The sequence below is a fragment of the Gossypium arboreum genome, chromosome 9 (assembly GCF_025698485.1).
Source record: "Gossypium arboreum isolate Shixiya-1 chromosome 9, ASM2569848v2, whole genome shotgun sequence".
Classification (NCBI taxonomy): Eukaryota; Viridiplantae; Streptophyta; class Magnoliopsida; order Malvales; family Malvaceae; genus Gossypium; species Gossypium arboreum.
Window position 1 is genome coordinate 80,720,459 of NC_069078.1, and position 120,615 is coordinate 80,841,073.

Here is a 120,615-nt window from a genome sequence, read left to right on the forward strand (position 1 = left end):
TACCGTTCAATCAAAACTTCAATTTATTGTATTTTATACATTTTTATTTGAATATACAAATTTATTATCTCCATAATTTATATATATATATATATTAATAATGTTGTTGATTAAATAAGTATTACAAGTCAATTCGATACTAACTCGTGATTGAAGATAACACCATGATAAACAATTGTAGTGCATTTAATATTGTTAATTTAATGTATTTACTATTTATGTGTTTAAATTTTGTTATACTCACAATTTAATCTAATTTTATTTTAAATTGTACATATTTCATATATTATTAATAATTAATTTGAAACTATAAATTTAATTATTTATTAAACATATATCCTTTTATCAGAATTGGTGTTTACCAATTCTTTTATTAAAACATATAAAGATTTACTAATATTTTTAAAGTCTTAAATTTTTGATAAATCAATGATATACCCTTAAATATTTTGATAAATATATTTTAGTAAAAGGTTTTTAGTGATAATTTCAGTCGATTAAAATCTTCATTAATAGAGTTAATTTTACAAATTCCACCCAACCGGAAAAGCGGACCTGAAACTCACACGTGTTTTATTTTCATAACGCATATTTTTTCTTTTTACTTTTTAGTGTTTTGATTTGTAAAGATTTCCCGCCCCCATACCCAATTCCTATTCATTCGAAGTTCGAACGTTACCAGTAGACCATAAACAACTTCACTTCCTCCCAAATTATTAGCAATTTCCCCCCTTCCAATATGAAAACTAATCGAAAACTCAAGAAATCAGATCCAGCGTCATCCAAGGTACGTAGCGTTTAGATGCCTAATCTATGCTAAATATTGTTTACAGTAATAGAAGAGTCGTGGAATATATATATCTTCATCGATTCTGATTTTGGTTTGCTATTGCAGCTGGTTTTGAAAGAGATTATCGGATTAACTACGAAGAACGCCAACGGATTAGCTGGCGCCGTATCGACCTCGAGCTTCGTTTACGTTGCCGGTTGCGTTGCGGTGGTTTACGATGCAGAATCTGGAACCCAATTGCATCTCATGCTCTCTCATCGAATGGCTAAACCTTTGAGCTGCGTTGCCATGTCGCGTGACGGTCGCTTCATAGCCGCCGGGGAGGTACCAAAATGATTTAACCGAAGATTTTAGTTTAATCTGCTCATCGATTACTTCCTATTGCGGTGCGATTGGGTTTTAAAAAGTCTATATTGAACTGGTAGTACGTTTAATGTTTCAATGATATGAAACGAGAATTTGTTTATTTGTAACTATTCATAAATTTATTTTAAAAACTTTGTGTTTTATTACTATGTGTACGGATCTAATATTGTTTTGCAGTCAGGGCCTCAACCTTCGGTGTTGGTATGGGACTACGTTACTCGTACCTTCATATCTGAGCTGAAAGGTCATATATATGGAATTGAGTGCATTGCTTTCTCACCAGATGGTCAGTTACTATATATCAATGCGTTTGGGAAATCTATGTTGCGGTTATATTCATATTTACATGACCTACATTTATACATTCTAAATTTCTGTTTGGTTTTTGTAGGGAAACATCTGGTGTCTGTTGGAGGGTACATTTACCTTTGGGATTGGCGGAGTGGGATTTTGGTTACAAAGCTTAAAGCGAGTTCATCATGTTCTTCAGTTACGTCTGTCACTTTCTCTTCAGATGCCAATTACATTGTTACTGCTGGAAAGAAGCACCTGAAATTCTGGGCTGTTGGTGCATCTCCTAGGACTCGCATGAATAAAGGGACAGTGTCACTGTCTATTCATGCGAAGCCTATTAATCTTGGCCCTCAGAAAGGCAGTTCATTTATATCTGTCTCGTCCGCCATCTGGACAGATGGTAGTGTTGTGAACTGTGATCAAGTTGATGAGCTCTTTCCTATATACGCACTGACTGATGCAGGTTACGTATTTCTTTCCATTGTATTTAAGAGTTAAATTGATTAGAGTTTCTGAAGCATAGTCAAAATTTTCAATCTTTCTTCTTTTACGTACAGGAGTTCTATGCCTCATAGATTCTGGTTTGTCATTAAGAAATTCGGTTGATTTAAAGGTACGTTTGAGACTTCTGATGTTATGTTTTTTCGTTTTGGATGTAAATGAACCAGCATACCAAGGATTTATCCTTCCACAATTTTGAATTTTTGATCTGACGAAGATTTTAGTTCTGCTTTAAGGTTAACATCTTTGGATACTATGGTAAGATTTTAGTTAGTCATTAAGCTGGAAAGTTGTCACTGAGGTCTGAAGCTTCTAAATTACAGAATGTGGTATGAATGTGTAGAACTGCATCAAATATAACTCAACTATTGCAATTTGGGCCACGTTTGAGTTTGATGCATTCCAAAATTAACTTTCAGGTTGAAAAAGGATTTGCACTATCTGCATCCAGCAAGTTAATTGCTTGTGCTTGTAGTAACGGACAAGTACAGCTCTTCAATGTTGAGGATCTTGGATATGTGGGAAGCCTATTGTACTCTAAGGCCAAATCATGCCATGGAGAAATTGATCTTTTTTTCCCTAAAGCTGGTGAAAATAATTTTCAGTTAGCCCGTATTCTTCCTGATGCAGTTGCTTGTCAGTTCATCTCAGAAAAGCTTGGTGCGTTTTTTAACTCAACTGGTTCTCTTTACTCTCGATATTCCACCTCTTTGTTACTTATAATGGTACATTTTCAAATTCTCTTTTGCAGTTGTGATCTATGGAGATCATAGTCTCCATATATGGAATTTCTATCAAGAGAATGAGGTGATTGTTTCATATTAGTGATATTCATTTTTTATTTGTTCTGAGGAAGAAACCACCTAATTCTACAAGAAACTTAATTAGTTACAATCTAAGGTCTTCTCCTTTAGTTGGTATTTTGAGCTTATTAATAGATTAGAACTTGATTAATTGAACTTTTATTGGTATCTTTCCAGGCTACCAGGTCCTTTGCTCTTATTTCTCATTCGGCTTGTATATGGGATATCAAGAATCTCTGTTGTGAAAAAATGCACGATCCATATCTTATGTGTGCTGCGAAGGGATGTTCCGGAGGAGTCTCTTTTGCAACCTGTTCAGCTGATGGCACAGTTAGGTTATGGGATCTTGTCTTACAACCTGATCTATTAAGGGATAATGCTGACAATAATTATGTGATCACTGAAGCAGAGGGGATTATTAATATAGGTAAAGGCCTCAGTTATAATAGGTCCTAGCATAAGTTGGAAGCATGTTAAAATGTGCAGATTTGTTTAGTTATCATTCCAGGCACTTTATCTGTTTTTTTTTTTGGATTTATTATGAATTGAAATGTGTTTTAGTAAGTTAATTTATATTTGTACTTTCCACCCTGCAACTGTTGGATTAAATTTCATTTTTTCTTTTGCCTGAAGCAGTGAGTGCCGGAAGTTTTGAGATCGCCACTGAGGATACAGCTTTTGGCAATCTAGGTTTGCGGTCAATGGCAATTAGTTCAGATGGAAAATACATGGCTGTTGGTGATTGTGAGGGAAACCTCCATATCTATGATCTTCACAATTCTGATTATACATGCATTAAGGTAAACTTGAGGCCACCATAATGCATTAAGATATTTATTTTAAAACGAATTTAGTGCTGTGAGTACTTTAACTATGTCTGCAACTAGCTTACTATATTCTGTCTGTCTTACAAATTATATTCTTCAATGCCACAGGATTCCCATGATGCAGAGATTCTCTCTTTGAGTTTTAGCGTGTCAAGTACAAAGGATATAGATTCTGGAGGAAATGACAATCATTACTTGCTTGCTTCTGGGGGACGGGATCGAATAATCCATCTCTATGATGTTAAAAGGTTTTAATTGAATATTTAATGTCTCTTTTTCTCTTTTTGAAATTTATTGGAGCTTCTTGGATTTGTATGCTGAATGATCTAATACCCTTCATGTCAGGAACTTTGAGCTCATTGGAAGTATAGATGACCACTCAGCTGCTGTGACTTCTGTTAAACTTGTTTGCAATGGATGTAAGATTCTGAGTTGCAGTGCTGATAGGTATTTTGCTTTATATATAAAAATGAGACCTGGTTGATTAGGAAACTACTTGAGAAAATGACGAAGAGAGACAAAATCACTGTTAGTTTGTACTCTAGATAGTTTAATTTTGTTCAATGGCATTTGAAATGGCTTTAATTTGTTTTAATTGCTTTCAATTAAAACCAAAAGATTATGGTTTGCATTTAATATTTATATTTTGCAATTTTTATTTTTATCAAATGATTACTTACCATGGGCGTCCATATGGCTAATCTTAGCTAATGTCCTTTTTTTTATCCCCCATAGGTCCCTTGTGTTCCGTGATGTCTGTTTAACTGATAACAGATGTAAGGTTTCACGTCGTCACCACCAAATGGCATCTAATGGAACTGTCTATGATATGTCCGTAGACCCAGAGATGGAGGCTGTTGTCACTGCTGGGCAAGTAAGTTTAAACATCTTGTTATCTCCGGGGGAGTAATTGGCATATTCCAATGGAGTTTAAAGAGCTGCCTCAAATGATTTTCGTGCAACCAGGCCCTTAAATCCATCATATGGTTAAATGCTACACGTTAACAAGTAACCTTTAGTTGACTGTTTGACATAATTTGCAGATGCCTCATGTTTGAAACCCCAATTCTTTGAATTAATTATTAGATCATTCAAGCAAAACAATTTTGCAGATGCCTCATGTTTGAAATCCCACTTCTTTGAATTAATTATGTGGTTTCTTTCAGGATAAGAAGATAAACATATTTGACATGGCTAGTGGAAAGCTTATTAGATCATTCAAGCAAAACAAAGACTTTGGTGATCCAATAAAGGTGAGTTATGACTTATGAGTGAATAATCAGGAGGATTTGACCATAAATGTTTCTGCTGCTGAAACTTTATGTTCGTCAGGTTACAATGGACCCTAGCGGCAGCTACTTTGTATGTTCATTTTCAAACAAGTCTATGTGTGTGTATGATTTTACGACTGGAGAGATGATTGCCCAAGCTGTAGGACATGGAGAAGTTGTGACAGGTGTCATCTTTTTACCAGATTGCAAGCATATAGTTTCTGTGAGTTTTCTCATGGTTAACTATCCCTTTTGACATTATGTGTATCGTGTATTTCACTGAATTTGAACTAATTCAAGGTAACTTATGTTTGTTTACATGAATTCTTCTCAATTTTATGATGCATTCAGGTAGGTGGTGATGGTTGTATTTTCGTGTGGAAAATTCCCCCTCGCTTGGCTTCCAGGATGTTACAGAAAGTGAAGGAAAAATCTCTTTCATTGTCCCCAAGAACCATATGCATGCCAGCGGCTTTTAATCAAACCATAAATGATGGAGAGGGAAACAAGTCATGCAGAATTGATTTGAAGGATTCATTGCTAGCTGAGAGGTCAAGCCAACTTAAACAAAGAGCGAATTATCGTGGATGGGATTCCCAAGAGACCTATGCATTTAAATTAAGCATTTCCAGACTTCCAAAATGGGCACAAGACAAAGTAACAAGGTCTGATTTTGTCCAGAGAAATCTTGAGTTCACTTCACCTCAGGTATTCTTGATGGTAGACTTTGACATGTTGATTTGCATTCATACTTCCAAAGTAAAAAAGCAAAGGAGAAAGAAATGGGTTTCTAGACCCTCATTTATCGGATTAATAATATTCTTCCCACATTTTTTCTGTTGTCATAGTAATGTAACCAATAAGATTTTTGGAACTCCATAAACTTCCATCAGGATTCAGGGATAATCTGAATGATGGATACCTATATTGTTTGTGTTCTGGAAATTTTTAGTGAACAGTTATCTTGAAAGCTGGCAGCGATAGTACTTTGTGTTTCTGTGACCATGTGCACTGGCACACAATCGATTTCCCGAGTCTTCAGTTTAGTTCTGTTCAGCCATTTTTCTTTCATTTTTGACTGGACTTGTTCATGGATATGAACTGATCACTTTATTCCTGTAAGGAATTGGGAGGAACATTTTGCTTCAGCTGAATGGTTTTGAATTTCATCGAGCCTAATTTATCTTTCTCGTTAATCCCTCCAGCAAATGCAGGAAGAACCAAAAATTTCATCTCGTTTGATTAGCAGTGGTGGGGATCATGGTTCATTGTGCCATGAACATCAAAATCCATCTATTCCTTGGTCAGGAGGCAACAACTCGTGCCTCAGTAGCTTACACAGTTCTTCCAATGTTACTAAAAGTGAAAGTTCTGCATCACCAGATGAAATAGTTAGGTGAGGTTTAAATAATTTTATCACTGCTGCTCTGCATAAGCTAGGTCCAGCATTCACCATTAGCTTCTATCCTAATGCCTCATGATACTTTATTATTATTACTTCAGCAGCTCTGCAGTGGAAGATCATTGGTTCACTGTCTACAATGTACGTTTGGATCTACTGAATTCCCCAGAGGTTCAAAATCTTAAAGACGTACAGATGCCAGTGTCATCGCCAAAGCTAGGTAAAACCCAATTTTTGTCTTGAAATTGAAGTTTCTTTTATTGCTCTTCTGAATGGCTGCAAGGTTGTAGAGATAGGTACAAGCTTCTCAATGTCAGTTTGTTGTAATTCATTATGATGAAAAGATTCCAATGAAATTCAGGATGGAACTGAAGATGGCAAACAGCAATGCATATATTGGACTAGATATTATTAAAGTGCAGTGTCAAGCAGGAAAATTAATGAATCCAGATATTGTAAAGGGAAAAACTAACTAAATCGTAGCCTAAAATCAGCTATTATTAACCTTTTTGGTATGTCTCTTGCAGTGCAAGGCCTAGCTGAGATGCCAAGTGAGAGTGAAAAATCTTTAGGTCACAGGAGCCATTTCATAGATGTAGGTAAGACTTTCCACCTCAAAACATAGTGTCTTAGTAATTTCGCTTTCCTAAGCAAGAATCAGAATAATCTTAGCATGGAGAGAACAAAAGTTTGCCACAAGGCAGTTCCTGAATTGATAGTGCAAGTTTATTCTGATTAAACAGAGCCAGGCACTATGGATGTTGCTACCTTCCATATGAAGTCTGAGGACAGTGATCTGTTCAAGGAGCATTTTGGCAACCTGTCTGCAATACTCAAGGTTAGTTTTCATACCTGCTATTTTTTAAATTAAAGTGTCAAAATGTTTTTCCATTCAGAATTTTGGGAGAAAAGAGCAGAAAGGTGGCCAGAACTGGGGTGGATCTGGGAACCTGAATTATTCTGTTGTTTCTTTCGTTTTATGCCCAGGGTCAGGCTAGGAGTAGATTTAAGTATTTCAAATTAAATCACTTTTCTTGGTTTGAAGGAAAGAAAAAGAGTTATTATGGGTCTTCTTCCAAAAACCATATATATTTCACATTACATAAAGTACCTGACAGACCATATAAACCATTTGGTCGACCCCAAATCTTTCGAAGTTTCATTAATATCTGTTTACAGGTTGAGAAAAGGCAATCATCTACTAGGAGAAGATACTCTTCACAATATTTTGTACGGCGGGATTATTTAGTGGGTTGCAAAAGACTGTTTAACCCATCTAGTCAAAAGAACGAATCAGCCACTAATATGAGTTTGGAGGAAGTGGCAGGCTCTATTGATCAGGTACATCTATCATTGTATATGTCATTGTTGATATCTTTTCCCGTGTAGTTAATGTATTGAAAGACTATTTCGAGTAAACTGAAGATAGAAATGCTGTTTCAGTAAATATAAACACAAATTATTGAACATATCAAAATCTAAGCACGGATATAATATTTGTAAATCTGTCATGTTAATTGTGTTTAAACATACCGAGTTGTGTTCATTACATTGTTTTTGTATCTGTTAAACATATTCTGTTCATATCGTGTGATTCGTGTCTATAGTTATTATGTTTCACGTTTGAACCTTGTCACAGGACCTAAACTCAACAAAATGCTCGCTTACACAAAGTTATGCTCTTTCTAATGATGAAAAGGATGAAGAAGATTCATCAACCATTGATGAAGAGAGTGAAGTAGGGGAGAAAATCAGAGCATGTAGAGAAGCATTGCTAAGCCTGGACATTGCTGCCGAGAATGTTTTCCAGTTATTTACGAAATTAGGAACAGAATATCCCATGGAAGAGGGTTCAAGTGGATGTAGAGCTCAATTATACGATGAAGCAACTGAGCTACTTCCAAAAATTGCTGAAAAAATCAATGCAGTAGCCAAAGGATTACACTAGAACACTACTGGCAACGCTGGTACTTCCGCAAGTAATATTGAAGGAGATTCAACATTTGGACCTATGTTAGGAACACTGGCTGAGAGCTTATCGCAAAGAGTCGTTGAAATAGTAAAACAGAATCTCAGCTCTGTTTAACTCGTTTTATTCTACGAGATTAATCATGTATAGTGAAACGATTTTCTTGTTTCAATTTATTAAGATTTTATCTTTCAACAGCATCAAATTGTAGTGTTGGTTGCTTCTTGTGCCAAGTATTGACAGTGGATTTTTTACTAATATAGTATAAAAAAAATACTTAAATGACACAAGTCAAAAACTATTGACGAAAATGGCATGGTCAGGGTGGTGCCGCCTGTGGCAGTGGCGTGACCACTCTAGAATTTGACAAACACAGTTAAAAAAAAACAAAAACAGTAGAAAACCGAAAAAAAAAAGCTGAAGCAGAAAAAAAAAAGCTGAAGCAGGTAGAGCGGCACCGTGGAGAAGACCTCTCATGCACGGGCATTTTGGTTTTTTCTGTGTTTGGGACCATATGTTATGGTCCCCTACCTCATTTTGGGAAGAAAGAAGGAGAAGAAGAAAAGAAAGAAGAGAAGAAGAAGAAGGAAAAGAAGAAGCAGGCAGCATTGGTGAGGGAAGAAAAAAGAAAAAGAAAAAAAGAAGAAGAAGAGGAGGGAGGGAAGGAAAAAGAAAGAAAAAGAAGGAAAAAAAGGGCAATTTTTTTAAGTAAGTAATTTATTTATTTTAGGTGTTATTATTATTATTGATTGATTTTGATTTAATTTATAAATTTTTTTTTGCAAGGTGTTATTTAGTTAAAAGAGATATTAAGGTATTTTTATTTATTTTATATTTTCATTCATTCCTAATTTATTTTTAATTTTATTGAAGTAAAAAGTCAATGTATGTTATGTGTAAAGAACGTTTTATTATTATTATTTTATGTAATTTATTTATTAAGTGTGCTTTAGATTGATTAGATATATATTTTTATAAAATTTCTTTGGCATGTTATATTCTGATTATTTTAATTTTTTATTTTTATGTGATGGGGTTTTTATACTATTTTAAAAAATAGTATAAAAACAAAATATTAAAAATATCCTAATGAAAAAATAAAATACTAAAAGAAATAAAATATGAAAAAATAAATTTTCGGGGAAAGTGGTGTTTGGGGTTTTTATTAAAATAATATAAAAATAAAATACGGAAATAGTATATTTTAAAAATAATATCCGAAAATTTAAAAATACAAATAAAGTGACAAAATTAAGGTTATTTACTAAAATTATACATTTGAAACATTATGTACTAAAATAATATAAAAATAAAATAGGAAAATAATATATTTTAAAAAAAGTTTAAAATTTTAAAAATACAAACAAAGGGCCAAAATCAGGGTTATTTAAAAACACTAAAATAACACATTTGAAACATTATGTACTAAAATAAGATAAAAAATAAAATACGAAAATAGTATATTTTAAAAATAAAATCTAAAAGTTTAAAAATACAAACAAAGGGCCAAAATCAGAGTTATTTAAAAACACTAAAATAATATATTTGAAACATTATGTACTAAAATAAAATACGAAAATAATATATTTTAAAAATAAAGTCTGAAAATTTAAAAATACAAACAAATAGCCAAAATCAGAGTTATTTACTAAATTAATATAAAAATTAAAATAATACATTTGAAACATTATGTACTAAAATAATATAAAAATAAAATATAAAAATAGTATATTTTAAAAATAAAATCAAAAATTTCAAAATTTTAAAAATACGAAATTTTTATTTCCCAATGAATTTAATTAATTACATATTATAATATATTTTAAAATAATATTGAACAACTTATCATGTGTTTTTTAATTATTATTCCATCATTCAAATTATTATTATTAAATAAAATTAAATTAAATTAAATTAAAATATATTGAACTACATACAGTGTATTAAATATATTATATTTTAAATAAAAATATTTTACTTATTAAATATTTTAAATTATAATAAAATATTTGTATTTGAGTTGAATATATTTATTTTTTAATGTAGTATAGCAAAAATATGTTGTCAAAAAAGCTGCTTGCTATTTTTTGTAATTAAAAGTAATATATAAAATTTAGTTATTCTAATAAATATTTAAAATCCATCAAACATTAAAATTAATAATCGAAATTTATTTTGAAATTGCGAGGCATCGCAATGGCTTCATTGATCAAGAAAGATCTTTCTCACATATGTGACACAATTAATAATATGGTAAAATATTGTTATTTGTTAATCACGGGTTCCATTAAAAAAAGATTTACGTAATTTAAGGAAATAAATTATGTTATTATAACTATTTTCTATAATTTAACACTGTCAGGACTCGTACCGCGTATTAAGGGGCCGGGTGAATAGTTTAGGATATTCCCCGGATGCACGACTGATGCTCTACTTGGAACTAGCTGGATTCAGGTCAGCAGCATTGACCCAGACGTTCAATTTGCGGTACGATTTAATATTCGCATTGGTTGAGCGTTGGCGCTTGGAGACCTACACTTTTCAGTTGCCGTATGGGGAGTGCTTTCACTCTGGAGGATGTTGCATTACACTTTGGGCTCCCAATCGACGGGAATGCCGTCACGGGCGTAAGTGCGATAGTTGAGCCGGCTGCATTTTATTATAGCCTCCTAGGAGCTTCGCCCGGCGATGATAAGTCCAATTTTTCGGAGTTGAAATTTACATGGCTAAAAGCTAATTTTGAGCATTTATCAGTTAATGCCACTGAAGAAGAGTTGATGTGCGCAACTCAAGCGTACATTATGCACATTATAAGGGGTGTACTAATGCCCAATTCGAACAACAACAAGGTTTATCTCCAGTATTTACCTCTATTAGCTGATTTGCGTAATGTTCGTTTGTATAGTTGGGGTTCCGCAGTTCTGGCTATAATCTATCGTGAGCTTTGTCGGACAACAAAGCTTAATGCTGTAGACATAGGCGGATGCCTTTTATTGTTGTAGTCATGGGCTCTTTATTGGATGTCATTCTTGACATCGATTAGTCACCAACCATAAGTATTTCCACTAGTTAACAGGTGATAAAATTTAACTTGTTATTAATTGACAATTTCTTTATAATGATACTATTCTAACGATACTATATTTACTTGAAAATTGTTTTCGTAGATTTAGTATTTATCCGAGTATCGGGAGGTCATACACTGTCCCAATATATCGTCTGATGATTGAACAACATGCCGAGGAAATTATAAGCTATTCAAATATTTGTGACATGTAATTACTTTGTATATCTTGTTAAATTTTATATTTTTTTTCTGCTTTAGCTTTTTTTTTTAGCTTTCTACTGTTTCTGTTTTTTTAACTGTTTTTGTCAGATTTCAGGATGGTCACGCCACTACCATAGGCGGTACCACCCTGGCCATACCATTTCCGTAATTAGTTTTTGCCTTATACCATTTAAGTATTTTTTTTATACTATATTAGTAAAAAACCCGGGTCACGACAAAAGAAGAAACAATTCCATAAAATAATCGGACAGAAAAGGACATAAACGTGGTCCTGTAATTCCCACCATTTATAGGGGCATAATCATCCATTTATCTCGGAAAATTTTCCCCGAATACCATAGTTGATTTGCTATTCCTCTAAAATAACAGTGTCATTCCAAGACAAATCTAATAATTAATTAAAAATAAAAAATAAAAGATGCGAATATTGTGGGTTTTTTTACTAATATAGTATAAAAAATACTTAAATGGTATCAGGTAAAAACTAATTACGAAAATGGTATGGTCAGGGTGGTGCCGCCTATGGCAATGGCGTGACCACCCTGGAATTTGACAAAAACAGTTAAAAAAATAGAAACAGTAGAAAGCTGAAAAAAAAAGTTGAAGCAGAAAAAAAATATAAAATTTAACACGGTTCTCATAAGATATACAAAATAATTACATGTCACAAATATTTGAATAGCTTACCCCTTCCACAACATGTTTTTCAATCATCAGACGGTATATTGGGATAGTGTATGACCTCCCGATACCCGGATAAATATTTCATCTACGAAAACGATTTTCAAGTAAATATAGTATCGTTAGAATAGTATCATTATAAAGAAATTGTCAATTAATAACAAGTTAAATTTTATCACCTGTTAACTAGTGGAAATACGTATGGTTGGTGACTAACCGATACCAAGAATGACATTCGATAAAGAGCCCATAACTGCAACAATATAAGGTATCCGCTTATGTCTACGGCATTAGGCTTTGTCGTTCGACAAAGCTCACGATACAACATAACCAGAACTGCGGAACCTTAATTATACGAACGGACATTACGCAAATTAGCTAATAGAGGTAAATACTGGAGATGAACCTTGTTGTTGTTCGAATTGGGCATCAGTACACCCCCTATAATGTGCATAATGTACGCTCGAGCTGAGCACATCAACTCTTCTTCAGTGGCATTAATTGATAAATGCTCAAAATTGGCTTTCAGCCATGTAAATTTCAACTTCGAAAAATTGGACTTATCATCTTCGGGCGAGGCTTCTAGTAGACTATAACAAAGTGCAGTCGACTCAGCTATCGCACTTACGCCCGTGACGGCATTCCCGTCGATTGGGAGCCCAAAGTGCAATGCAACATCCTCTAGAGTGACAGTGCACTCCTCACATGACAAATGAAAAGTGTGGTTCTCCGAGCGTCTACGCTCGACCAATATGGATATTAAATCACACCGCAAATCAAACGTCCGGGTCAATGCTGCTGACTCGAATCCAGCTAGCTCCAAGTAGGGCATCAGTCGTTCATCCGAGGAATATCCTAAACCATTCACCTGGCCCCTTAATACGCGGTACGTGTCCTGACAGTTTTAAATTACAGAAAATAGTTATAATAACATAATTTATTTCCTTAAATTACGTAGATCTTTTTTTAATGAAACTCGTAATTAACAAATAATAATATTTTACCATATTATTAACTATGTCACATATGTGAGGAAGATCCTTCTTAATCAATGAAGTCATTGTGATGGCTACAATTTCAAAATAAATTTTGATCATTAATTTTAGTGTTTGATGGATTTTAAATATTTATTAGAATAACTAAATTATATATTGCTTTTAATTACAAAAAATAGCAAACAATTTTTTCGACAACATATTTTTACTATACTACATTAAAAAATAAATATATCCAACTCAAATACAAATATTTTATTATAATTTAAAATATTTAATAAGTAAAATACTTTTGTTTAAAATATAATATATTTAATACACTCGATATGTAGTTCAATATATTTTAATTTAATTTATTTTTATTTAATAATAATAATTTGAGTGATGCAATAATAATTATAAAACACATGATAAGTTGTTCAATATTATTTTAAAATATATTATAATATGTAATTAATTAAATTCATTGGGAAATAAAAATTTCGTATTTTTAAAATTTTTAAAATTTTCGGATCTTATTTTTAAAATATACTATTTTCGTATTTTATTTTTTATATTATTTTAGTAAATAATATTTCAAATGTATTATTTTAGTAAATAACCCTAATTTTAACCTTTTGTTTGTAGTTTTAAAATTTTAGATTTCATTTTTAAAATATACTATTTCCATAATTTTTTATATTATTTTAATAAAAACCCGCCAAAGACCACTTTCCCCAAAAATTATTTTTTCATATTTTTTTCTTTTCATATTTTATTTTTTCATTAAGATATTTTTTAATATTTTATTTTTTATACTATTTTTGTAAAATAGTATTAAAACCCCATCAAATAAAAATTTAAAAATTAAAATAATCGAATAAAACATGCTAAAGATATTTTTAAAAAATATATCTAATTAATCTAAAACACACTTAACAAATAAATTACATAAAATAATAATAATAAAACGTTCTTTACACATAACATATATATTTTTTTACTTCAATAAAAATTAAAAATAAATTAAGAATGAATAAAAGTATAAAATAAATAAAAACATACCTTAATATATCTTTTTAACTAAATAACAACTTGTAAAAAATAAATTTATAAATTAAATCTAAATTAAAATCAAAATCAATAATAATAATAATAATAACACTTAAAATAAATAAATTACTTGCTTAAAAAAATTACCATTTTTTCCTTTTTTTCTTTCTTTTCCTTCCCTCCCTCTTCTTCTGCTTCTCTTTTTCTTTTTTCTTCCCTCACCAATGCTGCGTGCTTCTCTTTCTTCTCCTTCTCCTTCTTCTCTTCCTTTCTTCTCTTCTTTCTTTTCTTCTTCTTCTTCTTTCTTCCCAAAATGAGGTAGGAGACCATAATATATGGTCCCAAACTCAGAAAAAGCCAAAACGCCCGTGCATGAGAGGTCTTCTCCACGGTGCTGCCTCTGGCACTGGCACCATCGGTGCCGCCTCTGGCACTGGCACCATCGGTGCCGCCTGTGGCAGGCCCACCACCAGTGCCGCCTGTAGCATGGCCTCCACCTGTGTCGCTCTGTCTGCTTCAGTTTTTTTTTTTTTTGCTTCAGCTTTTTTTTTTCAATTTTAAATACCAATGTAAGAAAATGAGTATAATTTAAAGGTGAAATTGTGGATAAAACCTTAATTCAATTAACGGGAATGAATTACTTTCTGGAGGGTTAGCTCCGACGAGATTATTATTCAAATTCTTCATCTAGGAGAAGAAAGAGTCTCGATAGGTCCAGTTCTATAGTAAACACTGCTGCAGCTGTAGTGGTTGAGATGGATGAAATGAAATCAGTTTCTAATGCAAAGGTCTCTCCCGCAACTGTTTATTATGTCAAAGGACCTAAGCTTGATGTACTAGATATTGATTCTAACTCCAATTCTTTGAGGGGTGAATCACTTCCCGGAGATCAAACTCAAACAAGGGATTATTATTTTGATTCTTCTTCTAGGATAAGAAAGTCTTGATAGGTCCAGTTCTATTGGTAAGTTTACTGCAGCTATAGTAGGTCAGCTGGATGAAAGGAAATTGGTTTCTAATGCAAAGGTCTTTCCTGCGACTGTTGATTACATCAATGGATCTAAGCTCGGTGTTCTAGATGGTGATTCTAACTCCAATTCTTTGAGGGATGAATCACTGCCTGGAGGGCTAACTCAGATAAGGATTATTATTTTGAATCTTCTTCTCGGAGAAGAAAGTCTTGATATGTCCAGTTCTATTAGTAAGAATGTTGCAGCTGTAGTGGTTGAGATGGATGAAATGAAATTGGTTAAAGTTGATTACATTCATGGACCTTGGTGTGCCGGATCGGGATTCTAACTCCCATTCTTTGAGGGATGAATCACTTCCTGAAGGGTCTGATCAGACGAGATTATTATTCTAATTCTTCTTCTAGGAGAAGAAAGAGTCTCTATAGGTCCGGTTCTATTAGGAAGACTGCGGCATCTATAGTGGTTGAGACCGATGAAATGAAATTGGTTTCTAGTGTTTAAGTCTCTCCTGGAACTGTTGATTACGTTAGTGGACCTAAGCTTTCTTTGAGAGATGAATCACTTCCTGGAGGGTCAGCTTCATTACTTTGGTTCTTCTAGGAGAAGAACGAGTCTCGATAGGTCTCGCAGCTATAGTGGCTGAGATGCATGAAATGAAATTGATTTCTAATGCCAAGGTCTCTGCTGCAACTGTTGATTACATCGATGGAACTAAGCTTGTTGTTCCAGATAGGGATTCTAACTCCAATTCTTCGAGAGATCATCGTTTTGGGAACAGAGAACGCAAAGGGTTGTCTAAGAAGTCATGGAGATGGAGTAAAGCTTGGAACATTTTCTGGTTTATTAAGAAGAGTGTTAAGAAAGATGAAGATGGAGATAGGTATAGCAGAACTAAGGACGTGTCGAGAGGGTCTTATTTGGAATCTTGGCCAAAGTTGAGAGGGGAACGGAACGGAGATGTGAGAGGAGGTTTTGATCCGAAGATTTGAGAAGCAGTTGGAGGAGTTCGAGCAGTTTTGGCGGACCATTTGTCGGTGCAAGGAAGAGCTGCGTTGAGTCAAATGGGCACTGTAAGAAGAAGAAAGATGAGTTTGTGTTGGAGTGCAAGGTATTCGCCAAATAACATCGATAACTGACTGTTAAGGTTCTACTTGAACCTATGGAACTGCTATGGAAGAGCTGCAATGAAGGCATATTGGATTGAAATATAATTCACAAATTTCAAAAAAAAAAAAAAATTAAAACCATAATATACTGATATCACCAAAAGCAAGTCTACAAATTTCAACAAGTCATGTGGGAGTCCTAGGCTTAAATTATTCAGGGTGTCCAGCTACCTTTTTGTATGTATACCACTTCGCAATCCAGAGATAGACTATGAAGTTAAGCAGACTTAGAATAGCCAGGAGCCAAAAGAAATAGTCAAGATGACCCCTATTCAAGTTATCCGGAATCCATCCAAGCTTCCCGTTTTGTGTGGTTATCTTCGTCACGGCAGTAACGAGCAGAGTGCTCAAATAGTTGCCTAATGCAACAGTTGTTAGTGAAAGAGCTGAGGACAGGCTTCTCATTGCATCAGGTGCTTGGTCGTAGAAAAACTCTATCTGTCCGACAAATGTGAAAACTTCAGCGCATCCGACTAGAAAATATTCAGGGACTTGCCAGAAGATTGACATTGGAATAGACTTAAGATCATAGTAGTTATTCTTCCGGACAATTTGAAGCCGGACCACTTCTAAGATACCTGCAGTGATCATTGCAAAGATAGAAATGACAAGGCCAATGCCCATCCTTTGGAGTGTGGTGAAGCCTCGTTCCTTGCCTGTGAACTTCCTTGCGCATGGGACAATGATTTTGTCATAAACAGGAGCCCAAAAGATAACGCTGAGAGTGTCGAAGAGGGAGAGAGATGCCGAAGGAATCTTGAAATTCGGGCCCATGTGTTGGTCCATTGTGTTGCCTTGCAAAACAAACATAGTGTTCATTTGGCTGTAGACAGTAGCGAAGATGATTCCAGATGCCCATACTGGAAGCAATCTGATAACTGATTTAAGCTCCTCGACTTGGGTAACAGTGCACAGTCTCCATGGGTTTAATGATTCCTTATCATGGTCATTTTCAGTCTCTACAGCAGCCTTGTCAAAGAACCTACAAGTTTAAAAGATCAATAACTAGATCAACATTCAAATAAACAAAAAAGTTGCCCATGTGAACAAAGTCTAAGCAAATCATATAAAGAGCAAGGTTGCCGATGTAAACAAAGTATAAGCAGATTGTTAAGCTTTAACAACATACTTTAACTTATCTGTGTGCTCTAGCTTTCGGCTCCCTTGAATATTAGATTCATTGTCAGCAACCTCGTAAAGAAGAGACTTATCTGCAGGAACTTTCACGTTGAGTTTTTTGAAGGATGCAACTATAACCTGAGCTATCCTTGTAAGCGGACTTCCCCCAGGTTTTTGAAGGCGATATGTTCGACTACCAGCAAAGAAGAATACAACTGCAATAGCCATTGCAACAGCTGGGATTCCAAAACCCCAGTCCCACCCCACATTCATTTGTATCCATACTAGAACAGAAGAAGCAACAAGTGCTCCAATATTGATTGAGAAGTAAAACCAATTGAAAAAAGAGCTTTTCCTTTTTCGCTCAACTTCATCAGTTTCATCAAACTGATCAGCACCAAAAGATGAGACACATGGCTTAATCCCACCAGTACCAAGAGCAATCATGTATAAAGCTACAAAGAACACTGCGATTTGTTCTTGTGTCGGGTGGCAGACATCTCCAGTGCATGATGGCTTTAGTCCAGGGATAGAAGAAGACAATGTTAAGAGTGTCATACCCTTCAAGAAAACAAATAATCATCAATCAAGGCATCGTGTATAGTTGTTTTTATTTGAAAGAACTAGATGTCTCTATAAAAATACTATCGGGATATGCATTCCAAGAACCTAATTGCTTAAAAAAGAGAAAATTGTGTGTTGAAGCCAAACTTACAAAGAAGTAGATGATTGAGAAAATAGCAATTGTCCAGTATCTACCCAAATATGCATCAGCTACAAAGGCTCCGATCAATGGTGTAATATAGCAGGTTCCAGACCAATTCGTAACATTGTTTGATGCAGCGACATTTCCTTGATTGAGTTGTTCTTGGAGATAGTTGACTAAATTGGTCCCCATCCCATAGTATGCCAACCGTTCACAGCATTCATTTCCTGATGAAATTTTCGGGTTCGAAAAATGCAAAGCAAACCAGAGGGAATAAATAAGGAACAGAATACTAATGAATATGCTTAAAACAAGGATAAACCCGGAAAACCTTAAAATCATACCAAGAATGAAAGAGCAAGCTTTCCAATTCCCAGTTTTTTTCTTGTTGGCAGGCTTCTTATTGATATCCACTGTCCCATCCTTTGTATAGATGTCATCAGTCACCAACATCTTATATTTGGAGCGATCTTTCTACCCTTTGAAGGCTGGCAATCAATTTGATTTTAAAAGGAATATGAGCACAGTAAGCAGGTATATCTTGAAGTTAATGAAAGAATCAGTCATTAACACATTATAGCAAGCATATTAAGAACTAAAGTAAGCATCTCGATAAATGAAATAAAGCAGTTCTCAGGAATTCCAAAACAGCAATTTCATTCCCTTTCCGGAATTCAATCTAAGGTCCAGGGATTAACAGGGCATAATAGTACCTTAATACCCCATCATCGACCTTTACCATGGATTCTGCCAAGATCCAAACTGATGCCCAACCAATCCCATAAAATCCTGTCATACTAAATTCCTGGGCTTATTAGGCGGAGCACACTTCAAATAGGAGATACTATTTTAATGGTTAAAAGACTGGGGTATCAAGTTGAATCACAAGAGACGAGAGGACAACTAAAGGGGCAAAATAGCCCATAAGCTACTGCCAAAAAGAATCCAATTTTTCAGATAATTAAAGGAAACAATTGTCCAGCTTATCATTATGTTCAAATCATTGCCAAAGCTTAAAACGTCATCAATTTAAAGCTTACAGTAACCATAAGTATAATGGTGGTAAATCAAAAACCTATAATAACTCAACATATTTCCTCGCCACAAAAGGAAAATCTAGTGAGTACCGAAAAGACAAGTTTAAACCAAGATACTACACACACACACAAAAAGAAAAAAACTGAAACCCATAAGAAATCTGAGTGTTTGGTATATCTCAGATCCATGGAAGGTTCACTCAAACGTTAAAAAACAGAGTATGTAATATTCCAAGACCAAAAATACCCATAAATCTGCATGTTTGGTCATGCATGCAAAAGTAGGAAACCCAGGAAACAAGGGAGAATTTCGATAGAAAGAAGCCAAAAACACAAGAATCAAAAGTCTATGAACGTGACGTACCTTTGAAGAAAAAGTGCAGAAGAGAAGAGAAAAGAAGATAAGAGGAGTTAATAGGAGAGAAACAAGGAGAAGGGAAGCCCGGTTCCAACTCCGGTACACAGACAACGGGGTTAGACTTCAAACCTCAGACGATATGTCACCAATTGGCAACCTTTCTATACTATATACTATAATGCAATATTTTCAGATTCTTTGCTTTCTAGTCCCCATACTGCTTTGGGATTTGCATTTGGGGTCATTATTACAAATGGGTTCCATTATTAGAGAATATCATGGTGAGTCCAAGGTTTCATTATAAAACTATTGACCAAGCTAGTTGGTTGCTTATGCAATTTTCATAAAAAAGGAGTTAAGAGGAGTACATAGACAGTTTATTCAGATTCATAAGGGACTAATATGAAGAATCATAAATATTGATAGCTGGCATTTTCTAAAATTAGATTCCGCAATCTAAATATTCCAATTCAGGTTGGCATTTGTATCTGGACATTTTACTGGCATTGTTAAAATATGGAAATCATTAAACATCTTTCCTTTTAAATCTAAATCATAAAAAGCCCATTCATAATTATGTTTTAGGATACTGCTTTTGGAAAGAATCAGTGGACTCTTCAATTATTTTGATGTTATATTATATAATTTCACTCCCCCTTTTTTCGTTAAAAAAGGTAGGATTCCATCAAATTTGTAGTTAATCAAGAATAGAACCAGATGTCTTTGAGAAGATAAGTGGAGAGTAGGTCCAGTTCATATTCACACCTAACCTGCAATTCTTTTTCCTAAAACAACCAACTCTAATTGAGTAAATTATCAAAATAGCCGTTTTTATTTGTCTTAAATTATATTTTAGTCATTTATATTTTAAATGTTACGTTTTAGTCACTTACATTATCATGTTGTAATATTTTAGTCACTGAATCATTAATGGTGTAACAGTAAGTTGACATGCCATATTAAATCATCATTTTAAACGAAACTTTTACGTTAAATTCTACAATTGATCCTTACATTTTTTTTTATTTTGAGAAATTTAACTTTTTTTATGTTCTTTTAATTTTTTTTCTACTTTTGTTTTCTTCTATTCTTCATTTCTTTTAACGTAGGCTTTATATAGTTTTTATTTGTTAAAATTAATTCATAAGCCCACTTCACTTTAAAAAATATTATTGTGCACCCCCTAAACCATAACGTTTCAAATATTATTTTTAATTATATCTATTCTTTTAAAATAATATTTAAAACTACTCATAAACCTTACTTAATCTATATCTATACCTATTGTGCGCCCCCGGTGACGTTAGCAAACGAGGGAAAAGTTAATTTGACGGAACGGGCGCACTTTAGCAGGGAAATATCTATACCTATTCCTACTTAAAATATTTCTGTTTGAGTTAAATCCTAAGTTAATTTAGGTATAATTTAATTTTACAAAATTATAATTTTTTTGTTTTATTTTGAATTGAGTAATTTTAATATTAATTTTATATTTTTATATATTTTTCTAATATTCTATTGTATTAATTTTTTCGTAAAAAATTATACAACTTATTGATTTATATTCAAATTCTTTATAAAAATTAAATTATGTAATATTATTTCTGGTATTTCATAATTAGTGTTGTTTATTTTGGCGAAAATTTTTATAAACCCTTTAATTTTTGTGTTTTTATAATTTAATTTAAAATCTTATTATAATTCTTTTTTGTTTTGCCTATATTCATAGTTTTAATCTTGATTTTTTTATTACAATCAAAGTTTATATTATAATTTAAATAAGTTTTTTTTAATGCTTTGTGGCTGTGATTAGCCATATTGTATCACTGACTTTTGTCTTGTATTTGTCAATGTAGAATGAGTTCTAAAAGCCACATTCTTTGTCACTAAACACTTTATACATATAAAAAGATTCAATTTTCTTATCACAATGATTAACATGATAAACATTGTGTTGAAAATCATTAGCCAAATTGTAGCACCGTTGATTGTTGTCTATGAAGGCAACTTCAAAGTCTTATTTTAAGGTTTTCTTGGGGGTGGTCCTTCCATTTCCCATACCAAACACATATTTATATATATCATTTTACAGTTGATATTTAGATTTTTATTACTTTTTTAAATAATACCATTTTTAATATTTAAACTTTAAATAAATATTTTATTATAATTTATTAAGATCTTAAAAATGTTATGCTTCTGAGTCATGTAGAGCTCTCATTTAAAATTTATCACGAAGACTTGTCCAATTAACAATTTGCATGATAAACGAATTTATTCATCAACCATTATATTTAAGTTCCAGCCATCACACCCAATTTAAGGTGACATGAGACACATCAAAATGCCATTCTACTAAACTTATAATGTTAGGCCAATTGCTTTTACTCACCGATATCAATTCAGTACGTGATATCTCAAAATATGAGACATTCAGTATATAAAAGATTAAGAGCTTGAAGTGAGGGAAGAAACCATTAACCTCCTTCCTTCTCGCCAAAACCTTCACTCCCTTCCCTTACAAATCTTGCCACTCTTTCCATCGATCAATAAATCCTATCTTAAACAAAGTGAACCAATCATCTCTACAACCACTCCATCAACACAAATGACAGAATCATAACTTGCTAAAATTTTTAGGAGCATTTTGGTTTTAGTTTACAACAACGCATAACACTGTTAACTTTTGTTCTCCATTGGTAAAGCATCAAACTCTTGCATTGCGCTCTCAATTTTAAAAAAGAAAAAACAAGACATTGATATTGTAATAACTTTCACCTTTAGCTTTTAAGAATAATAATTATTACAAGTCCATACCCTAAGGTTTAATATGCTTTTCATATCTTTCCATTGATATCTTTGTTCATTGAGAGCTGCATATGTTCGGGTTTCTCCTGGATATATATTATTATGCTCTAATCTCCTGGATATTATATGTTGTTCCTCTTTTCCTATATTTGCGGTAAAGTCCAAGTTGCAATATACCCAAGAGGAGGCCAACCAGATTTGGTGACTGCCATATATAATAACATATAAACTGTTTCAGAAAAAAAACATTTATTGATCTTTGTAAAAATCAAATGAAGCTTTCTTTTGAAATGATAAAATCCAAGGTTTAACTACTATGATGTTAGTTCAAATGTTGTTATGCATCAGTTTTTTATATATAAACAGTTAAAAATATGTTTGTAAAGTGTAATTTTTTAAAAAATATGTTAATAAAAAAATTTATGAGATTTAAATTTAAAACTTTAAACATTCAACTATTATTTTTTTTATTTTTGTCAATCTCGATGCGCCATAATGTAATAAATATAATACGAACCGCAAGAAGGAGATCGTGACTCAGTAGTCCATAAGCCAACCAAAGAACACTAGCCAAGAACGAGAAAAAAGATAAATAAAACGGCATAAATTCCACACTCTTTGTCATTATCACTTGTTTCTGCAAACTTAAAATAAAGAAAAATAATCAATTCCCACACGAAGATGACACGAATCAAGCTGAAAAAAAATTAGAATTTTCTGTTCTTTTTTAAACGGCTTACCACGACGACAAGTGGAGCAGCGTACATTGCCACTGAAGCCACCAGCCCAATAGTCCCAACAAAAACTTTCCGATGATGATGATCATGAAATACAAAAGCCGATATAATTGCAGTTACGGTAAATATTACCATAACCATCGTCGTTATGGTACCAGCTTTAATCTGCAAATTTTTTCACCAAGCTACCATCAATGGTGATCACATGATAATGAAAGAAGAAAAAGAAAAACAGGGTTTTATTAAGAAACTCGCCTTTCCTCTTGTTGGAGCAAACCAAAGATAGATGAAGATGAAAGATAACTCTAAGATGATCCCTAAACCATTAATGGTGATGACAGGGAAATTTTCCCACTTGTAGCTCACAACAGGCAATCCATACCATGTGTAAAGGAGACAATTCGATAGTGCAACGATGTATGGGATGCATGAGAATTCTTCAGTGCTTCTTTTCCTTATGACCCTTGTAAAAGTCAAGCTGTACAACACATATATTCGTTTACCACGTATGTATGTATGTATGTATGTGTAGGGATATATTGACATTACATTGGTGCAGCATAAAGCAACAAAGAAGAAGCATTGCCTGCAAGAGAAAGATCGTGTAGGTATTATGCTTTTTGTATCAGCAAAAAACTAAAAAAAAAAAAAAGAAGTATAGAGGAGATGAGAGAATTACCCATGATACCAACTGCTAGGCGTAGCCTATCACCCTTGATTTTGGGCCTTAAAAGAAACAAAAAATGGTCCCTAAGATGGAGAAAAAAAATGGTCCAAAAGGTGTGAAAAACTTCATAAAAAAACTACATAATTTAGTTATGTCTTATGGATTGTTTTAATGAGCTTGAAGGGATATAAATTCCAGTGAGATATTGGATTTTTTTCATGAAAAAAAGTGGGGGAAGAAGAATAGGAATAAATATATATTTATATATATATTTTTTAAATTGAGAGAATTTAAGAATAGGAAGTGCTGTCTACGTCTTATAGGGACTTGTGGATGCCAATAGCTTGATTTTAATAAGAATGAAAAAATAAAATAAAGATTTTTTCTCTAATTGTTCTGTTAGGTTTGATAAGGTCAAATGGAAAATGGAAAATGAAGTATATATCTGCTGTTTATGGTTAGTGGAATCAAGTTGAATCACAAGAGACGAGAGGACAACAAAAGGGGCAAAATAGCTGTTGAGCATTGGCCTGCAATGCAACAAGAGACCAGAAGCAGTTCAGCATGGAGACCAGCACCAGCTCAACATGAAGATCAGCATTGGAGTTGAACCGAATGCAATAGCGTCTTTAGTTCATTTTGTTACTATGTAACTTTACTTAGTTTCCTTGTAATTTGTCCACAAAGTTAGTAGGATTAGATTTTGATTTGAATTTGATGTAATAGCTGATATGTCAGCTTACTTTTGTGTGTAATTCAAGTTTGTATTAGTCATGTATTAGTGGGAAAAGTTATGTCATTAGGTAACTGTCCAATTACCATGTAACTTACATATATTTTCAAATTTTCAATGAAATCAATGAGAATTTTCGGTTATTTTTATGTTCAAACTCTTTCCTCCCGATTTTGCTTCTGTCCTTTTTGTTTTTGCTTTTGTTTTATTTTGTTTTGTGCCAAAACTCCAACAATAGCGAATAAGCTACTGCCAAAAAGAATCCAATAAATTTTCAAATACTTAAAAGGAAACAATTGTCCTGCTTATCATTATGTTCAAATCATTGCCAAAGCTTAAAACGTCATCAATTTAAAGCTTACAGTAACCATAAGTATAATGATGGTAAATCAAAATCCTATAATAACTCAACATATTTCCTCGCCGCAAAAGGAAAATCTAGTGAGTACCGAAAAGACAAGTTTAAATCAAGATACTACACACACACACAAAAAAAAAAAAAAACTGTAACTCATAAGAAATCTGAGTGTTTGGTATATATCAGATCCATGGAAGGTTCACTCAAACGTTAAAAAACAGAGTATGTAATATTCCAAGACCAAAAATACCCATAAATCCGAATGTTTGGGCATGCATGCAAAAGTAGGAAACCCAGGAAACAAGGGAGAATTTCGATAGAAAGAAGCCAAAAACACAAGAATCAAAAGTCTATGAACGTGACGTACCTTTGAAGAAAAAGTGCAGAAGAGAAGAGAAAAGAAGATAAGAGGAGTTAATAGGAGAGAAACAAGGAGAAGGGAAGCCCGGTTCCAACTCCGGTACACAGACAACGGGGTTAGACTTCAAACCTCAGACGATATGTCACCAATTGGCAACCTTTCTATACTATATACTATAATGCAATATTTTCAGATTCTTTGCCTTCTAGTCCCCATACTGCTTTGGGATTTGCATTTGGGATCATTATTACAAATGGGTTCGATCATTAAAGAATATCATGGTGAGTCGAAGGTTTCATTCATTATAAAACTATTGACCAAGCTCGTTGGTTGCTTATGCAATTTTCATAAAAAAGGAATTAGAGGAGGACATAGACAGTTTATTCAGAATCATCAGGGACTGATGTGAAAAATCATAAATATTGATAACTGGCATTTTCTAAAATTGGATTCCGCAACCTGAATATTCCAATCCAGGTTGACCTTTGTATCTGGACATTTTACTGGCATTGTTTAAAAATGGAAAACATTAAACATTTTTCCTTTTAAATCTAAATCATAAAAAGCCCATTCGTAATTATGTTTTAGGATTCTGCTTTTGGAAAGAATCTGTGGACTTTTCAATTATTTTGATGTTATATGGGATATTCTTTTATATAATTTCACTTCACTCCCCTTTTTTCCGTTACAAAAGATAGGATTCCATCAAATTTGTAGTTAATCAAGAACAGAACCAAGATAAGTGGAGGGTAGGTCCAGTTCATGTTCACACCTAACTCCCAATTCTTTTTCCTAAAACAATCCTTTCCAGTTTCCCCTTGGGCTTAATGATGTTGACAAAGACTTGTGCAGAGGGATGACTATTAAAACTTTGGGAAATTAAAAATCCATATCAACCTTATCTTTAAAATTAGACATAATCACTTTTTTTTCCCATTAATTTAACTTTTAAGATATTTAAATAATTTTTAAGATGAAGTTATTGTTTTATGTTTATTTAAATTCATAATAAGTGTTAATTTATTTTAATTACACTTTCATTATAATTTAAACTATTCAATTTAATCAATCTTATTATTTTAAATTATTTTTCGCTTGGTTTATATTAACATTGTTATTAGTGTAAGAAGATATAGGTTGAATGTGTTGAAACACGCTTATCCTCCTATTTAAGGATTAATGAGAGATTATGAATAATTATAGACAGTATATAAAATTTAAATTTTAAAATTATTATTTTGTTTAAATCAAGATCAATTTTATCATCAAATAGAAAAACAAAAAAATGCCGTATACAAAGAGGTGTTACTACAAAGTAAACACATATAATATATTTATTTTAAAATTGAAAATAACATTATTATTTAGAACATGGATAATATTGTTATTTTGTTCACATCGATTTTTAGAGATTAAAAATAAATAAGATTGAAGAATAAAAATTATAAATCTATAGTAGAGGTGTGCATGGGCCGGGCGGTCCGACCCGGCCCGGTCCGAAGGCTCGCCCGAAAAATAAGAGGGTTTGGGTAAAAATATGGGCCCGAAAAACGGGCTTGGACAAAAAACGAGGCCCGTTTAGAAAACGGTCCGGGCTTCAGGTAAGATTTTTTTGGCCCGGGCCCGGCCCGATTTTAATATTAAATTATTTTTAAATTTTTTATTTTTAATTTTAAATAACTTTAGTATTTTTACTTTACTTTTTTTGTTGTTTTAATGCTATTTTGATATTGTAAAACTTTTGTTATTAATATAATTTAATTCTTAATTTAGTTTTAATTTGTTTCAATTTTTCAATTTTAATATAATTGCTTTTTATTATATTTTTAATTTATGTATTATTTTAATAATTATTTTAGTCCCATTATTTATTTATTTTTGTTTTAATATTTGTTTTATGTTTTAAATGTATTTGATTTATTATATTTTAAAGTTTTTATTTAATAAAAAAGCAAAAAAATTTAATATGACCGGCCGGGTCGGGCCTACCATTTTTTTCTCGGGCCGGGCTTGGACAAATTTCTAGGCCCATATTTTGGGCCTGTCCGGGGCCGAGGCCGGGCCCGGGCCTTGAAAATAGGCCGGGCCCAAACCCACCCGCCCATGCACACCTCTAATCTATAGTATGTCCATCTTTTAAACATTGTACATATATATTTTTTAATATTGTACAATTATTTAATTACGATTTAAAATTATTTTATTTTTAAGAGTAAATTTCTTAAAAATGTCTTTTTTTAATTACTTGATTAGATTATTTCTTTGAAAAATTATTGGATTAGGCCAAAATAACGAAAACACTTTCAGCGGATTTGTAGGAAAATATATTTTGTTAGAGCTTAATGTTGTATAAAACTTTGTCTTTAATTTATAAGAATTAAGTGTAGTCTTTAATTTTATGTTGTTAGTTAAAAGAGTAAGCAATCCCGTATTATCTGGAAACAAATTGCAAATAGATTATGAGTCTATATAGACCCATATCCCACATCGTTTAATAAAACAAGAAAAATGAGACTTTGAGTCTATATAAAGACATGTTTTTGTAAATTTTATTTTTACAAGAGATGGCACCAAAAAATAAAAGATATTGATTATTTTTTCAATACAATGCTTCCAGTTGGAAATGTTTTTTTGTTATTTCAGTTTAGTCTCATAATATTTAAAAAAAAAAGAGCCTAATCCAGTAATTTTTTTAGAAAATGACATTTTGGGAAATTTACTCATTTTTTAATACTAACTTCTAATGCCACATGTGATTTTATCCATTTTTTAATACTAACTTCAAATATTATAATAAAACATTTTCAAATATAATTAATGCATTTTTAACATATTCAAGTGACAATATGGTTTTACTTTATGTAATTAAGGCAAATTACATAAAGGCAAAGTAAAATTATTTAAAAGAATAACTAATTAGCATAATTAAATATAGTATTAATTAAGTAATAATTAATATGCTTAGATTTCTATAATAAATTTATTTTACATCAATAAAATTAAAATTAGCACAACTTTGTTCCTATATTTTATGCTTAGAGTTCTATTCAAGTAATAACTCTAATTTAAAATTAGCAAACTTTTTAATTAGTAATGTTAAATTAAATAATAATTAATTTTAAATATATAATTATCTCAACTTCTATTTTATTTGAATTTTAAACTTATAATTATAAATTAAATATTATAATTATTTTTAAATGTGAATTTAATAATATGATAGAAAATAAAAGAGTATTCTTACCGATTCAAAAGTTTTCCAAAAATATGCTCTTATATATATTATAGATAATGTATATTAAATGTTTTTAAGAATAATAATTATGAAATAAAAGTATTTTTAAAATAATAAAAATATAATTGTATATATTCAAGTGCAACATATATGATATAAAAAACTAGTAATATTTCAACAACAAAAAAATAGTAATATTTAAAAGCTATAAAATAAGATTAAATTAGTTGAATATGCAAAAAAAGTTGATTAACTAAATAGATTTTTTTAAAAAATTAGAGAAATAAATCATTTTGAAGAGAGTGTGAAAGCGCGTTCACACCTAATTTGGTACGTTTTTCGATAATTATAAAGAAAGTACGTCCAATTAGGTGCGCTTTCCTTGACATGTCAATAGGAAAACTCATTTAGCTGAATGCGCTTTCACACACTCTCTCAAAAGACGGCCTAATTTTTAAATAAAAAAAATTACTCATTTGGCTGGTTAATTTCCTTTTGACATATTCAACTAATTTAACCATGAAATAAAACTCATTTTGTAAAAATAAATAAAAATCCAAAACTCAAAATTAAAATGAAAAAGAAAGACTCAACTAGATAAAAATGATCATAAAAAATTTAAAAAAAATCCAAAATATTCAACCAACCAAATCTTACTTGTGCATAAAAAATTAGTATATCATCAGCGGGTCTATTTATATTTGGAAACTAGATACGCTAATGCTTTCATCTACTCTACAAAACAAACACACTAAACCATGATAAAAACTAATTCATCTTCAAACAATACAACATATTACTATTTAACAAATAAAAGAAGTCATTTAAACTTTAATTATGAAGATTTATTAATATAAACTGTAGGCCCCAATTTTAGCCCGGGGCCCAACAACTAAAAATCCAAATAATAAACAGTCTCCTATTAAAGTCTAGTTTACAAACCTAAAAGTATTACAGGCCCAATTTGTAAAACAAAAACTTAGACCTAAAGAAGATACAAAGGCCCGATAGACCCAAAGCTTTGAGGTTTTCGAAAACCCTAGGTTTCCCTTTGCGCCGCAGCACTAGCACCTCCACGCACGACCTCTGTGCGCCCCGCTCCACGTCGCCCTCCACCACGTCCTCATGGCACCTGTAACTTGAGTGAAAAATAGCAACAGAAATGGCTATAAAAGCCCTCAAATTTCCATTTTGTTTGGACTTTTTTTTTTGTACGAACATATACACAAAGAAATCAAAATACAAGGTGACCCTTTTATTATTTTCGAGTGTTTTTTATTTTTATTTTTATTTTTTTGAGACGTTTTACTACTATTGTTTTATTTTTATTTACATATATTTCATAAAAAAAAGAAACAAAAATAGGGGAATTTTACGGTGGCACCGGCAACGGTGGCCGGCGACGAGCGGCTATGATTGGCACTAGGTCCTGGCCGGACTTCAGGCCTGCAGAGAAAAGGGGAGAGGGGCTTTAGTTCTTTTTTGAAGGAAGAAGGAAAAAAAATGAAGTTTTCAAAAAAAATTGGTATTTATAGGCCTCTCAATACGGCACCGTTTTGGACCAAAGCATAGGCAATAAAACGACGTCGTTTTAGCTTAGCCCGTGTGCGTGACCTGACCCGACCCGACCAGAGGATCCGCGTGTTTTCTATGGAAGGGCTAATTGCACATTTAGCCTCTCCGCTTTTTATGAGTTTACAATTAATGTTATTTTTATTTTTTAAATTCGCCCTACGATTTTACTGTAGTTTCAAATAGGTCCCCCTGGCAACGGCGCGTTTTGGGCAGAGGGATATTTTCTTTTTTGGTCCCTCCCTATTCTGCGCGTGTTTTGATTCAGTCCTTCCTTATTCTTTTATTTCTGATTTAGCCCTGAAACTTCTGTTTTAAGTTCAATTTGGTCTGTTTCTGTTATTTTTGCTATTTTCTTTTTAAATTAATTAATTTTAATATTATTATTGTTATTATTAGTATTATTGTTAATATTATTTTTATTTCATTATTACTATTTTTCATTTTTGCTATCGTTATTATTAGCCTATTTTTATTCACATGTTATTATTTTCTTTATTATTATTATTGTTGTTAACTTATCATCATTATTATTGTTATTTATTTATCTTATATATTTCTATTATTAGTGTTATTTCATTAACATTATATGTTACTGTCACATTCATTTTATTATTATTATTATTTATTATTATTATTCTTTTATTAATATTATTATTTACTATTATTATGTTTACTTTTATACTATAGTTATACTTTCTCTTATGATCATCATTATTCTTATTATTTCTTTATATTATTATTATTATTATTATTATTATTATTATTATTATTATACTTTCTTTTTACGTACGCATTTATTTTATAATTATTTTTAAATTATTTTTACACTCTATTTCGATTTGCTTTGTTTTTTAATTTGTTATATATGTTTTAATTCATTTACCTACATTCTTTCAAGTTTTGATTACCTATTATTCATATTAGTATTATAATCATTATTATTTTTAACTTTTTACATAGTATTTACTTATGTATTGGTTCACTAACACTACGATTCATTCTTATACTACAAATTTGTGTTGTATCGATTTTTACCCAAACACATAAAAAGTTTTTTTTTTCAAATAAAGGCAATATTTTGTATTTGAAAATTCGAGGAATCGTGCCCTAACGTGCTGGGTTTCGGTTTTTCGTTTGACCAAATAACTAAATATCCTTCTAATTGCATGCTTTGGAAATTATGAGATGGTCTCGGTTTGTGAGGGCTTAAAATGTCGCATCCTAACGTATTGGATGTAGTATTTTATGCCTTCGAAACGAGTGAGTCTTAAATTCTAATTCAAGTTATTCAAACACACTTTTAAATGGGATTGTATTTTTAAAATCATTTCAAATTTTCGACATTAGGACATTAATTAATTGATTAGGTACTAATTTTGGGCGTTGCGAGGGTGCTAATCCTTTCTGGTACGTAACCGGCTCCCGAAGCCGTTTTCTTGACTTTCGTAGGCCAAAACCAATATTTTAATAAATCAAAACGTTTTATTAGGTGATTCGATCACACCTAAACAAAAAGGATTTGTGGCGACTCCAAACTTTCGTTTTAAAAAGTCGATTCCCGTTTTTCAAAAAATAGTTTCAACATAAACTATGGTCGATTTTCGGATTGCACAATCAACAATGGCACCGATATTTTTATTGTTATTGAATTGCATAAATCATTAGTCAAAGCTAGAAAGGGGGCCGGGGGAGTGACAAGTTTGTTACATGCTCTCGGTTGGTTTAAGTGATGGCTTTCAAGCAAGACATTGCACTCTGTTTTGGGTTGCCATTTGACGGACAACTTGAAAGCCATGTCTCAACCTTCGATTTTCTTGGTTCATAAGATAAACATCCAATAGATTGGATTCCCATGCTAGCGACCTTGTGACTATACATGTAAGCTTAGATTATCGGGGTGCATTTCTGAAGTATGATTTGTTGTTATATAAAATATATATTACTAAAGTTTTATATTCTTACAACAATCATATATATATATATATATATGTAAAATGTTTATATATAATGGAGAAAAGGAAAAATGTAATTGACGAAAGGTATTTCTATGTAAATAGAGATAATTATTGATAAATTTTCTAAAAAAGTTATGTTCTTTTGAAGAGACATATAGATACCTCTTGAAATTCTATATATAGACACGAAAATGAGAATTGAATAAATGGAATTAAATTTTAAGAGGACACTGTTAAAATTATATTTTTATTTCTTGTGTGTCTCTAGATTTAATTCTAGTTTTAAAATAATTGATAATGCAGTACGAATTCTTCCGTTCGAGTAAAAACATAGTATTCTAATAATAGTTTTTCTTGATAGTTGGAGAGAAAATATCTATTCTTAAAATAGTTTCTTTGAAACACCTTACCTTTATAAAATATCAATAATCCAACTATTTTTTTTTACAACATGATCTACATTTAAAGTCACCGAAACCAACTCATTTATTATGCATTGTGTTGGTGTGAAGCTTCTATTGTCGGTAAGTCCAATGGTCATAAGAAGCATTGCAATTTAATCATTAGAGGTCCTTGAAGCACTAAGCAAATCATTAGAGGAGGAAAAATCATGGAAAACTTGTTGGTTGCTGATAGAAATGGTGGTCGCCACAAACACCATAAAAAAACAATTTTGAGCCTTCCATATATTCCACCATAAAATGGGAATGGACAGGGTATGGATTGGAGTGAATTGGTAAGTGTCACGTATAGGACTTGTGAGGTGGATTGATGGCAGCGATTGATAATCAAAGTTTACAGTGGAATTTTCAAAATCTCAAAAGCCCATGCCTCGTTGAATCTTAGTGTGGCGAGTCAACCAACTCATCTAATCGATGCCATTATGCACCTCCTCACCGTCACTTGTTAAGCATCAAATTAACAATATGGCAGAGGATGTGCAGTAATTTGAAGCACAATGTTGTGTAAAACAACTGCTTTAAAAAGAACCTCTTTCCCTACTTGGGAAAGCAATTTTCCTTTTCATATCGGCGTTTTATCGTATCTAAAACAAAGTGGAGAGATGTCTTCTAATTTTTGTCTCAAGTACACGGTAATCCCAAATATTTGGCCCTTTGCCTCATATTACACCTAATTAACGTCTAGCTTATATGTTCAAGATACAAAAATTCTACCAAAATTTAATAAAATTTAAGTAAAAAATATTAATTTCGGAAAATGAGCTTAGGTAAAAATATGGGCTGAACTTAAGTTTGAACATTCAAAGTTTAAGTCCAACTCGACTTAATTTCTAATTTTGTAATTGTAATCTACTATATTATGTTTTTATATATATTATATGTAATTTATAACATAAAAAAATCCATAATAATATATTAAGGGTAAATTACACTTGTTGTCCCAAAACTTTGATTAAGATTACATTTCGATCACTCAACTTTTAAAACTTATGTAATAGTCATTAAAATTATCGAATAGTTACATTTTGCCACTCATCTATTACCTTCCGTTAAAATAATGACATTATCGTTAATTTAAAGAGCTAATAACCAATTTGATCCCTAAATGTAAATAATAAAAATATAATTATTAAGAAAATAATTAAAAATATCAAAAATAATATTTTATTTATATTTCAAGGACCAAATTAGTTATTAGCCCTTTAAATTAACGTGCCACATCATTATTCTCATGGGAGATAACGGATTAGTGTAATAATTTGATAATGTTAATAACTATTATATAAGTTTTAAAAGTTGAGTGGTCGAAACGTAATCTTAACAAAAATTCAAAAGCAACGGATATAGTTAACCTATATATTAACATCATGCTTAAATCAAACCCTGCTCATAAAACACCTCCACTTCGTATCATTAACCCCTAGTAATCCCAACTAATCTTAGAGGTGTATTGATGGAGAAAACTTAATTAGTAAGGACATCCAGAGCTGATCCAAAATTCCTTTGCACGGCATGAGGGAACAAAGGAAATAAGACATCAATAATTAAAATAATAGAATCACATTGTCCGAGTCCTCTTCGCCCCTCAACTCATTAACCACAGTCTAAAAACTTTATACAAGTGACACAATTCATTACCTATTGAACCTAAAAATAACAAAATTCCAGCTTCGTTAAAAAGCGGTTGAAGCTCCAATCTTGATAATGATAAGTCCAATTTCATAGCCATAACTCCTTAATTTCACACCTGGATTTCTGAGCTCAAGTACTTATCTAAGGTTGTGGAGTATAACTGAAGACCAGTAATGACTGAGGCGGCTCAAAATGGGGCCTTGTCGCAAAATTTATTTTTCTTAAAAAAAAATTAATTAGGTACTCAAATTTTAAAATTCCCACCTTTAAATTTGTTTTTTTTTAATTTTAATTAAACTATAATCTTTGAAAATCCTCATTAATCTAAAAAAATTATTAAAAATTTTACTAACCCCAAAACTTAGTTCCAAAATCCTTCATGGAATAAGTTTTGAAGATTCGTATTCAATTATTTTAAATTTGATTTTATAATTAAAATGTTAATAATTATCAATTAAAGGTATTATAATAATTTTGTAGAAAATCGGATCTTAATTAGTATAATCAGTTTCGCACCAATTTCTGTTATTATGGCCAATGCACACCATTCCAATAATATACTAATGCGATCAACTCCCTATTCTATACCAGTTAAAATTTCAATCCGATTGAATTAGTCAGAACATTGTGCACCAACTGATGCATGAATAATATTAAAAGAATATAAAATTCTAACTTTTTATCGTTATGGCAATAAACAATAAGAGCTTTACTAAAACATTGTGCATCATTGGCTACATGAACATTTTATATTTGAAAGTTATTAAATATCGTTTAATTGATATTTGTAAATATTTTATAAATATATATTAAATATTTTTTAAAAATATCAATAAATTCAAAATGGTATATTGAAATAGATTGATACTATTATACACCGCATTAATTCAAGTAGAAAATGATGTATCTTTTGATGCTTTAGTTATTACCATGTCTAAATTATTAAAAGAAAATTAAAATATGCCATAAGTTTCTATGTTCTTAATAAATTTGAAATTTAATCTCTATATTTTTATTTTCAAAATTTACTAGTGTAACATCTTAAAATAAAAAAATACTTATTTAATAATCATATAATTAAAAATAACTTTTAAAATGTAATTTTTTTTTAAAAAAATCATGATATATTTAGGATAATGATGGAGAAACGTGTGCTACTGCCAAATGTCAAACACTCAACCGCAGTTAGCACCGCTTCCGTTCACCAACCAAAGCCAAATCAAATGCCACATTCTCCTTTTCCCAACCTCCGCCCCCAATAACTTTGCTTTGGCTGCCTGCCACACTCACCAATCTAAACTCGCCTCCTTTCACACCCTCTCCATTTCACCAATCCCTGATTTTGGGTGTCTCTTTATATAAAATATTACATCAAAATGTGCCTTTTCTTTTCATACTGCTTCTCGAATTTTCCTTGGGTTTTGGAAAGTTACTTTTTGAGATTCCCCTATTTGATCTTAGGTGAAAAGTAAGGGCACCTGGGATTCCATTTAAATGCTTCCATGAGTTGATACTTCTTTGGTCATTTAAAGCAGTCGCCATTTTTGAACATTTTTATTCAAAAAGAGAGCAAAGAAATGATGAACAGGGGATTTGAGATTCTCTCCCCACCTTCTTATTCACATGCTTCGAATTGGTTGTTTCAAGAGAGCAAAGATATAAAATGGACTCACCAAGAGAACAAGCGTTTTGAAAATGCTCTGGCTTTGTATGACCAACAAACTCCTGACCGATGGTTTAATGTAGCTGCAATGATTCCAGGGAAAACAGTGGCTGATGTAATCAAACAGTACAGAGAATTGGAAGAGGACGTTAGTGATATAGAGGCAGGGCTTATACCAATTCCTGGATACCTAACTGATTCTTTTACATTCAATTGGGTTAATAATCATACCCCGGGTGGAAAAACGGGCACTGGGACTCCACCTTGTGATCAAGAAAGGAAGAAAGGTGTTCCATGGACTGAAAATGAACACAGGTATTTTTGCTTGTCTTTGTTGATTTTTTTAATGTCATTTAGTTATGATTGAATAAATCAGGATACATTACCAACTAATATAGGAAATTCCTGATTGATCACAATGTGCCTGTGCTTGGTTTATGAAGCTCCATTTGATGATTAAATGACAGGCAATTTCTAATGGGTCTTAGAAAGTATGGTAAAGGGGATTGGAGAAGTATATCGCGCAATTTCGTGACGACTAGAACCCCAACTCAGGTGGCGAGTCATGCTCAAAAGTACTTCATCAGGCAGCTCACCGGAGGGAAGGACAAGAGGCGGTCGAGCATCCATGATATCACTACACTTAACATCGCCGATACGCCCTCTTCTTCACCAGATCATGGAAAGCCTTCGTCTCCCAAAAATGCTTCTGCAGTAGCCGGGGTAACAAATGAAGTGCTTTTTGATTTTGAGTGGAACCTACAGAAAGAAGGAGCAGCCATTGTTTTCGACCAGAGGAGTAGTGGCAATGCCTTGCTGTCACCTTTCTGTAAGGTTCCTTCATATGGACCTAAGCTAGATGAACAAAATTTGGCAAGTGGAACTTTCCCCACATCTCAATTCGGACCGTACCGTGGGATGTGAGCTATCTGTGCCCATGCCTCGTGTATAAACCTTGAATATGCATAATAGTCCGTAGCATGGTTTTAGTTTTGTTGTCACCGCCTTAGATTAATGATTCGTAAGTATGCCATGTCCTGGCTGATGAACTCTCTCTTTATCGGTTGTATATAAATTTGTTAAGAAATAAGAATTGTATTCTCATTTCATCGTATGGAAGCAATCCTATTACAGGTAAGGTTGATTGAGGGCATCTTCCTTTTTCTAATGTAGTGGGATAGGAATCTTAATTAATGAGGAAGAGCATAAGTGACCACCTTTATACTTGTCAAATTATTTTTTGGTTTAATGATAAATTTGATCACTAACCTTTGCATGTTTTATTAAAATAGTCCTATTTGCATTTTTGAGACTTTATTTACATCAATTTTTGAATTTTTTTTTCTAATTGCTTTTTTTAACAGATTTAATGAATAAATTTTTTCATACGTTTGTTTACTAAGAAATTTTTCGTTAATTTTTTAGATAATTATGTTTATTTTCTTTAAATTAAGAGTTATTTTTAGTTTAATATATTATTTATTTCTTTATCTTCCACGTGTAATTATCTTATTAGGTTATTTAAGTAATAAATTATATCTCATTAAAATGTTCTACATATGAAATTCCACATCATTATCGTTAACTTTTTAAAGATATTTATATTAAATTTGTTAGAAAAAGCAGATTGACAAAAGAACAAAAGTTGATGGTAAAAAAAAAGAAAAGATTAAAAATACAATTAGGGCTATTTTGACAAAACATGTAAATATTAGTGGCTAAATTTATAATTAAGCCTTATTTTTTTTAATAATTTCTTTTGAAAGTTTAGGTCAATCTTCTCGATAAGAAAATCCTAAGAAAAGGGTTTGGAAAAAAGTAGTAATATCATGGTTTTTCTTGTTGGTAAAGAACACATAAAAATTGTAAGAAGCACCTCTCCCTGGTTAGTGCAGTGAGGAATCCTGATGTTACTTTTACCCAATATCAAAAGAGTTTACTGTTGCAAGAAAACTATGTACTAGGAGACTATACAATTGTAAAGAAAATAAAAAAGTTCCAAAAGTCTTTTGGTTGTTGCTTTTTTTTGTTGATGAAAATGATAAATAAAGAAGTAGTGTTAATGCTCAAAACGTGGCAGAAAAATGAAGAGCAAAGCAAAGCAAGAGTTGCCATCGATGCTTTCCTGAAAATATGCAAAAAAAAAAAAAAAAAATCTTTTGGTCACTATTCAGGTTATAGGAGAGAAGGGTAATGATGTTTACTTTTACGATTACTAATAAATTTTCGTTATTTAGTTGTTTTCATTACTGCTTGTTACTGCTGCTGTTGGTGCATGCTTTAGTAAACCATGATGAAATGAAAAGGCCATATTGATTGCCCAGTGCATATATAATTTTCTGGTCCCACCCGCTACACAAACAATATCTTTTTGGTTCTTTACTACACTAACAATTTCAGAGCAAAATCAAGGGATGGGCTAAAATTAGCACTACCTTAATAAAAGTTGATGCAACTGTTGTTATTAGCTTCATGATTAATATTGTAATTTTTAGTAGTTTTCTTAATTGGTGTTTTAAATAATGACTGGAGGACGTTTTTGACTATGATCTCGCATACTAAAATCATGTATTTCTTCAAAAAAGGGAATTGGCATGTTGATGCTTTGGCAAACTTAGGGAGTCATTTTCAGCTTTGTAGCTCCTCGGATAATAACTATTGTAATGATCTTATTTCCTTGTGATGAGCCCCCTCATGCCATCAAATTATATGTGTTGGAAAAGGTTTATAGATCTCCTTATATGCACACTATTATGTAATCATTCATGTTAACACTTGTTCCTTTATTTAAAGGAAAAAAAAAACAAGGCAATATAAACATGCTAGCTAGTTTCTTATTCTTGTTAGTGACAAATTTGTCCATTTTCATTTTCTTTTAAAGGAAAAGAAAACATCACCTCTAGTTTCATGCAAGTTGCATAGGTGAAGCACTTTGGGCACCTTATTATAATTTTCAATCTATCCCTACCTTAGATTGTGCTTGGTAAAATGAAAAAAAGAAAGAAAGAAAGATTTCAATAATATATGTTTCCTCTGAAAGGATAAAGTCTTGGCCTAGCAACACCATTATATCCAAGCAAGAGTTGGTGTAAGGACGGCATCATCTCGGTCACTTTTTTTCCTTTCTAACTAATATACTCAAGCTTTATTTTCTTTTCACTTTTTAACTTCCTTTCTTTTTATATATCTATTTTTCATTTCAACCAAGCATATAGAGTATGTTTTAAGTCGTTTTGAGATCACAATGATCCCATTCTTACACCCTATTCTTCTCTGATCTTAACATTTATTAATTTCCCTTACAATTGAAACTTTGATTCTTCTTTCCTCAAGCCATTCAAATATCATGTCCGACATATATTTGATAGTATAAAAGTTTAAATCTCCAAATATATATTAAAAAAAAAGTTGAAAAAAGTTAATTGTACTTATCATGTAAGGAGCCCACACTAGACTCTCATTCATGTATAAATATCCCCCTCTTCCAACATTGTAGGACACACAAGATCAACTTTATAGACCACTCTTGCTCAAATACCATCCTAACATAAATAAACCGCCATCTTTAATAGTTCTACCACTACATATGGTGTGAACCACTGCCATCTTTATTGGCTGTTCGGACTATCTACCATAAAACCACCTTCATTATCTATAACATGATCTAAAGATTGTATGATGATGTTATTTTGAGATTAGATTCCAACGATTGGATAAATTATTAATGGTTATAAAATTGTTAATGGTGTATTTTTGGGGATAATGGCAAGAAATATTTTCGTGCTTTAACAAATTTGTCAATGTAGTACTTATAGTTTTAATTTGTTCAATTTAATGCATGTACTTTTTTAGTATTCCGGATTAATTATTGTCAGAAATTGAAAACCCCCATTATCTTCCATCATTCATATCACACAAAATGGACAGGCTAAGCTTGTCATTGGTAATTAGTAAAAATTAATCCAAGAGTTAAAAAGGTAAAATTTGAAGTTTAATTAAAATGATCAATACAATCATTATTTTAAAAGTAGTACTTTTTTTCGAGTTATAATTACAATCGGAACTACAATATTTACGTACCATGGTACTTGAAATAAAAAAGAATTATCTGAAAATCTACACATAAGGGTGAACATGAGATACCATTTGTGCAAGTGACATTTCCTAGAGATGAGACCTCGTCAGAATAATGGTTCAGCCCAACCACCCAATCTATGGAGGTTGAGCTACTTATTAGTCCAAAATTCCATTGGGCCAAACAAAAATGATTCGAACACCACAACTATCCCTTAAACAACAAAAGTGCTGAACGAACAGGGTAGAAAAGCCTAAGCCGATTCATAATAAAGACCTTTGAATCCATTTAATTTAATGCTTAGCCCTAACGACATGGTCCATCCTCCATCCAATAATAAGGACTGTCATCGCTTCACATCACGGGGACAAGAAAATTTATGACAAAAAACAGGAAATGCCAAGTGCTGAAAAATGGTTCCACATCTCAGTAATGACAATCGAAAACAAGCATTTATGGAGTTATCGTCACTCTTTGTACCGCGGGCACTATGACCCTTAATCACGTTGAAAACCAAAGCCCAAACCTCACATATTTTCTATCATGTACCTACCACTATTCCAACATTTTTATATCAACGAAGTTATTGCTTTGAAATCTCGTTCCACTGTCACCTTCATGCTTATCTCACCTACGGAATTCCACACTGGACATTAAAAACTTTGATTGGAACTTTCAAGGAAAAGAAGGAAATGCAATCCTCTAGCCTTTAACCCCACTTCTTAAGTCATCATCCTTTTTTATCCCTAAAATGAAATTTTCATTATGTTTATATATTATTTCAGCATTCGATAAGCTAAGATAATGAGGGAAATAAGTCGTGTGAGTGGCTAAGACTCACTTTTGCTGCTTTCCCTTTAATATTTGCTGTGCATTCAAAAAGCTTTATTTATGAACATGACGCCTTTGATTACTTGACCCATGAATGCACTCCAATAGATATGCAAAAACTGAAAACTGGGGCCTTTTTCGGTCAAAAAATATCCTTAGCAGGCAACAAAGTTCAACATGAAATTGTCTTCTGCCAAAGTGGTAAAGGGGATGGGATGGTTGGTTGGTTTCCCTCGTATTCACGCCAATGCCCACACTCCCATATTCAAATCAAATAGATTCCCTCTTCTTTCTTTTTCATGTTTGAAAAATGGGCCAATCTCTCAACCATTCTATTTCCAGAACAGGATCAAGAAATGGCCAACAAAAGAGAAATAAAGTAGGCCCTGACACCACCTCAAAAGCAACGCTGATAAGAAGAGTATCGAGTGCTTGTCTCCCTGTGTTCCCTTCCCTTCCTACCTTCTGCTACTCTCTTTATTTTTGACCAACCCTGCACCCCCCCTTTTTTTTTTCCTCTTTGCTTCCCTTTCCCTACCTTCCATTTTCTCCTCTAATCTTCTTAATCTCAGGTTTAATAGTCTTATAACACTCTATATGGTTGTTTTCTTTCTTCCAAAGAAGTCGAATTATGAGCCAACTATGACAAACAATGTCATGCCGGTATTTGATTGGGGGAGGGGGGGAGTTGGGTATCAATAATTATAGTGAAAATAAACAGCAATTATATTTATACATTCCAATACGCCAGATGCATGGCTCATGCATTTAGATGTGAAAAAAATTGAAATGCTATGTTGAAAACCGTAATTAGCCCCTGCAGTCAACATCTATGAACATTATTAATACGCATTTGCTTTGCTCACCCACAAATTAAATTCCTCTGCCAATTACTCATTTGAATGACAAATCCTATCCTATCCCATCCCTTGCTTCAGTATTCTCCCTTTTTTTTTTCTTTCTCTTTTCAGTTTTCACTTTATTCACAATAATTCGTCAATAAATTAAATACCCCTCTTAACCTTTAACAACTGCCCCTTCTTCCGTGTTCAAAGCTTCACATATCAGAGTTCCTTTCTCTTTTTCTCCTCTAGAATGTCGAGAAGAACAATCAAGCGAGTGAGTTTCAGTCCTGACGTCAGTGAAAGGCCTAAGCTGTTTGTGAAACATGGAGGCAGCGCCACAACTAGAGGAAGTAACCGAAGAAGGGTGGTGGTTGGGATTTTCACGTTTAGGCTTGTGGAAAGGTCAAGCTTTTCACCAGCAAGTTTTTTGAGACATGTTGGGGCTAAAGTTGCAGGCGCTTTGCGTTTCGTATCCATTCGAGGGAACTCTTCGCGTAAAGTTTCTTCTTCCAACCTACCCAGGTCTCGATCGCTGGCTGAATCTATCGACTCCCATCGTGCTGAAGCTATTGAAGACTGCATCGAGTTCTTGAATTCTTCTTCCTCTTTGTCAAGGTCAAACTCGGTTACCACATGTTCTTGCTAGAAACTTGAGTAAATTTATATGTAAATGAAAGGGAAAAAGATAAGGGATTCCATATAATTCATTCATCGCTTAGTTTCCAATATTAGATGTAGAAAAACACATGCATATCTATTCATTAGATGGTTATTAACAATCATTTGCTACCATAAATTTTCATGGAAAACCATTCTATCGCTGGCCAGGGCAGAGGGTTGAGCCTGAGGAAATATTCCAAAGGAAAAAGTCAGAGTTAGGACCCTAGGTGTAAGCTCAGTAAAATACCCCACTTGGTTTCTCATTTATTTCGGTTCTTCAGATTTTAAGATTGTTTGGACCAAGTCCACCTGATTATGTAGTTTATAAAGGATTGAGACCAGAGAGAATTAAAAATAAACTCTTGATAGGTTCATAACATGAATAACTCGTATGATATACTATGGGTTTAGTTCAATGATTTAAACATTAGAATGGAAATCTTACCTTTGAATCATGATTTCTTAAAAAAATACAATGGTCATTGTTTGGAACAAGATGCCAAGGGATTAAAGATGACTGATGGTTTGAGGGACAGAGAGGGCATAATGAAAGAAGAGCACTCCACTTTCTTTTCATAGAAAGAATGTAAATTGTATATAAAACAACAACAGTAATCATTGTTTCTACATTAAAAACTCCCATCTCACAAAGGGTTTACCCTTCTTTTTTTAATTCAAGCATCCAAAGAAAGCTTTTCAAGGTCTCGGATACCATGACTGGAAGCTTTCTTCATCTCAAGAGCTCTCTTATAAGGGGGGGCAATGGGAGGCTGGACAGGATCCAAACTCTGGTAAGTTCCATCAACAACTTTCGGCAGTGGATATGAACGGTCAGAATCATACCCGCTTAGGTCCCCGCAAGCTAAAAATGGAATATAAACCTTATTTGGTCCTTCTAACCATCCACTACTGCAATCTGACAAATGAATAAAGGAAACAAGAAATACAATAAAGTATAAACCTTTTACTAAAAAAAGAGGATTATCAAAGTATCTTGAACTCTTAAGTAGGAAATCGGATTCTTTGGCAAACATGATGTCTATTTACCTAGATCATCTCCACCCGAGGGACTGCCAACCATTTCCAGGAGACGATGCAAGTCTTTTGGATTGAATCCTCCAGGCGGTGAATAATTCTCACAAACTGCAAATGCCTCTGTATTAGAAATAAGACAAGAATTAGCCACTATCGACTTAACGTCAAGTTGTTTAGAAATTGCTATGAAGCAATAAAATCCAAAGAGGGGAAATGAAAGGAGGTGAGAACTAGATATAACATATAATGTCTAACTGCCCCTGCTTATACATAGCAATATAGAGCATTCCACAGGTTCGATTATAATGCATGAGCCAATGTCTTATATTCAACCAAGGTAAAAAATTATGTTGCTAAACAAACTTAAAAGCGTGAAAGATAAAGTCAGAAGATTCTAAGGATAATACAAACAATATATCAATATGTTCTAAAAAGAGAAGGAACAAAAAAACAAACTGATGCAGCTGCCAAGGAGAAGTACATGTATGATCTACACATTTTATTCCTACCTATGCTGGAGTTTCTGCTGCTTTTTGGTTTTGCAAAAGTAACTACAGGGAAAAATAATTTCAGCTGCAAGAAAGAAGAAAAAAAAAGGAAAGAGTGTTTCTCAATTAAAGGAGCTCGATATTGTAATAAGCTTCGTTACTAAATCTCACAAAACTAAGGCACTAAAATTAAGTGTTTTTGGAAAAACTTTACCTGGCAATACAGAAGACTTGTATCTTTTCCACGAAATATTTTTGCAATGAATTTTCCACCTGGTCTAAGTATATGAGTAACAATTGTTAAACCCTGCATTAACATGCAAAATCATAAACAAAGACTGGAAAATTCAGGGAAACGAAAAGAAAGAATAAGATGTAATACACACAGTAAAACTATATTATCAAGTTTCACAAATGGTATGGGAATGGCCGTATATGATGAGGCATATCACAATTCACATCCATGCACATCACACATCCAGAATTATTCATAAAACTGAGTTTCTCATTACAGATGCAGATCAACACAAGGAATTAGAACACTTACAGCAAGAATGAGTTGGGACTGAACAAATTCATCCATGTCATGAAGACCAGTTACTGCAAAACCAGAGAGAATAAAACAAGCTTAAGAAGCTTAAGGGGACAAAAAAGAAACAACCAAAATGCTTTAGAATGTAGGCTAAGTTAGAAACCCTAAATATTGTTTTACCATCAGGAGCACCATCACACACAACAAGGTCAGCCTTACAGCCATCAAAATGTCTAATTACCTGCAAATGACTCAAATAAATAACAAATGAAATTGATGTCGTATATAAACATTCGATAAACAATATAGGGTCAAACAAATTAAACCTTAGCTCCAAAAAGTAAATCATATATATGCACTATCCATATTTTCTAACCATTTCACGATTCTAAAACAAGCACAGTGAGTACTGAATCATCTTAGATTTTAGAAGTGGATCAAGGCTTCCAATTTTCATGGAATTATCAACAGAATATTGGACTTAAGTAGAAAGCTAATAATTAATACTCAACATCAAAACAACATGCAAACACTCCACTGAATTAAAGAATCTTGCCTATAATAATTGGTTCTGTCCCAAAGCACTTTTGGCATCCAGGGATTCTCCTAATGTGACCATCCAAAATACAAGCATGGAAAATTTCTAATTATCATAAACTGGAAAGGCAGGTTAAAAACAAGTCAATTAAAAAAAAAAAAAAGAGGAAGTCCTCACCACTTCAGCTGTCCGGGCATTAGTTATATCGCCCTGCACTTGGATTACGCCTTCAATTGGAGCCATTGGCTGCAAATCAATGGCTACAATTAGCGGAAGCTCACCATCCCTGCAAGTTTTAATAAAGTTAACGAAAAATGGTAGCAGGAAATTAAATTTCAGGTGCAAAAGGAACGAGCAGGCAAAACCAAACTACAAGGTGTGTACTTCAGCATGCCTCCTAATTCCTTAAGCAAAGAAGTAGACACTAAACGCATGAATCAGGCAAATATACACCAACAAGTAAGCAGAAAAAGAAATTACTTTGAAACAGGTGATTGCTTCGAAGGAAGATACAATTTGCGGCTCAAAACCTGTAGGCATTATTAGCAAGCATGTTAACAAAGAACACTAGTTACTTAAAGTAGCCGATCGGGTTATCATCACTAAGTAAGTGCAAACCTGACTCCAGCTACCAGGGGCAGCACATAAATCTACCACGCGCTTAACTCCTACACATCAAAACAGAACCAAAACCAATGAATTCAATGTTCTACGCATGTATTTAAGCATAGACATATATAAGAGAATTTGACCTTCAAAAATATTGAATTCTTCGTCAATCTGGAGAAGCTTAAAGGCACTCCGAGCACGCCAACCTTCTTCTTTTGCTTTCCGATAGTAAATATCCTGAATATCAAACAGCTTACCCTTGTTAAAAGTTGCAAAAATCACTGAAAATCCCAATAAAGAAATTAATACGACAAAAAAAAAACTCACCCTCTTATCCCTGGAAGCTTTACCCATTAGTTTCAAAATATGATACCGTTTCTTTTTCTAAATACACGGAGGAAGAGGGAAATTTCTTAGTTCTAACTTCAAAAACCCAGCCGTCGAGGTCGAGGTCGAGGTCGAGGGTTTTACAGTAAAAAGAGGGTGATCGGACAATCAAGAAGGAAAAGACTGGGCAAAACTACGTACCCAGAAAAAGATAATTGGGCCGTGAAACAAGAAAAGGTTGGGAATGGAAACCGGTTCAACAACCATGGGCTATTTGCCTATTAAGCTATAATAATAAAAACCCACTAAGTTTGATCGAATAGACTTTTTTCCTTTCTTGGAGTGCCTTCCCATTCTTTTTTAGTGGTATATACTATGCTTCAACGCCATGCAGACAGTTTATAGCATAAACATAGTATATACCACTAATAGAGTCTGAATCACCTTACTGTCTCAGTAAAATTACCCTGAATTTCTCTATGGACACTGTTTTATCAGTTTTATTGAAGCGTATGAAAAGGACAAAGGTCCTTAAATGTCCGTACAGATTTACCGGGTCTCATTTATGTACGGTTACTGTACTCCCTTTTTATTTTAATTGGATGAATTGGGATTCTTTTTGAATACTCTCTTTTTTGGAGGACTGTTTGCTCAATGTGTGGAGGATAGGCCAAAGCAAGTACATGGTGTTTTCAATCATATTATTCGATTCTTGTTATAAGATTATCTAATAAAAAAGTTTCTGATTTTATGGGTCCAAATATCCTTTTTGTTTTTCTTTCAATAAATTATGCGAATGGTGAAGTAATTGGGTTTGGAGCTTCCACTCTTTTTTCTCCTTTTGAGCAAGTGGAGCTCAGAAGTTCAAAAGAGCCCTCTTGGCATACAAATTAGATTTATCTATTATAAGCAGTTGTTGATTGGATTGTGAGATGGATTGAAGCAAACCCTATGGAGTAAACACTACTGAGTAACAACTCATGGATTTACTGATATAATAAATGTTGAGTCCATGCATTAAACAGGCCGAATTTAAGAGCTGCTGCAGTTGTGGGACTGCTTGACAGTGTGGCTAACATAACGGTGCCAGATTTGGAGTAACTGCAATGCAAGCTCAATTCTTTTTCTGTCATGGCCACGTGCATTATTACTGAATGAAAAACAACACCCAAAGTTGAAATTTGAATATTAGGCAGGGGATCTAGAATTCCAACTGTTTGTAATCAAAGGTGGGGGAGAACATGGGGATTGGTCCCCATTTTCCAGGATGGACCACTCCATTTTAGATCAAACCAATGGTTTTTCTAATATTTTTGTTTAGCACTGAAGTAAGCCAAATCTGGAGGTTTGTATATCACCCAACTCCTGGAATTCATGAGTGGTGGCCGTATTTATTCTTCTGCTTAAACAGTGGGAGAAATTCAAGTAATAAAATTGGGCTGGTGGGTGGAGACTGGAGAGGTAAGGGAAGATTCTGGTTTATGAGCTAATTTTGGAGACATTAATGGTCTGGTTTGGTCTATGGCTCTATACTAGGTCAATAAAACAGAGCTAGACAAGAAAACTAGTGTCCTGCAATTTCAGCAAGTGTTGGTCACTATTCGTTGGCATTGAGACAGAAAAATTCTTAGGTAAACTAGGTTCTAATTCAAGCATCTCACCCTAGCAAACAGGGAAATCAAAGGTGAAAAAAGCAGGCTGCAATTGCAGTATTCATCTCTCAACTTGAATTGAGGTTGGAGGCCCATTAAAAATAGAAAAAAGGAAACGATTTTAGTTCACCTATACCATCAAATCCATACGCTTAATCAATTCCGTTGACACAAATGCATTGAATTTTATCACCTTACTAACTAACTAGGAGCCCGCAGCCGTGGCTTGATGTCTTCAACTTTATTTAGTAAACAATGAAAAGATAAATGTAAAAAAAATATCTTCATTACCGACTTTCTCATTAGAGGTAGATTGTATTCATAAGCTATTTATGTTTTAACTTGATGATTGTTTTCCTTCGTTGGAGATTTCTTGAAGTTAAAAGAAGAAGAAGAAACAATCACGTGACTCAAATCAATGCAGCGTTACTTGCTCTGAATCTAATCTCTGATAAGTCCTTATCGAGCCAAGCCAACCCTTAGGACCACAAAACAAAGCAAACATCTCATTTTCATCAATTCATCAAATGGTCATCACCAAAAAATATGGTGATATCCTAGAAGAATGAAGATGCAGAAAGAGAGGGTAGGAATAGCAGAGAGCAACCAGTGACATTAGGCATTGGCCATTAACACATTAATGATTTGTATGTATTCAAATTACTAGCAAAATATACATATTTGTTATTTTTATAACTAGCATCACAAACAATTTTTTATTTGTAAGACAAAGTTTTAACGTAATGAAAAACAATGGCCAAATTAATATAAATCATCTCTTCTTTTTTTTTTTAAAGTACTAGAGCCTTTTCCTTTTCTTTCTTGGATGGAACCCGACCGTCCGTTCCTGCAAGCATGGCATACTTGTCCTTCCTTGTCAAGTTGGTGCACTCAAATCCCAATGTCCCAGCCAGCACCCTTTGGATGTAGTTTGCAACTTCAATGGCTGATTTTCCACCTTTGCAAGTAAGCTCTGTAGGCAGCTGGTTCAAGAAGGTGATCTCGTAAGTAGGCATCGGATTCATGAATACAAAATAAGGATCCAACAATTTGTGTCCCCGAACTGTTGTCCCGTGGAAAACTGTTTGTTTTGTGTTGATTGCGACCGGCACAATTCTATCAGTGAGTTCAGCGAACAGTGCACTGAATCTTAGCAGAAAAGGTTCTCGGCAGGTAGTCCCTTCAGGACAAATAACCAAGTCACCTTCCTCGAGAAGGCGCTTGATGTCGGCTGCATCTTTTTCTCTTTCTCTCGATAATGCAACGGCCCGAATAGGCGAAATAATTTCAGTGAATTTGCTAATACTGTAAGTAACACAACTGATTTTTCGGCCTAAGGCAACCGCTGTGACAACTGGGTCTAAAACTGTTCTATGGTTGCAAACAAAGAGGACTCCACTTTGGCCTTTCCTAGGTGCTGGTGGAGGGGTACCCTTAACAATCAATTTGATCCCCAGCAACCTGTAATTGTATCGAGCAATTCGCTCCGGTAACGGGATGTTGGTGTAGACCCTGAGTAGGGAGAGGATGAAGCCTATAGGAAGCCATAGGAAGGTCAACAGAGCAGCCAAAGGGGTTGGCCTTTGGACTAGGCGGCCCTCATGAAATATAACAGGGCTTAGAAGCTTGTTCCTTGGCAATGGTTCGCATTTGGTTCTTGGCACCATGTATCCTTCCTGTACATAAACAAAATCAATGTAAAAAATGCCAATCAATTCCATAAGTTTATTCAATAAAACTTGAAACTTTTTGGTGTTCACTTCACCAACAATCATCTAACCATCTTGCCATGCATTAACTCCAAATAATATTGCAGCTCAAGAATATGAAGCTATACGTAAGGAATCCATGCACATGTTAATTTTTTGTGTTAATTATTATTACAGAGTTAATTCAAAAGTATTAGTACTATATTTATGATACATGTTAGTTTCATGTAAAAGTACTTTTCCTTTTCTTCTTATTATTAATTGGGAGACAACCCATTGAAAACATCACGTGGATGGCGCTGCTGCTTGGAACAAATTGACCATGATTTGTACAAAAACTAGAGGTACAAAAGAGTGGTTATGGCACGAAAAAGTTGTGTTCTTAAGTAGAAAATTAATTGAAGAAAAACTGGCTTGAAAATTGAATTGCAACTTGTTCTTTGATAATCTTTTCAGCAAAAAAAATAAAAATAAAAATAAAAATAAAAAGCTAGAGGAGAAAAGGCTTTCAGGATTAGGAAAGGTGTTGGGTAAAGCTAAACGTAAAATTAGGAGTATGGAACACTGTGGACCATTGAAATATGAATTTTGTAACTATAAAAAGGCAATAGCAATCTAAAGATCTAAAGGGACAGGCATCTCAAGCAAAACCATTATTGGATCATAAACGCTCTCACCAAACATATATAATCTTATGTTTAAGGAATATGTGTTAGATCCTATACTAAGAAACCATTTGTAAAATTGTTCAAATATGGCAGTAAAAAAGAGAAAGGAGCGAGGGTTTAGTTAGTGAGACTGAACCTTGCATAATGACATGAAATCATGGTCGGTTTCTCTGTCTCCTAGCCCCAAATCTGGCAAGTTGGTGCCGAATTCTTTCAAAACGGCAGCCCTTTTGTGTTCTCCGACGAGAACTCCAGGTTTAATGGCAAAACCAGTTGCCCTGCCAGATTTCGTCACTTCTAACTCTGTTCCAATAACCTTGTCAGCTCCTAAATATGTCTTGGCAAAGGGTTCCACCATGATCCTAGGACTCGCTGTAATAATGTATCGTTTGCCAAAGGAGCTGAAAACTCTCCAGGTGTCTGGATGAACATCCTCGGCATAAAACTTGGGCAAGACCGACCCCGAAACAAGCTCAATGTCTCTAACTTTTAGCCCGGAGAAGGTGATGAAAATGAAGGTATTAATGGCTACGGACTCAGAGATGAACAAGTACGTAAAGTACACAAATGGAACGGATGTTAACAGAACAAGTGCTCTAACAAGGCTACCAGCTTCAAGAGCAACAAGCATGAAATAAGGAAAAGCACTTCGTGACACGAGAAGGGTCCCATCTAAATCCGCAGCCACTGTCTGATTCGATCTTCCGTCGCTGCTACATTTGGAAATCGGTTCGAAACAACGGTAAGCCCCCATGATTATGGAAGAGAAGTTAAATGATAGCCTTAGCCAATTGGTTTTTGTCAGTAATGTCGAGAAAAGAGAAAGGAGAAAGGGGACTTTAATAGGATTGGAGAAAGATGGCAAATGGCAATGATATTGTTGAAGCTATTCGTTAGCTTTTATAATTTAAGAAAAATAAATAAATAAATAAGCAATGTAGTTGAGACTTTGAAGGATAAGAAAATGAAATGTTTCTAATTAATAGATCCCTCAAAAAAAAATGATTATTATTGTAGACTTGTGATTAACCTTTTCAACGACAAAAAGATTATATGCATCATATATATTTTACGTACAAATTTGGGCAGTTAAATGAGAAGAGGGGTCCGTCCGAGTAGTTGGAAATCAGATACCAATGTCCACAGGGTCATCAATTAGCCTATATTTTAGTTCTCGGACGCCGCCCACGGCCGCTTCACCAAAGCTCATATTTCGGCTCCACTTCATTCCTCGATTGCTACTAAATTTACCATACCCTCTTTAGGTTAGATGAAATTTTCATGGTTGTCAAACTTCTTTCATTTTTAATAATCATTAATGTTAGGAACAAATATAATCTACTTTAAACTGAGTTTTGTATTTATATTTGAAGGTCTGATTGAGGGCAGGCATAATGAAACATTAATTTCGAGTTTGGGTTGAGCAGAAAGTGACCAATAACTAATTACCACGTGGCTTTAAGTTCTCAAATTAAAAATATATATATTAGCATGTGGTGACAAAATAATATATAAAAAAGTAAATAAGACATTAAATTCAATTAGATGTAGTGGGAGAAAAACAGCTGGATGAGGCTTCAGCAGTTGAGCCAACTGGAGACTGGAGGTGCTTGACTTTTAATTAATGCAAGGCTAACTAAATGGGCTTCATTTTCATTATCTTTTCTAAATATTTCCGACATATTATTTTATTTAATTTTTTTAATAACCCCGTTATAAAATTACTCATAATTCTTTCCCAACGGTCTAACCCATATAATACGCTTCAACGCACTCGAGCTAAGAAAATATCGACTATTTTACTTATTTTTTTTAAAATATCAAAAATATAAAATTATTTATTAAAATGCATTTTCTTTTCTTGATTTGAGAAAATTTTGCTACGAATAGAGAGTGCAGATAGAGACTTACCCTAAAATAAAATATAAAATTTATTTTAAATTGTAGTCTGACATCTCAAAAATAATAAAAAATTAATTTAATTTTTTTAAATATATAAAAATATATATTAATACAAATTTAGTAATAAAATTATATTTTAATTCTCATAAAAATATATAACTCAATCTCGATTCTCCAAATAAAATTTCCCCTAACTACTCATAAAAGACAAAAGACAAGGTTCTTAGTGTCCATTTCCCCATACATTTTTTGGGTACATTTCTTCTCTATGTTTTTTTTTTCTTTGGTACAATGCTTACTGCCAATCATTTATCAACTTCTCATTTATCAACTTCGAGTTTTGATTTGAAATTTTGGATTTAGATTTCATTTAATACGTAAAAGATAAGAATGGAATGTATGTATAATAGATAAATTAGTTGAGATTCAATCTAATATATTAAAATAATATAAAAATATGAATTTATCAAATTCAAAAATATTTTAGAATTTTAAATTCATTACTAAATAGGTTTCTAACAAAACCATGAATTTGAGATTTACATTATTTTTAATTTCTAATTCTAATTTTAAAATCTTAGTTCACAAATGCTATTTAAATTATACTTTTATAAATTTAAAATCAAATATGTTTGAATTTTATATTTAAAGTTCGTAATTATCTCTTTCAACTATATTATCTTTAAAGTTTAATAACTCGTCTCTTTTCATAAGTGCAATGTGCCTTATCACACCACTTAATATTTATTAATGTTATATGATATACATTTAATTTGATACATTTGAAGTGATATTTTTGTGAAAAATAATTAATTTCGTTATCAACTAAATTAAATTTGTATGAAATGAAATAAAAGAATAAATTGTTTGTCTTATTTTAACTTAAAACAGGGATTTTCAGTTGAACCTGTTATGGAAATTTATAGAAATCGAAAAAGTAGTTAAAATTCCAAGGGGGTTAGATATTGACATCAACCAACTTCGACTCGTCTCTTGTAGCCAATAAGAAAGCGATTAAATAAAATAAGGTCATCAAAACACCAATTAAATAGAAGCAGGATTTTGTGGTTGAAAGGTAGGAAAGTTTTAGCCTTTTATTTTTCCTATCTATATTTTATTTTATTGGGTAATCTGTGAAAATGGTCCCCAATTATTCTTGTGTTTCTGATCTGGTTACTCAATTTTAAAATTTTCAATCTAGGTACTAAACTTTGTGTTTGTTTCTAGTTTGGTCATCTGCCGTTAAATTGATAACGTAAATAATAACATGACGTTTTTCTAACTGGTATAATGACACATTTAGTCATCAATACTTACATATCCTATCAATTTGATTCTAATTTTAAATAATTCAATAAATTTAACTCTTCACATCTAGAAATTCTATCAAATTGATCATCGCACTTCCTAACCAAAGCTTTCAGAAAGCTTTGACAACAGAGGCATTCCAAAACCCAAAAAAAAAAAAAAACTTCTTCGATTGTGCAAATATAACATGCTTTAGAGGGTTTCTTGGTAATTGAACTAAATGGGGATTTTAGTTTCTAAGTCATTTAAATTTCTACTTTTTCTTGTATTTAATGGTTACCCAATTTAATCCATAGCTCAAATATAGGTTCTTTGCTACTAGAAAAACTGAAAAAATAGAATTTTTGTTGTTAATTGATTTTATTTTGTCTTCTAAATCATCCTTAAAAGAATAACTTCAACTTTGATATTAGTTATTCTAAATTTTATTGAATTAGTTAGTACCTACGGTTAGATTTTATGTTTCAAGCTCGGTTCTTTAGATTTGGATGTTTAGTGGTGATTCGATTATTGTTTAGTTTCTAAGCAATAATATATTTTGCACGTGTTATCTATTATATGTTATATTTGTACAGCTAGAATATATATTTTTTTCTTTTTGGGGTTTTACAAATTTATAAACATAGAATGCATATGTTTTAAAAGTTAAAATATAGAATTTGTAAATGTGAAGAGTTAAATTTATTAAATTATTTAGAATTTAAGATTTGGCTATTTGGTTAAATTTATTAAATTATTTAGAATCAAGATTTGGCTATTTGGTTTCTAAGCAATAATATATTTACACGTGTTATTTATCACATGTTATATTTGTTCAGTTGGAGAAATTTTTTTTTCTTTTTTGGGTTTTACAAATTTATAGATGTGGAATGCCTCTATTTTAAAAGATGAAAGCTTCGGTTAGGAGGTTTAAGCATCAAATTGATAAAATTTGTAAATGTGAAGGGTTAATTTTTTTTTGAATTATTTAGAATTAATATCAAATTGAAAGGATATGTAAGTATTGATGACTAAATGTGTTATTATATCAGTTAGAAAAAGGTCATGTCATTATTTCCATTATCAATTTAACAACGGGTGACCAAAATAAGAACAAATACAAAGTTTAATGTTTAAATTTGAGTGACTAAAACAAGAATGTGATCATAGTTAAGTAATCATTTGTATAGTTTATCTTTTTCTTTTTTTTTAATACACCTATCTATATTTTATTAAGGTGCTCCCAAGTCCCAACGACTCATGTGAACCCCCCCTCCCCCGCTTTATATAAGGGGTAGTAAAATAAATGACCCATCTCAAACCATATATTTTAAATTAAGTTACATGTTATTATAATTTTGAATAACATTATTATAATTAAAATAAAATATTGTCATCGGTTAATTGTTTTATATTAAAATGCAAAAAATAGCCAATTTTAAAAATATTTACCAATTTAGTACAAATTATCCTATTCAACAGCCAAGAACAAACAAATTTTGGGAGAGTAAATAATGCAAATATTTTGCATAGAAACAAAAATAATAATAAAATAATCAAGCTATGAACGAGGGGTGACAGAGTCTCTAAAATGAAAAATTTTTCATTTAGGTTTTTTTAAATTTTAAATTAGAAAAATAAAATTATACTTTAACTTCTTTAAAAATAATAAAAATATAAACTATTCAAATGATAAAATTATATTTTAATATCATAAAAATTAAAATTTAATTTCCACCCTTAAAAATAATTTTACCTTCACTCCGGTTGGCTTATTTCATTTCTATTACCAGATCAAGGAAACTCCATGAAAAGCAAATGAAAATAGTCACCAAGTGCTTTAGAAATTTTAAGATTTTTATTTTAATATTTGTATTTAATGCATTAAAATAGACTGAAATTGCCAATTTATTTATTTGTTTGTAAATAATATAAAAGGAAAATGTTATGCTTAATGATATTTGATATTGGTTAAGGTGATATTAACGAATTTTCTCTTCGATTCAATAAAATTAATACATTAAAAATAAAAATTAATTAATAAGAAAATAATAATTTATTAATAAGGTAAATTATAATAGTCATCCAACTATTAATATTTTTTTTCTTCAACCAACCATGAAAAGTCCTTTTTTGATCACCCAACCATTAATACACTCCTTTTTTTATCACTCAACTATTCAATTGTGTCTTTTTTCATCGTTAGCTCACTAGTGATGACAACTTTTAAAACTGCCATAATAATCACTTTAACCTTATACATTGTGTCAATTTAGTCTTGATTCTAAAAAATCTAACCCTCAATATTTACACATTATGTAAATTGATTTTTTTTTTACAATTTTGCTTGACCCTTCTACCTAAAAAGCAATAAATAAATAAATAAATTATAAGCTAAATTTAGTTGAAAATATACAAAAGATGGACACGCCTAAAAATCCAATGTAATAATTTTTATTTTTCTCATTCTTTTGAAATTAATCCTCAATATCATAAAGAAAAGTAAAATTGAAAAAAAAGACATAATGACTAAATTTAATAACAAAATTTATTATCTTCTAAAATTGTAAATATAGTTTTAAATTATTAAATCAATTATGAAAATCAATTAATTATTTTTCAATTATAACCATTTTAAATAGGTAATAAATTTTATTCAAACATAATATTTTATTATTATGAGCAAATATAACCTAATTTTGGTCTAAATTTACTAACAAAATAAATTAATTAATTAAATGCATGGACCTAATCGAACATGCTAAATGCTTCAAATAGGGACATAGTTACATAAACAATAAAATGTGAGGAACCGAATATGGAACTAGCCCATTATTCATTTCCCTCAAATGCCAACATTTTCCTCTCTAGGTAGGTGTCACCATGCGAATACCCATGGACACTCGTTTCCTATATAGTTTATGTTAAATTATTGAGAAAATATTTGAGGTAAAAATATGCTTGCAATCTCTATATAATTTCTACGTTTAGGGTTGGTTAGTCAAATTTTTTTTAAAAAAAACTTATTAGTCTAATGACTTATATAAAAAAATTTCGAATAGTTTAGTGACTATTTTGTAACTTTTTAAAATTGAGTGACCAAAATAAAAATCTATAGATAGGTAAGTGATCTTGGTGTAGTTTACTCACATGTTAGTCTTTAAAATTCTTAGAATATTTAAATTATATATAATGATATAATATTTTAATAAGACAAATAATGACTAATTAATAATATTATAAAAAAATTAACTTCTAGAAACAATGAATAAACCATAGGTGACAAAAAACATGGGAAAAATAGAAGAGTGAGAAGGCAAAGAAAAGCAGAAAGATATGATTATAGAAAGAAAAACAAAAAATTAAGGCCCTGTTTAAACCAAAATCCTTCAACTAGAAACTGGAGCTTAGCGTTTCCCATGAAAGTTGGCACAAAAGCATGTGTGGGATATTAACTTTTCTAGAAACAATCAATTATAAGCAAATGACAAAGCAGAGGTCAAAACTAAAGACAAATCCATATCTCAAATCTAAAAACACCAAAATCATACCATACGAGTTTACAAAACCAACAACCCTGAATAAGTCTAAAACACTTGTAAATCAAGAAAGATATGCTTAGACAAAGCAGTCATGGATTCAGTTAGGTTAAGCCACCGGACTTAAAAAACAAAGGAAGATTAACCAACAAATTGCTTTTTGGTTTATACTAATAATTTATATGAAAAAAGTTGAAAATTAGCAGCCCAGGATATAATTTGTATTAAATTAGGAATATTCATCACAACTAACATAGCGGCCTAGTTCGGGAAGGTCCATTTTCATTAATTCTTTTTATATACAATGTTGACATTAATTTGTTAGGCCATAGTTTTCTTTCATTAATGTATATTATATACATATTTTTTGGATAAATATAATAGAAATATTTGTTATTTATATGATGTAAGTTAAAGGTTACATGGCTTTTTGCATTTGGTCTTACCTAATTTATCGGCACTTCCTCCAAACCCATTTTTCAGTACAGTTGATCATAATACAAGTAACCAGTGTAAACGTAAGGAGTATTATTAAGTATATCTGCAGCAGTTGAATTTATAAAATTCCATAAATATAATGAAAATTTCACTATTGATTATATTTTATAATATAGTCGGATTCAACGGCAAAGGAAGAGGGCATTCCGCAAACATATTTTTTTAAAAATTATTATGCATTTTTTAATTCAACTTTTGAAAATGTTTCTTTTAATATGTTTATGAAAATCCATGAATTCAAAATTAATAAATTTTTTATTTAATCAGTATGAACTAAGAAGGGCTGGCAGAGTCTCGGTTTCTTCTAAAATAAAAAATTTATCTTTAGTTCTTTTATAATTTTAAAACTTTAAATTAGTATATAGTAAAATCACGTTTTGGCCCTAAAAATAAGAAAAATTGATTTAATACTTTAATAATTATAAAGATAAAAGCTATTAAAATGATGAAATTTCACTTTTGCTATTATAAAATATACAATTTTATTCTAGACCCTCAAAAATTCTTTATAACTCTACCCCTAAATTTAATATTCCTAAAAATTATAAAATGTAAATTAATACAATAATAAAATTATATTTCAATTCTCATTAAAATATATAACTAGCTTTCGTAGAAGTGATGTATTTGATTCAGATTTCCTGTAACTTCACATTGATTATAAAACAAAAAAAGTAAATGCTTGCCGAATTAAGCTTTGATTTAATCTCAATGATTTGGGGAAAAATAACCATTTAGTCTATTTTAGTCCAATAATGGGTAAATTATAAAAATAGTCATTTTTATTTTCTTTTGATTACATTTTAGTCACTTACGTTATCATTTTATTATGAAGTAGTCATTCTGTTGTTAAGCTCCGTTACCTCCCTAATAACAATCCTACGTGGTTGTTCAAATGGGTTTTAAATACCAACTTGGTCCAACTAGGATGAGAATTAGTTTTTAATTAAAAACTTTAAATTAATTACACCTTAAACTGAAAAAGAAAAACCGTTTGTCTTCTTTTTCTTTTAGTTTTCTTTTCCATTTTGACAAAAAAAATTATTTTCATCCTAATTGGACATCCAAGTTGACATTTAAAACCTATTTGAGTTGTCACATAGGATTGCCATTAGGAAGGTAACGGAACTTAACAACGGAGTGACTACTTCGTAACAAAACAATAACGTAAGTGACTAAAACGTAATATTTCAAACATAAATGACTAAAATATAATCTAAGACAAATAAAAATAATTATTTTTATAATTTACCCTAATTATAAAATAGGTATAAATTATTAATGGGGAATAATTTAGATTAAGATAGGGATGGCATGTCATGTCCTTAATGAGATTAACATGAATTCATTTGACAACAATAACTTAAGCCTACCTTCCTTAAACATATACAAGTGTAACTTACACGTCAATCAGCATTTCATTCAAATGTCATGTAAAAGAAAGAAAGTGAATTAAATGCGGTAGAAATAGGCATCATTTCATTCCTTTCTTTCGTTAAACACATTATTTACTTTTATGGGAAAAGAAACTTTCTAGTATTTTTGTAGTAATCCTTTTTTTTTTTCTTTTTTAAGCAATTTCTTAAAACGGAAACTACTTTTTTACTTTTTTTTTTTAAGAATAAATTGAATTAGTAGTAAAAACCCAACAAAAAAAAGTTAAAATTCAGTCTTAGATACACTCAAGTTCTAGACTCTTTCTGTCACGTACACATTAGAAATATCTATAGAAAGAGATCATATAAAAATAGTCAAATGCGTGAATAAAATCGCATTTAACGTCACCCGTTATTTTTAAGAAGGGTGAACACAGATTAATAGGTGATAATATAAGTTTTAAATTTTTATATTTCAATCATTTATATTATATAGATTTTGAAAAATATCTAATATATATTGGGTTAGATTAATATAGACGTGAATTGTCATATAAATGCCACATGAGCAGTTAATTAATTTTTAAAAAAATTATAAAAAATGTAAATGTTAAAAAATAATTAATTGCTTACATGGTATACATGTAGGTGTCACGTTAGTAAAGTTCACAGACAAACAAATAATGAAAATTCAGGAGTTAAAAGAGGCAAAAATTTAAATAAATAGCTAAAATAACTTTTTTTAATAAAGTTGGAGGACCAAATAAACCATTATGCCAAAATAAATAAATACCAAATTGCATATTAAAATCTAAATTTACGTGCTAAATGATACATGAAGCAAGTGCATTTTTGCTAACATTGAAGACGTTGCGTGTAATATTATCATGTTATTTTACCCTAATAGTAACAAGCCAGCCTACAAGCGTGCGAACCAAATACGGGCCAACGTCATGGGGGCCAACGTCATAGGCTGTCAATGAAGAAGCCCACTAATAATTGTTTTCTGTTTGGCCCAAAAAGGGAAAATATCGAAAAGTTTATATCCGATTGAATGGGAAATTTATATTTTAAGCCACTTAATTTACCATTCATTTTAATATAGGTTACAAACTTTTAGTTTTATCAAATTATATCACCAAACTTCAATCATTGTCAAATCAAGTCACTTATGCTAATTCTATTAAGTGATTTTCATAGAAAAATGGGCTCAAAATGCATACTTGACTTAGCATGATATCCCGAAATTGATTTTATTTAAAACACAAATCATGTATGCATGCTAAGATAGATTTTAGATTAAAATTATTGAATGGAGTTAGCATAAGTAGTCAATGTTAAAGTTAAAAGATGGATATAAAACTTAATAAATCGAAATTTATCATGTCAAATTATCAAGAATAAAATTAGATGCGAAATATACATTAATCCATTGATATTTTGAAATATTTGAGTTTTGCAATTTTGATATTTTAAATTAACACACAAATTATTTAGAAAAAGTGACTCTCTCTTCTATGAAGATGAGATGTCAAAAAAATTACGTATATTTAATTTTATTAATATACTTTTGCATAAGTAATTTTTTCACATGAGAAAGCTTTACTTAGACAATGTATTTAAATTTATGTTATATTTGTTTTTAGTAAGGATGGAAGATGGAAAGGGTGCAAAATGCAAATCATATGGAGACTTTTTTTGTGTGAATAGGCTTAGGGCGGTGATAGAGGAAACAATTATTTTGCTACTAACTCAGCCTATACGGCTATACTAGAGATAGAGTGAAACAAGCCGGCAATTTATTTAAGAGTAGAAAATGGTCAATTTGCCTGCCTTAATCATAACTTTTGTCGTGCATCAATTACATTCATATTAGAGAAAACCATTGATATGGAACCACCACTAGTACAATATAGGTGCCCATGCTTCGTTCCTTAACCGACCATTAATTACATAGATGAAAAATAAACATCAAACTCACTCCTTGGAAGAGAAAATGATAATGGAGAACACTTCATCATAGACTGGCACTTATCAAGCACCTGTTTCCTCCCTCACTCCCTTACTTGGACTTGAAAGGGATGGCCCTTATCACTATTTGGTGGTACAAAGCTGCTAAGGCTGCTCCAATGAAAGGTCCTACCCAGAATATCCACTGCAGTCAAAAGAGGATTTTGCATTAGATATACATATGGTTTCCAAATCATATTTATTTGGCGTTCTACTTGCTTGAAATGGAAAAAAAATTAAAGAAATATGGGAAGACTTACATGGTCATCCCATGCTTGGTCCTTGTTGTAAATAAGAGCTGCGCCGAGGCTCCTAGCTGGATTAATGCCTGTTCCAGTAACGGGAATTGTTGCCAAGTGGACCAGGAACACAGCAAACCCAATAGGCAGCGGTGCCAAGATCTGACATCCATTTTAGATTAAACGATGGGCAACTTTACAATAAATTTCAGATAGAAAGGAAAGGGAAGGTAGAGAAGCTGTAATTTTTGCTTACAGGGACGTGGGAGTCTCGTGCATTACGCTTAGCATCAGTGGCGGAGAAGACCGTATAGACCAGAACAAAGGTACCAACAATCTCAGCACCAAGGCCACTACTCTTGCTATATCCCGAGCTAACCGTGTTTGCACCGCCGCCTAGCCTTTCGTATTGGGTCTTTTGGAAGCTCTTTACGACGGCAGCGCCACATATAGCTCCAAGGCATTGCATTATCATGTAAAAGACTGCTCTTATCAGCGACAACTTCCTCGCTAAGAACAGCCCGAAAGTCACCGCTGGGTTAATATGACCCCCTGCCAACATACATAAACAACATTAGTACATATCCATGTTGGAACTAATCTCCAAGATTTTAACTCGAGTAGTGTACCTGAAATGCCAGCAGTGCAGTAGACAAGAGCAAAGATCATGCCACCAAAAGCCCAAGCAATGCCCTGAATCCCTACAGTAGAACACTTGGTTGAAGATTTAGCGACACCCATTACAGTTAAAACGGTGATGTAAAGAAACAAGAAAGTGGCAACGAATTCGGCAATGCCAGCCCTGTAAAAGGACCATGAGGATAACTCGGCAGGCTCAAACAGTGGTGCAGCAGGTGGTTCCTTGTAGTCCTTGGTATCTTGGGTTTGAGCAGCTGTTCCTATAGGCTGCCTCTCCCTGTACTTATTTGCTCCCAGCCTAACATCTTCACCTTGTCCTTCCATTTTATCGACGATTAATACTGTTTCAGGCTTTTGCTGGGATGGAAATGGATCAAGCAATGAACTTAAATAAAAATCAAGGCCATGGCTTAGGAAGTGAGGGGATTGGGGGGTATTTATTTGTAGCGTGACTTTGGGACAAAGATTTGAGGGAGAGTAAGCCGAACCCTTCTGGAGTATTCTGATTGGTTGAAGAGGGAAATGGACTGTGTCACTGTGCACTGTGCACTGGTGTGACATGTGACCGACAGTCCATTCTCCACGCACATCAAGAAAAGGTCGCTTCTTTGCTGGATATCATGTAAAGATTTTGGATGTCCTTGTCCTCTGTTGTTTTTCTTGAGTAATTTTCACTTCATTGAATATGGACCTCGCATTTGAATATTGCATGCAGGAGTGGGTTTCTTTTTCTTCTCAGTATGTGGTTTGCAGTATGGTTATGATTCTCGCTTTCGGCGTAAATTATTAATGTTTATTTTGTAAGATAAGAAAAATGCTATGGAGGATTAATTTGTTAAAAGGGTTGGTGGAGTTTTCAAGTTCCCAACGTGTTTCATTAAAAAATCTAGTTTTTTTTTTTATTTCTTACGACATAAACTCAAAATTGGTGTAATCTTCTTTGTAAAATACTACGCTTTATATAAGGGAATGATGGTACCAAATATTATATTTACTTTGAATTATTTTTAACCTATAAATGTAGTTAATATTTCAAACAGAAAAAATGTAGCTGGTGCTATAATAGTACATTTTTACCTAAAAATAAGAAAACAAAAGGTTATATAGCAAGGGTTGGCAGATGTTGCGGTGGGCGCAGTCACATCCTGGGACCGAGGCTCACACCCTTGCGGGTCCCAAACTAGGACCCTCAAGAATGACTACTCATCAATTTATTTATGAAACTAGATAAATGATTTTCACGCCTACAACACCACAGTCACAAACTACATTATAAATTATAGCAAATTCTTACTATGAGTCAAGTACTAAGGTTGAACCACGAACTAGATTATTGTTTCCATGGCAACATCACCAAAATCAATATTGTTTTAGTTAAAAATCTCTGTCCACATTCAACTCCATATATGTCTAAATTTAAGTGGTAGTCCATACCGGGACTTGGGAGGAATAAGATGACAATTAACAATTAGAAATGATTCTCTCCAAAGATGTGCTCTTTTTAACTGCTTAATCACTAACATAAACATTCCAAAGAGTAAAGACAATTATTTATGTCCTCAGAACTTAATAATTGGTTATGGAGGATGATGGGTTTCAGGCAATGGTCCAACCTAATAATCTAGTAACTAAAAAGCAATGTTGCTTTTACATTTATATTGGTTGTTGTTTTTCTTCCACTATAGTGAGAGCTGTAGCTATAGGACCGACCTCATCCAAGGGGAGGATGATGGACGAAAAGTGCGAGTGGGTGGTAGGGCCCTGATGTTGCCTGCTTTTGGTTGAATAAGAGCCGCAAGATGAACAGACTCCTACTTCTAGTCACCAAATTGGGCATGGTGACCCCCGACTTTTGCCGCCCTCTGTGCTAAACTAGTACAAAACTCATGTACGTCACGTTGCTAGGGAAGGGACATTGGGCTCTACTCTCAATAATGACCCATTAGCTAAGGCTTCTTCTTCATTATTTTTAGTGGTTTCTTAAGAATGAACCCACCACAGTCTGGGCTATGAGCCTATAATGTTTTATCATTATCTACTTCTGGGCTTGACCTCCTCATAAATTTGCCAACCGAATGCAGTGATGACTTTGCTGACTACACCAATGCGATTTTTTTGGTAAAAAATCCTCTCTGGTTCCTCTCAATTTTGATATTAAACAAATTGGTCCATCTCAAAAAATTCAAAGCAATTTGATCCTTTTAATTTCAAAAGTGAGCAACTAATGACAATTAATCACAACATTAATATTTCTAGCAATTGTACACGTTTTTATTGATATAATAACAAATTTAACCCTCAAAGTTTACACATTTTGTCAATTTGGTCTTAATTTTAAAAAAAATTAGCATGCAACATTTACACATTCTATCAACTTGGTATTGATTTAACAAATTTAACCTACATTTGTTAACATTTAGGGAAGATATGTAAACACTGAAGGTTAAATTTGTTATTACACCAATCAAAATTAAGTAAAATTAACAAAAAAATATTAACATCATAATTAATTATCTTTATTTGCTCAATTTTGAAATTGATAAGAATTAAATTGCTCCAATTGTTTGAGAGGGACCAATTTGATCAATTTTAAAAATTGATAGGGACTAGAAAGGTGTTTTTACTGAACTTTTTTTGTAGTAGTTTTTAGTCTGGAATTTCACTAGTAATATGTGGCCCAAAGCTGAGCCTGGTCAAGAAAACTCCTCTATGCATCATTGATAAAACCCAAAAGTCAGACGATTAAATTTAACGAGGCTTTGTATTCTTAGCCATAGTCGTTAACCCAAATAAGTGGTTTTCTTACTTTACAAAAATTGAAAAGTTAATTTAACAGTTAATAAACATATAAACTTCAACTACAAATTAATGAAATATTGATTTTCATGTCCATGATAATTGGATTAACTTTTCAGTTTTCATAAAGTACGAGAGGTAATTACTGAGAAATTAAAATAAATGAATTAACTTAATAATTTCTGTAAAATTCAAGATTATGCATCTTTTCAAATACATGCTCCATGTAGGACATTGAAAACACCCTGAAAATCGATACCACTTCCTTTCTGAGCCTCCCTTCACCTTGTATGCTTCGATACAATTAAACCATGCAATTTGGGCAATGCATTATTAAACTTAACGGTCCAGCCATCCAAATCTTGAAAAACAATTTCGCGTGGGTTCCCTTCATGTCTGCCACAAACACTATCCAATCCCTTCTTGTAATGAGAGAAGGGAGGCAAATATTAGTGGCAGAAAAGAAAAGAAAAAAACAAAAGAACATGAAGTTGGAAGAAATACACTTTCAACATGGACTCCTTTTCATTCATTCATAATAGAAAACCATTTACTTCAAATCATGCCAACAAGCTACTGGTTTAGTGGGCATTTAGAGTTGCCACCAAGTTCAAGATTTTAATTCTTGGACAAACCCTAAAATTAGCAAAATAAAGAAGATAAAACCAGAAATGAATGTGCTATCGGTTACTCTTTTTCAGTGCCTGGAAGCATCAGCTCATAAGGCTTCCATTTGAGCAACTCGGTTCATCACATGCACTTTCAACAATTGTAAGGTGTAGGACACGAATGCCCACTAGCAGAGGTAAAAGGTGAAGCTTTAGTTTTGTACCTAGGAACTATAGAGCTCAATCAATCAATTGATGTCTGTGTAAATATCCATGTATTTGGATTTCTAAAGTTAGTGAAACCAACGCTTAACATTCTATCAAATTCTTATCCTCGCATAAAACTTACATTAGACAAGAAAAAGAAAGCCAGAAAAAGGCCACTTCAAACTTAGAAAGCGGGGTCAGAAAGCAAGGCAAATGGATAAAAAAGCAAAGGAAAAGAGGTGTAAAGTGGAAGGATGAAGACAATTTTTTCTATTATCTTTCAAGTCCTCTGTCCTGCTCTGCTACATGGTTATGAAGTTTGAGTACTCAGTTTCCCTAGAAAACTTGGAAAAAGACGTGTGGTGGGAAATGGCTCATATTTTTGGTACACCATAGTGGCTGCAAATATGCTATGTTAGCCCCTGGAAATCTAACAAGCCCAGGAAATACTTTTCGTCCTCTGGCATTGGTTCATGCGTGTCACAGAGCTTTTGTGTGGAAATATGAGGGATGTATCCTTAAGTCAAAAAGATGCCCACAAATTCGATGGTGGCTATAGTCTGATAGGACAATTGGTATTGAAATTAATCATTTGATTGGATTCCATCGAAGGGTCTTAAAATATCTCAATATCCAAGCCCATAAAAATAGCAGTAAAAGGACTAATTTGTGCATAAAAAAAAACTCTGAAAAAGTGTGTGAATACTTATTGATTCGAGTTTGTTTACAGGATATTTTTATTTCATTGAAAATGATTTTTGAAAAATAATTTTTTTTATTTTTTTATGTTGGTAACTTTTACAAATGACTCGACAGTAATTTTAATTTTTATAAAATTAACTTAAGTCAAGCTTGATACTATTATAATAAATAATAAATTTTTTATTTTAAAATATTTAAAATAAATAAAATATTATAATTTTAATATTATTAAACATACATATTTAATTATCTATGTCTAATCATATAATAATTTATATTAATAATTTATAATTTTAATAAATCATTTAATATTTCAATTTTATTTTAATAATAAATTTTAAAAATAATAATTTTAAATAATATTCTTCATATATTATTGAAATTTCTTCAATATTAATATTTTAATAATAAATATTTATTAAAATTATAAATATATTAATAATAAATGTTTTGTAGTGTAAAGGTTAAAATATGCCATAAGTCTATGCACTTTTCACAAATTTAGAATTTAGTCCCTATACTTTTATTTTCAAGAACTTTGTCCCTCTATTTTTCAGATTTGAAAATTAAGTCTAATTGTTAATGTTGTTTTTTTTTCAATTTTGTTAATATCACATTTTTAAATAAAAAATACTCGAATTCATGTAACTAAAAATGACGTTATAATAAACATAAATTTAACAAAATATTTTTAATAATTCTAACAATTGAATCAATTTTGTTATCTAAAAAGTAGGACTAACCCCAAAATAAAATTACATGAACTAAATTTCAATTTTACAGAGAGTACAAGGACTTGTGACATATTTTAACCTAGTATAAAAATATGAATATTTTAATTGTTTAAATAATGCTTAGCTTCATTTATCTATTACAACTCTAATGTGTCAATATGTACTCTCATATATATAATTTAAACTAAGTTTTAATTAAGCATTATTTATTATTAAGTTCATATACAACATTGATTATTACAAAATATTTTTAATTATAAAATAAATTTCGATTGTTAAAAGGAAATTGCACTATAATATTTTATAACAAATATATTTATATTGTGTTTGCTTTACAAAGAACAATGTAAAATATAAATGTATAGATATAAAATAAACTTAATTAAACAATAAAAATATAAGAAAATATCAAATATATGTTTGTTTGATTGAAAATAACTTTTACGAAATATTTTCAAGAAATTTATTAAATAATAGAAAATATTTCACACAAATTCATTTAAATACCAGAAAATATTAATTTTTTTAAAAAAATAAATATTTTTTAGAAATATTTTTTGAAAAGTAATTTCAGTGAAACAAAGGGAGGAGGTAGGCATCAAATTTTGTTCATTAGCCCAACTGGCATACGACAACGTGTGGCAATTCAAGAAGGGATAAATAGGCAGAGCTGCCTTTGTGTATAAGAACAGGATACACGTGACTAGCTCGATGATCCCTAATCTCGAATGTCTGTACTCTTCGATAGCTCCAAATAGTTAACCACCCTTACCCCAACCTAGCTTCCTCAGTATGACATTGAGGCGCCATTAATGTTTGACATTTGACAACTTAATTGTTGAACTCATTAAATCGGAATTTGCTGAAGTTATATTGCAAATTCGTTGTAAGGTGATGATATATACAATTGTAATAGGGTGCTCATTATTTGTGAAGGAATGGAAATGGAAGGGGCTTCTCCTGGACACATGAATCCAAATAAAATTCAAAGCGTTTGTTGATGATCCATCATGAAGGAACATTGAAAAGATTGATGGGAAATTGAAATCAGGGCATTCCCCCCACCCCACCCCATTAAGCCCGAATAATTCTTCTGCTCACCACCAATTGTTGTTTCATATCTAAAATGGAATACATACGATGTGCACAGGTTTGAGACAGACCCCATTAGTTTCTCATTTATGATGATCCACCCCATATGTGTCCATCCAGAGATGCTAATCATGTCTATGACTTACTATAGCATGTCTCAAACATGACGTTTGGATTTTTTTTCCATAGAAATTAAATACTTCAAGTTTCAATAAAAACAACCAGAGATAGATTGTCAGTTTGATTATTAGTACGCGTATAATAATTGTACTACTATCTTTAGCATGCAAATGTTTGAAACATCGACAGCTTCAAGTTAAATAATTGAGCATGGAGTAAACTTTGAGCAAGAGAAAAACAAGTACAGATTGAGAGACAAATGAGGAAGTATATATAAACTGGAATCATGCCCATGTTGGAAGAAAACAAGTGGGCTATAGGCTCAAATGGCATCTAAAACAACAAACATTGAACCTCCTGACATGAAATACTTTCCCAAGGAGGGAAGAAAAGAATCTCATATTCAAGATTATATATATTATGTGCCTTAGAAGAGCTGGTAATTAAATAAAAGGAATAAAGTATGGGAAGTCCTTGAAGCTTCCTTCAAACCCCAGATGGTGTAGCTCCTTATATGGCGTGCAATGAGGGCCGAGACTCTCAGGACTCTGATTACCACTCACATTTCATTTCAAAACATAGTGTAGACAATACATAAACATCACACAATAGCTCCTCCACATATATACATATTTAAAAAAAACACAGACAGAGAACAAAAGAAGCATTATTATCATTATTAGGGTTATTATTATACATGATTCGTAAGCCAAATTGTCACTGTTATGCCACGGGCTTTTCCAACAACTCGCACATGGCTATGTTACCAAAAAGCCAGGCATCTGATGTGTGTCTCCTCATCCAAGGCCTTCTCCTTCATCATCTTCCGGCAAAACAAAAAGAAATCTTTAATTACATGATCTGTAAATAATTTTTACAACTTTGCCTAAGCCTTAACCACAAATCTCTTTACCTGCAAACAAAATCAACAAATTCATTTTCCCATGCACGTTCAAATATTAGCTCAAACATATGACTCTATCATCGCCATTAAAACAGTCACTGATCGAGCATAGAAACTGAAACTGAAATGGCACAAAAACAATTGCATTGAGCTCAGCACGAAAATTTCTGTTTACGTACGTACAAGATGGATGAAAAGTAATTATTAGTCCATTTTAATCACAAAACCAGAATTCGTGGGCACGATGTTCTCTACATGTCCAGCTTGCTCCCGAGTGGAGGCTGCGAATGTGGGCCACTAAAAACCCCGGGCATGGTTCAAATCACTGATTTTGTTTCTCCAACACAATGCTTGCATGCTTTGAATAGCCGCACCAATTCCTCTCTAACAACTTTCACCACCCAAAACTCATCTCCTTATTCATGCTTGCCATTCGCAATGCACCCTTATCTCTCTCGACTCTACTACTACAATTGCCATGCTCGTCAATACCTGATTGGTCCCGGAAGTTCAATTGGTTGATGAATCATATACCTTTGAACTGAAAAAAAATTAAAAAAAATTGTTAAAATAATGAGATTAGAGTAGGGGTGAGTGTTCGATTGAATTTAGTGAAAAAATTTTGAGTTGGTCTAGTTGACGAATCATATTTTATGATTCTAACTTGATTTTAATTTTTTTTCAAATTGAGTCCAGTGAAATGAAATTCGAGTCAAATCGAGTAAAATTATTCAAGTTAAATTAAAAATTAAACATGTCAAATCAAAATCTTATTATAATATAACTAATTCTATGTTAGACCACATAAATTTGAAATTATATATATTTAAAAAATTCAAAGCAAAATAAAAAATTGAACTATTAATTAACTTATTTAGGTCCCGAAATTATTATTTTAGAAAATTTTAAAATTTTAAATTTCTTTATATATATTTTAGAATTTCTATAATTTTTAAAAATATAAATTTTGAAATTTTTATAAATATTTTGAATTTTTGAAAATTATTTTGATTTTTGATTTTGTAATTTTGTTGAGAGCCAAACCGGTTTGCTCATTTTCAAAATTGATAGAGATCAAAAGTATATTTACACCAATCTATTATTCGAATTATTTAAATTGTAAAATTTAACTCGACTTGAATTTGAAACTCGAATTACTTATTTGAGTTGACTCGAGTAGCTCGATTCAATTAACTCGAAATTCAATTTTTTTTCAAATTGAGTTAAGCTTTGCCCATCCCTAGATTAGAGAATAAAATAATCCGGTAAAATCAGTTTGTTATTATTTTTATTAATTCTAGATTAGTTTAATAAAAAATGAGCTTATTTTGTTTTTGGTTTATTTTTTGTAAATATAAATTTTAATTAATATCTTTTAAAGAGTCTCAAAATAATTGTTGATTAAGTCTTAGTTAGATTGACACAGACATTATTGCCAATGTAGAAAGACATGAGTTCAAATGTGTTGAAATGCATTATTTTCTTATTTATGAAAAACATTTACAATTTGAACTTATAATAATTCAATTTATTTCAACCATGTTAATAGATTTACTAATTATGGTTCACGTTGAGAAAAGAAAAGTAATTACAATAGCAAATATTTAGATATCACCACAATTTTAAATGGAGGAGTTCTCCTAATTTGTTATTTAAGATGAAATAATTCATAATTGTATCATTTTCAATAATATATTCACCGAAGATAAAATTATATATAATAACCTTAAAAAATGTTTTCACAACACTAATTTATAATTTTATCTTAAAACACCATTAGATGCTTGACGGTAAACAATTTGCTTCAAGTGACATCGCAATTGCTACTTTTTATTATTATTATTATTTAATTTCCATTTGATCAATCCGCAACTTTTGGTATTGTGATAATGCCGTTGGAGTTAATCCAGCCATGTCTTAGATCCGTTGAAGAAATTAAAGTGGAAAAAGTTGAAGACAAAGTGCATGTTTACTAGACTTTGGTCTCCCAATTGTGAAGCCTAATTTGTCATGCAAACTCTATGGTGTCTTTGTTATCATATTTTGCTCCTAATTGTACCTACCATCACACTCATTCGTTTCCTACACTGTGGAGCCGATCATTCATTGCTCGTTGCTAAAATTTTTTTAAAAAAAAAATCAATCTAATCAAAATTAGTGTTTTGTACGTAAGTTAATAATCGAGATTAATGCAATTCAACTCTTTCGGTTAAGTTCAATTATGAAATTTTCCATTTTCTATTGAATATGTCATAGTTTACTTCATAATTCTTTAATTGTTAAATTATATTTAAAGCATAAATTAAGACGATTTTTTTACTTGGACACTTTTTGATATTCATAATTACATTGTATTTAATTAAATTTAAAATTAAATCAATTAAGCTATGAAATTTGCCAAAAAATTGATTTCTGTGTATATAAAATTTAAATTCAGAATTTTAGTTAAAGCATTATCTTTATCATAGAATTCAATGTGTCTAACTAGGGTAGCATTGAATAAATATATACTATATAAAGTGAAAAAGTTATTATGATTTTGCTACAACTTTGGCAACTTGCGGTTTCATTAAATGTGAATTGGGTTAAACGATGTTGCTTTGAATTGGTGAAATTCCGAACAGCTTTTTGTCGCTGTAATGTATAGCAGCGGTGAACTCATGTTGGCGTCACAATTAGTGGCGCCACCTTCGTCGGCAGTTTTACCCATCAAAGTAAGAAAGAAATTGTTGGACGGCAGTAAAAGTAAACTAATAATGTATATACTGTTTCCGCATTTGAAAAAAAAAAAAAAACCGACAGAACAGTAGCTTCCATTACTCCCTAATAGCATTTTTTAATTTTAACCTTTCGTAACGGAATCTTTCAGCCCTGTACATAAAAAAGATTTTACACTATCATATTCTAAAATAGGATTTATTTTATTTTAATTATTCTAAATTTTTATAAGATTAATCACTTTAAATAAGATAATTATATTAATTAATTACTATCGTTAAAATTTTTAGTTTTTAATGGATTGTTGATGTGATATATTAGCCTATTAAATAAATGACATGTAACATTTTTTTATTGACTTTTTATTAAAGTTTAGGGAGAAAAAGTTTTGAACTAATTATAAGGAGGTCTCTAAACTTAAACCAAAAGTTAATAAAAAATTTCATGTGTCAATTACTCAATTGTTAATGTGCCAAATTAGCAATCCGTTAAAAGAAAATGAGAATTTTAACAACAGTGACTAATTCATATTGTCGAAACCATTTTAAATTTGAAAAACGGGAGTTGATTTAAAAACAAAAATGGAGTCGCCACCAATCTTTTCCAATGTGAGATTGGGCCACCTTAAAATCAATCGTTTTTAATAAAACATCTGGGCCTATTAAAACAATAATTCTTTTTGGTCTGCTAAGTTTGAGAAAATGGGCTCGGGAATCGGTTACGTACGAGGAAGGATTAACACCCTCGTAACGCCCAGAAATTGGTACCTATTTGATTAGTTGATGTCTTGATGTCGAAATTTGAAAAGATTTTAGAGTACGATCCTTTTATTTGAAAGAAAATCGGGATTATTCGAATAAAATGTAAAGCCCTACTCATTTCGAAAGAAAGAATGCCATACCCAGTAAGTTAGGGTCCAACGTTTTAGACCTTCGGAATTAAGTTGGTCTTCGATTTTACAATTCATGTAAGGAGGTTCAAGAGAAGGGTATTCGGTCATCCGAGCCTTGTGAAAAATTGATGCTTAGTAAGTTAGAACGCAATCTCTCAGAACTCCCAAATACCGAATATTGCTTTGATTTTGGAAATCATTATCCTCAATATAACATAACGCCACACCCAAAGTGAGTTAGGTGTAACATCCCGAATTTTAAGAATAGGTTTTAATTGAACCTCATACAATTAAATTTGAGAAGGGTACTCGGTTATTTAGATTCAACGAGGAAAATTGGAACCCAGTAAGTTAGGGCACAATCCTCCCGTTTAGGGCACAATCCTCCCGTGGATCCTAAATATCGAACATTGCCTTTATTTTGAAAACAATCGAGGATAAATCTTTGAATAAAATGAATTTGGGCGGCTGAAACTTAAAAAAAATGATAACATGCAATATGAAAATAGCAATATAATAACCCTAATAACATATATTAATACCTAAAATATAGCAAGCATAAAGAAAATTAAGAACATGAGTAATAATGAAGTGATGAATGTAATAACAAGACAAAACTAGTTAATATAGTGCCATTATAATAATAAAAATAAAATAATAAAAATAACAATATGTTACTAATAATAATAAATAAATATTGGTAATAAATATATATAAAATAATAGTAAAAGTAATAAAATAAAATAATAATAATAATAATAATAATAATAATAATAATAATAATAATAATAATAATAATAATAATACTCTCCCCCTCCCATCTAAATTCGGCCATCAGTCCGACCTTGCTCCGGTCACCAGACCCCCATGAGCCACTATCGGCGCCACCGTACACGACAGTCGAACCTCAAAAAAACCCTTTTTCGGTAATTTTAAAATGGGTAAGCTTCTTCCCTTTATTTTTACTTTCGTATAAAAAAATAAAATAAAATTGAAATGAAAAAATAGACAAAAAAAGAACTTAAAACGAGAATAGATAAAAAAAAACCTCTTTTGCTTTGATCTTTGATTAATCTCCAAAAACCAGCCCCCCTTTACAATAGTTTTAAATGACTTTTATAGCCAAATTTTACAACTGATTGCCTTCTTCCATAGTGGCAAGTAGGGTAATGGAGTTAGTGGGGTAGCTTAGTAGGGTGATGGAGTTAGTGGGGTGACTTAGTGGGGTGATGGAGTTAGTGGTCAGTTTAGTGAGTGCTAATTGGATGGTTGGTGTTCTGGGCTCTGCTTATTGGTCCCGGGCATAAATTTGGTCCTACACATATAATTATCTTATTTGAAGTAACTAAATTAAAAGAAAAAATTAGATTGATAAAAATAAGACAACGTATTTTAGAGAGACTATGGAGGTAGTTTATACTAAAAAAAATTATAATGAAGAGTAGATATATCATTTTGTACTGTGCATATATTGCTATATTTTCACTTATAATTATATGTGTGTTTACATCTGGTTTGTGGATCATAATTCGTTGATAAAAAAGATGATATGATTTATGTTTAGTATGCTATTCCACCAATTGAAGGATTCTCTTCGTCACTTCTTCATGCCATATGCGCGCACATATACACATATATAATTGTTTATACCTCTCTCATTGTTTTAACTAAAATCAAATATGATTTTATGTATTATTTATAGTAAAATAAGCTTGTTTCACAAGAAATTTAATTTTCTATAAAATCTCAAATATATTTAGTTTTTGGAGTGAAATCATAATGTGGCAAGGTGCTTCTTAACCCTCACACACCATCATATATGTATGTATATATGACAATTTGCATCGACAAAATCCCAAGAGAGAACTTTTTGGGGGAACTACTGGAAACCAGCAAGCTTCATCTTTTTCCATTCTACTCAACCACCATGATTATCTTTAATCCTAACCAACCAAGTAGAAAGCCTGTTATTATATATTATTACTGGATGGGGGGCATTTACATGATGTTTAATGAGAATTTGGGTTCCAATCCCTACAAAGTGACGCCTAGATATGGACTCACCTTTCTCCAACTGGAATTCCCATGAACTGCATGTTTCCATGTTGATGCAATCCATCAATGTAAACGCAATTAATTGCATCAGATGCACTCCACATTTAATCCCAAAGCTATAAATGTAAGGATATATAATCCCAAAGCTATAAACTCTTGAATCAAATTCATAATATAATAATTATTTTTTATTCCAAGAAGTGGGAAAGTATGAGCCGATCATCGTAGGCTGTAGCCACTGGTTTGACCCTTATCCCAATTTTGCTTTTAATATGGCCTACTCAATTATCACCTATTATTAAATCCCATTACAATATTCTTCTTCAATGTGCAAACTCTTTATATTTTTAATGTTTTCCGTATTCCAAATTTTACTCAAAACTTCTTTTAATTAAATATCACTCGACTCAGCATTTTTATAAATTTAATTTCTCTTTATATTTTTCGAATTTAATTTTCCAAATCCCGTTTATATATAAAAGATTTGCCCAATCATCCAATCTTTTAGAGTTTTTTACAGGTACCTTTAAACCCCCAAAAAAGGGACTGTTTATACATTTATTCTTATTGACATTTTTTGAAACAAAAGTAACTTTTACAAAAATAGAATTACAAAAATGGGGAAAATATAGTTGATTTAATAAAGACAAAGAAGGGCGGATCCAAGTATAACATAATGGGCCACAACAAGTCGTCCGATTAAACTATAAGCCTTCCGGGAAGTGAGGTTTTATTTGTAAGGCTTCATTGCGCGCGTGTTTTTCCTTTAAAAGCGTGCCGCGTTCTGGCGGGTCCTTCTTTGCTCCTCTTTTTACCCTTCTTTTCCTTTTATATCAACTTCCAATTATCCCGCTGTGCCCATGTTGTCTTTCCTTTACTGCTTGCGAGGAATTACTAATTTATTTCTATTTGTTTTATTTTAATCATTATTTTTTGAAACTAAATATTTTGGTCACTTACTTATTAGTTGGTCTAATTATAATTTTAACTCTCCAATATTTACTCATTTTTAATTTAATTCTAAATAAAAATATTTAACAAATTTATCCTTTAATATTTATAAAATTTATCATTTTAATTTGAATTCAAAAATTAAATAAATTTAACCCTCAAAATTATAAAATTATTAATTTAATTTTAATTCCTAAAAAAAATAGCCATCAATCTAACTCTTTATCTTTTTAGGTCTCTCTTTCAATGACATTTCATCTTTATTATAATTTTTCTTCTTCACACGCTTAATGAAAAGTAAGTTTACGATGGGATTCATGTATTCTTATAATACATAGAGAAAAAAAAGAAAAAACACAGGCTAACATCATTAAAAAGAGAAATAAAAAAAAAAGTAAAAATGAAAACCAAAATGGACCTCCATTAGTCCTTATTCTTGGCTAGATTAGGTGTTCAATTACTAAATAGAGAATAAACAAATAAAATCCTCCTCATATCTTTCATTTGGGACTTGCTAATGTGTACCCACAACCGTCACAAACACACAACTTTAAACTCATGGCTAACTAAGCAATTTTAATGGGTTAATACTGAAAATTTACCATCATATTTTTTTTAATTATTGAAAATTTTTGCTATACATTATTTTTATTGATATTTATCATTATATTTTAAAATTAACTACTTTTATATGTTTGAATTTTATCATTAAAATTTATCATCAATTTTAATTTTTTATTATTAAAATTTACCATTCAATTTCAATTTTGATAATTTAAAAACATAATTCAATAAAGATTTCTTTTAAGGAAAATATTTGGTGCAAAATACTAGCCCTTATTTTAATTGTTAGCAATAAGTTAATTTATAAAATATAAAAATATATAAATTGAATTGAAATTTGTATTAAAGAAACAAATACTTGAAAAAATTTAAAAACTACATGGATTAAAAATTAGTTTACTTTTAAAAAACCATTTTTATTATTTTAATATTATAATAATTAGTTTATTATGGTTGAATATTAAAGTAAAATATAAAATATTTATTTATTAAAATTGTCTTCCAATTATTCCAAATTAAAATTGAATAAAAATAATATATTAGTGGCAAAATTGAATCCAACCAAAAGTAAAACCATAAAATTGAATATGAAGTTAAAACATAGTGAATGAAATATAATGAAGAAATTTTAATTTTCAAAGGCAGACATATAAATGTTTGAATTTTTATTAAATTTGGATTAAGGGTTTGATTATATGATTGATTGAATTGGTTGAGAGTGTAGTGTAAACCTGATCCATGTGCTGATGGGATGAGTGGGAAATGGAATCCATTTCATTGATTGAAGAAGCCTGCATCAATAACCAATTAAAATTCAATACAGAAAATGAATCCCCTCAATTATTTTGACTGAGATATGGTTTTGGATCTGAGGTTAAGCAACAAGCAGCAGCTGAGCCACCATTAATTGGGAAAATAAATCCCCGGAATTACACAACTTAAGAGCCTCGTAAATCAGCTCTGGATCTGTTGCTTGCTGTAATAAATAAATTATCCTCTCACTGACGCACACAGCCACCATTACATAAATACCAAGCAATAACTTGACAGAATTAGGTAAAAAAACTTTTGTAAAAAAAATTATGGTATTTGGTTAGGTTGGGACTCTCCATTTGAGATCAGAACAACGTCTCAGTCGCTTTGATCTTTAATTGTCTTTTAAGAATCGAATCAAAAGTGAAATAATACACAGGGAATTTTGGGTTTAGTCACTCTCACACTTTTCCTTTCAAACTCCACTCACACAAAAATAATTATTATTAAGAAAAAAGAAGTATCTTTAGCTGCTTACTGCTTGATGTAGTGAACTTTTCAAAAGCCAAATACAAAAGCAACTGTAGTATTACTTCAGAGTATATAAATATAAATCTATATATAGTAGTTCAATAGGAGTGAAATGAGCCTTTAATTCAACCACTGCAAAGACCATTGAATCTGGTTGGAAGGAGGAGGGTTGCAGTGAGAGAGAGATTTTCTTATTTCCTACTTTTAAGGTCTCGCCGTCATTGGGTGCCACAGAGTTGTTCTTTTTTTTATTTATGATTTCAGCAGAGAGAACCATGGTGGCTGCATTAAAGTAAGAAGCTGTTACTACGCCTAAAGTCTTGACTGACGAAGAGGAGGCAAGCAGACCCAGAGCTGGATTTTTGAGGCAATTATTTCTGCCAATTCTTTAAACTCTTTATCCCCATTTATACAAGTCTGTGCTACACATAGTCTGCCTGTTAGTTTCTTTGGCTTTTCCTTTTTCATCCAAGACATAATATTTGGGGGTCATTCGCACATATCTGCTTGATTTTCTTCAATCTTTTTACACGAAAGAGACAACTCAGAACAAGGTTTGTGCTCAACTCACTTGACTTTTTTCTTTTTGGAGTTTCTATGGAGTTTATCTTTTTCTACATTTTGGATCTGGAGTGTTATTGACTATCGTTTTCCTGGGGGGCTGCTCTCGTTTTTATTATAATTTGTCTCGTTAATTGTCCTTTTATATGATTCAGATTCTACCAGGATTTAGACGTTAAAACAATGTTGCCTCAAAAGCAAGCGGAAGAAGCTATCGTCTCCAACTTTAGCGAGACGGGTCATGAAACCAGAGAAGAAGAAAATGAAGATGAGCAACAACAATCGATGTTCAGCGTTACGAGCTTACTCTGGCATGGTGGCTCCGCCTGGGATGCCTGGTTCAGCTGCGCCTCCAATCAAGTACCCATTTATCTTCACCTACCAGTACCCACCATTCTTTAAACCTCTTAATGTAACAAAGTTTTTCTCCTTTTGTTTTTCCTTATAGGTGGCGCAAGTGCTATTGACACTTCCCTATTCCTTCTCTCAGTTGGGGATGCTGTCAGGGATTTTACTTCAGGTATTTTATGGACTGATGGGAAGTTGGACTGCATATCTCATCAGTGTGCTCTATATAGAATATAGAAGCAGGAAGGAGAAAGAGAATGTCAGCTTCAAAAACCATGTCATCCAGGTTAAGAAACCTGCTGAAACCCACTACTACCACCATTACTGATGCTTAATCTTTCCTTGCAAAACCCTGAAAGAAATATCTAAAAAACCTTACTGTTTGGATTTGCAGTGGTTTGAAGTGCTTGATGGGTTGCTGGGTCCATACTGGAAGGCAGCTGGACTTGCTTTCAACTGTACTTTCCTCTTATTCGGATCTGTCATACAACTCATAGCTTGTGCTAGGTTAGGAGGATCCATCTTACTTCTTGATTTAACATCAAACTTAAGCAGAATCTGAAACTGGGTTTTTATTATTTTGTTCTTTTGTTATGCATGATAACAGTAATATTTACTACATCAATGACAAGCTGGATAAACGGACATGGACCTACATCTTTGGTGCTTGCTGCGCAACCACAGTTTTCATACCATCCTTTCACAACTATCGGATTTGGTCTTTCATTGGCCTTGGGATGACTACCTATACGGCCTGGTACATGGCCATAGCTGCTGTTCTTCACGGCCAGGTAAAATATATAAAAAAAAAATGCCATGCAACCACCGGCTTCAATGCTTTTTTTCTTTTTTTTCCTCTTCTCTTTGCTTAACATAATTTTGGTGCTTAGGCCGAGGGCGTAACTCACAGTGGTCCAACAAAGCTAGTACTCTACTTCACCGGAGCTACCAACATTCTCTACACCTTCGGCGGACATGCGGTGACTGTGTAAGCTTTTGGGTTTCTCCTTGAAAAGTTGGAAGTGATAATAGATATTCATTTCTCTTTCTCTTGTTTCTACGCGGCTTTTCTTTGCAGCTTTTGCCGGCCATCTCGGGGTTCGAGACCAACACAAAATCATGCAAACAACTTTTTGTTTGCTCGTAAATGAACATTATAATCCCACCCACGCCCTTTATCCATTTCTATAGGAAATTGAACAGTTAAATAGCCATATGTTCAACTTCTTTTCTTCGTTTCTTCAAAAAAAAAAAAAACTTTATTTTGGGGGTTCAATCATATATTCAACAATTTACGAATTGTTTTCGCAGCTACATACATCTTGATTCTAACAATTAGCCCAGTTTAGTCTCCTTTGTCTTTACCTGTACCATAATTTCTCTATAATAGACTAAAATGTGATTAGTTCATTCACCCAAAGAATATTACTAAAAAAGTTACATCACTTGGCTTTAGGGCATTTTTGCCATTTAGTTATAATTCCTAAGCAACTTGTTATATATACACTAAGATTAAGCTAATGAATGAACTTTATTGACCATTTTATCACTTTCTTTTTTTGAGGTAAAAATTACTTTGACTGAAGTTTTTTTTTCCTTTTCAGGGAAATAATGCATGCAATGTGGAAGCCTCAAAAATTCAAGTGCATATATTTGTTGGCCACATTGTACGTTTTTACCCTAACAATTCCATCTGCTTCAGCCGTGTACTGGGCATTTGGGGACCAGCTTCTCAACCATTCCAATGCCTTTTCTCTCCTCCCTAAGACCGGTTTCCGTGACGCCGCCGTCATCCTAATGCTTATTCACCAGGTTCCTTTATACTAGTATTTTTTTTTTTTGCTTCATAATTAAACCAGCGAGTTTTCTGAATTCGAACGTGTAATAATGGTTTTATTTAATAGCAAAACTAACAGTGGGATATTGATGAAATGTTTTGGCAGTTTATAACATTTGGTTTTGCTTGTACTCCATTGTACTTCGTGTGGGAGAAAGTGATAGGGATGCATGACACGAGAAGCATTTGTTTGAGGGCGCTGGCTAGGCTGCCAGTGGTGATTCCGATATGGTTCTTGGCCATCATCTTCCCATTCTTCGGACCCATAAACTCAGCAGTTGGTGCTCTTTTGGTTAGTTTCACCGTCTACATCATCCCAGCTTTAGCCCATATGCTCACCTACAGAACAGCCTCTGCCCGACAGGTAAAATTTTTTTATTTTGTTACCCAGTTTTTTTGGACTGTTATATAATCTATCACTTCACAAAAGTTTCAGTAAGGCCATCATCTTGTTGTCCCACTTGCCATTATTGCCCTCTTTCTTCATCACTTCATGTATGGTGCTAGTTGTAGTTTCTTTGTTTATGAAGGCTATGTTGTTGGGATTTAATTGTGTGGAGAAAAAAAGGGATCGGGATGGGGGGAGTCTGCAGCAAGTGTACAAAAGCATTTAAGGCTTGGATTTGGAAACATTATTGTGTCTTGGATTAGCTGGCTGACTTGACTGTTCCCCTTCCAGTTTGGTTGTGTATAAGTTGGTCACACTCTATATCAACAAATGCCTAACCCCAATTGACTGATTTGGTGGCCCAACTTTGATACTAACCCTTTTGGGTGTAAGGATTTTGAACTTATTCTGAGTGGTTCGTTCTCTTTTCCCTGTTGTGAGCAGAATGCTGCAGAAAAGCCTCCATTCTTCTTGCCAAGCTGGACTGCAATGTATGCAATAAACGCCGTGGTTGTGATGTGGGTGCTAGTGGTTGGATTTGGGTTCGGTGGATGGGCTAGCATGACCAATTTTGTCAGGCAAATTGACACTTTCGGGTTGTTTGCAAAGTGCTATCAATGCAAGCCTCCAACACCAGCAGCTGCACAGCACCACTAGTCTTACTCATGAATCCAAACCCCAACAAAAAAAAATTGAATTCTCTCTTTTTACTCCATGTTTTGTTTCATACATAGGGAGATAGCAAAACCTCCCCTACATGTGATGTATGTTAGATTTTGCCTTTTCTCCTTTATATATATATATATATTTATCCCCTCCCCCCTCTCTAAATTAGTTGTTAAAATTAAAATAGTGTGCTTAATAGTGATGATTCCTTTTTGTGTCACGGCAAAGGCCTAAAATTAATCATAAAATAGTCTTGTATGTTTAACTTCACTTCATTCTCTTCTTTTGTTTATATATATTGCTAATTTTTTTCCTTTTGTGCAATGCTGGTTTATATAAAAAAACTAAGGGTCGATTACATTATACATTCACAAAATATTAATCTCTAAACTTCAAAATATTTTACTTGAATCTTTAAATTAAACATTGTTTCAATCAAGCCATCAGCTTTCACATCAAATGCCACTTTAGATTGAACATGATTTTCTTTTTAAATACATATAGATTAATAAATATTTTCTAAAGCTAATTGATAGATTGAATAATAAACTTGATTGGAATAATGAAGATCCAACTCTAAAAAACAATGAAAGCGTATGGGTGTATAGTATATGGTATTTTGGACATGTTTAGACGGGCCTTTTAACATTAAATTCAGTGGAGGAAAGTGGGCCATGGACCCGCGCCACATTCACATGGGTTTCACGTTGACTCATCTGATTGTCACATGCCACTCTTTACTCCAAAATATTCCCTCCCAAAACTTGGAATGTGAACATACCTACACTACTAAATTCATGTATCTCACCTCACGTGGCTTCATGTATAATCAAAAACCAATAATCATATAATATATCTATCCTCACTAAATTATTAATAAATTTATATTATAATTTTTTTAATTTTAGAAAATTATAATATGATAATTAAATTATTTAAAATTTTTTATTTAAGTTATTAAGTTGTGAAGTTTTTTTTTATTATAAAATTATAAAAATTAGTGAGCTTAAAGTGACGATTGGATAGGTGAATCAATAAACATTGACAAATAGAAGAACATATGTTAAGTTCAAGTTGATCTGATAGTCAATGTTAGAGCTCGAAGAAAAAACCTGTTTGATTTTTATTTTGCAAGTTGAAGATAATAAAAAAAAAAGGAAAAAGAGAACGATAGTTTTCAATTGGTCTAGACAAAGATGAACAAAGGCCATATACCAATGATTTTAATAACTCAATGACTTAAATGAAAACTTTAGAATAGTTTAATAATTATTTTTAATCTTTTGAAATTAAATTACCAAAATATATATTTTCAGATAATTTAATAACTTTGAATATAATTTAGGTTTATATATAAAACACTAAAATATATATTCTACTCCATACACTTGAAGATATTTTATTAAAATTCTAAATATGGTATATGAAAAACGTAATGATGCAATTTATGGATAAATAAATTTACAGTTAAATTTGGAATTAATGAAACATGCCATAGAAAACGAAAGTAATATCAAAATTCGACGAATGCATTAACGTGTGAAATTTAATAAATTATTAGTATAAAAAATTATATACATTTATGATGTTCTACCCGTAAAAGATATTAAATGCAATTTCGTTATGAAAATAAAGTTTTATATAAATTGAAGATGAACATATGATGTAGGACCAAATTTATGCCCGGGACCAATAAGCAGAGCTCAGAACACCAACCATCCAATTAGCACCCACTAAACTGACCACTAACTCCTAAACTATCCCACTAACTCCATCACCCCACTAAGCCACCCCATTAACTCCATTACCCTACTTGCCACCATGGAAGGAGGCAATCAGTTGTAAAATTTGGCTATAAAAGCCATTCAAAACTATTGTAAAGGGGGGTTAGTTTTTGGAGATTAATCAAAGATCAAAGCAAGAGATTTTTTTTTTTGTCTATTATCGTTTTAAGTTCTTTGTTTGTCTATTTTTTCATTTCAATTTTATTTTATTTTTTTATACGAAAGTAAAAATAAAGGGAAGAAGCTTACCCATTTTAAAATTACCGAAAAAATGTTTTTTTGAGGTTCGACTGCCGTGTACGGTGGCACCGATAGTGGCTCATAGGGGTCTGGTGACCGGAGCAAGGTCGGACTGATGGCCAGATTTAGATGGGAGGGAGAGAGTATTATTATTATTATTATTATTATTATTATTATTATTATTATTATTATTATTATTATTATTATTTTATTTTATTTTATTACTTTTACTACTATTTTATATATATTTATTACCATTATTTATTTATTATTATTAGTAACATATTGTTATTTTTATTATTTTATTTTTATTATTATAATGACACTATATTAACTAGTTTTGTCTTGTTATTACATTCATCACTTACATTATTACTACTTTTTTTAATTTTCTTTATGCTTGCTATATTTTAGGCATTAATATATGTTATTAGGGTTATTATATTGCTATTTTCATATTGCATGTTATCATATTTTTTTTAAGTTTCAGCCGCCCAAATTCATTTTATTCAAAGATTTATCCTCGATTGTTTTCAAAATAAAGGCAATGTTCGATATTTAAGATCCACGGGAGGATTGTGCCCTAAACGGGATGATTGTGCCCTAACTTACTGGGTTCTAATTTTCCTCGTTGAATCTAAATAACCGAGTACCCTTCTCAAATTTAATTGTATGAGGTTCGAATAAAAAATCTATTCTTAAAAATTCGGGATGTTACACCCTAACTCACTGGGTGTGGCGTTGCGTTATATTGAGGATAATGATTTCCAAAATCAAGGCAATATTCGGTATTTGGGAGTTCTGAGAGATTGCGTTCTAACTTACTGAGCATCAATTTTTCACAAGGCTCGGATGACCGAATACCCTTCTCTTGAACCTCCTTACATGAATTGTAAAATCGAAGACCAACTTAATTCCGAAGGTCTAAAATGTTGGACCCTAACTTACTGGGTATGGCATTTTTTCCTTTGAAATGAGTAGGGCTTTACATTTTATTCGAATAATCCCGATTTTCTTTCAAATAAAAGGATCGTACTCTAAAATCTTTTCAAATTTCGACATCAAGACATCAACTAATCAAATAGGTACCAATTTCTGGGCGTTACGAGGGTGCTAATCCTTCCTCGTACGTAACCGACTCCCTGAGCCCATTTTCTCAAACTTAGCAGACCAAAAAGAATTATTGTTTTAATAGGCCCAAATGTTTTATTAAAACGATTGATTTTAAGGTGGCCCAATCTCACCTTGGAAAAGATTGGTGGCGGCTCCATTTTTGTTTTTAAGTCGACTCCCATTTTTCAAATTTAAAATGGTTTCGACATATGATATCAATAGTCTTTTTTTTTTTAAATGTTATATTTTTTACCATCCAAACACATGTCCAACACCTTTAAGAGAAAGGTACCTGAAATGTAATCAGCTGAAGCTCGAAAATGTTGTATCATTTCCCTAAAGTTGACAAAAGAATGAATAATCCTTCCCCTTCCTTCTACATGTTGCAATCATATTCAACAAAGCTCATCCACAAAACAAGCGTAGACTTAGAAGGTTCAACAATGAGGTCTAAGGCCAACCTTTCAGCATCCAAAAGCTAAAGTTGTGGAGGTCACAAAATCTCTGTCCTTAAGTGCAGATGATCCGGAGAGCAGTGGCGAATCTAGAGGGGGACTGGCATGGGCTTTGGCCCCCCTAAAATATAAAATTATTATTTAAGCCCTTAATTTTTTTAAAAAAATTTAAATTAGTAAAGGTAGTACTTTGGCCCCCCATAAAATTATAAAAATTCCATTTAATCCTTTAAAAATTATAAAGATATGGACTATAAAAAATTAAAATTTCATTCGGCCCCTCCTAGAATATTATTCTGGCTTCGCCCCGGCCGAAGAGTATCACAAATATGGGTGAGCGTTCAATAGAATCGAGTAAAAAAGTTTCGAGTTAATCGAGTTCACAAGTTCTATTTTATTATCCTAACTCAATTTAAAATTTTTTAGAATCGAAGCTAGTGAAATTAAAAAAAATTGAACATGTCAAATAAAAATATTGTTATAGAATAAATAATTTCATATTAAAGCACATAAATTTAAGACCATAAATATTTGAAAATTTTTCAAAGAAAAATATAATAAAAATAAGATACTTGAGTACAGAGGTGTTCATGGGTCGAGCTACCTGGCCCGGCCCGAAGGCCTGCCCGAAATATGGGAGGGTTTGGGCATTACGGAAATTTTCAGAATAATTTGAATTAATTTATATCATTTAGTATTCATTTTCATGTTTCATATAACATCCTTTTCATATTATAATTCTTGTATCATATCAAATATTCTATCCGTTGAATCATTGGAGTTCTGATGAATTTTTCAACAGTACACTCAAAGTGTACATTTCCTATTCCATCAATTCATATTCAGAAATAACCCTTAGAAAATTTAATCATCAAGTACTCTCTCGATGTAACTGTAGTGAATCAGGATTAGCTGTTCAGGTCAAATCCTATCCACCTTAAGTTATCATAAGGAATCATATATCGTGTAACCGTAGCGAATCAGGATTACCCTCTTCAGATCAAATCCTATCCACCTTAGGTTACCATAATGAATCATATATCATGTAACCGTAACGAATCAGGATTACCCTTTTCAGGTCAAATTCTATCCGCCTTAAGTTACCGTAGTGAATAAGGAATAAATCCTATTCACTTTAAATTACCATAGTGAATCAGGAACAAATCCTATCCACTTTGAGGTATTATAGTGAATTAGGAACGAATCCTATCCATTTTATATTCTCGAGAAGGCTTTTTTCAGATTAACCGTCCGAGTTATCTATTTCTGCAACAAATGCAAGAACTCTTTCATTTGGGAAATCACCTATATCCATCCGGAACTCAATATTCAAACAGATTTTATCCCTTTCAAGTAGTTTCAGAACATGTATTATTTCTTTCATTTCAACATCCATACATTTCATATATTCAATTCAAACATCATATAAAATACAATACAATATTTAAATTGACATATTTATATGCTCATTCAAGTTATACGAACCAGAAATACCAAGATTTAAGGGCATTTTGGTAGTTTATTATTTTCCCAATTTTCACCCGATCTTAAATTAATAATTTCATTCAATTTATTAATTTAGATAATAAAACAATTCATTCCCTTCAATTTGGTCATTTTTTACATTTTTACAAAATTATCCCCTAAAGTTTTACTTTTATTCAATTTTGTCCTTGAGCCTAAAACATGCAAATTAACCATACTAGGTGAATATTCATATATATTTTCCTCGTCCTCCTCTCCATTCCACATCCTTAATGTATATAACATGCTTATAAGTAACATTATCTATAATTTCACTATTTACTTATATGTATATTCAAACCTATCCATCTGTGTCATAGTCACTAAATTATTTTTATCTTAAGATAAAGAACTCCAAATTAAGATTTGATAATTTTCCTAAAATTAGATTCACATATATTCTTACAATAAAATTTTCAGAATTTTTTGTTTAGCTAATAAGTACATTTTATTCTTTAAAGTTACCCCTATTCTGCTGTCTGATAGTTCTGACCCTTTTTTGCTAAGAATTAATTATCTCCTTGTACGAGATTCAGATGATGTTCTTGATTATTTCTATTGAAAATAGACTCATTAAGGATTTTAAACATATAAATTTAAGCCCTTAATTATTTTTCTCCAATTTTTTTATGATTTTCCAAAGTCAGAATAGGGGAACCCGAAATCATTCTAATCTTTTCTCACAAAATTTATTATATCTCATAATTCTCAATTCCATTGCTTACATTGTTTCTTATATAAGAAACTAGACTCAATAAGATTTAAGTACATATTTTGTTCATCCTCTAATTCGATTTCCACAATTTATGGTGATTTTTCAAATTAGGCTATTGTTGCTGTACAAAACTGTTTTAGTGCAAGATGTTTATTTACCATGTTTATAACACATTCTTATTTTCTTTCTCTACACTATTTCTCATTACTTTCTCTTCACTACATATCAAGAACATAAAACCTTATATAAGAAAACTCTACATTAACATCATTTCCATGCTTTTTCAATAGTATCAAACTTAAAAAAAATTGAAATCTTGATGTTCTTACCTTGTCTCATTGATTTCAATCTTTAACTTGATTTTCTCTCTCCTCCAGCTTCTATTTCTTGAACCTAACTTCATATTCTTGATCCTCCTAGTCTCCTTTTCATCTTTCTCTCTTGATAGCTATGAAAATTCTTTTGATTTCTAAGTGAAAATAGTAGATTTTTGGTGGAAGGACCAAATTGTAAAGAAAAGAAAATTTTCTTTCTTTTCTTCTCTTCAAACATTGGTTGCATGGATGGAAAGATGATAGAAATTCTTCATCTTTCCTTCCTTATATATTAAATAAATTAATAATAAAATAATAATAAATAGTAAAATATCTCATTAAAATATTAAAATAATATTTATCTTAATTAAATAATCATAAAATATCACCACATCATCATTACTTTCTAGATTTCTCTCTCTTTCAATTGACCATTTTTCCATTTATTATCTTTTAAAATTCTATCCTTGAGTCATCATTTAATTTGGTAAAATTATCATTTAGTCCCTCATAACTCTTCACCTATTCAATTTGGTCCTAATTCATCTATTTTCCTTAGTTTCTAGATCATTCCACCCTTAAAATATTTACACTATTGGCCCTTCAAAATTTTTATATTTACACTTTAACCCCTCAAATTTTGAGTATTTACTCTTAGGTAACAAAACGTTTCACACTTTTACAATTTAGTCCTTTCCTGAATCAAGATATCATAATTTACTTCACAATGTTGTCATAACTCAAAACTTCCCTTTTTGTCACTTATTTCCTTATTTTTCTATATCAAGGATAATATATTACTATAGAAATTTTCAAGGTATTACATTTTCTCCTATTTTGCTACCATTTTACTATTATGTTGCTACTATTTTGTTATTATTGTTTGGATATTGTATAAAACTCATTTTATTGTTAATTTTCTTATTATTTTAAAGACATTTGTTAATTTTTTATTATTTTAGAGGTATTTGCTTGTTAAGTTGCATTTATCTTAGTGTTATTTAAGTCTACATATTTTTTAAATTTATTTTCAATTTGTTAGGAAATATTTATTTTGATATTTTTAGTATTTTTGATGTATTATATATATTTAAAATAATATAAAAATAATACTGGTGGCTTAGCGGACTCAGATTTTAATATTTTTATCTGTGTCGGGCTTGGGCAAAATTTTAGGCCCGTTTTTTGGGCTCAGCCCAGCCTGAGCCCAATAAATGCACATGATTTTTTAGTTGAGCCCGGCCAGGCCCAACCTGACCTGGCCCATGAACACCTCTACTTGAGTATGATACATTTGAATTATTAATTAGCCCCCCAAACTTATTATTTTAGCAAATTTTTAAAATTCTAATTTTTTATATATTTTTATATATTTTTGGAATTTTTGTAAATTATTTTCAAAGTTGACAAGGACAAAAAAGTATTTAAATCAATCTGTTATTCGAATTATTTGAATTGTGAAATCCAACTTGAATAACTCAATTTGATTAACTTGAAATTCATTATTTTATTTTATTGTTTTCGAATTGAATCGAGTTTTGCTCACCTTTAATCACAAAGATGGCTGCCACTTCCTAGCAACAGAAAAAGAGTTGTTGAGCTCTTTACTGAGTGAATGTAAGGATGTTTTCATTGGATCTGGTGCCTTAACTGTAGTATTTTTGTCTATATACACTTGTAATTTTAAAACAAATTGGTTTAAAAAAATATTATGCATTAATTTATATGACTTTTATAAATGTTTTAATTTTTTTGGCTTGACTCTTATTCAATGATTGCAAATATTTATAATTGTATATGACATTTATTTTCTTGTTATTTTATTGGTAATTATATTGTCGATTACTTTCTTATACTAACATACTACAAATGATGATTTTGATTTTAATTTTAATTACTTGTTAAAATTTTTTTCTCAAGTATTATTAATAATTATAATTTATATTACTAAAATGACATAGATAATTACAAAGCAATTACCCTCTATCAATTAAGTATGTCTTGGAAATTACAATTTCTTATAATTACTGGGTGATGTAATTACTACCTTAATGTTACACTTTTATCTAATTGTAAGTACACCATTAAAGATTATGAAATTTTAAGCTAAAGTATTAAACTATCTAAAGGTGAAATAGGTGACTAAATTTCAATCTTCAATAGTATTTGTTGTTTTTGTTTAAGCACATGGAACAGATACATGGTTGTCTTGTTGCTGTTCTTTTTTATTTATAAAGGATAGGTGTCTAATTCCAAACGTCCCCATTTGACAATGCTGACTGACTAATTTAGATCAAAGTACGAGAAGTAAGTGAAAGGGAAGAGGCATTGATTAGGCATTTATCCGATTTCAGGTCGTCATTTTAACTTTTAGTCATGATTAGGTAAAAAAAAAAAAAAACCGATTCATGTGGGAAAGCTGGGTTCCAATAAGATGATAAATATGGTAGTGATCGCAAAATCTACCACATGCTGACTTCTTTGGTGCAATTATTGCAACCTCATCAAGTTGATATTCATTCCAAAAAGATGGCTTAGGATTCTATCTTCATAAACAGTTTAGTAATTACGTGTGTTTATGCATAAAACAATTTGATAAATGTATAAAATATCTAATAATAGAAACGGGTTTTTAAATTTTCTTGTCTATGCTCGAATATGATAAAAGACTATATAAGTTGCAGAGACAACTCAAGTTTATTTTGATTACTTTTCTTTTGGCATTCAGTAGTTATTTTGAATTCCGATGAATTTGGAGTCAAATTAATTTTCACGTGAAAGCAGCAATTTCAAAAGATTTAATTAGATTCAGATCAGATTGCAAAAGAGGAATGATTAACATTGCAATTTGCAAAAGGGTAATTAGGGCCATGGACCTTACTGTACTTACTCCTTTGGGCCATCCATTTTAACTTCCATTCTCAATTAAAGAGTTTGAACATTGAAGGCTTAAACTGAGCCAACATTTGAATCTTAACTCAATCTACAAAATGTAACTTGGTTTGGAAAGGGAAACCTTGTAAGATCCATTGTGTCCCCCAGCTGTGTCCATTTTTTTTTTTAATTACTTGGTTGCTTGATACTTTGTGCACCAATTATTGGCATTCTTCAACCGGTAAACCTATAAAATAAAATAAATTGAAATCTGTATACAAGTAAACTCCCTCGTAGTTGTACAAAACTGCTTAGGCTGATATGAGAAAGATGATTGAATAAAGAAAGTGAGGCAGGAGCAGGGTCCATATTCCCATTCTTCAAGTCATCAACCCTGGTTTAAGCTGGAGTATTCTTCACTTAAAGTCACCTCAATGTGACCGCAAAAACATTAAATCCACCATTGAATTCAGGATCCTGTACACTTCTGGGGTGTTCATGAATCTATACAAATTAAATTAGTAAACGTATGCACAATCCATCAGGGTTTGGTGCCGAACAGTCAATCCAATGGCTAACAACTATCTAGGTCCCAAAGACTGCCAGCCGAACAATTTGAATGTAATTTCTCACTCAATTCCACTGCACTATTCCATTCTTTCATCTACACAAGCATTGGGAGGTGGAGATGAATGATCTTCATTCTCTTTTTCTGTCAATCCCCAAAATCCAAATGTTGTATTCTCACGAAACGAATCTTATAAGCATTCCAAGTAATATTTATCATATAAAATAAAATCAAATTACTAAATGCCTCTAAATTGAAGAAAATACAAAAACATCAAAAATAGAAAGAAAAAAAAGAACTAACTTGATGAGATTACTTGGAATCTAACAAGTTGAGTTTTTTTCCTTTAAAACTATGTACAAACTTGTTATTCTCCTTCAAAGTTTAATCAAAATTGTAAAGGGTAGGGCACTAAGGGTGGGTTTGGGGCGGCGCTGCGGTGTCGTGCGGTGCGTTTAGCTTACTTTTTGTCTCACCCTACAGTATCGCTACAATATCTAATCTCACCGCCACCACTATTTTTACACTAACTACAGGTAAACATACCGCCCATCCAAACTCAGCCTAAGTTATCTATATGGGTAACAAAAAGTATAGCAGCAAAGGAGATAGTGGAGAGGCAAACTGGCACATTCATGGGTTAGTGGATTTTTTTTTTGAAACAATGTTACAAAAACTTCCGAACTGCACCATCAGTGTTCAATTGAATTCAATTTTTGAACAGGGCTGGAGTCGGAGTAGGAATTTGCAACTTAGACACATTTATTGTTTAGCCCAACTATAAGATGCTTTTTCAACACCTAAAGATATTCCTTGAAAAACAAATAGATTGTGATTCGTTCAAATATGCTAGACAACCATTTCAAAAAAACATTGTCACTCAATCCCTTCCATTTGCATAGTCAGCTTATTCTGTAAATTAGACGCTAATCACTCATGTAAACCTCCAAAAAGGAAAGCATTCAACTTGACTACTAGAATTATTTGAGACCATATCTCATTTGTTGCAGGACAATCACGAATAACATGTAATATAACCTCAGAGACATGCCCACATAGACCACAAGAACCATCATGTCCAATCCCTTGCTTCATACATTCCAAATTAGTAAGTAAGCATTGTTTGAGTACAAGCCATATAAAGTACCTAACCCTTTGAGGCCCTTGAAACTTCCATGGAAGCTTCCAAATCATCCCCTTAGGATTCCATGACTCCTCACGAATTTTTCAATAAACACTTTTGATGGAAAAGAATTCGATTGATGACCTAACCCAAATGATCCTATCAGATCCTGCTTTCAGATGGAGGAGAGGAAGGCTTAGAGAAATATTTTAATTCTACAAGAGAATTCAAAGATAAATAAATATCTTCTTTTTTTTAAAATGAATTACTATACTTTAAATGTCACATGTACCTCTCCTTAAAACTTTGCTAAAAACTCTGATAATAATATATTAAATAATTTTCCGTGTAATATTGTTGGTGGGTCAAATTTAAACAAATTGTGGTTGTACATGCATATATACATGTGATCATAATTATACTAATAGAGTAAATGCATGATATCAAAGAGAATTTTCTTGCATGCATCTGAGGAGAAATGGATGTATCCTAGTCTGAACCAAATTTGGATGGATAAATGAGAAAGTGACTGAGACATGCCTGGTTTCAGGTAGTTAATAATACCGTTAAGAGATACGCAGGGATCTCATGGAATCGGCTCCATAATTCGGTCCTACTTATAAATGCGTGAGCTAGGATGTTCAGGGGAACAATATATATAGATGGATGTGCCTTGTTCTTTTCATTATTACTGTCCTGGGGAATTCCAAAGGTATCTCCCTTATCTAGAATGAACATATTTACTTGATGAAATTCTTTTCTTGGTTTCTGTATAGCATTTAATAAAATGTGTTCTTTATTAGCTTGTTTATAAAGCAAGCTTCAACCATTATCTAATGTAAGAACATCCCTGTTTAAGTCAAGTTCCAGGTTTACTTATAGATATGAACCCAGGATGTGTGTCATCTAGCACAAAACTAGACCCTCCCTCTTCTGGTCTGTTTTCTTTTACCATGGCCGGCTTTTACTTTTGTTTTCTGGCAGTTGTTGGCATATGTGTTCCTTTTTTATTTCTTCTTTTGTCCATATTGAGTTTCTCAATAACAATGAATTGTGTTTTAATTCTTGAATTGAGGGTTGATTTTGGACAAAAGAAAAAAAAAACATTTTGGATTATGATATCATCGGAGATAACCGAAGAACACGATGAAGAGAACCCTTATTTCATCAATTCAGAAGCTCAAAAAGAAAGCATTAGGCGGATAATCCAGCACCAGAAGTCTCTGTGTTGGTCTTCATCATCATCGTCTTCGATAACTTCCAACACAGCGGCTTCGAGTTCCTCCATTTCGTCTTCTCGAAGAAGTAGCAGTTTATTAGAGTTGATGAAAAGCGGAAGCACGTCATTGAAGAGATTATTCGAAATGGAACATACTAGTTTGTTAACTCATTTCCAGGATTACAGTGGCTCACCAATCGTAAAATCTGTACCTTTATGGGGAAGTGATACAGATGGTGAAGTAGAGGATCCCTGGGCATCGATTAAGCCGATTGGATCGATAGATAGGTTCGAAACCGGTAGCCTAAGTGGCTCTGTTTCAGATGGTAGTTCCATGGGGAAAGACTCTAGATTCAACAATAGGAAAACAAGAAATAGTAACCGTAGACTGAGCAGGAAAAAGTCATATAGGAAGCTGCCAGGTTTTAGATTCAGGTTGAGGTTGAGAAGACTTAGGATTATGATTTGTGGTAGATTGTTCTGATTTATCTGTATCTAATTCACATTAAATTTACAAATGGAAATCATAAAGAAATGAAAAATCACAGACCTCGAATTCGAGTTCCTTTCAAGCAACGAACTGTACAAAATTGTGAACCTGTTTGAATCGACTTTACAATGTGCAATCAAGAACTATATATCTGATTACACAAGACACAGTGTTCTGATAATAATTTTCCCATTGCGCTTCCCTCTTCAACCATTAGTTTGCTACTTTGCTTATTCCAGAGATGGAGTCCATAGCTCTTCTCGTTTAGCTCTTGCAGCTTAGCTTCAAACCATTTGGGGTCAGCCTGTTGTGATGGCACCTTAAAAAGGCGAACTATTTTAATCCAATCAACAGGATAAAAGGCCACAGGTGGCAAGATGGTGAAATTGTAACCAGGTCTTCCTTCCACTCTATGAACCACCCTGGAAACCATATAGGGACCATTATGTCCCCATTTGTTACCATCAAATGTTAAAGCAAATTCCTCAATGAACTTGTATAGGAGGGGATGGTTCTTATCGAACACCAGAACTGCATTGTTCAATCTCGTCCAGTTCTTCGTCGAATTAATGCTTTGTGCTCCTATTGTATTCTTCAGACCTTTAAAACTTTTCAGCACTATGAAATCCGTGTCCAAGTAGACACCTCCGTACTTGTATAAAGCTGCAAGTCTCATTAAATTGGATAGATTCTGAGCCAGAGGGATCCCACCAGGGTCCTTTTCCCCACTCTTGATGTCATTGAACCAAGCTTCGGCCGGCGTATTGTTGAGCAAGAATGGCAAGTCTGGGGTCACTGCTTGAACTTTGAACCCCCGATCGAGCAGGGGTTTAAGGATCATGTGACCCTGGGCAGAGTCCAGGGTTCTTGATAGAATCATCAGACAACCATGAGGATGCGCCTTAAAAACACTTTCCACAGCTAAGATTTCTCTTGCTCCAAAAGACTCAACCGTCGAAATCCATGTCATGAAGAATTGAACCTCGCACTTATGATTAAAGAATTCCTGGACCCGACCATGGAACTTCTCCGTCAACTCGTCCGACCTGAAAATCTCGTTTTCCGGTAGTTTTCTACGGATTCCCCTGTGAAACTGATCATTTTCACTATCACCTTCAACGATCATATTCCTTTGCGTAGAAATAGTGAATGAAATAGGAAGAACATTGAAGGCAGCCGATTGCAGCGACATGTTAGAAATGATACTGTATGCAAACATAAAAAATATAAGAAGCGAAAACAAGACAATAGAAATAACAGGCGATTTGGACCGGCTAACTAGCCGGTGCCCAAAAATTTCATGAGAAACTACTCTTTTAAACGTCATGGTACTTGGCAAGATATGGGGTGGAGTTTCAGAAGCAATTAGAATTTAGAGCTCCCGAAATAAAGCATGGATGGAGGTCAGAGAAGAAAGAGATGGTTTCAAGTAAATAAAAAGAGAGTCAGAGACACGTCCCAAAGGAAACATGTATAGAATTAAATATATAAAAATGGGAAACTATGAAAATCAATTTGTTTTTCCCATAGTTGGTTTTTCTTTACACACGTATTAATATTTATTATAGGTCTAAAGCCTGGCGTAGTGATTGAAGAATTCTAAAGGCATGTTGCCAGTCGTGTTTGGCAAGTTTGAAAAGCCGCCAGCCGCCTGGGTGTATCGAAAATAAAGGATGGAAATTAGCAGTTTCCTTGACCCTTCTTACGAGTTCTATTTATCCCGTCCTGCTTATATGACTAAATGGATGTTAAATTCATGCTCTTCATGGGTAAGGCTTGAAAGGAATAGTTGAGGCTATCCATAATCCTACAAAAAAGCCAATAATCATGTTATCTAAACGTTTAGTTCTTTAAGGAAATTTTGACCAATTTTTTTATTCCCATTAATAAAAACAACTCTCCGATATAATATTAACTGACAAAAATAAAATAAAAAAACTTGTCCTTACTTAAACCTGCTTTAAAATCTAAGGCCGATAAAGAAGAAAAGTCATAATTTTGAACATTACTTGTTAATTACCAACCCTATCTAAAATTACTCGATTTATTATTGACTTCTTCCTTTATTTATGCTTTGCAAAAAAACTATTTTATTTTTATTAATATGACCCACATACACTCTTAAATACTATACCTAATCTTCAGTATCTTGAATTTGTGGGTTTTAAGTTTTAACTAAACTCACATGATATTGATTTTTCTTAAGTAAATCTTTTATGTACAAATAAGCTTAAATTTTATCCCTACCATTCAAAATATTTCATGTAATTATTCTTTTAAAAATCAATTATTTATTACACATTTTAAATAATTTAATTACACATGATATCTACAATCATAATTAAGCAAATCCATTAAGATTTATTTCTTGCAATAATCGTGCGAAAGTAATGCGGATTTCTGACTTTCAGGATTCAATTAATATACTTGGAATAGATTATGGATTCTGACACAGAACAGGTCCGACTCTAATTTTTTATTTAAAATTATGTTTAAGTCTACATCCAAAGTTAAATTTATCAAAATTTGTCTAAATTACTTGTTTTAAATAAGGTTAAATTATTATTTTTATTTTTTATTTGATGTAATTTTACTTATATATTTTTATAGCATCATCACTAGTTCGTTAAGTGATTTTTTTATCGAAATGATTTTTATAATATCTATTTTAATAATATTATAAAGTACAAGTTTAAATTATAGGTTGTCCCAAAATAATAAAATATCTATTTAGTTCTTCTAAAATTATAAAATATAAGTCAATACAATAATGAAATTGTATTTTAATTTCCATAGAAATGTTAATCTAATATTTCCCCAAAAAAATCTAACTTCACCATTATTGGAATATTAGATTCGATTTTCTATTTTAATATAAATAACGCTTAGTATCGTTCATAATAATACATCTCGATAAATTCCACCCATACATATTTGAAATGCGGTGTCTCAATCGTATAAATTTTTTAAAAATTTAAATAAAACTTCGCTTGAAATCTATTCAATATAATTCATTAATATTTTATATTTAAAATCTATTTAATTTTATTAATATGTTATTTGTAAATATTTTTATATATTAAATATTTTAAAATAATAATTAATCTGAAACGATAGATCAAAGTATCAATATATAATAATACTAATCAAATGTATATGTATCTGTATGGTACTCACTGTGTTGACAAAAACCAATCTATACGTATATTACCTTATCTTACGCTAGCTCAGTAACACCCAAATTTCAACGCTTTATAGTTTACGTTTCTATTTTTCTTTTCCTTTTGAAATTAGTAATTCTTATAGGACTTAAAATTGGTTGAATTTAATATCGGTGGAATTTGAACTCTATTGATGAAAGGTTATAATTAATTTTAAATATTGTGTTAAAAAGCATATATAATTATAGATATAATCAGAACTTATATTTATTTGTCTTTTTATTAGATTTAAAAGATTTTGTAAAAAAAAAAATAAACATTAATTGAGTTTGATGGGTATAAATGATTTTAGGAAATAAATTATTGAAATTTATTGTTTTAAAATTGATGATAAAAATAAATAAAAAGTAGTGGAAGGGAGCAAAATAAGTTGATATCAATTATAATCGATTAACAAGAGAGGACCAATGGGTTTCGGTTGATGATGTTTTAGGGAAATGGTTAAATCAAGCTATTTAATTTTTATGATGTAACCATTGAAATTGACTAATTCTTTGATTTTGACCCATCTGAATTTATAAATTATATGGACCAGCATTGGAGGTCTTGAAGACCAAAATTTGGTCCCTAATTATATTTTGGAAGATGAGAAGTCCCTATAAGGTTTAAGTATTTACAATTTTTTAATTGATAAGAATTATTTACAATAAAACAAAAACCTTCAATTATTATAAAAATTAGTCATGAATCATGATAAAATTGTACTTTTTGTTATGTCATGTCAGGTACAAAAAATCATCATAAAATATTTAATTAGAGATAATAAAAAAATCAATGCTGCTTCATGATAATTTATCTTCTTTTCTTTCTTGCAGGTCTTTACTTCTCTGCAACTTGGATTTAGCATTAAACTCATGTGTGCATTAACAAGTTTAATTATATTATTATATTTATTAATAATGGTCGATTGTCCATGTCTTAATCTCTAAATTAGCTCAATTAATTATTATACAAAAAAATCCAGGCATCTAACAAACACAAAGATGACAACATGTGGAAATTTCTGCATTATTTTTATTTTCCATAAGTATTTTATCCATTAATTGCTGTATTTGTAAATTGAGTAATCAAATCGTGACTACATGATTAATGACGAATTTAAAAGGATGGAATCAGGGACCGCGCTAGGGGGCGGAGGAGGGCAGGGCGGCTTGCCCCCCAAAATGGTGAATTATAGTTTAGTCCCTTTAAATAATAAAATTTTAAATTTATATTTTGAATTTTAAAAAATTATAATTTAATTTTTATTTTTTTAAATATAATAATTTTATAGTTTAATTCCACTAAATTTTAAAGTTTTAAATTTACACGATATTAAAATTTTATTTTAACCCTTCAAAAACTTAAAAAGAGAATTCCTAGCTTGGTCCTTGGATGGAATGGAGGCTTCATTTTTCTCCATTTTTTATTATTTTTTTCTTTTTTGCCCATAAACATCAATTGGCTCCACATTTGACTTTAAGCACCATTTGATTGCCTTCTTCATTGGGTCTAAACTATACAACTTGCTTAAGCACGTCCGCCCCACCACACACTGTTATAGGTTTTATTTAGATTTATTAGCCTATATATTAATATCATATTTGTATTCTGACCCCAAACATACATCATTTTAACTTTTAATGGTAAAATTTTATTAAGAGTAAAAATATATTGTAAAAACTTTTTATAATACATTATTAATAAAATCTAATTGATTAAAGCATTTAAAAATAATTTAAGTTCAAATTTAAAAGGTTTGATCCTAAAACCTCAAATTTGAGATATTTTAATTGGGACATAGAGAATAGAATTTTGTATTATTAATTCTAACATATTATATTTACAATAAGGGCCATTTTAATAAAACATGTCAATGTTAGTGGCCAAACTGGTCATTAAATCATAATTTTATTATGTTTATGTATTTATTTTAAATATTCATATTATTTTTATATGGTATATGAATTTATCTAAACAGTACCGTTTAGATTTTATTTTTGTAAAGACAAGTTGTCTGGCCATAGTGCTTTATATATTTGTAATGATTTCCATTTCAGAATTTGAGCAAAACAATAATTCAAGGGTGTTTAAACAATTAATTCAACGATTAATTAAATATTATTAATATTAATTGAATTTTTAATTTTTACCTATTAATCGAATCAAAATTTATATAATCTTATTTTTGGTCAAAATAAGTATAAAATATATCAAAAAATAAATTGATAATGTCAATTTGATCGAATTAACCAAATTAAAACTACATATAATTTGTATTATTAATTAAGTTTGGTTAATTCGATTAATTATCCGATTTTGAACCAAACTAACTAATAACTAAACTTTAAAAAATTCATTAACTAACGTCCAACTGAATTAGGTGAAATAACTAATCGATTCAATCGGTTAATTCAATTTTAACCGAAATTTAAACACCCCGATATAGCATATATGCTGTTAATTAATTTATGTACCTTACCCTGTCGAAGTGGAGTTAGACTCCATATATAGTGTTAGAAAATTCTAATGTCTTCTTACACTTTAATTAGAAAGAAAAAAAAAAAACAAAAAATACATTACTTTTTTCAACTCAACCGAAGAGTTTTTCAATTCCACCATTAATATACTTAATAGGCACAATTAATCTCTATATTTTTAGAATTAATTTATATGTTTTAATTTAGTATTTTGTTCTCTATATTTTTGAATTATTCAATTTTATTATTATTAGCAGTTAAATTTTCTTGATTAAGTTTTATTATTGACGTACTATATATAAAATTATAGATTTAGTCCATGTTTTCAATCGATCATTTTGAGTATTTATATTTTTTGAATTTTAAAATTTCGGTATTGATACAAACAATAACAATTAAATATGTTAATTAATTTTTTGGTGAGTAATATGTAAAAATAACATTGTAAATGTGATAATATATTTCCACGTAAAATTTCAAAAACAACAAACTTAATGAAATTAATAACCACTTGTTTTGTCGGATTAAAATTTCAAATTTTAAAAATATATATAGAAACTAAAAACATCGTGAAAGTATAAAGACTAAATAATAGAGTTTAACCTGCCTAACAATGAATTAGTAAATTAATTTATTTATTCATTATTAGTGGCGAAATTAGGGAGCTGGTAGGGGTCAACTCTTTTAAAATGAAATTTTTTTCTTATGATCCTTTAAAATTTTAAATTAAAAATTATATTATATTTCGACCTCCTAAAATTATAAAGATATAATATATTAAAATAATAAAATTATATTTTTTATCGTAAAAATTATAATTTAATTTTGGTGTATGGTATATATTATGAAGAATAAATTTATAGAGCGTCAAACTTGAAAACTGAAAGTATCATCTAAATGGGGGCACACAGTAAGTTTTATTGTTTGCAGCAAACTTCAGGCTTTAAAAAAAGAAACAAAATCACTTTTGCATTCGCCGATTCAGCAACAAAGATTAAAAGATAGTTTGGTGAAGTCCAACATTTCCGAGAGGAAACCATGAAGCATCGTTTTCATCATATCAGAAGCTTTGGCTCCCCAATCATCCTATAATCAATTACTTGCTTTTCAGCATGCAATATATATGGGTAAACTACTTAGTTGGTCACCCAACTTTTAAAATATTTTTATTTTGATCACCCAAAATGAATTTTTAGCAATTTGATCACTCAACTTTTAAAATGTTTTCATTTTAGTCACTCAACGTTAAATCTCTAATGGCAATTAACTCTATATGCCAGATCATGTTTTCACTTTCATTTTAGTCACCTAATTTTTAGGTCGCTTTTATTTTAATAACCCAAAATGTATTTTTAAAAGTATTGATTGGGGTAAACAAATCAAGGATTAAAATGAAAAAACGATAGAAACTAAAATAATTCACAAATTGTTAACCATCGCTGAAATTTTAAATTTTTTAATATTGAAATTTGAAAATTCAAAACATCAAAATAAATTGTTGAATTTTTTATTCATTGATAATTTCAACCGATTAGTTACTATAATATCAAAATAATTAATTTAATCTCCTTTTAATTTTTAAATTTTTTTCTAAATTATCATTAATGAAATGAACTCAAATTTTGTCTATAAAACTTAAAATTTTTTGATTATATACTCTCGAATATTCCTTGTTAAGTTAAAAGTAAAGGAAAAGATACTTGCAATTAATTAAAGGCATAATGACTTTTTTGGCTCTCAACTTTACAAAAAAATCATTTTAGCCATTCATTTAATTATTCACTTCTTTTAGCCCTTGAACTTGTATTTTTTTGTCAAATCACCCCAAAATAGATGAAAAAGTTAATATGTGTTAACTTTGCTAATGTGTCATACATGTGGGTTTTGATACATCAACATTTAATTAATTTTTAAAATTTAAATAATATTAAAAATACTTTTATAAGTTTTAATAATTTTAATGATTTTTAAAATTTAAAAATAGTTTTATAATTTTTTGAATTTTTAAATTTTAATTAAATGCTTATGGGTCATCCATGTGTATCCAACATCGATAAAGTTAAAAATATTAATTTTTAATTCATTTTGGGGTGATTTGATAAAAATGCAAGTTTAAAGAATAAAAAGGTGAAAAATTAAATGGATGGCTAAAATAACTTTTTTTTTTGTAAAGTTTGAAGATCAAATAAGTCATTATGCCTTAGTTAAATTAATTACTTGTTTTAGGCTTGGGTAAAGAAGTGATGAAAAATTTATGAGTTTTGTTTGTAATGGAAAATAAGATTAATTAATTGTAAATATTTTTCTTTACTTTTAGCTTAATATGAAATATTCAATATCATATAATCAAAAGAAATATAATTTTAAAACATCAAAATAAATTAAATAAATTATTGAAATTTTTATCCTTTGATAATGTCAACTGATTTGTTATTATAATTTTAAATATTACTATTTAAAATTTATATTTCAAAACCTAAATTTAGAATTTCAGCAATGGAATAAACAAGTATAATTTAACAATTTTTGTATAAAAGTTAAGTAAGATGATAAAAATATCTACTATTTTAAACAATAGTTGAAGATTTGACTCTCGTCTTAAGTGGCTTTTAGGATTTTGGTTGATTTGAGTATGAATGTTTTAAAATTTTATTAATTTTGGAGTTTGATTTAATATAAGCTTGAGTTGAATGAATCACATTTTATAAGTTAAATATCGCTTTTTGGAATTTGGGTTGGAATTGATATGCGACTGTCAGTCCATGCCAATTGTTGTGATCTTACAATGATCCTAGAAACTAGATCTCAAAGCCCAAATCAGACGAGGTCTAACCAGTCTCTTTCAGCAGCCCTTAAACAGGATAGTGGCTCCAGAGAAGGCTTACCAAAAGGCCCAAATTTGATAAGTTATTTTAGGATTTGATCATACACCAAATTTCAGGGAATATGGTAATCCATGCTCCGTAATTCATGTCAGTGTTACAAAAGGAGATTGGATGGAATGTGGAGGGTGTTAACCCCAATGCTGTGTCGACTGGACCCTGACCTCTAACTACTTTTAAAAAACTGGATAGCACCTGGAACTGCAAGCCGATTATGAAACTAGTAAAGAGACAGATGTGACCGCCATCGAACGGCGTGGGATCAAAACAAAGGCTCTCTCGATATGTTAAAAACATAACAGTTGCCAGTCAGGTTGAGAGATTCTTACGCAAGTAAAGCCAAATTCAAACTCAACTCATACGGTCATTACGTGTCTAAACGCCACGTGGATGATGATACCAATTCCCTTTCCTTCTTTATCCCGATCAGGTCCCACCCATTTTATAGAGATCACCACCACCACAACCAAAATTATTACTACTATTTAGTTCCCACAATAGACAAAAGGCAATGATTTTTGTGAACCACAACTGAAAGCCGCAAGTGATAGAGAGCGAGAGTTACTGTTGTGAACTGGAAAATGATGAAAACCTTGACAAGTTCTTGTTGCTCCAAGCCCATCATTGAGAGGCATAATGATGTAGGGTTTTCTTGTTTCAAGGATCTTTCTCTTAATAGACCTCAACTATGCTTATTTCCTTCAAAAGATGTTGCTAGAATCCGGTTCTTGCATTTGCTTTCTTTGCAACACAAGCGTCTGCACCCTCTTCTTTCATCACAGGACTCGCAGGTATGTACCCTTTATCTCTATTTTCGGTTTTTTTCCCCCTTAGAGATATTTCTTCAAATATTTATGGTTTTGATTTATTTTCTTCTTGTACTGGTTCTTGAATGGTTTTGGTTTCTGGAAACTGTAATTCTTGCCTTCTGTTGTTGAGGAAACTAGTTAGCACGATTCCCAAGTTTCTGCTCTTTTTTTAATATATATGATCTTCCCTGTGAATCTTTAATCTAGTCTGGCAGTGACTGCCTTTTAATATTTTAAGGAATCTTTTAGACTGTCTAGTTCTAAAGAATTTAATAATCAATCGATGGTTTCGTTTAAATGTAGAAACGTAATATATTGTTTCATTTACCGTTTCAATCGGTAAATTTCCCTTACGTAGGTGGAGTTGGAAACGGTGGAAACTCAACCTGAAAAAGAAAGTAAGATCTTGTTGCCTTTTAAATATTTGTCTGTTATTGATTTTGCTGAAATGCTCATTTTAAATCCTGTAATGCACAGTTCCATCAAAGACTGTTAATGTCAGATTCCAGTTAGAGAAGGAGTGCTCCTTTGGAGAACATTTTTTTATAGTAGGTGATCATCCAATGTTAGGGTTATGGGACCCTGACAATGCTGTACCACTGACTTGGTCTGAAGGACATGTTTGGACAGTAGAGCTGGTAAGGAGGAATTTTATGAAGAATGTGAAATATTTTTAATGTTGAAACTCGCAATGGCCATATTGATGACATTTATTGTTTTGAATTTGCTCAGGATGTACCTGTTGGAGTATCAATCCAGTTCAAATTCATTCTTAAAACTAGCACTGGGAACCTTTTATGGCAGCCGGACCCTGATCGGATATTTGAATCCCGTGAAACTGAGACCAATAGTACAACTGTTGTTTGCGAAGATTGGGATAAAGCTGAACATCAGAAAATTATAGAGGAAGAGGCATTAACTAATCAAGACGGACCTCTTCTTAATTCTGAGATGGCAATCGTTGCAGAAAACTTGACACCTTCAGAGGAAGAACTAGTCCCTGACATAAATCTTACCTCTCCTGGAGAGGAGCACTTACAAGCATTATCTGAGGAATTTGCCACTGGCAATGGTGATCCTTCAACAGAGAAGCCCTTGGCTATTGTTGCAGAGAACATTAGTTACCCAACAGAAGACTTCATAGCAAATGCTGCAGATGATGGAGTGCTTGATTTGAAGAGAACTAACAACCCAGATGATGAAGCTTTGGATATTTCAAATAAGAATGTTTTGGTAGCAGAAGACATTGGTGATATCAACAGAGCAACTGAAGAAGTTGAGGGAAATATGATAGCATATGAAGGTAATCCTGTTCTAGTGCCTGGCTTGGGTCCATTAACAACAGTGTCAACTGAAGAAGAGATGTTGAGTGATGATGAGAATAGTACAATTAATGCATTGATTGGGGTCGATGAAGCCTTAGATCACAATTTGTCTGAGGTAATTGCCTGATGAGTGTATTGCTCTGCCCTTTCTGATGATCTAAGAAAAATGGCATATAAAATTATTGCAAATAGGACAAGAATTATCAATGCTTGATCAGTTATTCTAATATATAAAGCCTCAAATGTAAAGGAAAGTCTTCAATGCTTGATCAATACAGTATTATAAATTACTTGCCCATTTAACAATCTCTGATGCTTTGATATGAACTTTACAATGATAGGGTTAAGGGAGGCAATATGTAGTTTTCCCCTTGCAAAATCTGCCATGGTTGTTGGTATTGCGGCTGATATAGTTATGCCTTTTCCTTTGCGATGTTATTTTAATGCCAGCATAATAATATTCAGTTAGATGAGAAGCCAGAACCTGAAGGTGAACAACCGGAAGAAGAAACAACTGCAGTAGCCAAGGACGATGAGGAGCAGCCCAACCAGCATATTCAGGAGCCCCCAGTAGCCAAAGAAGAACTTCCTGATGTGGAGCCTTTTCACAGCAATGTGTTGCAAAGTGATGTCCAGTGGGGTCGTAAAACATTGCAGAAGCTTCTCAACGGTTTAAGATTTCTATAGCTCATCTAGACTAAACTAGATATTACATACAGTCAATGAAGGAGGCATGCTCATTGCTATGCTTCATTTCTGTTATATTCTAAAGAAGGCCTGGCAAATAAAAATGAGGGTTAGGTATTGGTAGTGCATTATTGTTGTTAGTGTGTAGCATGTACATACAAACACTGCTTCCTTTTATTCTGTTGTGTATTCTACCATGTGAAGTAACCAGAATTTTGTACTATGCGTTCATGGCGTGTTCTGTATTAATACCAGGAGTTAACAAGCAATCCATTTGGTAATATGTAAAGACTTGCATAAAGATTTCATTAGGAAACAATGACAAACAACATGGACTTTGACGAATGGTATCATTCTAGTATCAATTGCAAAGGAAGTTCCAGTAACAGAAAATATTTCCATATTAAGAGGCCATGGAGGGCCAACGATCGCATGAGTTTAAAAGGATGTACAATTAAGACGTTTGGTCAAATGGCAAACTGCCAAAACTTAATTGCAAAGTACTCAAGCATTATCAGCATCACTTCCACTAACCATAGCATCGTGATTCACCAAATAGTTGCTTCCATCAGGACCCAACACCTTAAACCTGCTCCACAGTTAGAAAATACATTTGAGAGCATTGAAATTTTACATGCAAACCAAAAGAAAAAGGTGAATATGGTACCTCTCAAGAATGAACTTTCCCTCTTTGTACTTCTGAGTCTTTTCACGTGCAGACTCCTAGAATGACTCAGAATTCACAACGTTAGCAGAAGATAAAAAGGTTCTGTGAAAATAACTCATGCAACTAAGCCTTGAAAAGAAATCCAACCGGCAAATGCGCCAAAAACTGAAAAACTAGTTCTTACATATTTCCATCCCACAATTGAGCCACACCCAACACAGAATATATCAACAACAGTGTGCAATCCAGTCATCATCATCCGTTCTTCTTTCTCTCCCACTGTGATATTCACACTGCTATGCATTAAGAAAGAAAATAAGTAATTTGAACCATTCATTTCTGCAGATTATGCTATGATATAAGTAATGAAGCATGCCCCAAGGCTTTGAAATCCATCATGAGTATTTTGCATTTGCCTATTCCATGGTTCTTCTTGCAACAATGCATATACTTATAATCTAGAGATTTGACAAACTAAGCAGTCATTAATGAAGGGAAATCATAGAAAAGTCATGAATGACTTATTTATTTTGAGCTGTCTGCTTGTCAGTGTGTTGTCTAGAATAGTAGGTAGCTGACTGGTTCAGATTGTTGACTTCTTAGTGTTTATTTAGTGGAAATAAGATGATCTGGGTCATCTTTCTTTGTGCAAATTGAAAGAAAAAGAGCATACATACCACAATCAAAACCTCACAAATACATAGCTCTCATTGATTGCAGAAAGGAGAGAATAAATACATAGTAATATAGTAGAAAAAAACTAGATTTTTTAATAGAAAAGAACATTGCTAGACAAGACTACAGACAAAAGTTGGCTTTATAGAGTACGCAACAAAGGAACACTTACACCTTATCAAAGAGATAAGCCTTTCCATGCCTGCAGTGGAAAGACTGAAACACGGGTAAAGGATGAGGTTAGTATGTGTCTGTATTGCTGAAATATAACAGATACTATGCCAGGGGACAATGAGAAAACAGGGTTTAGATGAAGAGATAAAAGACAGAAAATCCATTTAGATTCGAGTAAGTATTGACAATCTCCCCTGTCAGTATGATGATTCTAAGAGTATCCAAAATTTAACAAGTTAGACTAACGAACAACCTACTTATTCTACTTCTTCAATCAAAGCAAATATTTATACGAGAATCAACATACCAACATCCACAATTGCAAAACAAAAAAGGAATCACATTGAATGTAATGTGCAACATTTCAGCAATCAGAAGCAGAATAAGGCATCAGTTGAATCCCCACTATTATTTAGATGATGGTTCAATCATATTCGGTTTATCTATCACAATATTTATCAATTTCCCGTAACCCAAGAACACTTCAGAAAGGAAACCAGAATCACATGTAACCCCCATAAAAAAAAAAAACTAACAATGTAGAAAACTATCACGTGAAAGATCAAAAGATGTTGTCAGCAATAAGAAAAAAATGAACCTTAGAAATGATGTCGTCGAGGAGAGCCAGATGGGTATGGCAGTGGTTGCAGCTATAAACGCTTCCTTCAAGAGTAATTACGAACAACCTCCCCATTCTGCTTTTTTTTTCCCTCCCTTTCGTTATCAAAAAAACCTATCAACCTTTCCACTAAACCTTCAAAAAGAAACCAAATAAACGAGAAAAAAAAAAGTAAGAATGGAAGAAACTGGATCGAAAAAGAAACCAATGAAAGAAAAATAATGGCGGACGTGTAATGTACACATATGTTACATATGAATGACATTACCTTTACCAATTCCCAGGCAGCAGTCACAGAGAGCAAAATATAAATGAAAATCGCGATAAAATTTGGAGCCAATACTGCATCGGTTAACCCAATTTTTATTTATATGATTCCAGGGTAAAGAAAATATGGATAGTTGAGCTGAGCGTAATTTATAATCTTCATTATTAATATTAATTTCTGGAACTTTTAGCTTATAACTAATTTATTAAATATATTTTTATAATTTTTAAAATATATATGAGAATTGATTTAATTTATAATTAAATTAATTAATTTTAAATAAATTTATGTAATTAACGTAAATAAAATTATTAAAATTATTAAAAATATTATTTACACTTTCTTCTAATATATAAAGATTAATTTATTTATTTTTTTAACAAATATTAAAACGCGACGCAGATTTCACCCGTCGTCGCACCTTGGGGAATAATTTGGCGGCAAAATAATCAGCAACGCTCAAGCTCATCGATCACAAAATTCCCCTAAATTAAGTACGTGGCCCTAATAAAATTTCATTAAATACAATTATATAATCATCAACCATATCCTCGAATATATCAAACCGGCTATATCCAGTAAAATAAACCGCATTGGCTTCTGAGGCGATGGCGGCAATCGTCTTCACGCCAAATCCCTTAAAAGAATAAACCGGCTGATCCGGTCATTTCTATCAAGTTTTTTCACCGCTCTCTTCCCCCACGTTTTCCTCTCTTTCACCGCCCTTTGATATTCTCTCAAAACTCTTCGATCCTTATTTTTGTTTGCTCTCAAAAGCATCTGTTATTAATTTCCTGTGAGGTAGAGTTGGTATTCTCTAGATCTGGTTCCTTCTAGTTCTTTTTTTATTTTATTGTTTTTATAGATTAGAACGGTGAAGTAAGCAAAATTTAAGAAAATCGTAACTCTGTTTGTGTATATATAATGTTTTTTTATTCAGTAAATAATCATGTAATGCGAATAGGCTTATTTAAACACTTATATTATGTTATTGGAATTCGACTTTTCATGATTTCTTTTGTAAATTTGAGTTATGTTATTAACTTAGGTTCTGCTTTGCTTGACTACTAGTAGTTTGTAATGATCAAAATGTCATTTTATTTTATGCTTTTTTGTTTGTTATTCTAATGTTTTTACTTTTTAAAAAAAAACAAAGAGGGTAATTCAAAGTCAATGTGTTTATTTTATTCTGAATTTTGATTTACATGTTTATATAAGTGGTTTATTATTGTCTTTTTTCGTGTTTTTGGTTTTCTGTAGAATGACAGGAGCTAGAGGTAAGGGTGCTGTGAAGCCTCCTGAGGATAGGTGAGGTGACGTAGTACTGCTTTTTTCACTTTTACATCTAAAATGAATTTTGAGATATACTTTCTGATAATTTGCTAATTGTTGTCGTTGTTCCTGCTAATGTGTTAGCGGTGATTACTAAACCAATCGGTTTTATGAATGCTTAAGCCTTAATGAATGTTTATATATGGATATGATCCATACAGTTTATATAGGAATATTGTAATGATGAATATATTGTCTCTATTCTTTGTAGAAAGGTTGGGAAGCGGAAGGCCCCTGTTGATAGAAGCAGCATTCGGAAAGCTAAGAAGGAGAAAAAGGCTAAGAAAGACCCCAACAAACCAAAGAGGCCTCCTAGTGCTTTCTTCGTTTTCCTGTATGTATTTCACCTGTAGCTGTAGGTTATAAAATATTTGAATGTGGTGCTCTACTGTTTTCATTGTTTTAATCATGTTTGCGTAACAGCGAGGAGTTTAGAACTACATTCAAGAAGGAAAATCCTAATGTGAAGGCTGTATCAGCTGTAAGTTGCAATCTCAATCTTTGAGCATGCTATTAAATGTATGTTTTTCGAATGACTTTATGGTTTTCTATTTAATTTTTTTTGCTTCCAGGTTGGAAAAGCTGCGGGAGAGATGTGGAAATCCATGTCCGAGGAAGTAAGTTCTGAAATCTTTATTACATAGATGTCTATTTGTTGTTGCTTGATGCTTCAATTTTGTGGATCTCCCCCTTTTTCTGCCGCAACTTTGGAATTCTTTGTGGCTTATTATTGTCTGAATGTATGCATATGCGTTATCATTTCTGGTAAACAGTTTCCATGTCAATTTATCATGAAAGGTATATTAGTAGTCATGGTACATAAAATTTTCATTTTTACAAGAAGGGTTATTAATAATTGTAATAATTTCTGTTAATGACATTATTGCATGTTTATGAAGGAAAAAGGCCCTTATGAGGTCAAAGCACAAAAAAGGAAGGCTGAATATGAAAAACAAATGAAGGACTACAACAAGAAACAGGTGAATAAATTGCATTATGATTTCTTCATTTCAAGCAATGATTTGTTCGACTTTTTATTTTATTTGTTTCACTGTCATAATTGGTAGGAAATTTCTGCTAATGGTCGGGATGCTGAAGAGGTGAATGATGAAGAGAATGAGGGTAGTGGAGAGGTAATCTAGTTTTAAATTCTGCAATACTGGTTTGTATTTCCCTTTCCTTGTATAGTATTGACGCTGTGCACCTTTTGCAAGGAGGAGGAGGAGGAGGATGAAGACGAAGATTGAAGGGCAATGGTTGATTTGGACATAAAATATGATTAAACATAGCGGAAAGGTTCTACTTTTTGTATGCTAATACTTGTAGGTCGCTTTGTACCATAGCATAATGATGTTTTTGTATCTTTCTCGCTTTTATCCAGTATATAGTTGCTGACAAGATGAAACATATTCTAGTGTATCATGTTTTCCTCTGTTGGACAATTATGCGCTATAAAACAGCCCAATTGTTGACCTTCGATTTCATTATTTTGTTGACCTTCGATTTCATTATTTTGTTCTGAAAAGGGCTCTAATTAAGGAAAGCCACCAATGACCAATCAGAGTAAATCAAACTCCATAGCATTTTGAAGAATCACATATTTACGAGGACAAGGGATTAAAGTAGATATGAATTTATTGACAAGTGGTTGAGTGTAATGGAAGTCATATTGTATTCTCAAGAGAAGGATTTTAGTTAGAATTTTGTAGACAATATTGTTGGTAGAGGCAGTCACGGATCTTGAAAATGGACCGTAAAACAGACATGAAAAATATTAAAAAAATAGATACAAATTTCGCTACTTTTAATTTACTTGGATTTCTTTACGGATTGCGGATTAAGTCAAAACTTGACACCCAACCAATGTATGGGATTTTAAAAACTGACATTTAAATTTTTTATTGAAACTATAATTTATAATTATATTCACGGTTATCTTGATATCGAGCTGAATAATTAATTTAAATAAATTATATCAAATTCAATTTGTTTAAACATAATTGTCACAGTTAGGATTTAATTTAGGTGCTCATAGTTTTATGACAAAGATGCAATATTTTAGGAGTTGGTTTATTCCGATGAGGATAAAATTAGTTCCGATTAAATGAAAAATAATGGGTGAGATTTGTTATTGGTGACTATATTGGATAATGTAATAATGAGATTCAAGTCAATCATATGTATCTAGAGATAGTTTTAGGGAGGCTGGCTGGTTATGGCTACATTTAAATTGCCTTGCTTTCAATTTGCACCATTTCCCATCAAATGGATCATTCTCCATGTAAAATTTTAGGTATATTATAGTCTCTTTAAACGTTCAGCTCCACATGTTGTGCAGAACTTTGTTGGTGCTGGAAAATAAGATGTGATGGACAAGAATCTGGCAAAAGAATTGCACTTATATCAACTGTTACAACCCTAGCTGGAATTAAGTCATTCATACAAAAGCTTTGGCGCATCCATATCTTCCCGCGCTGCAATGAAACGATTGACCTCCCTACTCCCTATTGAACTTCGGGGCTCTGCTTCACGGCCTAATAAACTAAAGAAAATGCACTCTTCCAAGGCCTAAAATAGATGCAGTTACAAGCAATCATGTAAGGTAGTTCTCAAGCAATCATGTAAGGTAGTTCTTATCTTATGGTGTGGGAGGGCAATAGAGATAAGTGCAGTGGTAACAAGGATTGGTGGTTCTTATGATGGACGAGAATTGGTGATTTTTAGGTTGAAAATAAACTAAATAAATGTGTTTTGGATTAATTATAGAGAAGTCCCTAACTTTAGTCAAAAGTAAAAAAAAATGCTAAGTCAAATTTAATGACAGTGACTAAATTGTCCAAATAAAATTTAGAGTGATCAAAATAAAAGCTTCAGGCAAAAAAAAAAAAAAAAGGGGACAAAAAGTAAATAACCGTATCTCTTTATTACTGAAGGCCTCCAGAGAAACATTAGGAGTACAGAGTGGAGCAAATCTTACTTCACTACACGTAATTTACATGGTTATTAATCTATCACCCTAAGGAATATAGAGGGAAGTCATGGTAAGGAGAACTTCATGACAGTTACAAATTACAGTGGGGGGTCTTTCGAGTGTTGAACCTTGTTTACAAGGACATTACATTTAGTTTCTTACCTGATTGCACTGCAAAATATATGCTCTGTGCAAGTTGATTCTAATACTCCAATGGCCAAATACAGCTTCTTGTTAAGCCCCTTCGCATGTCACCATCAATTCCTTCCCATTCCACAATAACTAAGTGTCAACAGTCGTACACAAATAACTTCATACACCGTAACGTCTCTGCCTTTGCTGAAAGGCAAGCAATGCCTTCAAAAATTCGGCTTCTCCGAAATCCGGCCATAGTGACTGTGCAAAGTACAATTCAGTATATGCCAGCTGCCATAACATGAAATTGCTAATTCTGAACTCTCCACTCGTCCTTATAAGCAGGTCGGGATGGGGGAATTCTGTGCAATTTGTTTCTAGCTCCTGTTCCATTAGAGAGACATTGATGTCACTGGGTTCGATAAGACCACACTTTGCCTTCAGAGCAAGCCTTTGACAAGCTTGAACAACATCATAGTGTCCGCTGTAACTGACCGCTACGATTAGTTGAAAACGTGTATTGTTCTTGGTGGCTTCCTCTAAGTTGACCATCAGTTCCTGAAGGGCCTTAGGGAGCTTAGTTAGATCTCCAATAACAGATATTCTAATGTTTTCCCTGTTATCAAAGCACTTTCTTCCTTAGATACTATCAACAAGTCAGAATGGAGAATCGGTGGAAATTAGGAGAGAAATTTGAAGACACCAAAGCAACACATAAGTTCATGTAATATAGTATCATTGGGTTCCAAATGCATATACAGTAAGGTGAGAGAAACTTATAGCACAACATGAAATTAGAAGATCAACAGAGCGAGTTCAAAATGTATTAATATTACCGAAAAAAGATCCCTGTATCCTCTTGCATTCCCCTTTCAAACAAACTCATCAAAAATTCCACTTCCACCTGCAATGCGATGAATGAAAGAGTGAGCAGCTAGAAATTAACACCCCAATTAAAAGAAAGCAAGGCATGAAAACAGAACTAACTTTGGGACGAAACCAATTATCACTAGAGAAAGCAAAAACACTGAGTACTTTTATCCCCCATTTGCAACAGATCTCCACAATCTTCCTCAAGGACTCTACGCCGGCTTCGTAACCTGACCTGACGGGCAAGTCTCTCAACCTGGCCCACCTACGATTCCCATCCATGATCACCGCGACGTGGCTGGGCATAGCGTCTCTCCGTAGTCCTAATGGAAGCGTTTGGCTGTCTTCAGGTCTCAGATCAAAGGCTTCTTGTTTGCCTTGATGAGTGAGCGCGTGTTCCATGGAGGAGCAGAGTGGGGATTTGGGCGCGTGGAGTGTGTGGTAGTACGGCACGAGGAAGGAAGGTTTGGATAGAGGAGAAGGAGCGGTGATGAGCGGAGTTGGAGAGAAATGCAGAGAGAAGGGCATTGCTAGGTTTCGGCGGACCGGTGAAGGGTGTTGTTTTGCTCAAAATTGTCGGCATTGCTTCTAATCTATAAGACAACTGGTGAAGTGGGTTGACCTATTACAAAATATAATAGACAAAAATAAATAAGTAAAGTTAGCAGTTAGTTGTTTTTGTATGAACTTTGATAGAAACGGAACTTGTCATGATGATCACCATCCATCCTCTCGTTTACCATTAGTTTTTACAAGTGTATTTATATATAATTATAAGTTTTACAAATATTAATTACCTCCAATAACTATTAATTTTAAATATAATTATATAAATTAAAATGATTTAAAGTTGGTTTAAAATGTATCAACCAGTAAGGACCGGTATATACTAGTGTCATGGGGCTAGAACTTAAATTCAAATCTGCTTATGTCAACTTAACTCACGAACGAAAATTCTCAAAGGCAGCGAAATAAAACGAAAGTAAACTCTCAAATAAAGAAGAAAAAAGCGAATAAAAAAGATACAAAAAAACTAAGCACACCAAATATTCGAATAATTGCTCTCAAGGATATATTTATTTATAGTTGAATTTTTTCAAATATAATAGTACAGTTTAAATTACATTAATGGTTGAGATCAAAACCTATCTACAAGGTGTGAGTCTAAAAAGTTTTAAAGTTTTATACAATCTTATATTTTAAAATTTACAATATTATCATGGTAACTCTAGTTTTACTAGAGTGTTTCACTAGCCATCAAAATTTCAAGTAAATGAGTTTTTTTATATGTTCCACGAATCGGGTTAATGTAAGTGAGTTAAATGAGCTTCATTTAATTAGTTGACCTCTACGAAATGTTTTGTATACGTTCATCATGACCTTTGATCAGTGACCCCTGACATTAAAATTTTGATTGAATAAAACATAACTAATTGATATTAGTTTAGAACCGAAACAATATGTACTAACCAATACCAATACAATACCAACTACCATATCCCCAAACGAACATTTTAACTTTTGGTTGACAATCCATCCTGGGCAGCTAGCTAAGAAATAAGCAACTCTATGCCAAGCAACTTTAGGATGCTTAAGTCTTAAAAGTTCTAAAAGTGCTTTGAAAAATACTGTAATAATGGGAAAGTTTCAATTTCTTCTTCCAAGCCCAGCTATACCAATTCTTAAACTTGATCATCCTGCAACCTTTCGCCTTCAAGTAAATAAGTATTTATCCATGCCACCTATAAGGATCATGTCTACAACCATATTAACCACTTTTTTCTTTACCGTACAATTTCAATACGAACTTATTGTATATTTTGAGAACCACTTTTTTCACCATACTTTTTAAATATACTTTCTTGAACTGTAAGGTCACAAGAGGGAGCTCGTGTAAACCTTGCAAGGACAAAGTCGCGAGTCATGTTTGTGAAGAGAACCCCTCTTCGTAACTAACAGATGTAAAGTTCACTAAGAGAATTAATTCCAGAATCAGAAAGTACCACGTGCTCCACAAACAAGCTCTAATAAATCAAAGATGCTAAGAGAATATTAACACTAGGGACAAGGAATGTCAGTGCCCTCGGCCCAAAGGTTAAGATAAAATAATGAACACTATTGTGAATTGTAATAATAACAGTAAGAATTATATATAAATATTTCATTTATTTCTCTTAATACAACATAAGAAAACACTTTTAAATATACTTTCTTGAAACCAATTTTTTTTTTCTTCTATAAATTAGCTTTTAATGTTGAATATGATATTTTTTTTCTTCTATAAAAAAAAACAATGATATTTTTTTTATCGGCAGGCTCATGGTCCTACATACTATCTCCTATGAATATGATCATCTTGTAAGAAGGGGAGAAAAACCATGTGGCGCCCCGATGAATTTGCTGCATCCCAGTTTCATTAGCATAAATTCATAATCACCCGTATTATTTAGCTGCAACAAAGTAGGTACATATACTTCTCTCCTCACCTACCTACGTGCTTGACTTTTCATCATCATCATCAACCTTAGACACTCATAAATTACTGAAAAATAATATTTAGATCTTGTAACTATTGCCTTGTGTTTGAGTTTCTTTGCAGCTAACAATGAACTTGATTTGACACGAATTCTTCAGGAAAATTTAAATGGAATAATAATTAGGTAAATTGGCAAATAAAGAACAACAACGATTTCATTTTATTTTGATAGCTGCAGTACAAGAGGGAAACAAACCACCAAATGTGTAGCTCATTTGCTGCCACTACTTAATTACGGGCATAACTGAGAAACACACCTAAGAGAGATGTAGACACAGACAGAACAATGTGCTGTGTATTGTATAGCCTGTCTTCTTCAGCTTCAACGGTATACTTATAGATAGTATCCATCTCAACTTTGAAGGCATGACAACTTGTATGCGGCCTAGTAGCTGCAAATTGTCAGCTTTCCGCCAGGCCCCAGATATGAAAGAATAACAAATGCATGAAATCTCTGATCAAGTTTCAAACATTTCATCATCAAAAGGGGGGGGGGGGGGGGTGGAGTAACGACATCCCCCGAGACGGCAAAGCCTGCATTTGAACCCATGGTTAATCGTTAGTTTCCGTAAATATTAGAAATTCAATTCTTGTAAAAGCTGTTTAAGAAATGCACTTACTTATCAAGCTCTGAAGATTGTGTCAATAGCAAGTTTAGCTCCCGAGTTTGTGATGTTTACTTGGTCTGAGGTGAACAAGTAAGTTAGAGGAAATAATAGTGTAAGTAGGTGATATAGTTGAGAGCTAAAGATGTACGAGTATCCTTACTTAGAGGTGTTTTGGATACAAAAAAGCAAGCTCCAATAACAATGTAGAGCAGTAGAAGAACCAGGCCTTTCATGTAGTGAGAAGTGCCATCCTACAAGGTTGATAATTCAAGATTTTTAGGCTCAATTTGGTTAATAATGAATGATACTCGAGATGTTTTATTTGCAAAATTGAATAGAACGGTTAACTTACCTGTAAAGTGAAGGCAACAGCAATAATGGATAGAGCGAGAGAGCCAGTTTCAAGGAGATTGAAATTAAGATCCATGTTAATGCCCATAATCCAAGAGACAAGGACGCAGAGTGGGACCTGAGTCAACATTGAAATGTTGGTTTCTTTTAAAATCAGAAGCTCCAAAATATAATGTAAAATACAGCATGTGCCAATGAAGGCTTCAATTATTTTAAGTTCGTACCACAAACATGGAAATCTGAGTTGCAGACCCTAATGCAACACCTAAAGAAATATCCTGCAATATTTGTTCAGTCCCAAATTTCTGTCAACATATTGTTCTACTTATAAAACAGTCTAGAGGGAAAGGTAGAGGGCAGGGATCTTTGATTTACTCACCAGCTTATTTTTAAAAGCAAAAATGATAGCTCCTGCATGTTCTGCTGCATTTCCAACAATGGGTAGCAGAATAATGCTGATGAAACTTACAGAAATTCCCCAAGTATCCGAGGCATCCTGAAATTTAGTTACTCATAGTTTAGTTGTAAATAATAAAGCTGATAACAAAGAAATTAATAGACCAGGTTATCAAGGGTAGTAAACTAATTAAAATTACCTCAATAGTTTCTACAACATATTCAGAGAGGAGAGAAATGACAACAGTCATTCCAACTAGCCATATAAACCCACTCCAAAATCCAATTACTGGCTCTTCTTCTGATATTCCATCATCGTCGCCTTCTGCTTCCTAATCAATGACATCACAAGGGGTTATTCACCAAAATTAGCAGAAACTGGGTTTTAGGAGGTAAATATGTAAGATTAATGAACTAAAACTACCTCTGGAGCTTCAAACAACTGCCTGTGAGTGAATAGTTGGAAGACTATGTATGATACGTATGCAATCAACATGACAATGCTGCTTGCTCTTGACAACTGTAGCGTTGGGTCGGCTGTGAGAGCAGCGGATGCTCCACTCATACGGAACAACAATGGCAGCGAATGGCACAATAATCCAAGGAAAAGAAGGAGAGAGTTCACATCCGCTTGTCTCTGTCAAATTCAACGGTGTTTGACACCCAAATTAGCCGTGTTAAACATCGATATCCCACTCCCACCATGTGATGAAATAACTTTTAGGTGGTGGTAGTAATTTTTTAAACAAATATTGCACATAAAGTTTGACACGTAATAACTTACCCTATCGTATTTTTGTTCCCTTGCGATGTTGGCAATACCGCCACAGAAGAGAGAGGTTCCAAGAACCAAAAGCAGGTTCGATAGGACTGAACCCAGAAGGGAATACTTGACCACATCTATTTTATGTTGGCTTAGTGCGAAAATTGCTATGATCAGCTCGGTTGCATTCCCGCATGTTGCATTCAACAGCCCTCCCACTGTAAAATTGAAAATTGTATTAATTTAATTCCATTGTTCAACAGCCTTTTCATATTCTTCATACAAAAAGAAATTTTAATTCTTAGGAAGCTGAAATGTTCATTTTGTGACCATATGTTGCACCAAACACTCACGCTTGGAAAGAGAGATAAGAAATAGGATTTGACAACTGTTTTTAGGTTTTTAAACACTTGGGATTCTCTTGTTGATTTTGGTTTAGACCCACAAGTGTCGAATCTGCTAGAAACATATGGTAGGTAGCAAAGTTGGCAATCATGGAGAAAGATAAATTGACCCAACCTTTTGAAAACTAAAGTAATATATATATGTGTGTGTTGATAATTACCTGTTGGACCAGTGTAATAAGCAATTTGCCTGCAAGTACACAGAAAGAAGAAACAAAAGGGGTTCATGATTAGCCAAATTAGTTAAATTCTAGATAAGGATGGATAAAAGCACAAATGAAGATGAATATGCCTTACTCGGTGAGAAAGCTGACTCGTTCAGCCAATGGTGTAAGTCCAAGTAAACTTAATGCAAACACCCAGGGCTGTTAGTTATTTACAGCAAAATCATAAATGTCAGCACACAAATTGAGAAACGGCAATAAATTCTGTTTTCAAGTGGAAATATTCAAATCATATTTTCTTAATTAATAGTTGAAAGAAATTAGTAGTGAATAAATTTTGATGGTTTCATATTTTACTTTTATATAATTTGAAGATTTGATCATCATCAAAGTCTTCCAGCACAGAAAATCTCGTAGCAAATAAGTCAAAGCGAATTGAGTCCAACTCAAGTCAATCTAAGTTATAAAATAAATGATTAAAGAAACAAAGAAACTCACTCTTCCAAATCCATAACACTCAGCAACAATGGCCAATGGAATTGCAGGGAAGAGAACGGAGAGCTTGGTCCCTAATATGACCTCTTGAAGATTGGCGAGGAACTGCCTAAGCATTGCATACCGAACCTTGGAAACTAGCGTCAGGTCCGATTTTTTCCGCAATGACGAAGACGACATGTTGTGTGCAGTCCTGCCATGGCGAATCTCCTTGCTAGATCCCTTCAACCCGTTCTCCACTAGCCATGGTTCATGCAGGGAAGCCATCTTGTTTTGCCACAATCTTGGTCGTTTTTTTAATCACAAAACACCGTTGAGGATCGTGCTATCTATCTGATGAGTTCGGGTGTAAGACATGGTCCGTTATAAATAGCACTCCATGCAGCTTCCAGGAAGTTTCATAGAAATAATATAAAAAGAATTAAATGATTGCATACCAATTCAAGTTTTACCTCATGTATTTCGGTATACTTTATTATATATTTTTATGAAATTTTACTTTTATATTATTTTTAAGTTATTTATATTTTTATAAAAATTAAAATGTAATTTTACCCATAGCATAGCATAGATCAAATTATTAATTTAAGATTTTATAAATTTATCGTATAAATTTATTTTTAATTGTTAAAACATGTATATAATTATATTATATTTGTATATAGGCAAGACATGGTTAGAATATTAAACATAGAAAAGGGAATGTTTCAGTTGCATGATTGGAATATATCTATATATTATTGTATTGCAAATGATTTTGTATGGATGCGGTATTTAATTATTGTGTCAAAGTCGTAAATAAACATAGTTAATTCTGTTTAGACGTACCATAAATCTGTAATCTATATACTGAATTTATAAAAGCTCCAAGGGAATCTCTCAAGACAATGGCATGCTCTCCTTTCTTCTTCTCCTTTTAGATTTTAATTTGATGTAATTTGATATTTTTAATATCTTTAATTATTTTGATTAAAACGTTAACATCAATTTTCAAAAAGAATATATATCCAATAGTAATTCAAAATGTGTATTTTATAAAAATTCAGCTTAATCATTTTAATTATTTCGAGTGTTAACTAAGAATTAAATTATGTCAATAAAGTATGGATGTTAAATCATAAATTCTATAACTACAGTTTAACCTTAAACAATCTATACCTAACATAATCATTTGTCATTTGGTTTAAAAAAATATTTGACATTTTTTGATCAAGTAATTCGATTGGCATGAGCATTGTTTCCAATGTAAGAGGACCTGGATTCGAGTATGTTGAGCGCATTATTCTCTTTTTATAAGTTGGTTTGAGAGGGTTACAAGTAATTCTAGGCATTATATTAAAAAAAGCAGATATAATATTTAATTTTTTTAAAAATATTTATAATTAAAATTTTAATTAATAAAGAAATAATTTTAATCATAATTATTGTAATAAATGCATATTAAAATTTTCATAGGTATCTAATAAATAATTAAAATATAATTAAAATTATATAAAAATTTGAAGCGGAGAATTCTCTATGAATACATTCTACTGTATATATAAGCAAGATAATTTTTAAATAGGTTAATGTGAAAATAAAATAGAATAAAATAAATAAAAATAAAGAACACATAAATTTTACGTGAAACCCTTTCGGAAAAAAAAACCACGGCAGAGGAGAAGAAAATTCACTATGTCGAAAAATTTTTACTCAAATACAAGAGGAATAGACTATGTCTATTTATAGGCTTGCAAAGCCATATTCTAGTAGGATTGAAACACCTTATCTAATCAATATAAAATAGATGGAGTTTAATAAGGTTTAAAAACCTTATTCTAAAATAAAATAAAAGAAGTCTAGTTTTATATGGATTTTACTTTTATTTTATTTTCCATCGTATTTTATTTAAATAAGAATTTGGGTCACTTAATTCTAACAATCTCCACCTTGACACAAATTCTCAATGAACAAGTTCTTCATCTCGAACTTTCAATAAACAAGTTCTTCACCTCTTCCAAAAACCCCTTAAGGGTTTAACTTCAACAATGAACACCAACCAAGTCTAAGCAATGCTCAAACTTGGTTATAGGAAGTGACTTAGTCATCATATCTGCAGGATTTTCATGAGTGCTAATTTTGCTCACAACAATATCACCACGAGCAATAATATCACGAACAAAATGATACCGAATATCAATGTGTTTTGTTCTCTCATGAAACATTTGATCTTTTGTAAGAAAGATGGCACTGATTGTCACAAAATCTTGTCTTGATTTGAAGGTCTTCATTGAGTTCACTAAATAGTCCTTTCAACCAAATAGCTTCTTTACAAGCCTCGATGAATCGCCATGTACTCACTTCAGGTGGTAGACAAAGCGATCGTAGTTTGCAAAGTGGCTTTCCAACTAATTGCACAACCTCCGATTGTAAAGACGTAACTTTGTGAGAGATCTTCTTCTATCAAGGTCTCCAAAGAAAATCAGCATCAACATACCCTATAACTCCATCTTTAGTTCTTCCAAACTGTAAGCAAACATTAGTAGTGCCTCGTAAGTATCTTAAAATCCATCGAATCGCTTTCCGGTGTTCTTTACGAGATTCGCCATGTATCTCGCTAACCGCACCGACCGCATATGATAAATCGACGTGAACAAACCATAGCATACATGAGAGATCCTCTCGCACTAGAGTATGGAACATGTGACATGTACTCAATCTCATTATCGATTGAGGAGATAAGGTAGATGAAAGTCGA

The 120,615-nt window shown here is 32.1% G+C and overlaps 16 protein-coding genes across 26 annotated transcripts; 6 read left to right on the forward strand and 10 right to left on the reverse strand.

Annotated features, from left to right (window-relative positions):
* Nucleotides 1-620: 620 nt before the first annotated feature.
* On the forward strand, nucleotides 621-8,521 carry LOC108455907 (uncharacterized). The gene is made up of 21 exons (XM_017754482.2): nucleotides 621-787; nucleotides 896-1,114; nucleotides 1,334-1,442; nucleotides 1,548-1,913; nucleotides 2,008-2,063; nucleotides 2,371-2,611; nucleotides 2,703-2,758; nucleotides 2,932-3,181; nucleotides 3,391-3,554; nucleotides 3,690-3,829; nucleotides 3,927-4,028; nucleotides 4,317-4,455; nucleotides 4,748-4,834; nucleotides 4,914-5,075; nucleotides 5,204-5,560; nucleotides 6,058-6,248; nucleotides 6,356-6,474; nucleotides 6,782-6,853; nucleotides 6,998-7,092; nucleotides 7,434-7,595; nucleotides 7,894-8,521. Exons 1-21 carry the CDS (start codon nucleotides 740-742, stop codon nucleotides 8,200-8,202), a joined length of 3,444 nt encoding a protein of 1,147 aa, XP_017609971.1. The 5' UTR covers nucleotides 621-739; the 3' UTR covers nucleotides 8,203-8,521.
* Nucleotides 8,522-12,000: 3,479 nt separating this feature from the next.
* On the reverse strand, nucleotides 12,001-13,254 carry LOC108455104 (protein MAIN-LIKE 2-like). The gene is made up of 3 exons (XM_017753714.1): nucleotides 13,198-13,254; nucleotides 12,600-13,088; nucleotides 12,001-12,054 (listed from the first exon to the last, which is right to left on the reverse strand). The coding sequence occupies exons 1-3, from the start codon at nucleotides 13,252-13,254 to the stop codon at nucleotides 12,001-12,003; spliced, it is 600 nt and encodes a 199-aa protein (XP_017609203.1).
* Nucleotides 13,255-16,410: 3,156 nt separating this feature from the next.
* LOC108465840 (protein NRT1/ PTR FAMILY 8.1-like) lies at nucleotides 16,411-19,945 on the reverse strand. 2 transcript variants are annotated; one of them, XM_053019495.1, is made up of 6 exons: nucleotides 19,584-19,940; nucleotides 18,896-18,971; nucleotides 18,527-18,670; nucleotides 18,192-18,409; nucleotides 17,487-18,037; nucleotides 16,411-17,339 (listed from the first exon to the last, which is right to left on the reverse strand). In XM_053019495.1, exons 3-6 carry the CDS (start codon nucleotides 18,633-18,635, stop codon nucleotides 16,508-16,510), a joined length of 1,710 nt encoding a protein of 569 aa, XP_052875455.1. In that variant the 5' UTR covers nucleotides 18,636-18,670; nucleotides 18,896-18,971; nucleotides 19,584-19,940; the 3' UTR covers nucleotides 16,411-16,507. The 2 variants fall into 2 exon arrangements, with proteins under 2 accessions (XP_052875455.1, XP_052875454.1); XM_053019494.1 differs by lacking the exon at nucleotides 18,896-18,971 and having other exon boundaries at nucleotides 19,584-19,945.
* A 2,364-nt stretch (nucleotides 19,946-22,309) lies between these two features.
* On the reverse strand, nucleotides 22,310-25,414 carry LOC108455103 (bidirectional sugar transporter SWEET3-like). 3 transcript variants are annotated; one of them, XM_053019498.1, is made up of 7 exons: nucleotides 25,248-25,413; nucleotides 23,802-23,872; nucleotides 23,672-23,708; nucleotides 23,378-23,600; nucleotides 23,126-23,287; nucleotides 22,903-23,022; nucleotides 22,310-22,590 (listed from the first exon to the last, which is right to left on the reverse strand). In XM_053019498.1, exons 2-7 carry the CDS (start codon nucleotides 23,803-23,805, stop codon nucleotides 22,486-22,488), a joined length of 651 nt encoding a protein of 216 aa, XP_052875458.1. In that variant the 5' UTR covers nucleotides 23,806-23,872; nucleotides 25,248-25,413; the 3' UTR covers nucleotides 22,310-22,485. The 3 variants fall into 3 exon arrangements, with proteins under 3 accessions (XP_052875458.1, XP_052875457.1, XP_052875456.1); XM_053019497.1 differs by having other exon boundaries at nucleotides 23,378-23,708; nucleotides 23,802-23,848; nucleotides 25,248-25,414; XM_053019496.1 differs by having other exon boundaries at nucleotides 23,378-23,708; nucleotides 25,248-25,414.
* A 9,842-nt stretch (nucleotides 25,415-35,256) lies between these two features.
* LOC108456179 (transcription factor DIVARICATA-like) lies at nucleotides 35,257-36,900 on the forward strand. Its single transcript, XM_017754778.2, has 2 exons — nucleotides 35,257-36,077; nucleotides 36,230-36,900. Exons 1-2 carry the CDS (start codon nucleotides 35,677-35,679, stop codon nucleotides 36,684-36,686), a joined length of 858 nt encoding a protein of 285 aa, XP_017610267.1. The 5' UTR covers nucleotides 35,257-35,676; the 3' UTR covers nucleotides 36,687-36,900.
* A 4,631-nt stretch (nucleotides 36,901-41,531) lies between these two features.
* Nucleotides 41,532-42,224, forward strand: LOC108454473 (josephin-like protein). The gene has a single exon (XM_017752944.2). The coding sequence runs from the start codon at nucleotides 41,764-41,766 to the stop codon at nucleotides 42,157-42,159; it is 396 nt and encodes a 131-aa protein (XP_017608433.1). The 5' UTR covers nucleotides 41,532-41,763; the 3' UTR covers nucleotides 42,160-42,224.
* A 515-nt stretch (nucleotides 42,225-42,739) lies between these two features.
* Nucleotides 42,740-46,067, reverse strand: LOC108454472 (putative tRNA (cytidine(32)/guanosine(34)-2'-O)-methyltransferase). Its single transcript, XM_017752943.2, has 11 exons — nucleotides 45,703-46,067; nucleotides 45,519-45,612; nucleotides 45,385-45,434; nucleotides 45,247-45,296; nucleotides 44,944-45,052; nucleotides 44,409-44,469; nucleotides 44,244-44,296; nucleotides 43,911-44,003; nucleotides 43,718-43,781; nucleotides 43,221-43,328; nucleotides 42,740-43,089 (listed from the first exon to the last, which is right to left on the reverse strand). The coding sequence occupies exons 1-11, from the start codon at nucleotides 45,727-45,729 to the stop codon at nucleotides 42,848-42,850; spliced, it is 951 nt and encodes a 316-aa protein (XP_017608432.1). The 5' UTR covers nucleotides 45,730-46,067; the 3' UTR covers nucleotides 42,740-42,847.
* Nucleotides 46,068-47,983: 1,916 nt separating this feature from the next.
* On the reverse strand, nucleotides 47,984-51,077 carry LOC108457196 (glycerol-3-phosphate 2-O-acyltransferase 6). The gene is made up of 2 exons (XM_017756107.2): nucleotides 49,868-51,077; nucleotides 47,984-49,030 (listed from the first exon to the last, which is right to left on the reverse strand). The coding sequence occupies exons 1-2, from the start codon at nucleotides 50,483-50,485 to the stop codon at nucleotides 48,146-48,148; spliced, it is 1,503 nt and encodes a 500-aa protein (XP_017611596.1). The 5' UTR covers nucleotides 50,486-51,077; the 3' UTR covers nucleotides 47,984-48,145.
* A 9,054-nt stretch (nucleotides 51,078-60,131) lies between these two features.
* Nucleotides 60,132-61,976, reverse strand: LOC108473490 (aquaporin PIP1-2-like). Its single transcript, XM_017775073.2, has 4 exons — nucleotides 61,212-61,976; nucleotides 60,839-61,134; nucleotides 60,604-60,744; nucleotides 60,132-60,488 (listed from the first exon to the last, which is right to left on the reverse strand). The coding sequence occupies exons 1-4, from the start codon at nucleotides 61,780-61,782 to the stop codon at nucleotides 60,396-60,398; spliced, it is 1,101 nt and encodes a 366-aa protein (XP_017630562.2). The 5' UTR covers nucleotides 61,783-61,976; the 3' UTR covers nucleotides 60,132-60,395.
* A 14,750-nt stretch (nucleotides 61,977-76,726) lies between these two features.
* On the forward strand, nucleotides 76,727-80,972 carry LOC108454672 (auxin transporter-like protein 2). 2 transcript variants are annotated; one of them, XM_053019500.1, is made up of 9 exons: nucleotides 76,727-77,215; nucleotides 77,565-77,769; nucleotides 77,858-78,043; nucleotides 78,152-78,264; nucleotides 78,365-78,548; nucleotides 78,648-78,745; nucleotides 79,362-79,569; nucleotides 79,701-79,958; nucleotides 80,427-80,972. In XM_053019500.1, exons 2-9 carry the CDS (start codon nucleotides 77,593-77,595, stop codon nucleotides 80,637-80,639), a joined length of 1,437 nt encoding a protein of 478 aa, XP_052875460.1. In that variant the 5' UTR covers nucleotides 76,727-77,215; nucleotides 77,565-77,592; the 3' UTR covers nucleotides 80,640-80,972. The 2 variants fall into 2 exon arrangements, with proteins under 2 accessions (XP_052875460.1, XP_017608694.1); XM_017753205.2 differs by having other exon boundaries at nucleotides 76,729-77,402.
* A 12,063-nt stretch (nucleotides 80,973-93,035) lies between these two features.
* On the reverse strand, nucleotides 93,036-94,857 carry LOC108456221 (uncharacterized). The gene has a single exon (XM_017754817.2). The coding sequence runs from the start codon at nucleotides 94,392-94,394 to the stop codon at nucleotides 93,204-93,206; it is 1,191 nt and encodes a 396-aa protein (XP_017610306.1). The 5' UTR covers nucleotides 94,395-94,857; the 3' UTR covers nucleotides 93,036-93,203.
* A 7,248-nt stretch (nucleotides 94,858-102,105) lies between these two features.
* LOC108454047 (uncharacterized) lies at nucleotides 102,106-104,739 on the forward strand. 3 transcript variants are annotated; one of them, XM_017752351.2, is made up of 5 exons: nucleotides 102,106-102,420; nucleotides 102,797-102,836; nucleotides 102,916-103,076; nucleotides 103,171-103,878; nucleotides 104,105-104,739. In XM_017752351.2, exons 1-5 carry the CDS (start codon nucleotides 102,211-102,213, stop codon nucleotides 104,108-104,110), a joined length of 1,125 nt encoding a protein of 374 aa, XP_017607840.1. In that variant the 5' UTR covers nucleotides 102,106-102,210; the 3' UTR covers nucleotides 104,111-104,739. The 3 variants fall into 3 exon arrangements, with proteins under 3 accessions (XP_017607840.1, XP_017607838.1, XP_017607839.1); XM_017752349.2 differs by having other exon boundaries at nucleotides 102,113-102,420; nucleotides 104,214-104,739; XM_017752350.2 differs by having other exon boundaries at nucleotides 102,113-102,420; nucleotides 104,229-104,739.
* A 3-nt stretch (nucleotides 104,740-104,742) lies between these two features.
* LOC108454048 (protein yippee-like) lies at nucleotides 104,743-107,013 on the reverse strand. Of its 2 annotated transcripts, none has more exons than XM_053019501.1 (6): nucleotides 106,854-107,013; nucleotides 106,565-106,714; nucleotides 105,965-106,008; nucleotides 105,302-105,410; nucleotides 105,118-105,173; nucleotides 104,743-105,039 (listed from the first exon to the last, which is right to left on the reverse strand). In XM_053019501.1, exons 2-6 carry the CDS (start codon nucleotides 106,658-106,660, stop codon nucleotides 104,955-104,957), a joined length of 390 nt encoding a protein of 129 aa, XP_052875461.1. In that variant the 5' UTR covers nucleotides 106,661-106,714; nucleotides 106,854-107,013; the 3' UTR covers nucleotides 104,743-104,954. The 2 variants fall into 2 exon arrangements, with proteins under 2 accessions (XP_052875461.1, XP_017607842.1); XM_017752353.2 differs by having other exon boundaries at nucleotides 106,565-106,720.
* A 375-nt stretch (nucleotides 107,014-107,388) lies between these two features.
* On the forward strand, nucleotides 107,389-109,657 carry LOC108455772 (high mobility group B protein 1-like). Of its 4 annotated transcripts, none has more exons than XM_017754320.2 (8): nucleotides 107,389-107,654; nucleotides 108,114-108,161; nucleotides 108,397-108,519; nucleotides 108,609-108,666; nucleotides 108,758-108,802; nucleotides 109,085-109,165; nucleotides 109,253-109,318; nucleotides 109,403-109,657. In XM_017754320.2, exons 2-8 carry the CDS (start codon nucleotides 108,115-108,117, stop codon nucleotides 109,430-109,432), a joined length of 450 nt encoding a protein of 149 aa, XP_017609809.1. In that variant the 5' UTR covers nucleotides 107,389-107,654; nucleotide 108,114; the 3' UTR covers nucleotides 109,433-109,657. The 4 variants fall into 4 exon arrangements, with proteins under 4 accessions (XP_017609809.1, XP_017609808.1, XP_017609807.1 ...); XM_017754319.2 differs by having other exon boundaries at nucleotides 107,393-107,663; nucleotides 109,400-109,657; XM_017754318.2 differs by having other exon boundaries at nucleotides 107,396-107,654; nucleotides 109,400-109,657.
* Nucleotides 109,658-111,089: 1,432 nt separating this feature from the next.
* On the reverse strand, nucleotides 111,090-112,908 carry LOC108454356 (cis-prenyltransferase 4, chloroplastic-like). The gene is made up of 3 exons (XM_017752792.2): nucleotides 112,279-112,908; nucleotides 112,128-112,195; nucleotides 111,090-111,907 (listed from the first exon to the last, which is right to left on the reverse strand). Exons 1-3 carry the CDS (start codon nucleotides 112,687-112,689, stop codon nucleotides 111,469-111,471), a joined length of 918 nt encoding a protein of 305 aa, XP_017608281.1. The 5' UTR covers nucleotides 112,690-112,908; the 3' UTR covers nucleotides 111,090-111,468.
* A 1,918-nt stretch (nucleotides 112,909-114,826) lies between these two features.
* Nucleotides 114,827-118,283, reverse strand: LOC108454025 (vacuolar cation/proton exchanger 3-like). The gene is made up of 12 exons (XM_053019503.1): nucleotides 117,882-118,283; nucleotides 117,517-117,584; nucleotides 117,381-117,409; nucleotides 116,837-117,033; nucleotides 116,477-116,689; nucleotides 116,253-116,384; nucleotides 116,036-116,152; nucleotides 115,881-115,934; nucleotides 115,658-115,774; nucleotides 115,466-115,556; nucleotides 115,318-115,382; nucleotides 114,827-115,231 (listed from the first exon to the last, which is right to left on the reverse strand). The coding sequence occupies exons 1-11, from the start codon at nucleotides 118,143-118,145 to the stop codon at nucleotides 115,321-115,323; spliced, it is 1,344 nt and encodes a 447-aa protein (XP_052875463.1). The 5' UTR covers nucleotides 118,146-118,283; the 3' UTR covers nucleotides 114,827-115,231; nucleotides 115,318-115,320.
* Between the last annotated feature and the right edge of the window lie 2,332 nt (nucleotides 118,284-120,615).

Bases quoted from the DNA above. Each gene is read 5' to 3' on its own strand.
- LOC108455907 (XM_017754482.2), top strand. From the start codon at position 740: ATGAAAACTAATCGAAAACTCAAGAAATCAGATCCAGCGTCATCCAAG. The intron at 1,443-1,547 runs GTCAGTTACTAT...TGGTTTTTGTAG, and splicing joins CATTGCTTTCTCACCAGATG to GGAAACATCTGGTGTCTGTT. The intron at 1,914-2,007 runs GTTACGTATTTC...TTTTACGTACAG, and splicing joins ATACGCACTGACTGATGCAG to GAGTTCTATGCCTCATAGAT.
- LOC108455104 (XM_017753714.1), bottom strand. From the start codon at position 13,254: ATGACTTCATTGATTAAGAAGGATCTTCCTCACATATGTGACATAGTT. The intron at 13,089-13,197 runs GTAAAATATTAT...TAAAACTGTCAG, and splicing joins GTGACATAGTTAATAATATG to GACACGTACCGCGTATTAAG. The intron at 12,055-12,599 runs GTTCATCTCCAG...GTCAAATTCCAG, and splicing joins CCAATTCGAACAACAACAAG to GGTGGTCACGCCATTGCCAT.
- LOC108465840 (XM_053019494.1), bottom strand. From the start codon at position 18,635: ATGTTGGTGACTGATGACATCTATACAAAGGATGGGACAGTGGATATC. The intron at 18,410-18,526 runs GTATGATTTTAA...AAATTTCATCAG, and splicing joins AGCTTGCTCTTTCATTCTTG to GAAATGAATGCTGTGAACGG. The intron at 17,340-17,486 runs GTATGTTGTTAA...TTAAACTTGTAG, and splicing joins GAGCACACAGATAAGTTAAA to GTTCTTTGACAAGGCTGCTG.
- LOC108455103 (XM_053019497.1), bottom strand. From the start codon at position 23,668: ATGTCAATATATCCCTACACATACATACATACATACATACGTGGTAAA. The intron at 23,023-23,125 runs GTAAGCCGTTTA...TTAAGTTTGCAG, and splicing joins CTGCTCCACTTGTCGTCGTG to AAACAAGTGATAATGACAAA. The intron at 22,591-22,902 runs GTTCGTATTATA...TATATATGGCAG, and splicing joins GTCACGATCTCCTTCTTGCG to TCACCAAATCTGGTTGGCCT.
- LOC108456179 (XM_017754778.2), top strand. From the start codon at position 35,677: ATGATGAACAGGGGATTTGAGATTCTCTCCCCACCTTCTTATTCACAT. The intron at 36,078-36,229 runs GTATTTTTGCTT...ATTAAATGACAG, and splicing joins TGGACTGAAAATGAACACAG to GCAATTTCTAATGGGTCTTA.
- LOC108454473 (XM_017752944.2), top strand. From the start codon at position 41,764: ATGTCGAGAAGAACAATCAAGCGAGTGAGTTTCAGTCCTGACGTCAGT.
- LOC108454472 (XM_017752943.2), bottom strand. From the start codon at position 45,729: ATGGGTAAAGCTTCCAGGGATAAGAGG. The intron at 45,053-45,246 runs GTAATTTCTTTT...TAAAACTTGCAG, and splicing joins AAGCAATCACCTGTTTCAAA to GGATGGTGAGCTTCCGCTAA. The intron at 43,090-43,220 runs GTAAATAGACAT...TTCATTTGTCAG, and splicing joins CTCGGGTGGAGATGATCTAG to ATTGCAGTAGTGGATGGTTA.
- LOC108457196 (XM_017756107.2), bottom strand. From the start codon at position 50,485: ATGGGGGCTTACCGTTGTTTCGAACCGATTTCCAAATGTAGCAGCGAC. The intron at 49,031-49,867 runs GTTCAGTCTCAC...GTTTATGTACAG, and splicing joins ATTTCATGTCATTATGCAAG to GAAGGATACATGGTGCCAAG.
- LOC108473490 (XM_017775073.2), bottom strand. From the start codon at position 61,782: ATGTCACACCAGTGCACAGTGCACAGTGACACAGTCCATTTCCCTCTT. The intron at 61,135-61,211 runs GTACACTACTCG...GTATGTTGGCAG, and splicing joins CTGCACTGCTGGCATTTCAG to GGGGTCATATTAACCCAGCG. The intron at 60,489-60,603 runs GTAAGTCTTCCC...TTTTGACTGCAG, and splicing joins ACCAAGCATGGGATGACCAT to TGGATATTCTGGGTAGGACC.
- LOC108454672 (XM_053019500.1), top strand. From the start codon at position 77,593: ATGTTGCCTCAAAAGCAAGCGGAAGAAGCTATCGTCTCCAACTTTAGC. The intron at 78,044-78,151 runs GTTAAGAAACCT...TTGGATTTGCAG, and splicing joins TCAAAAACCATGTCATCCAG to TGGTTTGAAGTGCTTGATGG. The intron at 79,959-80,426 runs GTAAAATTTTTT...TGTTGTGAGCAG, and splicing joins GAACAGCCTCTGCCCGACAG to AATGCTGCAGAAAAGCCTCC.
- LOC108456221 (XM_017754817.2), bottom strand. From the start codon at position 94,394: ATGACGTTTAAAAGAGTAGTTTCTCATGAAATTTTTGGGCACCGGCTA.
- LOC108454047 (XM_017752349.2), top strand. From the start codon at position 102,211: ATGATGAAAACCTTGACAAGTTCTTGTTGCTCCAAGCCCATCATTGAG. The intron at 103,077-103,170 runs GTAAGGAGGAAT...GAATTTGCTCAG, and splicing joins ATGTTTGGACAGTAGAGCTG to GATGTACCTGTTGGAGTATC. The intron at 103,879-104,213 runs GTAATTGCCTGA...TTTTAATGCCAG, and splicing joins TAGATCACAATTTGTCTGAG to CATAATAATATTCAGTTAGA.
- LOC108454048 (XM_053019501.1), bottom strand. From the start codon at position 106,660: ATGGGGAGGTTGTTCGTAATTACTCTTGAAGGAAGCGTTTATAGCTGC. The intron at 105,174-105,301 runs GTAAGAACTAGT...GAGTCATTCTAG, and splicing joins CAATTGTGGGATGGAAATAT to GAGTCTGCACGTGAAAAGAC. The intron at 105,040-105,117 runs GTACCATATTCA...ACTGTGGAGCAG, and splicing joins GGAAAGTTCATTCTTGAGAG to GTTTAAGGTGTTGGGTCCTG.
- LOC108455772 (XM_017754319.2), top strand. From the start codon at position 108,115: ATGACAGGAGCTAGAGGTAAGGGTGCTGTGAAGCCTCCTGAGGATAG. The intron at 108,162-108,396 runs GTGAGGTGACGT...TATTCTTTGTAG, and splicing joins GTGAAGCCTCCTGAGGATAG to AAAGGTTGGGAAGCGGAAGG. The intron at 109,319-109,399 runs GTAATCTAGTTT...ACCTTTTGCAAG, and splicing joins AGAATGAGGGTAGTGGAGAG to GAGGAGGAGGAGGAGGATGA.
- LOC108454356 (XM_017752792.2), bottom strand. From the start codon at position 112,689: ATGCCCTTCTCTCTGCATTTCTCTCCAACTCCGCTCATCACCGCTCCT. The intron at 112,196-112,278 runs GTTAGTTCTGTT...ATCGCATTGCAG, and splicing joins ATAATTGGTTTCGTCCCAAA to GTGGAAGTGGAATTTTTGAT. The intron at 111,908-112,127 runs GTAATATTAATA...CTTTGATAACAG, and splicing joins GATACAGGGATCTTTTTTCG to GGAAAACATTAGAATATCTG.
- LOC108454025 (XM_053019503.1), bottom strand. From the start codon at position 118,145: ATGGCTTCCCTGCATGAACCATGGCTAGTGGAGAACGGGTTGAAGGGA. The intron at 117,585-117,881 runs GTGAGTTTCTTT...AATAACTAACAG, and splicing joins AGTGTTATGGATTTGGAAGA to CCCTGGGTGTTTGCATTAAG. The intron at 115,383-115,465 runs GTAAGGATACTC...TGTTCACCTCAG, and splicing joins TGTATCCAAAACACCTCTAA to ACCAAGTAAACATCACAAAC.